Source organism: Erpetoichthys calabaricus, chromosome 1 (assembly GCF_900747795.2).
Source record: "Erpetoichthys calabaricus chromosome 1, fErpCal1.3, whole genome shotgun sequence".
NCBI lineage: Eukaryota > Metazoa > Chordata > Cladistia > Polypteriformes > Polypteridae > Erpetoichthys > Erpetoichthys calabaricus.
The window spans coordinates 253,791,526-253,901,635 of NC_041394.2; the positions used below are offsets into that span (position 1 = coordinate 253,791,526).

Here is a 110,110-nt window from a genome sequence, read left to right on the forward strand (position 1 = left end):
GCAGGGTGCCAACCCACCGCAGGACACACACAAACACACCCACACACCAAGCACACACTAGGGTCAATTTAGAATCGCCAATCCACCTAACCTGCATGTCTTTGGACTGTGGGAGGAAACCGGAGCGCCCGGAGGAAACCCACGCAGACATGGGGAGAACATGCAAACTCCACGCAGGGAGGACCCGGGAATCGAACCCAGGTCCCCAGATCTCCCAACTGCGAGGCAGCAGCGCTACCCACTGCGCCACCGTGCCGCCCCTTGAGAAAACACAGCAAGATCATAATAACAAAATACAACTAATACTGGAGTTAAAAATCAATTTAATGGTCTTATGTCTTAATTTGACACACAGTATTGTCCTCTAGTGCTCATTAAAGTTTAATGTTAGCTGGGGATATATCAATAGAATTGAAATAAATACTCTACCTAAATTCTTATGCTTTTCACACCATTTTCTTTTTCATATATATAAATTCTCCTGTTATAACAGCATTTGTAAATATCTCTCTATTATATAAAAAAATCCTGGGACAAGACGAGACTTTTTAGCCTGGGACGAGATGTGACTTTTTCAGAGAGATAATTTCATGTCCTGCGAGACAAGACGTAAAGAGGGTCAAAAACGTTGGCGTGCTACACATGCAGAGCAGGTTAGAGATCATGAAAGTACTAAAATTCGAAAGTCTTAAAAAAACAGAAATTATTACTCGCTGAAATAATGGAACAGCTAATAGAAATTGAATATATGGACATAGGTGATATGACAAGTATGTAGATATTATTTAGATTTAAACTTTAAGTTGGAGACTTGTAGATCATCTTATTCGTGTTGCCATCAGGGAAAAGTAGTGTTTCTTCCCAATGAAGAGGTGTATCTGCGAAAATTAAAAGATTTGTTGTTTGGTGAAAGTGAAATCCACATACACGAGCGGCAGAGACGCAAAGTGGCTGGCGAGCAAAGCAAGCTGGGGGCAAACCCCCCTAGTGTATAATGAAAAAAAAGAAATACTGTATATATTTTTGATTTCATATATTTTATTAATCCCTGAGGGCAAATGGTCTTTTTGCATGAACTTTGAAGGACAAAGTGCAGGGTCAGCCATTGTGCAGTGTCCCTGGAGCAATTTTAAGGTAAAGGGCCTTGCTCTTGGGCCCAATGGAGTAGAACCCCTTCTGGCAGTAACAATTAATCTCAGGAATGCAATACATAAACTGTACATTTCTGTAAGATGATGTAATATAAATGTTTGTTTCTTGTGAAGTTGGGGCCATCCTAAACTGCATCAGAAAGTTCCCAAAACAAAAAAAAATTTAGAATGTACCAAAAACACAAGGGACAGATGACGAAAGGATAATCACAAAAGTATGAAATGGCCTGGTGAATATACTGTAAATAAACTTCCCTCAATTGTTCTGTGTAACAGATGTGTTGGCTTGTCCACCACCCAAAATCATAGTGTCAGTAGCATCACCTCACTTCCCAGTTCTCCTCTTTATCTCTCCCACTGTGACAATAAGACCTCCCTGCATATTTGATTGTCGTCTCCAGCTCATTTCCCAACTCCAGGCTTGGTGGGAAAATGTAAGATTTTTAATCCCACCATTTGTTTACTTCTGCGAAAATTACTGCAACTACTTTGGGGTCAGGGCTCTGCAAGCAGTTGGGCTTTTATACCAGACATTCTTCTTGCAGCTCAAGATATGTCTGCCTCCTATTAAAAGACCAATAAAAGGCCAGTTACTCTTGACAGCCTGCATGCTGCCAGCCCTCAATAAATGACCCCCATCTGTTCCCTGTGTTGTCAAGTTCCTACCCACTGGTTTAAGGGAAATCACCTAGCTTTCTTCCCATACACCATTGCAAGAGAGGCATTACTTATTTACACACACTGGCACTTGGAGGAGCTCACTAGTGTAGGCTCATCTTTTAAAGTATCGATTCTGCGGGGTCCATCCATTGTTGTTTTTCTGGCTTGGGCCCCTTCTGACCTTGGCAACCCTATTCTGGCCTGACAACTTGTCATATTTTCATGTATGGCATTAGTTAATTCAGTTTCATTTATTTTAACAAAGTGTAAGTTTACTGAAAGGTACAGCATACACTAGTTGAGAAGACAATTGATATCATATAATTTTATTGTTAAAAACTTTGATAGTGAAGTTAAGAAGAAAATGATTTGGTTATAACTTTATCGTTTATTGCTGCATCCTTTATCTTGATCAGAGATACAGTAGCAATGGCCATCAGAAAACTGTCACAGAATAACATGTATGTAATGATCCTCTTATCATAATAAAGGCAGCCTAAAAGTTAATACAAAGGACATCAAGAGCCTGTAGTTAAAGAGTCTATAGTTCAAATTGCAAAATCAAACAATTTTTTAAAACTGTCTATTGCTGTATGGCAAACTGGCCTCTGCCCCATTTTGCTAGGCTTTCATTGGTACACAAGAACATCTCTGTTAAGTGAACACAGTAAGCTTGCTGTCCTCTTCCACATGCATTCTAATGGGATTTTTTTTTACTTATGTAATTTACTTAATGGACAAAGCTATCCAACACCAATTTGCAGTGTATAAAAACATAACAGTCACTCATTCATTTTCTAACCCCCTTAGCCCTGAACAGGGTTGCAGGAGTCTGCTGGAGCCTATCCTCGCTAGCAAGGGAACAAATTCTAGCCAGGGTACAAGTCCATCACAGGGTGAACACACACCTCAATCACACGCTAGGGCTAATTAAGGATCGCCAATTCACCTAACCAGCATGTTTTTGGACTGTGGGAGGAACTGGAGCACCCGGAGGAAACCAATGCAGACACGGGGAGAACATGCAAACTCCACACAGGGAGGACCTGGGACACAAACCCTGGTCTCTTTACTGTGAGGCAGCAGAGATACCACTGCGCCACCCCAAATTTATATTTAATAAATGGTTGCATCACCTTCAGTTGCAGTGACTGTAACCAAACACCCTGTATTATTCATTATCAGTCTTCAATCTCTCTTTAGAGGAATGTAAGCCTATCCTTCTTTACTGAGCTGCTTTAATTTAGAAATATTGGTAGAAACATTCAAGGATGGACTGTTCATTTCAGGCCCAGCCACTGCATACCTTTTGGGTTTAGGTCTAGACTAAGTCTGTCCAAAAATGTTTTTTTTTTCTTCATGACCATTCTAATGTGGATTTGTTTTTTATGTTTTGGATCATTGTCTTTCTGCATAACTTAACTACGCTTCAGCTGCAATTCATTCTCCTTAAGGATTCTGATACAGATAGAAATTCATGCTTCCTCCAAACAAGGCAGATCATCCTACTCCTTAGGCAGAAAAGCATACCTACACCATCACACTACCACCACGTTTTACTGCTGCCATGAATTTCTTTCTGTGGAATGCTGTGCTTGCTTGACACCAGGCACACTGTACTTGGACCCATGCATCATTCTACTTTGTCCACAGAGCATTCTTCTTAAAGGCTAGGGGGATCATTCATGTGTTTCCTGGCAAATGAAAGATAAGCATTAATGTTCTTCTTGGTTAGCAGATGAATTCCTTTTACAATCAAAACAGTGTTGTTTTGATTGTAAAGTCTTAAATACTGGTCTTTCCTGATGCAATAGAACTGTGCACTTTTTTTGGATATTTTCCAGATTCTTTGTGACCTCCTGTATGATTTACGTCATACTCTCAGAGTAACTTTGGTAGGCTCAAAACTCCTGAGAAAATTCACTACTGTTCTAAACTGTTCTTCATTTGGAAAATATTATTCTCACTGTGATTTGCTGGATAGATAAACTTAAAAAAACTTTTTTTCCCGATCTCTTCAGAAATGTATAGATAGATAGATAGATAGATAGATAGATAGATAGATAGATAGATAGATAGATAGATAGATAGATAGATAGATAGATAGATAGATACTTTATTAATCCCAAGGGGAAATTCACATACTCCAGCAGCAGCATACTAATAAAGAAAATATTAAATTAAAGAGTGATAACAATGCAGGTATACAGACAGACAATAACTTTGAATAATGTTAACGTTTACCCCCACCCCCGGGTGGAATTGAAGAGTCGCATAGTGTTGGGGAGGAACGATCTTCTCAGTCTGTCAGTGGAGCAGGACATTGACAGCAGTCTGTCGCTGAAGCTGCTCCTCTATCTTGAGATGATTCTGTTCAGTGGATGCAGTGGATTCTCCATAATTGATAGGAGCCTGCTGAGCGCCCGTCGCTCTACCACAAATGTCAAACTGTCCAGCTCCATGCCAACAATAGAGCCTGCCTTCCTCACCAGTTTGTCCAGGCATGAGGCGTCCCTCTTCTTTATGCTGCCTCCCCAGCACACCACCACGTAGAAGAGGGTGCTCACCACAACCGTCTGATAGAACATCTGTAGCATCTTATTGCAGATGTTGAAGGACGCCAGCCTTCTAAGGAAGTATAGTCGGCTCTGTCCTTTCTTACACAGAGCATCAGTATTGGCAGTCCAGTCCAATTTATCATCCAGCTGCACTCCCAGGTATTTATAGGTCTGCACCATCTGCACAGTCACCTCTGATGATCACGGGGTCCATGAGGGGCCTGGACCTCCTAAAATCCACCACCAGCTCCTTGGTTTTGCTGGTGTTCAGTTGTAGGTGGTTTGAGTCGCACCATTTAACAAAGTCCTTGATTAAGTTCCTATACTCCTCCTGCCCACACCTGATGCAGCCCACGATAGCAGTGTTGTCAGTGAACTTTTGCACGTGGCAGGACTCTGAGTTGTATTGGAAGTCCGATGTATATAGGCTGAACAGGACCGGAGAAAGTACAGTTCCCTATGGCACTCCTGTGTTGCTGACCACAATGTCAGACGTGCAGTTCCTGAGATGCCCATACTGAGGTGTACAATATGCACTCATTCAATGTTTGTGCTGGCAACATTTCTCTGGGTCATAAAAAGCTGACTCTAATGACACTTTTAAATGGACTGACACCTGAAAATGTGCACTGTTAAATATTTGCAGTAATAGGGATAATCAGGAAATACTTCTTTATGGCACTGTATAAACGCATTTTCTTTATTTGGTTCTTTGTAAGGATGACACTGGGGTGTTGTTGTTGCTGCTGCTTTATAGCTGTAAAATATGCAATTTGAATGCTATCTGAGGCACTTCCTAGGTGGCATTTACTTACTCGCCAGGTGTCTACATGGGTTTTCTCTCACACATCTCCCACATCCCAAAACATGTAGATCAGGCTATTTGTAAATTATAAACTGCCACCATATGAGTCAGTGTATGGCTTCACATCTCCTAGTGTTGGTTGCTATCTTACTCCCAGTTCTGTCAAGATGGGCATCAGTTTCCCAAACCTTTAACTAGATAAGCTGGTTAGAAGATGGGTGGATGGTTTATTATATAGTACACTGCAAAAATAAGAGAAGAATCCGAACCTTTGTACAAACTAGTCTGCAGAATGCAAAGTGCAACATTGTCTTATCTTCGTTCATTTTTTCTCAGACATTGAAATTCAAAACTACTCATAGACTTCCACCTGTCATTAACAAATGAGCCACTCAACCTTACAAATTTTCATGTGGGTGACAGTTATGTACAAAAGAACAGGAAAAATAGTCTAACAACAAGATGGTCTGAAGCTTTTCCACTTGAAATGTGTTTATGATGTCTTGAATCCCAGAGGACCTCAGAGGTCTCTCAAGCCCTTTTGCCCAGAAAGTTTAGAGCTGTGGTATTTTTAACAAAGAAATTCTTGGCTTAAACCTCCAGTTATTTACACTCCAAGGAATGTGAAAATCCTCTACATCTGTTATTTCTTTGTACTCCCTCATTTTACTTCAAACTGCATTGTAAATGTCGCTAATTACATTGCAAAATTCCTGTTCATATATTTGTTGTGATAAAACTTTATTGGCCATTTCTCCATGTTTATAATGATGATGAGATGGGACTTAAAGATAAAATGTTCTGGTTTTTTTGTTTTTTTCTTTTTGTAGCTGAAAGATTAAAATTCTGATTATAAAATCAATCTTTTCCAGTAGAATTGTAAGGGAAAATGTGTTTGAAACAGTCTTGATGTTAAGTGCTTTTCTGCTGCAAACACTTTGAAAACTATCATTTTTTGAGAGTCATTTTTGTGGTTGTAATTAAGATATTTGCGTTCACCCGTGACACCATTTTGTTGAGGTTACATATAAGAAGTCTTATTTTTATGAACTAGATATTACATAGAACTTTTATTGTGTTTCGGTAATTTGAGACTTTACGTATTATTTAATGGTATAGAGAAGCTGTGTGCTGATTGGTGCAAATTAAAATATATTTAAATGTGTAAATGAACCTAAATGATAAAGGAAACTGTTCTGTTAGATTTGTTCAGTCTGACATGTTGACTAAACACCGAGGCACCAGCGATTGGTGTAATGAAAGGAGATCCATTTTGAATTTAATTTGTAACAATGACTCAAGATTATTCTTTATTTATAGAGTATTTTCTGCAACTAGTGCTTTTTTTGAAGATCTTGCATATTGCTAATTAGTTCTAGAAATCTTAGCAATTTGCTAGGGTGCTCTTCTAATGTGCATTTTATTGTTATACGAGACACACAATACAAGACAGTTTATCCTCTTTAAACCACTTTCAGTGTTTCCCAGAGTGTTCCTGCAAAAATTTCTGGAAAAACATTGGTCTCTAGGAAAGTATCCATTTGTGAGTGTTATGTTTAAACAAGGATTCCTCCCTTGGTTTATGTTTAAATTTGTTTGTATGTCATTTTTATTATTAATTCACTATGTACCATATTTTATGTTAATTGTTATTTCTATTTATTTTTTGTCTAATGATTTAGTTTCATTTAATTTTATTTTATTTATCTCTTACTTGGTTTCTGTGTTTGCAACCATGTTCTATCATGTTCCTTTTGTTTTGTGGGTGGATCTCCAAGAGGTATAGCCACCCTTGCAGTACTATACATGCAATCTGGGAAAAGGAGTTCTTTGTAGTTCTTTCATATGTGCTTTGGTGGAGCTGGGAGTTATTTTTGTGATTATTGCCCTTCTATTTCTTTTCTTGGTTTTCTTGAATTTTTCCTGTCTTGGAATTTTGATTATTAAATTTTACATTGGAACATTGCCCCCTTTTAGGCAAATCTTTTTGCCTTTTGAAAGATTTTATTATTTTCCCTATTCTTTGTTCATAAACTCCTAATTTATAAAGATTCCTTTAGCAGCCAGTTTTGTACAAGTCAGGTGTTGACTGTTATCCACTCCCTTGTAACTTTTGTTACAATGTCTTACTTGTTTTACTGAGTGGATGAGTAGTAATTTACTCAAACTAAATAAGGAGAAATCGGAAATCTTAGTGACTGGCAAAAATGAATATAATGATGAGGGTATTAGAAATAAACTTGATCCATTAGGCTTAAAAGTGAAGACAGAGGTAAGGAATTTAGGGGTATTGACTCTGACCTAAATTTTAAATCACATATTAATCAGATTTCCTAGGACATAATTTTTTCACTTAAGAAATATAGCAAAAGTTAGATCCCTTATAACTTTGCAAGATGCTGAAAAATTAGTTCACGCTTTTGTTTTTAGTCGACTAGATTACTGTAACGCACTCCTCTCAGGACTACCAAAAAAAAAGACATCAATTGACTGCAACGAGTGCAGAATGCAGCTGCTAGAATCTTAACTCGGAAAAGAAAATCCGAGCACATCACCCCAGTTTTGATGTCACTACATTGGTTACCTGTGCCATTTAGAATTGACTTTAAAATACTGCTTATGGTTTATAAAGCTTTAAATAATCTCGCTCCATCCTATATCTTGGAATGCCTTTCACCTTACACTACAAATCGTAACCTTAGATCTTCAAATGAGTGTCTGCTTATAATACCAAGAGCTAAACTTAAAAGAAGTGGTGAGGTGGCCTTCTGGTGTTATGCACCTAAAACTGGAATAGCCTGCCAATAGGAATTCAACAGGCTAATATGGTGGAGCACTTTAAAGGATGTTATTTTCTTTTGTGAGAACAAATCTATTAATTATATCACTGATCAAATTTTTAGTATTATTTAGGAAATATTTTATTAATGAGTGAAAATGGATCAGATGGATTCCCTTATTTAACCATTTCTTTACTGAATGTTTTGTATATGTGAAGTCTCTTGAATTACAGTAGGAGATGCAAAGCTTTTAGGTTGGCTGAAGCCTTCCAATCTGTTACTGCACAATTTCTATCTTCTTAGGATATAATATCAATGATGTCTTTTTATTTTTTGTTTCCTTTATTTTTTAATCTTTGAATATATTATTTGTATACTTATATATAGTGAAAGATGCCTGGACACAGACAGACACAGAGACAGCCAGATGTCCAAAACACACACGCTTTTTATTTTCTTTCCTCTGTACACGCACAGCGCACCAACTAATGCACAAATCATCATTAAACTCAGTCCTTATCTCTTTCTTCTGCCACCTCCACTCCTCTCTCACAAGCTCCGTCCTCTTCCACCTGACTCCGGCTCCCCGAGCGCAAGTACTGCATGTGAGTTGAGATCCTCTTCTGGCAGCACTTCTGGGTGTGGCAGAAGTGCTGCATACCAAGGCTCCGGAGCTGTCCAGGCGCCCCCTGGTGGTGGCCACAGACTCCTACAGGGCTGAGCCTCCAGGCTACCAATCCGTGGCCCTGATGTAATCCAGGGGGGGCTACCCTCTTGCACCCTGGGAAAGATATTGCCCCTCTCCTGGTCCTTCCCTTCTCCAGGCATCCCGATGGGGCAAGGTCCCCAGTTGTCTGCCACTATATATATATATATATATATATATATATATATATATATATATATATATATATATATCCATCCATTATCCAACCCGCTATATCCTAACTACAGGGTCACAGGGGTCTGCTGGAGCCAATCCCAGCCAACACAGGGCGCAAGGCAGGAAACAAACCCCGGGCAGGGTGCCAGCCCACCACAGTAATATATATATATATTCACGACATTCGTAGTCTGAATCACAATCTGATTGTATGGGTGGTTACCTACCCGGTAACGCTTGTGGTTGGTCAGCAAGGATGTTAGCCGACTTGCTGACCAACCACAAGCGTTACCTGGTAGGTAACCACCCATACAATCAGATTGTGATTCAGACTACGAATGCCGTGAATATAATTACCCCGATCTACATGCTGTCAAATAAACGAACCACACGCCGTGGCGCAACGTTAGGGGCTTCGCCTCCAGTGCTGACGTCCGAGGTTCGATTCCCGAAAGGGAGTGCAGTGAGTGTGTACGCCTGATGAGCCCAGAATTAGGGCGAAACACGTGTTGCGTACTCTTTGCATTATTTGACAGTAAACTATTTCAACCATATATATATATATATATATATATATATATATATATATATATATATATATATATATATATACAGTATATATATTTGTATAATATTGCATATAAAAGAATATAATCTAAATAAAAAATACAGAATTTAAGTTATTTTGAAAGCATCTGGTAAATAAAACTTAAAATGAGTGTAAATAATGACAAAGATTGAAAAAGGAATTTCTGGTTCCCTTGACAACAAATAAATTAGATCTATTTATCTATGTATCTATCTATCTACTTATTGTAGCAGGAGAACAGGCATCCAAGCCGAATCAGAGGATAGTTCATTACCTGGACGGGAGGCCAGTGCAATGACACAAGCAGATTGGCTCATGGGGCAAGGAAATAAATTTGTACCCGGCCAGTATGATTTAATGGACAGATGGAGAAAAGCAGATGATTGGAGTTTTTCCATCCCTCATACATTAAGTGGCACTGGTCCTCGTATGGTAACCCAACTGGGATACCGCAGGGGTGCCTCGGTCTTGCGAGTTCTGTTGGGGTCCTTGGGGATTGACAGAGGGCACCTTTGGGGGAGGACCGTGCTACTTTTTCTGTGGCCCAGAAGTGCTTCCATGAGGACATAGCATGACATCAGAAGCATTCTCAGGTCCAACTTAAAAGGAATCTGCTGCCTCACTTCATTTGAGTCAGACTCAAGAGGCAGCAGGCAATACAGAAGGAGGATGAATTGTATACTTCATTTTGCTTTGTGGCTGATTACTGGAGAAAAGATTGTGAGAAGTGCTTGGTGTGGATAAAATTTCCTTTATTTTATTCCAATAATGTGTGGTGTATGATTGTGTCTTGTGCTTGGCTCAGTGGCACCCCCTTGTGGTAACACTATCTATCTATCTATCTATCTAAATGATAAAACCAGTCTAGTCCTAGGTAGTTATAAATGCAAGGTTGATCAAGATTAATTCCTGATACATTATCTAGTAATTTATCATCAACATTAAGAAGTTATAATGGACAACATGAACCATAGGTTTTTATCTTTTATAAGCAATAGTTAAATAGTGGCCTTAAAGAAGCTAGGGGTCAAAGATGGAGAGGTAAATGATTCAGAGAAGACTGATAACAAAAGGGAAGTGTGATTGGGGGTCAGATTTATAAAATAGCACACAGAAAAAAGGAGTCAGACGCCGGCGCTGTGTGCACGAAGCCCATGGCACACGAAACGGAACACACATAAAGAAGACAATTGAGACCCACGACACACAAAGCCCCCCTGCAGTAACTGAAATAAGAAATGAGGCGACGCGCCCCTAGAACACCAAAAAGAAAGGAGTCAGACGCAAGCGCCACATAGCACACGAAACGCTACGCACACAAAGAAGAGGATTCAGACCCACTACAAACAAACACCCCCTCCACTAACAGAGATTAAAAAGTGAGGCAACGCGCCCCTAGCACACAAAAAAAAAGAAGTCAGACGCGAGCGCCACACAAACCCATTGGACACAAAACGGGACAGACTACGGACATAGCACACGAAACATACACAAAAAGGAGGATTCGGACCCACGACCACACTAACATAAATAAGAAATGAGACACAAAGCCACACTAGGGTTATCACTTTTAATACAAAAAAATAAGGGACGCATACTGCAGCGGGGGCCACATCCCAGTGCCAACACTTTGCAGACTCTACTTAAAAGACCCGCCCTCCTCACTGAACCATTAAAATGACCAATCAAACTAACGAGGACATCAAGTATTACCCAATCAAAAGTAGGAAAGGAGGCATCTTCATAAAATGCGTGTGGGATGATTTGCATGAGACGCTGCTTTAAAAAAAATGATAAAAAAAAATACGGGACAAAACCCGTCCCGTATTGATTCAAAACGGGACGCGCAATTTCATTCTCAAATACGGGACGATTCCGTATTTTACAGGACGGGTGGCAACCCTGCCCATTACTAAACGAACCGTCCGTATTAAACATACGTCATCTGAACACATTCAAATTAGGCAGCATTGGTCGATCTCATTATACTGATCCACTATTAACCGTTTAACCACAGAAAAGGCTCCATATTAACAGTGAGTGCGATCTTCCTTATTACTTATCCATATATCTAACGCTGAAGAACAAACAAGTAATGAATTCACGATCACAGGTACAAAACGATACGGCTCAAGTGACGGGACCAAACACACGAACCCGCATGAAAAAAAAACAATACACGTCAGCGCATACAACGCGCTTCTGAAACCCCGGAAAAAAAATGTCTCGGCTCCAAAAACGCAAAGCTCAACTAACACATTAACAGAAACGAGCGCAGATGGACAGACACAATGAACGTACACGCATACAGCACGCGTCTCAAAGTGCTGCATCGAAACAGGCAAGGGTTCAAAACGAAACACCTTGAGTCTCAGAGATACAAAAACGGCAGCGAAGGGACAAAATAAACGCAATTCATGACAATTCATTGGGATTACTGAATGTCATTTGCAATCATTGTCATTCACTTAACTTCCCTGACGAAACAACTAGCAATACAAGTAATGAATTTACACGTTATTGTCAAAAGGGTCAAATTTGACTGCCTCCTTTACATTCATATCCTGCATATCTACAGAAGCTTCTAACTGACGAAGTACCTGAAAGTAAAAACTTTATGAACTGCATTAGATCCTACAATAGTTCATTTGCTTTTGCATCTAATGCCATCCAGTCACTTACTCAACACCATTGATAAACTTATACAAACGTTGATAAATAATAATACTGTATTCCCTTTGGAGCAAAGGTACTTTTATTAGGAGGAGATTGTACACAGTGCTTAGCTATTGTTCCACATTCCATGCGCTCGGCTATTCTGCAGTCCACCTTAAAATACGCAGACAATTGGCATTGCTTTCAAAAGAGTTACGGAGATATTTGGAACAGCAATCTCATTACACCAAATAACCCTTTTAACACAACAAACTATATTATGTCCAAAAAATATTAATGTTGATCACATTAGTAACCAGGGGCCTCATGTATAATGCCGTGCGTAGAACTCACACTATAACATGGCGTAAGCACAAAAGCGGGATTGTGCGTACGCACACAAAAATCCAGATGCAGGAATCTGTGCGCACGCATACTTTCACGTTCTTCCACTACATAAATCCCGATTTGCGTGAAAAGTAACGCACGTGCACGCGCCTTCTGTCCTGCCCCAACTCCTCCCAGAATTACGCCTCTTTGAATATGCAAATCAATATAAATAGCCTTCTGTGAAAAGACAATGGGAAAAGCACGGGGGAAAATATAAGAATTTCAGCGAATACCAAGTGGAGGCAAAGGAAAAACATACTATTTGTTGGTTTAAACAGTGGTATAATCAACAAAAGAAAGTTGATCGAGTGAAAGAGTGTCGGAAAAACTCGAAAGATTAAATTCACAAAGTCGCACAGTGTCCGAAATAAAAAAGAAATCACATATCAAGGTCGCTGTGAAAAGGCGAGTTGTAGCCCACCGTCTGAGTGTCATATGAAAGCGTATTAGGGTACAAACAAAAAACATAGGCACACAGTGGGAAAAAAGCATGAAATGTCAACTTTAATCTCGAAATTTCCACTTTAATCACGTAGTTTATTTTGCCATTAAAGTAGAACATCATAAACTTCATCTTAAACTCGTTTATTTTACTAGTTTCTCATGTAGCATGTTAAATGCTTTTTTCTGTGTTTGATCTTCTATGTGCTCTATGTGTGTGAATCACTACGTGCTTCCATTCTTTCTCTTTCTCCGACAGGACACAGAATGCATTACATTCGAGATATTACAGCTCTCTGAATAATTAAAATACTGAGATGTATACGTGATATCATTTTCATGATGATAGGAATGAAAGCATGTTATTAAACATGGGAACACGGTGGCGCAGTGATTGTTCATATCTCACGCAAGAGGCTTGCTGCACCATGTGTGACCTTCGATGAAATAATTTATTACAGAAGTACTGTCTCTTTCAAACGTACTAACCTCCAATTCCTGTCCATACTTTTCTTTCACCAATCGCCACACAATCAGCTCTGTAATAGACGTTAAGCCATTTGTAAGCTTAGAACGCCGATTCTCCAAAACTTTTAAGGAACATTGAAATATCTTCGTGGTACATGTTTAATTATTCTATTCGTCTATCCTTCCAGTGTCGCGTCAGCACCAGCAAGAATACAGCGCAAGGCAGGAGCTATCCTTGAACTAGCTATACGCTGCGGCACCGTGTCCTCACATGTTCAATTATTAGCAATACAGATTATTTAAATGAAGTTAAAGTTTTATCTGTATACTATAAGCAACATATTTTGCTGCATTTCATCTTAAAAATGATATTGTCATCATACGCGCTTTATAAAGTAGCGCAGGTTGTGCAATATTATAACTGTAGTGCAAGTTTACAGTGAGGTGATTGAGTGTGTTTATAGTTCTTGGGATGAAACTGTTTCTGAAACGCGAGGTCCGTACAGGAAAGGGTTTGACGCTTTTTGCCGTGGTTGAGGTAGTGTGTACTTGAAACTGTATACCGATAATTCTCTTTCCGATCATCTGCTGCTGTGATTCACACTCAGATACAATGATATAAATACTCCGAGTGGTGCAGTGAGAGTAATATGGAAAAAGATGATCCGCAGTGGCAACCCTTAACGGGAACAGCAAAAAGAAGAACAAGATGCAGTGAGCGTAACAACGCTAAAGCAGTTATGGTATTGGGAATACTAGGGCTATTCCCTGGCCCATTATATTGCAGCAGGTTAATTACAATCAGATGCATTACACTAATAAACAATATGCAGTTAATTTCAGTGTATTTATAAAGCCGCGTCAGGAATGTGGAGCTAAGAAAGAAAGGATGAGCACACAGGAACAGTAGTTTGACCATTCTGTGGACCATTATATTGTTACAGGTTAATTACAATCAGATGCATTAAATTTATGAACGATATGCGGTTAATTTCAGTGTATTTGATAAAGCCGCTGCCGTGAATGTGGATCTAAGAAAGGGTAACCACACAGGAACAGTAGCACTGCTTTGACACTGGGTGCCGCCAGTCTGCAAAACCGGGCGGAGAAATTGCGTACGCCAAGGAATGAGTTACCGTGGAAATGTGCGTGGCTTTACGCCAAGTTTAGGTTTTATACATCGCGATTTGAGCGTGGAAAGGTTCGTACGCAACTTTTCTGTGCGTACGCACCGTTTATACATGAGGCCCCAGGTCATTTCATTACTTCCTGGAGAGGCACAGCTCTTTCTAAGCTCTGACAAAGTTGACTCTGATGACGACAATGACCATCTTAATTTCCCCTTAGAATATTTGAACACTATTAACCCAGCCGGATTAACACAACACAATCTTAGCCTTAAAAACGGAACAATAATCATGCTATTAAGAAACCTTAACACTAAACAGGGTTTATGCAATGGTACACGTTTAGTTGTCAACACCATAACACACAATGTTATTGAAGCAAAACTTCTTACAACATCACATGCTAACAATACTGTTCTAATTCCTAGAATTAACCTTACAAGTTCTGACCTGGAATTACCTTTTACACTTAAACAGCGACAGTTCCCCATTACACCTACCTTGGCCATGACCATCAACAAATCACAAGGACAAACAATACACAAAGTTAGCATCTACCTCTCTGAGCCCGTTTTTGGACATCCACACCTTTATTTGCTTCCTATATGCGTCATCTACACCTTCACACTATGCTATATCTCATTCATACATCACGCTCTTTGTAATTTCACAACACCAGGGGTTGGCGAGCGAAGTGAGCAGGGGGCGGAGCCCCCTAGTAGTTATAGAACAAGTGACTGACATCATCTGTTCAATTCATTACAAAAATGACATAATGCATTTTGCAAAACACCAGGGAATCTCATTTGCTATTACAATGTATACAAAGGGTCTGTGAACAGAAAATATGCAAATAGTCTGAGAATCACAAAAAAAACAATATGAAAATGCCAGAAAGTTTGCCTTCCAGAAATTATTGAGATCATCAGGTATCTCCAGAGGAGTCCGAATTTGCATTTATAGGATCATATTAAGACCTGTGGATCTTTACATAATTTATAGAAGTTTCTCAACTGAAGGCAGCATAAAACACTGTGGAGAAGATTGCATACCTTTCTGCAAAAATGAAAGAGATATTAAAAAAATTGGATCAGTCATCTGGAGCAAATGACTGATGACAAAGTGGTAAAAGAAAATAAAGGGATGGAAGAGGTGGGTCAAGCAGAAGAAAAGATGGTTGAATGATGTGTAAGTTGCCCTGTGAAAACTGAAAGCAACTGGGTGGCAGAATTATTCTGAAGAGGCCTTTGTAGAACTTTAGTGGCAACAGGCAATGTTAGTAATGTTTCTCTAACAAGGTTAACACAGAATTCATAATCTGAATTCACTTTATTGGCCAGGTACACTAATATGTGCTAGGAATATGTCTTGATAGTATCAGTGCAACATACAAGGACAATACAGAATACAAAAGATAAATACAAGAAGATAAAATATAAAATTATAAAACATGAATTCAGAATGGACTCGATGATGGCTGTGTAGAATTGGACCAAAATTGCTTAAAGGAGATTGAATTTCCTCAGCTGATGCCAAAAGAACATTCTCTGATGGGCTTTCTTAATAATGCATGTGATGTTATGGTCCCACTTAAGCTTTTGTGACAGCACAGTGCCCAGAAACTTAAATGAGTATGTCATAAAAACACCTGAGCCATTTATAGCAAGTGATAAGTGAGTAAGATGGCTAAAATCTGTGATAATTTCCTGAGATTTTTGAATGTTTAGGTCCAAATTATTATGGCTGCACCACAATGTCAGATTTTTTACCTACTGCCTGTATATGGATTCATCATTGTTTGAAATGAGGCCTATTAGTGTGATGTCATCTAGAAATTTAAGACGTTTGACAGATGAGGTGCCAAAGGTGCAGTCATTTGTATAAAGACAGAAGAGTAATGGGGAAAGGGCACATCCCTGCAGTGCACCTGTACTAAGGGTTAATATGTCAGACATGTGTATACCCAACCAAGCATACTGTTTTCTGACTTTCTTAAATTCTGTGATCGAATAAGAGATTGAACTAGGTTGGTTGAACTGGGTGAGTTTCTTATATAGGAGCACTGGGATGATTTATTGGTAAATAAAGCTTAAATCTAAATTCACTGCATCATCCACAGATTGAATGGCTCTGTATGCAAACTGAAAAGGGTCCAGGAAGTCTTTTGAAGTGTTTTTGAGGTAATTCAGAATAAGGTGTTCAAAGGTCTTCATTACCACAGAGGTTAAAGCTACTGGGTTGTAGTTATTTAGGCCTGTGACCTTTGATTTTTTTGCTACTGGAATGATTGTGGAGGTCTTGAAGCAGGCAGGAACAGTGCACATATCCAGAGATTGGTTGAAATGTCTGTAAATACTGTAGACCAGTGTTTCCCAAACTCGGTCCCGGGGACCCACTGTGGCTGCAGGTTTTTGTTCCAACCAACTTCTGTGTTTAACTCCTGGGCGAACTGTTATTTCCATGATTCTGTATTTTGGGAGCAATATAAAAATTAGAAAACTATGCTTGGCAAAAAAAAAATTACTGGAATGTAATAAGTAGTTATATATGAATAATGGATTTTTTTTAACAATATCTTCATCTTGATTTTCATTCTACTTTTCCAGGTTCTAATTGTTTGCTTAATCCATTATTTACTAATTAGTGGATCTGACGCTAAAGTAGCTACAGCCTTTCATGATTCAGTGTTGTTTGTCTGGGTGTCTGCTATGTTCATTTTTAATTATCATTAATAAAATACAACAAAGGGGCCAAACTGCACAGAGAATACAAATATAATGAAATCACAAAAGAGAGTTAAGCATTTAAATCTACAGCAAAAATAGAAATATTTCTAAATGTCTAATAAATGTAAAATCATACTGCTATACATTTTTTGAATGTAGAATAAAAATAGAAAAAAAAATTAGCTAATTAAATGAGATCAGTGTTATCGGTTGTTGTCAATAATTATGAATCTAGTTGAAACAAAAACCCGAAACCACAGTGGACTCCCAGGACCGAGTTTGAGAACCCCTGCTGTAGTCAATTGGTCTGCACAATACCCAAGTGTGGAAGGGGTAATAAGGTCTGCGCTTGCAGCTTTTAAAATATTTTCCTGTATTTTGCAGTTATGACAGAAGGGGAAGCTGACAAGAAAAGGAGTGTGGAGTAGTAACAGAGAGACCATCTGGTAGATTTACGTCCCATTGTCTTTCAAAGCGAATGTAAAACTGATTTAACTGATTAGCCATACTGGGATCAGCACAACTGTTTGATGTTTGTTTCTTGTAGTTAGTGACAGATGGGTATCAGCAAGAATGAAAGGGAAGGTCTACAGGACGGTAGCGAGACCAGCTATGTTATATGGGTTGGAGACGGTGGCACTGACCAGAAAGCAGGAGACAGAGCTGGAGGTAGCAGAGTTAAAGATGCTATGATTTCACTGGGTGTGACGAGGATGGACAGGATTAGAAATGAGTACATTAGAGGGTCAGCTCAAGTTGGATGGTTGGGAGACAAAGTCAGAGAGGCGAGATTGCATTGGTTTGGACATGTGCAGAGGAGAGATGCTGGGTACATTGGGAGAAGGATACTAAGGATAGAGCTGCCAGGTAAGAGGAAAAGAGGAAGGCCTAAGCGAAGGTTTATGGATGTGGTGAGAGAGGACATGCAGGTGATGGGTGTAACAGAGCAAGATGCAGAGGACAGAAAGACATGGAGGAAGATGATCCGCTGTGGCGACCCCTAACAGGAGCAGCTGAAAGAAGAAGAAGAACTATTTTTTCCATACTTTGTTAAACATCCTGAATTCACCTGAAAATGTGCATATTACCATTTCTTTCTGTTTTAAGCATTAGTAATTCAATCTTTTTACATACTTAGAACTGTGTTCACCAATTAGGATGGAAAAATACACCATAATGAGAATTTAAAAGAAATAAAAAGTTAGTTTATCCTTATTTTCATATTTGGGTATGCACGATTTAGCCATGAATTTGTTCTAAAAATTATAATTAGACTTGAATAAACTTAATTATCAATGCTTGAGGGCCATAAGCAATGCGTAGAAAGGCTGCATGTGGCTTGTTGGCTGTGTGTTGCGTAACCTAGTTTTAGAATTTATGACTGTTGAACAGCGAAAGGTGTAATTATTGTGTGGGTAGTGTGGAGTATTTTTTGGCAGGTCTAGACTCAGACTTCAATCTCCACCTTCCACAACATGCCAACAGTAATTTTTTTAAACAAGTCCTATCAACAATGAGAGAAAAGTTGCGGGAGTGATGAGCCCCAGTTAAGGATGCAGTTATCCATCCAAATCACAGACTCAGTTCTCCATTGATGACCTAGTGTTCAGTACCAATGCCCCACAGTAGGATGCTTGAACCACCTTCACTGCAACTGCCCGAGAAAAGAAGCTGTGCTGGTATGAGACACCTGGAACAAAATGAAATTGGAAGCTGCACAGTACATTCTCACAAAATACCCTTGGGTTGCTAAAGATTAGATAGATAGATAGATAGATAGATAGATAGATAGATAGATAGATAGATAGATAGATAGATAGATAGATAGATAGATAGATAGATAGATAGATAGATAATGAGCCTTTCTTTACATGATAAAACGATAATCAAATAAGTAGTATATAAAGGGAAACATGCATGTTTTAATTTACCCGACAATAAACAATTTGAAAAAGTACTAAAAAGAAAAATCAGGAAAGAAAGCATCAATGTCTAGCCCTCCATTACAGCATAAAGGACTGTTTAAGTTTTCCCTGGAAAATAGTAGTTTTCAGTAGGAAATACAATAAAGTTTTAGTGTAAGTTGCAAAGGCCAACATACCTGTATGATGACATAGGAAAATAAAAAACATTATTTTTACATGTTAATGTATGTTTATTCATAAATTAGCATGTTTATATGTTAATTTATTTTAATCAGCATAGGTTACATAACTTTTACTAAACAACTAGATAAAGAAATACACAAAAGTTCAATGATGGAATCACAATACCAAACCTTTCAAATTATATAGAGCCAATACACCTTTCATAACTGGATGTTTGTGTGATGGACAATCCATAACTTATAACAAGGAAACAAGGTAGGACCAAAATTGGACATACAAAGTTAAAACCTCCATGTGCACAAAAGAGCATTAGCAAACAATTGTGGGAAGTTTACATAAGTGGACTTTATTGCGTAATGCTTAAAAATCTACTGTACCATGAACTGCATGCCACTGAGCCTGACTGTGTGTTACATACCTGGACATACCTTCACCTGATGGAGCCGCATTATGCTGAAAGCACTTCAGTTGATCCTTCAAACATCATGAAGCTCTTTAGTACTTTTTTTTTTTACTACTTTTTATTCTATTTTAAGACATATCAATGAATTATTATTATTATTATTATTATTATTATTATATCAAAGACTTCTTTAACTTGTTTTCCCCAAGAAGAAACCCTTTGTTTGACTTACACCAGACAATGACATTTTCCAATACATATTCTTTCAAAATACATAATTATTCTTTTGCTTAGCTATATGTTGTTACTGCTTTGATTCCAATACTTCAAATTCCATATATGGTTAAGTCACACAGATAATTTAATGTAAAATGTACATGGTTAATGCTATTGCCATACAAAGTGCTGGATTAAAATTTTAAACTGAACACAGTGTACATGGAGTTTGCATCTTCTACCAGTTTGTTTTGGCTGAGTTACTCTACAGAAACGCAGATCTGACTGACTAGTAAATTTAACTGGTCTGCTATGGGTGAGTATGAGTAACCTAACCTAGAGTCGATTCTTGGCTTATAGCCAGTCTTAAGAAGACATACTCTGACATACTGGGATCCTGTAATGGGAAAGTTGCCTTTCAAAAATTAAAAAAATTTGTTTACACACTTCTATTACTACTAATACATTATATTTCCAGACATTGAACTACACTGTTTTGGCAACAACAAGAACAAACATCTTTTTAAGCTTTTTTTCTTGACATTCAGGAAATCATCTGAGCATTTCTGATCCAAGGTCACAGGAAGTAGAGACTTCCTTCACAGCACATAATCAAGAACTAATCTTGGATGGGGAGAACATGTAAACTCCACCTAGGCAGTGACCAGTGTAAAAACATAAAATGATGTAATTGAACAAAATGTATGTGTGTACAGAAAATAGGACAGAATGATCAAACTTGTTTGTGTTTTGCGTACGTGACAAAAAGCATGTATACTTTCTGGAAGTTTTCTTTTGATGATGTGTGTGACAAAAAAATATACCTTTAGGGTAATGACTTTACAAAATTGGAAAAATACAATGAGTCAGGACGCTATTTTTATTGCTTACGTGGTCAACGATCAGGAGATTAGAAAGGTATAAAAGAGCAAGGATATCTGCGCTCGAGGCAGATGAAGTGCGGTGTCCTAGGACTGTGTTTCTCTGTCATTTTACCCTTGTCTGGTATGTATCAATAAAAGGTTTTGACTAATTTTAATTTTCTTCTCTGTCTTCAGTCACAAAAAGTGTCCACAGTTTTTGGCGCCCAACGTGGGGCAAGAGACGGCCGGTCGACTCCTCCGGCGAGACCATTTCAGTGATCCGTCTTACCAGCGGACTGCCGTCAACTTGAGCTCCGGCAGCAGAGCATGCAGCTCCGGCAAAAGTTAGGACTGCCCTGTCCTGAAACAGTTCTTGCGTGAGGAGCCCCTGGTCTCCTCTTTGCTACATCCACGGTGACTGAACGGATTTCCAGACAGAGCTTGCACACTTCCAGGCTGGGGTAAGCACCGGGGGATTTCCGAACATTTTTTATTTTCTAAATAACGGGAGGGCGAGTTTCCTGTTGACCATCTAGTCATACTCATATCTCAACGGGTTGCTTAAGGTGATGGAGACTTGACCCAAGCAGTTTGACGCATACGAAAGGTCTGACGAAAGGATACTGGCCTCACCCATATCCTAGACTCGGCTGGACGTATTGATGTAGTATTCTGCTGAACCGAATCGGACACGAAGTCACCTGAGCTGGAATCCGGGGATGTGAGCGGACAGGCTAACGGGACGAGTAACGGGGTGGTTTATATATGTATGGAAATATAAACCGAAAAAGAGCACAGATTGCAGGATTGCTGTTAGGACGGAATAAATAAATCTACATACGGAATAAGCAACAATACCGTGTTCTCCTGGGAACTGGGACAGGACCGATAGTTAGGTGTCTCCCCTTGGGAAAAAAGAAGGGAACAGTAAGGGAACAGTGAGTGGCACACTTAATACCTCGCTGATTCATACGGACAAGGGATTAGGCAAATCAGTATATAGTTGGAAAATTAAATACAGGACCCGGGAGGGCAAGGGGACATAATGGGAACTTATAACAGTAAGCCTGTTAATCGCCGCACAGGGGGATCAAAATCATTAATGCTGGAAGAATTATTTTCGGAGGATCAACAGACGCCCCGTAAAAATGGGTCTCCTAGGAAATTTATAGAAAAGAAGACAGGTTTAGATTTCAAGAAGGCATGTAAGAAATGGAATAGACAGAGTGGTGGGCGTTGGCCGATAGAGGGGACAGGAGATGTAAGTGAAATACAGGAAGTCAGGAAGATCCTGTGTAGGAATAAGCAGGGTTGTTATAATAGTGGACCGTATCGAATGGATATGTTCGATAGATGGGAATTAGTAATAAAAGACAGAAATTTAGAAGCAGTACAGAAACAGAATGAATTGTTGCGGGCAAATGAGGGAAAGGCTAAAAAGGAGAAAGAGGAATTACTAATTACATTACAGAAAGTTCAGATAGGCACTGAACCACAGGCAGATGGGAGGAAAAGGAAGAATAATCCAAATAAAGACCCCCCTTTATCCTATTATTTTTTCCCCTCCTCAGTACCAACCTCAGGCACCTCCATTATCCCCTCCTCTATCCCCCATTCCGACTGCCCCCCCTGCACTACAACCAGCAGAAGTTTCCCCTGATGATTCCCCAGGCACAGATCACTATGACCCTTCTACCCATCGTGATGACCCACCCTGTACTAGACAAACCCCCGTCTCCAAATGCACTCGAAGTCAAACCTACAAACCAGCTCCAACTTTTTTCTCTTCTGATCCTTCACCTTCACTTACTTGCCCTTTAATAGAAGTTCCCAATCCCCATTATAACCCTGCCCATCCAGCCGGACCCCAAAATCCCACAACAGTTATGATAAATCGGAACTGGGACATCCAAGAATTAAAAGATGTCGTGAATGCACTTCCAGATCCAAAGGAAGTAGGAGGACTAAAATTTGTTGAACAACTTGATCAGTTAGATAGCATGTATAAGCCTAACGCTGCTGAATGGACCCAGGTACTTCGTCGAAAGCTTGGGACCACATGGGCCACTGTTAGCAGGGGTGTCCGCAATGACGTTCCATGGGTATGGAACCCAGCTTTAACTCGAGGACAGGGGATAGGTGGAGAAGGCGAATTTAACCCACAATGGGAGGCGTTGAGACAAAATATTGCAGAAAAATATAAAAAAGGAACGGACTGGTCCCTTATTTCTGCTGCAAAACAAAAGAGAGACGAGACGGTTGATGAATGGGCACATAGGATTCAAGACCTTATGGCTAATCACTCGGGCTTGGAAAATGTTGATGACCGCACTCGAGCTGCAGTTCCACCTTTTGTTTCCGGTTTGCGTCTTGATATACAAAACAAGGTCCGCACTTCCTGTATTGAGTGGGAAAGTGCCACGTTTGATGAAGTCAAACGACATGCTGAACATGCCGAAAAACAAACTAAGCAGAAGGAATCGGACTCTCATGCCAAATTATTGGCAGCACAGATGAACTATTATACCAGGAATGCTCCTGACCAAGGTCGAGGATATGGCTTTAGAGGAAGGGGACGAGGACGAGGAAGAGGACGAAGTGGTTTTAGAGCTCCTCCTGTTGACCACAATAAGAATCCTTTTATTCCCTCTCCCTTAAATTCCAATGCTAATTCCTTCTCTTGCTACGCCTGTGGTGAAACTGGACATTTTCGTCTGGAGTGCCCTCACAGACAGCAACAGCCCCCACCTCCCCTTATTCCACCTGTTTTTTCTGACACCCCTGACCAACAATACTGGCCATAGGAAAACGCAGGGACCTCCAGCCACTCTTTTCAACTACCTTTGCTCACCCATAATTCAGAGACTGATCCTTTACTGACATTGTTCGTTGATGGCACTGAGACTATTTTCTTAATCGACACTGGTGCCACTCGATCTACCCTCTCGCTGGCAAAGGTCCCTGCCTCGAACGAAACTGTTACTGTACTTACTGCTTCTGGACAACCTCACCTTCTTCAAGTATCAAAACCTCTTCAAGTCCAGTCACGTCCTGGCGGACATACCTTACTGCATCGTTTTCTTTTGAATCAGCTTTGTCCAGTTAACCTTTTAGGAAGAGATCTCATGACAAAACTTTCTCTTTCTATTTCTATGACTGACAAAGGTTTTTTCTGTTCAACCCCCAAGTTGTTGTGTCAAATTACCCCTTACCCCAAACCCTCTTTTGCAGCATGGACTTTAGATATTTCCCCACACACCATTCTCCTCAAAGCCCTACACTCTTTTTCCCCTTGTCTCTTTCCCAATTTACAGGCCCCTGACATTTTACACTGTACTGCCCAATACTTCCCTATAGAAGTAGACACCCCCTGGCTAGAATCTTTCCTTACTTCTGGTACTTGCCCCGAAACCCTTCACATCTCCTGTGTTTTTATTTCATCCACAAAGGCAGCTGCTTCTGTTCATCTTACATGCTCACAGCACATATATTATCTTGGCGGCACAGTGCCTCATATTTCCTTAGCTAAATCACACACTGTTAAATGGGGGGAAATAGGACCATGGGTAGAAAAATGCCTTGAAAGAACAGACTGGTTGCAAGTTACTCCAGGTATTTTTGATACTCCTGACCGTTTAATAACTAAAGTGGTGTTTCAAACTGATTTTTTAGTACATCGCGCTTTGTGCCGTCCTTCCTCTTTTGCTTGTTCATTGCAAACCACTTTCCCTTCTTGGCTCTCTATGCTCCCTGATTCACTATGGTCCCAGGGAAAGAATGATTATGGAAGGATAGCCCATTGTGAGCCTCTGGTGATCCACCCGAAATCCTCCTTCCGCCCGCACCGTGCCCAATATCCTCTGTCTCCCGAAGCAGAGGCTGGCATCTCCGCCGTACATTCTGATCTCGTCAAACGCGGTGCCATTATTCCAATCGAATACTCTCCAGTCAATTCCCCCATTCTACCTGTAAAAAAGGCTGACGGTTCATGGTGTTTCGTACAAGACTTGCGACAAGTAAATTCTGCCATCTTCCCTAGGGCCCCTATCGTCCCTAATCCTTCCACTATCCTCTCTACTATCCCTCCTTCCGCTCGGTACTTCTCCGTTATTGACCTAGCTAATGCTTTCTTTTCTATCCCTGTTCACCCTGATTCTCAATTTTGGTTTGCTTTTACATTCCAAAACCGCCGTTGGACATGGACCGTCATGCCTCAAGGATACACTGAAGCCCCTTGTGTTTATGGACAAGCTCTTGCCCAAAATTTAGAAGGCTTTTGGCCGGAAAGAGGTAGTACATTGATACAGTATGTAGATGACATAATGATATGTAGCGCTACGGAAGAAGATTGTACAAAAGATACCCAGAAATTGTTGCTGTTTCTGGGGGAAAATGGCCATAAAGTTTCTAAAGTTAAGCTGCAGCTAATCAAAACAACTGTAAAATATCTAGGTCATGACATTACGTATGGAACAAGAGCTCTCTCTAGCGATCGCATTACAGCCATCCAAAATCTTCCTAGACCGGTCACAAAACAACAGGTTATGTCTGTTTTAGGTATTCTGGGCTACTGCAGACAGTGGGTTCTAAATTTTACTGAAAGAGCACAGCCGTTGCAACAATTGGCTAATACTCCTGGCATCCCCCTTTCTGGCCAGGTCCAATGGAATGAACAGGCTGAGAAGGCTCTCTGTAACCTCAAAACTGCTCTTCTATCTGCGCCCGCGCTAGGTTTGCCTGATCATTCTCGTCCATTCACTTTGTTCGTGGACGAAAAGCAGGGATTTATGAATGCAGTACTGACGCAACAACATGGAGATAAACAAAGACCGGTGGCTTATTTTTCTAAAAAACTGGATCCAGTGGCCGCAGCACTTCCTCCGTGTCTTCGTGCTGTGGCTGCAACAACAGAAGCTGTATTAGCAAGCACGGATGTAGTTCTCATGAGCCCCCTAACAGTTAAAGTGCCTCATGCTGTACATTCTATCCTAGTACAAGCCAAAACTTCACATCTCACTACTGCTAGGGCAATACACTATCAGAATGTACTCTGTACTTTGTCAAATGTTACAATTGAAAGATGCTCCACTTTAAATCCAGCCACTCTTCTCCCAACTAACAACGAAGGAGAACCACATAATTGCCATGACGAAATAGCAAAGGTTGTAAAACCTAGAGTAGATCTACAGGAAACACCTTTAGAAACTGGAGAAATGATTTTTGTGGATGGATGTTCCTTGCGATTGAAAAATGGAGCACCCTCAACCAGTTACGCAGTGGTCCAAGGGGACCGCCTGCTGGAAGCAAATCGAATTTAATCAAGCTTGAGTGCACAGGCAGCTGAACTCGTAGCACTCACTCGAGCATGTCAGCTGTCCGAAGGGAAGATCGTAACAATTTATACGGATTCCAGGTATGCTTTTGGAGTCTGCCATGATCATGGAGCACTATGGAAACTAAGGGGATTTAAGACCAGTACTGGCAAACCCATCCAACATCAGAAATTGATCGAATCCCTTTTAGAAGCTATAACCAAACCATCGAAGCTAGCGATTGTTAAATGTCAAGCTCACACAGGAAAACAGGATCCTGTTAGCAAAGGAAATGAATTAGCTGACCACTTTGCTAAAGAGGCTGCATATAATAACACACCAATTTCTTTATTCCAACAGAGAAATGACCAGGACCCTGATAATCAAATTATTTCTTTACAGAGTGCAGCCACGGATATCGAAAGGAGAAAATGGTCCAAAGAAGGGTCCCTCTCTGATGGAGTCTGGACTCATAAACACACTAACAAACCTTTTCTCCCAAAAGCCTCTTTCCCAGGAATGGCAAAAATCGCCCATGGCCTCGATCACGCAGGTAGAGATGCCACAGTTCGAGATGTTGAAAAACATTGGGAAGCTGTAGGTTTCTCTACATATGCAGAGCAATTTTGCAGACGCTGTGCAATATGTCAAAAGTTTAATGTGGGAAAAGGTACCCAGGTAAGTCCCGCCGTTACCCCTAATCCAATGGGTCCGTTTGAACACCTCCAAATGGATTTCATTGAACTAACCCCGTCTAAAGGGTACCGATATTGTCTTGTGATTGTCGATGTGTTCTCCCGATGGGTAGAGGCTTTCCCTTCAAAACACAACGATGCCAAAACAGTAGCTAAAGCACTAATTAAAGAGATTATTCCAAGATGGGGTATCCCTCAAAAGTTACAAACAGATAATGGCACTCACTTTGTGAACTCCGTTATAAATGAATTAACCACCTGGCTCCAAATTAATGTGCACCATTATTGTAAATACCATCCCCAAAGCGGAGGCATCGTAGAACGATGCAATGGCACTTTTAAAGCTAAACTCGCAAAAATTTGTGAACAAACTAATTTATCATGGCCGGATGCACTACCCTTAGCTTTAATGGGACTAAGGGGACGGACACACCGACAACTGGGACTATCGCCGTTTGAGATTCTGACCGGACGTCCCATGCCCGTTGGCATGGTTGTAGGAAATGTGAATTTGCATACTGTGGACAATGATCTTCTCTCTAGTCTTGCAGGTTTACGAACCTCGTTGAAGGAAATCCACCAGCAGGTTAATCAAGCCTGGAGGACCAGCCCCCTTTCCAAGGATTTACCAATTCCCTTGGGCACCTGGATCCTGGTTCGAGATACTCGGAGGAAACACTGGCATCAGCCTAGGTGGAGAGGACCATTCCAAATTCTTCTATCCACACCACACGCCGTGAAAGTTGAAGGACTGCCTGCCTGGATCCACGCATCGCATTGCAAGAAATGGCTATCTTAAAAATACTTTTTCTGTTGGCTGTTACCCGCACCCTCTCGGGCTACCCAAGGATGGGTGGTGATAATATCTAAGTACTTTACCGCCTCAATGGAAAGGGCATATATGCTACACGAGGAGCACATGTCTCGTATAGCTTCTTCCATTTTCTCCTCCCCATCCCCTTTTCCCCCCCCTTCCCCTTCATCAACCATTTCAATTTAATTATATTGCCCACATCATTTTGTTCAAAAAGGGAGGAGTGTAAAAACATAAAATGATGTAATTGAACAAAATGTATGTGTGTACAGAAAATAGGACAGAATGATCAAACTTGTTTGTGTTTTGCGTACGTGACAAAAAGCATGTATACTTTCTGGAAGTTTTCTTTTGATGATGTGTGTGACAAGAAAATATACCTTTAGGGTAATGACTTTACAAAATTGGAAAAATACAATGAGTCAGGACGCTATTTTTATTGCTTACGTGGTCAACGATCAGGAGATTAGAAAGGTATAAAAGAGCAAGGATATCTGCGCTCGAGGCAGATGAAGTGCGGTGTCCTAGGACTGTGTTTCTCTGTCATTTTACCCTTGCCTGGTATGTATCAATAAAAGGTTTTGACTAATTTTAATTTTCTTCTCTGTCTTCAGTCACAAAAAGTGTCCACACCAGACAGACCTTTCAGTCTAGGACTGTGAAGCTATAAGGCAGCAATGCTAACCATCAAGTTACCCTGTCAACAAAGTTGCCCCTGCCATGCTCTTCAGAATACTAAGTGTACAGATACTGGAACTAGGTATGTATTTTATCTACTCTCTCAAAAGTAATTCTTCAGCATTTGTTCAATATGTTATTTTCAAGCACATTAAAATCTGTCTTTTGCATGGACTGAATGAAAATATATTACTACAAGCAATGATTTTGCCCACTCAGTACTCAAAGTGCCATGTGATGATCAACACAAAGAAAACTGTCTAAAATTAATTCTCAGAATACAGTTAGGTCCATAAATATTTGGACAGAGACAACTTTTTTCTAATTTTGGTTCTGTACATTACCAGAATGAATTTTAAATGAAACAATTCAGATGCAGTTGAAGTGCAGACTTTCAGCTTTAATTCAGTGGGGTGAACAAAACGATTGCATAAAAATGTGAGGCAACTAAAGCATTTTTTAACAAAATCCCTTCATTTCAGGGGCACAAAAGTAATTGGACAATTGACTCAAAGGCTATTTCATGGGCAGGTGTGGGCAAGTCCGTCGTTATATCATTATCAATTAAGCAGATAAAAGGCCTGGAGTTGATTTGAGGTGTGGCGCTTGCATGTGGAAGATTTTGCTGTGAACAGACAACATGCGGCCAAAGGAGCTCTCCATGCAGGTGAAAGAAGCCATCCTTAAGCTGTGAAAACAGAAAAAACCCATCCGAGAAATTGCTACAATATTACGAGTGGCAAAATCTACAGTTTGGTACATCCTGAGAAAGAATGCAACCGCAGGTGAACTCAGCAACGCAAAAAGACCTGGACGTCCACAGAAGACAACAGTGGGGGATGATAGCAGAATCATTTCCGTGGTGAAGAGAAACCCCTTCACAACAGCCAACCAAGTGAACAACACTCTCCAGGGGGTAGGCGTATCGATATCCAAGTCTACCATAAAGAGAAGACTGCATGAAAGTAAATACAGAGGGTGTACTGCAAGGTGCAAGACACTCATAAGCCTCAAGAATAGAAAGGCTAGATTGGACTTTGCTAAAGAACATCTAAAAAAGCCAGCACAGTTCTGGAAAAACATTCTTTGGACAGATGAAACCGAGATCAACCTCTACCACAATGATGGCAAGAAAAAAGTATGCAGAAGGCGTGGAACAGCTCATTATCCAAAGCATACCACATCATCTGTAAAACACGGTGGAGGCAGTGTGATGGCTTGGGCGTGCATGGCTGCCAGTGACACTGGGACACTAGTGTTTATTGATGATGTGACACAGGACAGAAGCAGCCGAATGTTCAGAGACATACTGTCTGCTCAAATCCAGCTAAATGTAGTCATATTGATTGGGTGGCGTTTCATGATACAGATGGACAATGACCCAAAACATACAGCTAAAGCAACCCAGGAGTTTATTAAAGCAAAGAAGTGGAAAATTCTTGAATGGCCAAGTCAGTCACCTGATCTTAACCCAATTGAGCATGCATTTCACTTGTTGAAGACTAAACTTCAGACAGAAAGGCCCACAAACAAACAGCAACTGAAAGACGCTGCAGTAAAGGCCTGGCAGAGCATTAAAAATTAGGAAACCCAGCATCTGGTGATGTCCATGAGTTCAAGACTTCAGGCTGTCATTGCCAGCAAAGGGTTTTCAACCAAGTATTAGAAAAGAACATTTTATTTCCAGTTATTTAATTTGTCCAATTACTTTTGAGCCCCTGAAATGAAGGGATTGTGTTAAAAAAATGCTTTAGTTGCCTCACATGTTTATGCAATCGTTTTGTTCGCCCCACTGAATTAAAGCTGAAAGTCTGCACTTCAACTGCATCGGAGTTGTTTCATTTATTTAAAATCCATTGTGGTAATGTACAGAACCAAAATTAGAAAAAAGTTTTCTCTGTCCAAATATTTATGGACCTAACTGTATATTGTCACTCACGTGCACATAAGGGGACAGCTGAAGTGCTCTAATGGTCGTAATTCTACCGCCACTCCAGGGGAATGCACTGTCCTAATGCCTTTTTACTTCCTTCCTCTGCAGACCGGATGATTGATGACTAGAACACCTCTGATGTCATTCACTATGTTCACCTGGACCCCCTCTTCCTGCAGGAAGGACCCAAAACTATCTTGTGATAGTTCTGTTCTGAACTCATGTCTGCAAAGACAACTCCATGATAATTAATATTACATTGTGACGGATGGCCAGGACCCATGCCCGGCCGGGACCCCCCTGCAGCATATGTTTGAGGGGAGCAAGCATGGGAAACCCAGTATCTCCCCCTGGACGCTAGATGGCAGCCTCCCTGGGTTGCAGCGGTACCTCAGACTCCCGCAGGGCTTCATGGGGGTTGGAGTTTGGTGCAGCCCTGTTGGGTTCCGCAGGCGCCGCCAGGGGGTGCTGCAGCAGGAGCTGCCAGCCCCTTCTAGGCACTAGTTTCGCCACACCCAGAATTGCAGCCGGATGTTGGCAATCAAGCACCTGGAGCACTTCCGGGTGCCCAATAAAAGGAGTCAGCATCCACCACTCATTGGCCAGAATTGGGAGGCGGTGGACAAAGCTTAGCGGAGGAGTGGTGGTGCCGAAAGAGAGGAGTGTGGTGTGGTGATTTACTTTGTGTCTTTTGGGACTGTGTTGTGCCTGTGGTGATTACGGGGAAGACGTACCCCACAGGTGAAGAACAATAAAAGTATTTATTTTATACGTGCCTCCCGTGTCCATCTGTGTCGTGTCAAGCGTTTATATAGCGCCTTGTTACAACATATATTATATATTTTATATGTACTGTATATTGTTTATTTTTTCAAAACCAGTTTTAAGGGTTGACTAGGCTCTTACCCCAACGCTTTATCACTATCATCTGTTTCTCTTACAATATTCTGCTTTTTGTATAGACTGGTGTGGTCTGCATTACCTACTTTGTACAGCATCTACCTACTTGGTAAACAATAAGCAAGAATCTGTACACTCGATAACAGTCATCATTTTTCCAAGAGATTTAATTGTAAATTGCATGATAGATAGATAGATAGATAGATAGATAGATAGATAGATAGATAGATAGATAGATAGATAGATAGATAGATAGATAGATCTTTATTTGTTCCCTAGGAGAGATTTGGCTTTTTACAGAAGCTCTTTAAATAAATAGATAACTAATTAAATGAATAAACACACAAACTTTTGTCTGAACACACACCGGATGACTACAGTTCCAGTGTGGCATTATGCAGATGTATAAAGGAGCCCCTGAAACAAAAATGTTCTGGACGCCCGTTTCCACATTCACTTCAAGATATAAGAAACCTAAACTTAGCCACGCACATTTTCATGGCAGCTTCACACCTTGTGTACCCAATTTTCTGCTCGTTTTTGCAAACTTGTGGCACCCAGCGTTAAAGCAGTGCTTCTGTTTCTGTGTTGCCTCTCTTTTTCATATTCACATTCATGACGCAGACGTTATCAAATACACTGAAGTTACTTACATAGCATTTACAAATTTAATTCATTTGATTATAATCATTATATGGTGCACAGAATGGACAAACTATTCCAATTGTCATAACTGCTTTAGCATTGTTAGGAGACATTGCAAATGGAAGAATTAGAAGAGAATGCATATTTACAGATGATGATGACTTGCTTCTAAGTCGAATATATACATGTAGCATGCTGCATAATGTGGCACACAATTGTGTCTTGCCTGTACCTGAAGAGATGTGGTATGATGAACCTGACCTTGACCCACCCACCAAATGATCAGCCAATACAACTTCCTTTGAAAGTAATTAGCAGAATGTAAAAACAGGTAATCAGATGCAGCATTTATTCTTTTAACCAATTCATTTAATTTGTGGTCAATATCAAATAGTACACCATTTATATTCCTTAGTTCATTGGCCACATCTCTTATAGCATCCGTCAGCACATAGCCACATGGTCGCCCAGCTGTTTCCAAGGCAGAGGTGTGTGTACAGCTCGCTTCTGAAGATGTACTGAGAACATCAGCACCTGGAGTCGCGTCCTCGGCACGGGGGTCAGCTATTGTAATATTATCTGAAACAGAATAAACAGATGGTGGGCTATGACTCAATTTTCATTTCAACTTTGATATTTGACCACTTCTTTTTTATTTCGGGCACTGTGTGACTTTCTGAACTTGAACTTTCGAGTGTCTCCACCATGCTGTATCACTCCATCAACTTCATTTTGTTGCTTATACCACTGCTTAAGCTAACAAATAGTACATTTTTTCTTGCCTTCACTTTGCATTTGCTGAAGTTCTTTTTTCCACGTTATTTTACCATTGTCTTTTAACAAAACACTGAACGGAAGGGACTACTTATATTGATTTGCATATTCAAATATGCAGAATTCTGAGAGGGGTAGTTCTTAAAGAGTCACCAATGTGCAAAAGCTTCACAAACTGATTAACCTTTTTTTATAACACAGTGTTACAGAGGATAGTTCCTGACATAGTACAGAGTACACACAATGGGTGAATTTAAAGTTGCCTTCACAATCCAAAAGTTTTCAGCCTCACAATATGAAAAATATCAAACTCTTCAGTGGAAAAAGAAGTTCTGCCTATTTGAGGACACTGCTGGTTGGAATGGAAAAGCTCCTCAGCTATTGAGACATAAGGGTCACTCAGTCAGACAATCTAACAGTCTTTACTTTATATAGTCCCCTACACAGCACACAAAATCACAAAGTACTTTACAAAGCAAACACTAAAATGTTTCAAAGTCCAAAATAAAAATAAAATACCATGAAACATTCAGTACGATAAACTAGAGGGGCACAAATTTAGAAGAGTATACACAAGTAAACATAAACTGATATGACAGGGAAACCAATTAACAGCATGAGATGATAATACAGTAGAAGATTCATGATAAAAAAGTGAAATATAGTTAAAAGTTATTGCCTAATGAAAAACGGTCTAAAAGAGACAATGTCAATAAGCCATTGTAATGTCTGAGGCGCCATACTGGGTGATGCCTTGTGGATTCTATCACCATTCTCTTTTATAAATGGCAAAATGGCAATAGCTATGTGTACTTCCTTCTACCACATTGACTTAAAAAGATTTCTTTAAGATCCCAAAGATAGAATAGCTGTTTATTTTTTGCTGTGTATTAATTCTTTGCACCATAAAGAGATATGTGAAAAGCAATGGGCAAAGAGAATGTTATCTTGCAGAATATGGGCCTCCCAATATAATTAATTACTTCAGGCTGTGTTATTGGTCACTTGATGCATTTATCTCAGACTGTCTGCAAGTGGAACAGGGCTATTATTTATAAAATAAAAGTACCAACAGATAGACTATCTGTGATGCTAATATGGCCCTGTTGAATGTGGTGGCTCAACTCAACACACGGTATGTATATTCTGAAATCACGTGGGAAATCACCTTGTGGCTGGCACTTAAGGAAATATCTGACTTGTTGTTGAATGATATGATGGATTCAGGTAGTGAAAGGTTATGATGAAAACATGATCAGATTTTGAACATCTTTCATCTAGGCGATAGAAACTATCAGCTAAAAATGTGGATATTTACACAACTAGTCAATCCTCCAGAGAGCACAGGAGATGGGCTATAACACAGCCTATTGCTAGACAAAACATTTTATAGTGTATACAGTGGAATGTTAAAAGGCCAGATGGTATGTGTAGACACATCAGGCAGGAATTCCTTTATCAGTCTGAAAAAATATGCCAAATGATGCAGGATTGTTGCATGTTTCACAACATGGGGCGTGGTTTTGAAATGACCCCGAACAATTAAGACCCAATGAAATTTCTGAAACTGAACTCCAGTACTGCATCAGCCCAATAGACCTGCTATCCAAAATGCCAATGCCTAAAAGAACTACTGAAATTTCAAAAGTGTATTTGAACTTATCAAATAAGTATGTAATTATTTAGGCAAACTATCACACATACAAAATAACATTTCCTTCATCTGCCAACGATTCTTCACAGTCATTAGAAGTTTCCTTCCAGATATAATTACCGGAACATTCTACCAAAAAATGATCATTTTTGTCTGTTACCCTATTTTGTTTGTTTTGATAGCTGAAAAAAAAATTTTCATGTACAATTGAGATCACCAAGTTTATGATACAATGGATTTCAATGGGGTACAATAGTTGGCAAATACTGAACAAGAGCAAACAATATTAAAATGTCCATACTGATATGTTGCATAATCAACATGTCAGCCATTCAGTCGTTTCAGTAGAAATCAACACCTTAATTAAAGAAAGAAAACTATCCTCTAACAGGACAAATCTGATAAAACCTTTGAGTCAGTAATAAGGCAGGAGAAAAGCTTGTCCATCTGTGTCATTTATTGCACCGGCAGCGCCAAGCTGAGGAGGGAGCATTCTTTACAGCAGTCAATGGTCAAAACACAAAGGGTGGAGATTTATTTTATAAACTACTGAATTTACATACAGTGTCAATCAATGCATACATTTACTCTGATTGGTTCATTGGTTTACAGATCAAAAAATGTAGGAAAGAAAAGTCTATTTTTGTTATACTCATGTTCTTCCTATTATCTTCAGGTTTATCCATTATCCTTGAAATATCTGTATACGCGACAACTGGTGAGTCTTGTTGCTACAGGACATCTTCTGATCTCAGTCGTCTTTCCGTACGCTTTGTTGTTCACTTGATGTTTACCTGGTTTCCTGATATGCCTAAACATGTTAACTCTTTATGCTATTTCTTTAAGATTAAATATCAAAACACTTTATCCTAAATAACTATGTAACACTAAGTCTAACTTTTTTCCACATTCATATGCTCAAAATGTTTAAAATGCGTGCTTTTTTTGCTAAAATATTGTGCACAAACAAGGAAGCCCATTTAGATGGAATCGAGCTTTTGAATTGAGGACCCTCCTTCCCCATCATTTATAGGTCAAAAGTTATCTGTCAGGGCCAAGAACAGGTCAAAACAAGAGTACATGTATTTGAGAGATGAATGTAGATTGAGAGAAAATCAAAATGTGATTGCAGGATCAGAACCAGAATTAAGAAGATGTGTTCAGGTGGCTGCAATTCCCAGTAGCTACAGCCCCAGTGGCGCAGCAGACAGGCAGACAGGGAAAGAACAAAAAAGACATGGTGAACAATCAAAAAAAAAGAAGCAGAGCAGTTACACATAGCTGTGAATCAGGGAAACTACACAAAGAAGACAAGGATTAGGATTGGTGAACTACATCAACAAACATCACAAAGCTTCTGTTTGTTAGCCGAGGGCCTACAGATTGTACAGACCCGTCAAAGGAGAGGGCGAAGGAGCCATGTTGTGTTCATTGTCTTAAACAGATGAACAGAGAGTAGGGAAAAAGAATCTGGAAAAGCATTCAACTGCAGATTCTGTATTCGGTGAGAATTGTCATTTAGCCGAATTGTCTGCATTTCCCTACATGATCAAGGGTTTCCTAGTTTTTCCAAAATGTTGCATACGCATGGGTCAGAGTTGCCATAAACATACGCACCCTTCTGTGTCAAGTTTTCTTTAGTAAATCCTGACATTTGCACACATTTCAAGCTACTTTTTGTGCATATGCAAGCCAGGGGCCTAATCAGCCTCATTCATATGCAGCCATGATGCTGCACACCTTCATTTGCTGGCAGAGCAACGCAGATCCAGTAGCATGAGATAGACTTTCTCGTCTCTAAATTAAAGCCATGCAAAGAACCTTTATTTGGTGGCCTAAGCGTGGGTGTCAGCAACAAGCAGAAATATGTTGAATGGCAATATGTTATTGCTGCTGTAAATGCTGTGAGGTTCAGATGCACCATGTCTGAAATAAAAGAAAAAAAATAAGATTCGATCTCTGGCAATGAAGCGGATCGCTAGTTACCAGCAGAGTGTACATGTAACGAGAGGAGAGAAAAACATATTAACATTCATCTGTAATTGGGAAAGCCATTTTATGCTGCATTATACCAGAGCAGTTGTGATGATAAGCAGTCTCATCTTGGCATCACAGATGACTTGTATGTTAATAGAATGTAACTGCTTACTGTTAACAAAAGCAGCTTTATTCTTGCCAGGTGCCCTTGTTGCTATAAGAGTACATTAAAGTGGTCTGATTACATTAAGAAAACAGGACACTGTTGCAAATTGCCTTTTGATGTTGGTAGTAACATGTTTTTTTATATGTATATGCACCCACATCATACGAAAACTGGATGCTGCACTTTGTTGACCAGTTAAAGGCTTCCAGCACAGTGGGCACGATGGAGTGAAGCTTGGCTGAAATATTCTTGACCTGTTGGCCAGTTCCCTGAGAAGCAACAATATGTAGCCAATATAAACTGACAATTAAAAAAAAAAAAAAACCTTAAGTACAAATATGTATGTAAAACTAAAACACAGTCTGTACATCATATTCATCACTCTTGAGGTGTAATATGTTTGTCACGGCAATGCACATTCTTATAATAGCTTGGTGATATGAATTATTATGTGTGTGAGTCATCATTTAGCAGGGTGTCCTCATTTCCCAGTTTCTCCTAAATATTGTGTACTTATGGGTCAGAGTTGCCTTAAATATATGCATGAAAGTTGCATACACGCACTTCAAGCCTCTTTTTGTGTATACACAAGCTTTAAAAATGAGGCCCCATGTCACAACAAATGCAGAAGAAAGGTGAACATTTGTACACGTATTATTGCATTGTACCACAAATCTCCAGCAAATATTTAGAATTTTATTAATGCTCGACACTTCAAATGTTAACATACAGACGAAAAAAACAAAAGCCCCAATCAAAAGAAAAAACACAATTCATGGAAACTGCACAAAAATGTAAACATCACTTTCAAAATAATAAGAATGTTTCACTGTATCATCAGGTAACTAATAATTCTTTGAATATGCCTACAGAAGCTGTGCCTTCCAAAGTCATCAGTAAAGGGTGGCACAATGACAGGGCTAGGTATCTACTGTTGTGACATGTTGTTTGGTTGTTGTTTAAGCTGTAGCTATAGGAGGAGTACATACACGTACATTTAACTGAAATACAATGGGAAAGGGGTTTCTCATTAGTAATTGCAAACTTCTTATAGCTGGAGTTAGAAAAACAATGCCATTTCATTGTTTATTCTTGACCCTACAGGATACCCGAGGGTTATCAGCCATCCAAGTAGCGAACAGATGCTACCCGAACTCCAAGACATGTCTTACACATCCAGTTATGACACATCTTGCCTCTTTAAAAATCTAAGGATTTTAATAAAAAACATAATGCAGTGTAATTAGTTCCATTCAGTGGTATTGTTATGTGTACAAAGTACAAAGAAGTACAGTACATAGAAATTCCTATGTGCTCTTTTCACTACTCTCTCATTTGGCGTGCATCCTGCTTCATACGTTAAGATTATGACGGGTGTGTGTGTGTCAGTGTCGCGTTGTCATAACGCCATTGCCGCTGAAAACACAAATGAGCATGTAACAAATTCTTATCTCAAGAACTAGACCAAGAATGTGTGATAAAATAATTATTTCTAGTTTCCTTCTGTTTTCACAAGGATACCTCACAAATGTAGAAGGCATATTTTCTTAACTTGAAGCATCTGTCACTTCAAGGTGGATGTATTTGGTACATTTTAAGGCCATATATGATCATATATGATCTCAGAGTTCCATAGAGCTCCATAGTAAGATGCTAGAACAAAAAAGTATTTTTAAACTTTATAAAAAAGCTTCATATTTGAACAGTTTTATGTGACAAATTAATACAGTATACACCATGATTATGAAGAAACATCTTCAACTTGAAAAATACCAAACTTTAACACACATACTGTATGTTTCTCCAATCTGTTATTTTAGTGATTCGTTGGTGAAGGTAAATTGTAAGGTGTCCTTGTTAGTAATCCATTTTTCATTCAGAGCTTCTATAACATAGTACTGAACACCATGCCCATAAAAAGTATTCATGTCCTTGGAAATTTTTCACATTTTATTGTGGTACAACATTATATCAAAATAGATTTCATTTTTTTACACTGATCTACAGAAAAAGATTCTACTGTAAAGTGAAAATTGACATTTACAAAGTGTTCTAAATTAATTACAAATATTAAACTCAAAATTATTGATCAAGCAAGTATTCACACACTTTATTAAGACACACCTAAATCCTCATGGTGCACCTAATTGGTTTTAGAAGTCACACAATTAGTTCAATTGGGATCACTTGTCAGTAGTCAAGGTATTTCAGTTGATTGATTGTAGTATAAATGCATTTTATCTAGAAGGTCCAGTTTCTTATGAGTCAGTACTGTGACCTAAATAAATAACACTGCAAGCAACTCTGTGAGAAGGTGACTGAAAAGTGCAAGTGAGGGGATGGATACAAGCTACAGTGCTTAAGATTAAAAAGACTATGCATACAAGAACATTTGCCTGGTTGCTTCAACAGTTACAGCATTACAGAAGAGAGGCAAAGAAAAAGTCATGGTTTAAAAAAAAAAAACAAAACAACAACATCATCTTCCAGCTGGCACATGGAAGAAGTTTTCATAATCTGAAGAGTCCACAATTGAGCTTTCTGGGTATCAAACTAAATGCCATATCAGGCAAAAGCCAAGCACTGCACATTATCAAGAACACACAATTCACACCATGAAGCATGATGGTGGCAGCTTCAAGCTGTAAGGATGCTTTTCTGCAGTAGGCCCTGGAAGGCTTGTAAGTAGAAGCTAAAACAGTTGCAGAAAAATAAGGATAATCCTGGAAAAAACTGATGCAGTCTGCAAGTAACCTAAAGCTTCAGAGATTTGTTTTCCAGCAGCACAGCAACCCTGGGCCTAAAGCCAAAGCTACACTGGAATGACTTACAAACAACGTTAATTTCCTGCAGTGACAGAGTCAAAGTCCCAATTTCAATCCCAACAAAATGGTTGTTCACTGACAATTCCCATGAAAATTGACAGAGTTGGTGCAGTTTTGCAAAAAAAAAGAATGGAGAAAAATGTATTTGTCCAGGTGTGCAAAGCTGAGAAAGACCTGTACACACAGACTCAAGGCGGTCATGGCTGCCAAAGGTGCATATACTAAATAATGACTTTAAGTGGGTGAATATTTACAAGATCAATTATTTTGTGTTTTATATGTTTAATTAATTTAGATCACTTTGCAGAAATCTGTTTTTCACTTAAGAGTCATTTTCTCTTGATAAGTTGTTAAGCACAAAACAAATCCAATTGATTCAATGTTATATAACAATAAAATGTGAAAACTTTAAAAGCAGAGAATACTTTTTATAGACAGTGAATTTATGCAAAATGCATCTTTCCTTTTTTCTTAAAAAAATGTCACATTAAAAGATAATTCTGAGTTTCAGTTCTTTAAAATAAAAATATAACAAACTTCCTGGACGATGGCACAGTGGTAGCACTGCTGCCTTGCAGTAAGGAGACCTGGGTTCACTTCCCGGGTTCTCCCCATGTCTACATGGGTTTCCTCTGGGTGTTCCGGTTTCCTCCCACAGTCCAAAGACAGGCAGGTTAGGTACATTGGCGATCCTAAATTGTCCTTGGTGTGTGTGTGTGCCCTGCCCTGGGATTTGTTCCTGCCTTGTGCACTATGTTGGCTGGGATTGGCTCCAGCAGACCCCCATGACCCTGTGTTAGGATATAGCAGGTTGGATGACTGACTGACTTTCTGGGTAGGACTTGTTATTGAGTCAACCTGGAAAGCTAAATACTAAATTTATAACACTTAAAGGAATACTCCACCCCATTTTTTTATGTGTTACTTACCCCATGTGTTTTGTAGTGCTGACCAAGAAAAACAATTTGTTATGTTTTCATCCAGAACAAAGATAAAAGTGTACAACATATGCCAATGGTGACCAATGCTGTACAATGGCAAATGATATGAACTGAAGATACACCTTCCCCCTCATTCATTGATCGAGAGTCTGTTCTTCAGTTTATAATCTAAATCCTATACAATTTATGTTTCGTATTTATGATATGCTCTGACTTTTCAGGACACATTTAAGAGTATTTTAGCAAAAATGCATGTGTTACAGTATGTTGAAAGCAAATGACTGGATTACTGACTTGTGAATTAAGGTAAGTAAAACACGAGACATCACATGGATAAGCTTTTCTTTTGTTTGTGAGGTCCAAAATACCCACATTTCTTATTCCTTGTGGCTGCATTATGAACTGTACTTATGAGTATTCATTAGTTGTCAGCTTTCATGCACACAGAGCCTGCCCCTACGACTAAAGTCAAAATCGGAGAAAGTAGCAAACAAGCTGGAGTGAGTTGCTGGGCATGTCACATTACACAACTTTTTCAGCAATTTTCATTTGTAGCCTTTATTTAAATAATCTTAGCGAGTTGGAGACAGGCTGTGCACTTATCTGAAATCAGTCACATAACATGGCATGCTCTGAGACTCAGTTTGATTAGTCTGTGACTCTCTCTGACAAAATCAAACAAGTTATGTGACATTAACTTAACATGGGGCTCCCCAGCCCCCCCCCCCCCAATATTTTTATATTCTTTACAATTGTACTATATTGGTCATCATTGGCTTGTATTATATCATGCACTTTGTTAAAATCTTCATTCTCCATGAAATCATGAGATTAAATATTTTTCTCTTCGTCACTACAAAATACATGGAGTAAGTAACATATAAAAAAATATTTTTGAGTGGAGTATACCTTTAGGTTTAAGTGAACTTCTGAAGGCAACTGTTTAACAGTAAAGGTGAAAATAGGGTACACTTTTCCAAAAGACGCATTGAGCTCTATAATGCCTGAAATTAGAAAGAAACATATCTACTTAGGTATAATTAAATTAGATGAACTTTTTTCATTTATTTATTTGAATAAAATAACACTGCATAAAAATAACTCAAACTTATACAACAAATGACTTCATAGTCAAGAACAAAGAAAAGCAAAAACAAATCAGAAACTTAAAAAAAGAAAGCAGGAACAAAAAAGACAATATCCTAACAAAACAGTCAACCCCCAACTGAGATTAGATAAACTTTATTAATCCCAAGGGTAAATGCAGATGCATACAGCAGCAGGAACAAAAAAAAGTTACAGACTAAAAGGACAAATCAACCAATCAATAGATCAATGAAAAAATTAATAAATAAATGTATATTATGCATGCAATTAGATGTCAAGCAAAATGACACCTTTTATTGGCTAACTAAATTGCAAAAAGAAAATAAGCATTTAGTTTGAGATGATAGGAGGAAGCAATGAATTACTTGATAGCAATGGGCAGAAAAGACTCCCAGACGACATTCTTAGCACACTGTGGAGGAATGAGCCTGAGGCTTAAAGTACTGGTTAAGGCAAAGCAGATGCATCCATCCCATTAAAATTTTAACTTAAATTTAATAACTAAGATGTACGTAATATTTTCTGAATAAATAATTGTTTGTCAAAAAATGTTTTATTCACAGCAGCCTGTATCTATGCAGTGCGGTGCAGTGGGTATGTGGCACCCTTGTGCAAAGTATTTGACGCCCCCAATTTTCTTGACATAATATTGATTTTTTAATTTTTAATAAAAGGATCCGCGAGCCATTGAATAATTTTTAAAGGGACTGCCACGCAAGAAATTCTAAAGAAGTTTGAGAACCGCTGCTCTAGACAAAGTTTAAATTTCCCGTAATATTTTTCTTTGAAAATGCATCTTTAGTTTCATACTGTTACATATAAATGAGGGCCTCTTAGACAATAAATTTTCATTAAAAAATCTTGAAAATCAAATTATGCTGTAACGATCAGTGAAATCTGCTGTTGAATAAGTATTCGACCCCTAATAGCTTGGAGACTGTATGATTGTTAACAATGCAATAAGGGTAATGAAAACAGGTGTAAACAATTAAGAAATTAATCCTCTAGCTCAGGGGTAGGCAACATCGGTCCTGGAGTGCCACAGTATGTGCAGGTTTTTGTTCCAACCCAGTTCCTTAACGAGAACTCAATTATTGCTGATGAAGCACATATTGCTTAAGTGACATTTTAATGCTTCATTTTAGTGGTCTCGCTTGTTAAGGTTCTCCAAACTTAATTGCTTATTTCAATCTTAAACTGCTGCATTCAGTGTTTTAATTGCTCCTTATTAGCAATAAGATGTAAAACAGGGGTAGGCAATGTCGGTCCTGGTGAGCCGCAGTGGCTACAGGTTTTCATTCAACCCAATTGCTTAATTAGAAACCAATCATTGCCAATCTCAGACCTTATTTAATTTTATGGCTTGTTAGTCTGTGCAATGTAAGGCTTTTATATCGTAGATTTTTTTCCTTTCCAAGGATATCATCCAAATGATTTGAAGCCTAAAACAGATCATTTTCAGTCTGTCACATTTTTCTATTAAGTGTTTTATTAAATCAAACCATGCATGATGAACACACACAGATGTAATTGGAAAAAAGCTAGCTGGAGAACTGCTGGCTGCTTTGTCTTTTACATCTTATTGCTAATAAGGAGCAATTAAAACACTGAATGCAGCAGTTTAAGATTGAAATAAGCAATTAAGGTTGGAGAACTTTAACAAGCAAGACCACTAAAATGAATCATTAAAATGTCACTTAAGCAATATGTGCTTCATCAGCAATAATTGAGTTCTCGTTAAGGAACTGGGTTGGAACAAAAACCTGCACATACTGTGGCACTCCAGGACCGACGTTGCCTACCCCTGCTCTAGCTTGTTGACTGGTCTATAAGTGATTATTTAGGTCAGTTCTTAGGAACATACAGCTGAGAAATCAGTACAAGTGGCTTATTTGGTGAAACCTCAAAAACTGACAAAAATGAAGACAAGGGAACTTTCTAATGACTTGAGAACCACTGTGATTAAGAAGTTTAAAGATGACAATGGTGCCAAGAAGATTGCCAAGCTCCTTAGCCTCAGTGTGTCCACTGTGAAGGCCATCATAGCGAAGTGGAAGACAACTGGAAGCACAGTGAACTGGACTAAGTCAGATCGCCCTGTTAAAATAACAAAGAAAATGTCAAGAAAACTAGTCAGAGAAGTAACAGCAAATCCTAAAGTGACTCTCAGTGACCTGCAAAGCTCAGTATCTGCAGCTGGAGTGGATGTGCATTAGACCAGGGGTGTCAAACTCCAGTCCTGGAGGATCGCAGTGGCTGCAGGTTTTCATTTTTACCATCTTCTTAATTAGTGACCAGTTTTTGCTGCTAATTATTTCTTATAATTAGCTTGACTCGGGCCCCTTAGTTGTTTCTTTTTCCTTAATTAGCAGCCAAACAATAAAGAGACACAAAACAAGCCACCACATGACCAGCTCATTTGTACCCATCACACAATATCTGAAAATAAAGAAAGATGAAGGTCTCAGTAAGGTTGATCTCTCATGTCACCAAAACATTTTGACAATGTTCTTAAAAAAAACAGAAAACAGTTTTGAAAATGTGTGCTGTCGCAGAATGAGAGCAGCAACAAGCCATGGAATTAAATAATGGGTTTAATTAACAGCCAGAATTGGCTTCTCATTAAAAATTGGTTGGAGTTTGAAGCCCCAGTTTAGCAGATCATCTATTGGCTCATTTCACATCTCATTTTTGTTTGGCTGTCATTTAATGAAGAAAGGAATCAAATCAGAGGGTTGAATCCTTCTAACAGGGGATATTAAAATGATGGGGGAAAAAAGTTAATTAGCAGTGAAAACTGGTCACTGACTAGGAAAAGGAATAGAATGAAAACCTGTAGCTGCTGTGGCCCTCCAGGACTGGAGTTTGACACCCCTGCATTAGACTACAATATCGAAGGTTTTTCACAGAGAGGGGATGTATGGCAGAATTGCCAAAAAAAGCCACTACTAAAAAAACGTCATCTGAAAGCTCGATTAAAATTTCCTAACAGACATCTTGACAAGAGTCCTGCATTCTGGAGTCATGTACTTTGGTCTGATGAGACCAAAATGTAACTTTTTGGCCTCAACACAATGGCATTTGTCTGGCGGAAGGAAATGACTGCCAATGATCCGGCAAACACCATACCTACCATCAAGAATGGTGGGGGGAGCATCATGCTTTGGGGCTGCTTCTCCAGGGCACGTACAGTAGAACCTCTGGTCATGAACGTTTCTGAAAACATACAAATCAGGTTAAGATCAAAACGTTTGTCAAAATTTTGCATCTGTTCACAACCACACGCTCTGGTGGCGAACAAAAACACTGGCAGCCAGTTTCCCTATGGGCGTTCATATGCACCAATGATTTCCCATTCTGTTTCCCATTTTCTTTTGTTTGCGTATACAGGGCCTAACAAAGCAGCAGATGTTGCAAAAGGAGTTACAATGTTAACCAAGCAGAGGCTTCAGGTGCTGGAAGAGGTGGAAAAACTGTTGCTAGTGTGGTTGAACGAGAAGCAACGTGCAGGTGATAGCGTAAGCAAGGCGATCATATGCGAGAAAGCCAGGAAGATTCATGGCGATTTGCTGAAAAAAAATCCTTCTTCGAGTGGCGAAGGTGAGAAATTTAAAGCCAATAGAGGATGGTTTAAAAAGTTTTGCAAGAGAAGTGGCATTTAATTTTTTTTCCCTGTGCTTACAACTCATAAAAAAAGTGTTTACAGCGAACGGTTCATAAGGGTCTAGCGCAAACTCTTACAAAGTTAGTTTTCTCTGTTGTTCAAGGTTTCCTCAGTGTTATTCAATGTTTTTATATTAGTTTACTATTACACTGTGCATTCTATGGTATAATTAACTATTTTTATGCTTAAAAAAATATATATTTACATACAGTTCGTACGTCTGGAACGGATTAATTGTATTTACATACAATCTAATTTGGAAAATACGTTCGGGTCGCGACCAAATCAGGTTACGTCCAGAGATTTGGAACGAATTATGGTTGTGACCGGAGGTACCACCGTACTGTGTCCCTTGTCTGTACTGGAGGAAGAATGAATAATAAGAAGTATATCCAGGTTTTGGAAGAAAACCTTCAAATGTCAGCCATGAAATTGGGACTCAGTTGACGCTACCATTTTCAGCAGGACAATGACCCGAAACACTGTGCAAAAGTAACCCAGGCATGGTTTGACAAAAATAAGATCCAGGTTTTTGCATTGGCCTAGCTAGATTCCGGATCTGAATCCAACTAAAAATTTGTGGCGTGATCTTAAAATTGCAGTTCAAAGCCTTCAGACTTTGCCCAGTTGGAGCAGTTCTGCAAGGAAGAATGGGAAAAATTGCCTCTATCCAGATGTGCTAAGCCTGTAGATGGCTATCCAAAGCGATTGCAAGCTGTTACTGCCGCAAAGGGTGCTGCTACCAAGTATTGACTGTGTGTCATGTGAAGGTGTCAATTACTTTTTCAACAGCATTTTTTACAACATGACTGTCAATTTGCATTTTAGTTCATCAAGCTCTAAATGTTTCAAAATATGCACACAGAGAAATAAAAGTTCACAGTGATATTCTGCATTTGTGATTTTTATAGGTAGTAATGATGTAAGATGGAAATATGGTGGTTTTCCAGAGGGTGTTGAATACTTTTTCAACCCACTGTATATCGAAAGACTGAGTCTCCTCATGAAGTACGATCTGCTCTGAACCTTCTTGCACAGTACCACTGTGTTCTCAGACCAGTCCAGTTTGCGGTTTATGTGAACCCTTAGGTACTTGCACCAATTCCACGGTCTCCCCCTGAATGGTGAGTGCTTTCAGAGGTTCTTTGGCACGTCTGAAATCCACCACCTGCTCCTTTGTGCTTCTGATTTTAAGTAGAAGGTGGTTCTTATTGCACCACAAGACAAATTCTTTCACAAGCCTCTTGTACTCAAACTTCTAACTTTCTTTTTTTTAAACTTTCTCTGATGGTACTATACTGTTAGTCCGTTGTGCAGAAGGTAAACAGGAACGGAGACAAGACAGTTCCCTGTGGTGCTCCAATACTACACAACATCACTTGTGAGAAGATAATGTGGTTTCAGTGACATCGACTTATTCATTGGTGGCTGCACCGTTATAGTAAATTTAAACGTACTGCTCATCTTGATTTTGTTAACAGCTGTATATTTGTGTCTGGCGTGAAGACCTCTCGCTATTACAATGTAACCGTAAATGGCTAACCTCTTCTAATGCATTTCTCTGCTCACTTATAACCGGGTGTTGCTCCTCGCGTGGCAGAGATGAAAAGCCACTGTTTCATCCAACTGTCAATGAAAGCATGCCACGTTAAAGGGTCTTACCGTAAATAAATCCTAAAAGCGAAAGCGAAACTATTACAGCGTACGCGACACCCCATCTGAAAACCTTTCGCTTTTGCACTCTTTGACTGAGCCTGCTTAAGAATAGTACCGAATGCGGCGGCGTCCCTCTCGCTATACGAGTGTTTGTGTGGCCGCCGTCTCTGCGTAGCCATGAGGTACGGCACAGTGCTACTCACGCTGCTCCTTTCTCTCAACCCAGCTTGGACTGACAGTAAGTAAAGTGCACTCCTTCTACGCGTCTTTTTTTTTAAATCTACTCTTACCAAATGTAAATGAGATGAGAATTTCACTCCTCTGCGCTCCTAGTCCGACTTGCTTTGTCCGAAGGTAAAGAAGCGTTGAACTGCAGTCCTGCAGCAAACAAACCCGCGGCGGCTCCGAGCTCGTTTGTTTCCTCGGTAGTCCGGTATGGAGGGGCTTGAGCAGCGCATGCTACCTCGAAGTGCTAATTTTGGACAACTTTGTTCAAGTGATAACGCGGAAGCTCGCAGTTTCACAAGAAGCTCTAGGAGCCGTTGAAGCAACGTGAAAAAAAAAATAAAATAAATGACAGCCTTTTGGTTCTATGATACTTCTTGCATATTTCTTTTAAAGATGTTAATGCCAAAGGGCAGTTGTAGAAGTGCGAGTCTTTGTCAGTTGGTCTGGACACCCCCATTGTTTTAGCGCAGCCTTCAAATGAGAGGCAGAGGGCCAGTTTTATATACTTCATGAATCAAGAGTGGCGCAGTCATTGACGTTTCTACCTCACACCTTCGGGCACATGTGTTCGATTCATGATTTGGTTACCAGGTGGTGTCAGGAAGGCCTCGGACGCGCACGGAGTCATATTAGATTCATTGGCAACACGAGCCCAGTGCGTGCGTTTATCCGCGCTGATCACTGCCAGTTTTGAACCCTTCATCCCCTTTGAGCTGGAACGGCCTGCTTGTTGTGGTTCTGGAACTGGATGGGCATTGAATTAATAACAGTTATAAAATAATATAGAATATATTGCTCTATAGTGTGCTTGAGGGGAACTGGCCTCAAAGGAGAATTTCATGAGGTGGTGGAAAAATGTTTTCAGTGCACCTTTTCCGCTCTGTTAGCCATTATGTTTTAAGCATATGGTCAAAAAAGTGTAGTGAGTGAGTGACAAGTGGAATGGAGCACTATATTGGTTTTCTGCATTTGAGGTCTTATGGCACTGTACTCAGTCCTCATTTTAATAAAGTGAAAAGAGAGGACAGAGAGAAAGAATAGCCTACATAATGTTTTCAGGGCACCTTTTCTGCTCCATTAGGCATTATGTTTTAAACATAAGGTCAAAAAAGTATCTAGAGTCAGTGACTGGTGGAATGGAGCACTTTATTGGTTTTCTGCATTTGAGGCCTCATGGCACTTTACTTAAGTCCTACATTTTAATACAGTGAAAAGAGAGGATAGAGAGAAAGAATGCATACTTGAATATCTTTATGTGTTACAGTGCAGGTCAGGTGAAAGAAATACATTTGAACATTTTATTTATACTACATATTATTTGCCTAAAAATCAACTTTCCTTGACTTTTTTTTTGAAAAATGTCCTCACCAGGTTTGACTCCATATCCTGCCTGGCCGAATGCACAAGAGATTCCTGAGAAGTTGCAGGCTTTAAAAAATGAATCCGTTTGAGTTTACTAAATAGACTCTGTGCAGAAGCTATAAAAGTATGCGTAAGCTGGCTCAAATATTTGTAAATAGGTCACCAAGTCGATATTCTGTTAGTATGTTCAACAGAGCTGACAATTTTAACTCATTTCCAAAATTTGCCTTATGTACTGAGTGTAAATGTTACATTTCTGTTGCAAAATCCTCATCATTAGAGCCACCAGAATATTGCTTTTCCTATCTAATCACCTTCAGACATGGTGAGATATTTGCACAAGAAATCAAATGTTTTAGCCATCTGCTTCATGACATTGAATTTTACAGTTAATCCTGCTATAAAATTGTCTACCAAAACATAAAAAAACATTTTATTTGTATCTTAAAGGATAGAAAACCTTCAGAACTTACTGTAACAATACACCCTATATAACATCTATCCCCAGTCTACCATACTTTATTTTGTTAATAGTTCATGACAAAATAACTGAAAATAATTACCAAATGAGTGTTAAAAATCTCATTATCATGGAGACTCAGGTGAGCCAACTTTAAATTTAGTTTTTCACTGACAACACTTCTTGAAGTTTGGTATTTTTACTGACACACTCAATTTTTTACTGCAACTCTTAAAGCAACAGTCCCTGTAGTCTGCCAACATACCCAATAGCTCAGTGATTCCCAGTAATTTTCAAAGACCAAACAAAAGTAAAGGCACAATTTAAAACTCAAAACATGATAAATTATAATTTTGAGGGAACTATCGTGTGTGCATATTGCACAAGATATAGTATCCAGTACTCAAATAAAAACTAGTGATGAACATTCAGCCCAATGATTGGCTGTTATTAAACAATGCAAAATTGTATAATGCCACTGACAAATTGCAAGGATAAGTCATCAACAGAATGAGCTGACATTCTATCCTGCAAATGAGTAGCTTTAGCGATAAAAGAAAATGTTGCATAAGAATTCCCTCTACTGCTACAACAATAAGCAGTTCTTCCTTTAAGCCAGTGAGCTACTGGAAATATTGAGAGTTCATTGACACTGGCAAGCACCGCAGCAGCATGGCACTAAAGTATGAAATTAGCCAAATTGTAATAACTGTGCCTGTGTGATGATTCTTTTAAGTAGTATTTTGTATTATGATTTCTGAACAATTTAAACTTACAGGCAAGCTGCATACAATTTAAACTAGTTGATTAACAACATAAAAACAAAATAAAACAGTAAATCTTTCATATATTTGCAGCCTGGTAGAAAATCACTATAAGCAACTGGAAAAGTATTTTTGCACCTCAGATTGTATGCATTTTTGCATTTTTCTTTAATTGTTTGTAACCACTGGATAAACTCTAGCTCTTTAGTCCAAGCCATTGCATTAACTTTGTTTTTGTTCATTGTCCGATTTGTTATCATGTAAGTAGTAAGCACATAAGACTTACATTTTGGTTGGGTGTGGGTTGTTCTGATATTTGTTTACAGGCACATACAAATAAAATGACCAACAGTGTCTGTGTATGACATAGAGACAAAGTTATGTAGAGTACATAGCTTTGTTATTGTTTAATTCTATTGCAGCTGTCTGCAGCGTAAATTTTTTTATGATCCGTCAAATTTTTTACAGAATTACAAACAGTCTGTAAAAAAAGTCAAAATTGAAGCCTATCTGTAAATTTACAAATGGTTGGTAACCCAAGTTAGACCCTCTTTGGCTGTCTGGGTCACAATGTGATGAACTGGCCGACTCCCCCCTCAAAGGGCCTATAGGAGAACAACCAATTCTGTCCTTTAATTTGTTAAAATATGTTAAAGAACCCTTAAAACTTACTCACCGTTTAAATGTTTTTTAGTCAGTCGGTAGAAGCCTCAGGAGGATTTCTGCCTTAATAAAATGTCAAGTTAAAGTCATAGTCATAATGAAAGAGAAACACTTTTCATACTTTCCATTTCAGTCTGGGACTCTGGAATGCCACTTTATCTCCAAAATGTGGAGGAAAAAAGTAAATGGAAATAATTTTCTCAAAAACATTAGAAACAGATTTGTTAAAGTTAAACCTTTAATCCTTTTAAGGAGAAAGTCAGTGAGCAGTGACATGGAGCATAGTATTCTCTACACTTTGTAAATTCTAAGCATGTTATGTGATTAACACAGTGACATATAGTATGATTTGCAAGTTTTAAAAAGTCCTTCATTTTTTTGTATTGTGGACTTTGTATTGTAATGTGCAGTAAAAAGTGTCTAATAAGTAAATATTACATTCTGAAAGAACATGGTGGGAATAATAAGTCAATAGAACATAGCATAAAAGAGGCAAAGTGTGGCAGGGTGGAACAGTGGTTAATACTACTGTTTCATGGATCCAATGTGCTGGGTTTGAATCCCATGTAAAGTTTGTCTACAATGGTTTGCTTCTTAATAGTCTGGTATTCCTCCAATATTCCTAAACAGGTTTGATTTAGCTTAATTCACTATTTCATATTGTGCGTTTGGGTGTCTTGCAAGGGATTGTTGTTTCATCCAGGACTGATTCTTGCTTTGTGCTCAGTGCTGCTGGGGTAGATTCAGGGAACCCACCACCCTGAATTTCATTAAGCACATTTAATAATCAAGTCAAGTCAAGTTGGGGAGCATGCACTGGTACAGTGCGCTGCCGCACCCACTACACAACGAAACAACTCAGGATCCCATTTGGCAACCTCCCAGGCAGACATGCGGTCCAGTCCCATCCTCCGGAAATGACCCTCTATCTGCAGTAGCCAGGTGTTACGTGGGCGACCCCTTGGCCTGGTCCAGCCACTCGGGTCCCTAACAATGAGGATCTTACGAGTTGGATCACCCGCGGGGAAACGCGCCACATGGCCGTAGTGCAGTAACTGATGCTCCCTCACAATGCAGGTAATGTGCCTCATTCGGGACTCCATGAGCAACCGCTCATTCGACACAAAGTCAAACCAACGGTACCCAAGAATTTTCCGGAGAGACGCAGTACCAAAGTAGTACTGCCTTCATCTCAGGTCACTGGATAGCGTCCATGTCTCGCAACCATATAGCAAGACAGAAAGCACCAGGACTCTAAAGACTTGGACCTTCGTCCTTTTGCATAGATATCGGGAGCACCACACACCCCTTTCCAGTGACCTTATGAACCCCCCCATGCTCTCCCAATCCGTCTACTGACTTCATAGGAAGAGTCACCAGAGACATGAATGTCACTGCCAAGGTAAGTAAACCTCTCAACAAGGTCAACACTTCTCCCCAAACAGACACACTGCTGATGGCTGTGCCCAAGAGGTCATTAAAGGCCAGGATCTTGGTTTTTATCCAGGACACTCACAAGCCCAAACTCGAGTGCCCCAATCAGAGCCTCTATTGACTCCGCGAAGATCACAGCATCGTCAGCAAAGTCAAGATCTGTGAATGTTTCTTCACCAACAGATGCCCCACAGCTGCTGGACCCCACGACCTTGCCCAACACCCAGTCCATACAAGCATTGAACAGAGTAGGAGCAAGAACACACCCCTGATGAACCCCAGAATCAATTGGGAAAAACACTGAGGTCCTGCCTCCACTCTGCACAGCACTCACAGTACCAGTGTACAGGCCGGTCATGATATCCAGCAACCTCGAGGGGATTCCACGAACTCTTAGGATGTCCCACAGGGCAGCTCGATCAACTGTGTCGAACACTTTACGAAAATCGACAAAGGCTGCAAAGAAACTCTTGCCAATATTCACGTTTGCACTCCATGAGAACCCTCAGTGCTAGGATGCGGTCGAATGTAGAGTTCTTAGGCGTAAAGCCAGACTGTTCTGGTCGCTGGTAGGTGAGCAAGTGATCACGGATCCTATTGAGGACGACCCTGGTAAGGACCTTACCCGGCACCGAGAGCAGTGTTATCCCCCTGTAGTTGCTGCAATCCAGGCTATCACCCTTCCCTTTCCAGAGAGGGATGACAATTCCTGTTTTCCAGTCAGTTGGGATGATGCCAGTCTGCCAAATGAAAGCAAAGATAGCTTGCAATGCCAGGAGGACAGCCTTACCACCTGCCTGGAGAAGTTCACCCCAGATACCACAGATCCCTGCAGCCTTTCTTCCCCTCAGCTGGTTCACCACCTGTGCAATCTCGGTGAGATTGGGTGGTTCACAGCTAATTGGAGGATCAGCCTCAAGAACTGTGGACCAAGAGATATCCAATGTCCTAGCTGGAGGATCAGCTTTGAACAACTGCTCAAAGTAGCTAGCCCTGCGGGTCACAACTGCAGTGTCATCCGTAAGGACCGTTCCATCAGCCGCCCTGACTGCGACTCTCATTTAATAATATCCTCTTTAATAAAATCCCTGTGTCTGTCCATGTGTCCGTGTGAGTGTCTTCTGGTAAAGTGCGCATGCGCGGTGCACGGTGTGATGCTTCAAAGGCCGCCTGACGCGTCACACAAGACAGAGAGGGCGGGACCTATAAAATATCGCGCGGCCGATCCAATCAGATTTCAGTAAATGAGGTAAGACCTAAAACATAACACACGAAAACTCCAGTCGGGTACTGAGATGCGGATACCAGCTTCCCCAAAGAGGTGGGATTAGTGTTTGTTGTTGTGCAAGTGTTCACTCTGAGGATGTCAGATTTGCAATTAACAAACTTGGCCCGGTAAAGTGTAAAGTGTTTTCGTAAATATACGAATTTTCATGATATTACAATAGGATAACTTTTAAAAGTAGATTTATTTTTGCGCACATAAAATCTGTTCCTGGGGAGACGCCATACATACAATAATCAGCTGCACGCCAGCACAGATTAAAATACTTGCTGGAGAGACGTATTACTGTGAGAGAAAATTAAAGGCACACAATACAGTGACGCATATTACAGCCACATACAAGCCAGTATTACTGTAACAAAAAATAGACGGTCCTTTACCATTTAATATAGACTGTTCCTACTAATGTTTATGCACTACTATTCTAGCGCCCGTTATTGTAACGGGCTTAATGTCTAGTAGTGTTATAAAAGAGGCAAAAGAAACAGAAGCCAGTTAGTTGTTTTTGTTTTTTCATAATTTTGTATTTGGAAAATATCTTTCTTCAAGGAGGGGAAATTTTTCCTTAGTCTGGGTTAGAATTCATGTTTGCAAGAAAATAAGCCACAGTATTTTAATTTTAAAAAAGGAGGTCTTTATTAGAATTAATGTTTATCCAGAACTTTACATTAAAGTTCTGAATCCCAGTTAAATCATTCTTCAGTCTTTATAGCTTGAAAATGCTCCCCTACTCTTACTATAAATGTAAAAATGTATCAGTTTTATTGCTTACATAAATCATTAATTGTTTTATCAGTAACTCTCTGTTCTTGAAACGCCAAAGTACCAAAAAAGATACAGATCTGGTTACAACTTAAAGAAAATAACAATTTAATATACATGAAACCCGTTCATTATGTATTGTTAAACAACAACATATATTTTCAAAACGAGTTAACAGAGCAGAATACAAACCCTAAATTGACATACAAATTGAGCATATATTCTTCCACACATGTTAACAGGATTATATAAGAGGAAAATAAGTTTGTTTCAGGTTATTTCTTAATAAATTGTAATTGTGTGTGTGTATGTTTGTGTGTTTGTAAACAGATGTGAATCTTTTTTTTTTTTTTGCTGACATCATTGCAACTTTAAAAAATATATTGATTTCAAACATCATAAATGTATTAAACATGCTTTGCTGTCCAGTATCATTGTGTATGGAAAAATCATATAAAGGGTTAAAATGCTTATGAATTTATAATTTTTTTGGCCCTAGTGTTTATATGCATTTGCATGAGTGTGTTTGCCATGCAAAGGGCTGGTATTGTGTCCCAAGGATTGTACCTGCCTTGTGCCCTATACTTGCTGGGATAGGTTCCAGCTTCTTATGATATTGTGATGGATTCACAATGGATTCTTATGATATGGTTTGGAAGATGGATGGATGGATGGATGGATGGATGGATGGATGGATGGATGGAGAGGCAGTGGTAGTGCAGCTGCTTTGTTGCTTCATTGTTGTGTTCCTCAACACTGCCTGTGTAGAATTTGCACATTCACATGTAATTTGTGCTAGTTTTGCCCTGGGCTCTCAAACTTTCAGCCCATGTTTCAAAGATATGCATGTTAGGTTAATTGCTAACCATGGACTGGCCTGGTGTACGTGATTTTGCCCTATGATAAACAGATGCCCCATTTAAGGTTCTTTCCCTCCTTATACCCAGCGCTGCCGGGATAGACAGTTATTCTGCACAAACTTGAACTGGATAAGCAACTTTGAAAATGTTCATTATTTAGGGTTGGCCACAGTGACACAATTATTATTAATTATAATGGGGAACAGGATTGGATTGTCAGGGAGGCCATAACAGCAAGGGCTTTGCATATCCTCCCCGTGTTCATATGGATTTTCTTCAGCTACTTCTGGTACGTTTGGCTTCCCAAGGCATTGTGCTTCTTGTTAACTGGTTGCTCTAAACTGGACCAGTTTAAGTGAGTATGCTCTGTACTTAACTGACACCCTGTCCAGGGTTGACTGCTGTGTTACAGTTAATAATGCTAGGATTGACTCTGGCAGCAAGTGATTCTTTAGAAAGCTGGGTCAGTTCATGAATAGATATTAAAAGTGTAGGTTTCCACCTGTGTGATTAGAGTTCCCCTTGATGCTAGGGATGCCAATATTTATTTGATTTAGTATATATGTGGGCCTAGATTCTGCTTATTTTGTTAATTGATGAGTAAAAACATTTTAGTAAAATTATTTTAAGTATTTTAAATTACCTCACACACACATGGATCCTCTTTAATTGTTAATTTTTCAAAGCTTGCACTGTTGAACAGCAGGTGTACGCTTGTGAGATTTTTGCAGTGTACTTGGAGGCTGTTTGCTTTGAATTTACTTCTGAAGAGATATTTATATATCACAAATTACTGATAATATTTTAGGGGTACAGTATTGTGGCATCTCAGGTAGCATCACTAATTAAATTTCCTGTTAGATTTCCAGTAGAGATCTCCTTAGTGTGGAATTTGAGCTTTTCCTACACAGTCATGTGGGTTTGCTATAAGTAATTCCAGCAGCATTATAGTGAGAGTACAACGTGATGAACTGCTATGTTACTCACTGCTGCCTCCTGCCATATGCACTTGGGTGTTTTTTTGTTTTTTTTTTAATAAGATGATGCTCTGAAATATTATGTACGAGTAGGATGCATTCTTACCCAGATGCTCATAAATTAACATAGACTACATCCATCCCAAATGTCTAATGCTGTATTATATAGACAAGCTATAGAAGCATTTAATCTTCCTGTTTAAATTTACAGAATAAAATATGGAACAAAGACAGCATTAACAATGTTTGAAGTGAACTTTCAACATTCTAAACCCAGTTAACAGAAATTGAAGTTTCATGGTACCATTTCCAGGCTAAAGACGTTTTTACTATGTGAACTATCTAAAAAGCTGCAATATTTGATTTTTATTTATATTTGTAGTTATTGGTAATGTTATGATATTTCATAAAAGTTATTGAAATAAGTTGTGACATATTAGATGCTTTTTGTTGTTTATTAACAATCTCCTTGTCCCATTTTAGAAGGCACCTTAACTTCTCCTAATACAACCCTAATTCCAAAAAAGTTGTGACGCTGTGTAAAATGTATATGAAAACAGAATGCAATGATTTGCAAATCTTATAGAACTGTATTTTATTCACAGTATTACATAGAAACACATCAAATGGTTGAAAGTGAGACATTTCATGAAAAATATTAGCTCATTTTGAATTTGATGGCAGCAACACATCTCTAGAAGATGGGGACGGGGGCAACAAAAGGCTGGAAAGTAAATGGTACTAAAAAGAAACAGCTGGAGAAACATTTTGCAACTAATTAAGTTAATTGGCAACAGGTCAGTAACATGATCTGTATAAAAAGAGCATCTTAGAGAGGCAGATTCTCTCAGAAGTAAAGATGGGCAGCGGTTCACCAATCTGCAAAAAACTGTGTCTATAAATTGTGGATACAATTTCAGAATAATGTTTCTCAACATTAAAATTGCGAGGACTTTCAATATCTCATCATCTACAGTATATAATATCATCACAAGATTCAAAGAATCTGGAGAATTCGCTGTGCGCAAGAAAGACAATGCTAAACTGCATATTGCATCTATTACAATAGCATGGCTTCATTGTAGAAGAGTCCGGGTACTGAATTGGCCTGCCTGCAGTCCAGACCTTTCACCAATTAAAAACATTTGGTGCATCATGAAATTAAAAATACAACAAAGAACATCCAGGACTGTTGAGCAGCTAGAATCCTATATCAGACAAGGATGGAACAACATTCCTGTCCCAAAAGTCCAAGAACTTGTCTCCTCAGTTCCCAGACATTTACGAATTGTTGTTAAAAGAAGAGTCGCTGCTACACAGTGATAAACATGGCCCTGTCCCAACTTTTTTGAGACATGTTGGTGCCATCAAATTGAAAATGACCTTATTTTTTTCTTAAAATGGTACATTTTCTCACTTTCAACATTTGATGCGTTTTCTGTGTTCAATTGTGAATAAAATATAGGTTTATGAGATTTGCAAATCATTGCATTCCGTTTTAACATTTTACACAGCATTCCAGCTTTGTTGGATTTGAGGTTGTATTTACTTCCCTATTGGTGAGCACAGAGGATTTGGCATCATTCAAGAGGGTGCTAGAGACTGAATGCATTATTTAGATAAGTGAAACTGAGAGCTGGAAGACAAAGAAATGTGAAAAAGGAAAATAAATGGAAATAGTCAATTGTTAAAATGAAAAAAAAAACCCACAAGGAATAAGTAAAACAATGGCCAAAAATATATCCATCCATGTACTGCAGCCATTTAGGCTAATTTTATAGTTGTAGGGAGTGGAAAACAAGCCAAGAATGTGCCCATATTGAACACACAACACACTTATGAAAAGCATAGTCTAAGAATGTAACAATATAAAAAAAATAAATGCCTGCTGTGATTAGACATACAGATTTTTCTTTTAAGGCATCTCAAGATAAAGTAGTGTTTCTTACCACCGTCAGTGATTTTATTTTTACAGAAGGGAAGAAACAGAAATGTGCAATCTGCAAATATCTGAAAAGCCTAGGTTAGTTAAACTAATTGCATTTACTGGAATACTACAACAAAAAATATTTTTGATCAGTTGTTTGTAGTGATGGTTAAGAAAAAAATGTAATGTCTTGCGTTTGTGGAGAGCAGAAATACCAACCTTTCTCATACAACATTCTTTAGTGGGGACTAGCAGGGACCAAAATTGAACAGCAATAAACAATATTGAAATGTAAATCAAAACTCTAAAATTACTCATGAAGCAAGACATGTCATTTATCCAGCCGTATGCTTGTGATATCCAAAACATGTATTTTTTACTAAAATATTGTTAAATAAGCACAGCTGAAAATAAAATTAGTGCAAAATAGTGAAATACATTAAAGTGCATCTGAGCTTTTGAATATCTGCTTTTCCCTTCATTTACTGATGAAGAGAATGACTTGGATTTGCTTGAATGCACTTTACTTTTAGGAAAGAATATAAAAGGTGTAACTTGGCCATCCACAAAAGGCATATTTATGTTCAAATTGCAATTGGAGCAACATAGTACACTTTTAATATGTTTATTTTTGCTTTATATGTTCATGAAAAAATACAGGTTATCTTTAATACCATTTTTCAGACCAATTAATAAATCAACAGTGACCTTGCATTTTTCCCAAAAATCTGAGCAGAATCTTAAGTGGATGAGTTGAAGTTGGAAGGTAGAACATCACTTGTCTTTAGTTAAACTGATAAAACGCAGTCTCTTTGCCTGTTGATGACAGATATGTTCTGTGATTTTTTTTTAGATAAGGAAGACAGAAGTTTCCAGATAATGTAGCTACAGTATATTCATTAATCATGGTGCCAGAGAGTAGCAACATATTACAATACAATACAATACAATTTATCACACAAGAAGTGCCGCAATGGGCTTTAACAGGCCCTGCCTCTTGACAACCCCCCAGCCTTGACTCTCTAAGAAAATAAGGAAAAACTCCCAAAAAAACCTTGTAGGGAAAAATGGAAGAAACCTTGGGAAAGGCAGTTCAAAGAGAGATCCCTTTCCAGATAGGTTGGGCATGCAGTGGGTGTCAAAAGAAGGGGGTCAATACAATACAATACAATACAATACAATACAATACACAGAATAGAACAAATCCTCAATACAGTATAAAAATAAAAATTTTAGAAGTACAGAGCAGAATTTAACAGTAGATGATATCACATAATAAGATTTGGATATATATAGAGTCTTGGAGACCTCATCCATCAAGCGACCTCCCCCATTTGGCCATTCCGCGGCTGAAACAGTGCTGGGCCAGCCAATCCGATGAAAGGACCCCTCTTTCCCACGATTCCTGCGATCCCCCATCAGGGATGACTTTACCTTATGCAGGCAAAACAACTTGACAGGTGGGCCATGGCACCAAGTGCCACATTTGAGTACCGAGAAGAGAAACAGAATAGGTGAGGGTTAGTATCCAATTATAACTGTCATGTTACTTATGTTTTAGTGCTAATGACTAACAACAGACCCTGCGTGGAGTTTGCATGTTCTCCCCGTGTCTGCGTGGGTTTCCTCCGGGCGCTCCGGTTTCCTCCCACAGTCCAAAGACATGCAGGTTAGGTGGATTGGCATTTCTAAAATTGGCCCTAGTGTGTGCTTGGTGTGTGGGTGTGTTTGTGTGTGTCCTGCGGTGGGTTGGCACCCTGCCCAGGATTGGTTCCTGCCTTGTGCCCTGTGTTGGTTGGGATTGGCTCCAGCAGACCCCCGTGACCCTGTGTTAGGATTCAACGGGTTGGAAAATGGATGGATGGATGGACTAACAGCAGAGATGCAGTCTGTACAATTAATCAGCAGCTCTAGTCAGGATATGCTAAACTGAAGTAGTGAGTCGTCAGCCGGGATTTACAAGCTGAGACCAAAGGGGCATCTCTTATAGTAGCAGGGAGACCATTCCACAGTTTAGGGGCCCTGTAACTAAAAGCTCGACCTCCCATTGTTATTTTATTAATCCTTGGAACCATAAGCAGACCGGCATCTTGAGATCTTAATGTACACTTCTGGTTTGTAAGTCATGATAAGTTCAGACAAGTAAGCCGGACCTTGGCCATTTAATGCTTTATACTGTATGTTAAAAGGAGGATTTTGAAATCTGCCCTAAACTTAACCGGGAGCCAGTGTAAGGATTTAAGAACTGGAGTTATGTGTTCATATTTTCTTTTTCTTGTAATAATTCTTGCAGCCGCATTTTGGATTAACTGGAGGCTATATAGAGAACAGTTTGAACATCCAGTGAACACCGCATTGCAGTAGTCAATCCTACTAGAAATAAATGCACGAATTAATATCTCAGAATCCTGTTCATTTAGAAAGCGCCTTAATTTCCTAACGTTTTTAAGATGGAAGAAACATGATTTGGACAACTTTGTAATAATCAATAAATATTACATATTGATTAGGACATGCAAGTAAGAATTCTGTTGCACTCTATACAAGTTACAGTAATAACCCTATGTAAACTATATGAGTCCTCCAGTAGTAGACTATCTGGACTCACTGCAGTCTGCCTATCGGACAAAGATTAGAGTGGAGGATGTGATAATCTGTTTGCTTTAAAAAGCTGGCAGCACTGTGAGAATTATATTTTTGTATTTCTCCAGTGCCTTCAGTACCATCCAGACATCTCTGTTAAGGGGTAAGTTCAGAGATATGCAGGTTGATGAGCCTATGGTGCCCTGGATCATGGACTCCCTGTTGGGCTAATCATAGTTTGTGAGGCTCGAGAACTGTGTCTATGATATGGATGTGAGCAACACTGGAGTACCACAAGGAACTGTCCTTTCTCATTTTCTGTTTACACCTCAGACTTAAAATGTAACACCATGTCATATCACTTGCAGGAGTTCTCAGATTACTCTGCACGTTTGGGATGTATTGATAAGGGAAGAGAGACAGAGTACAGGAGTCAGGTGGAGAACTTTGTTTCTTGGTGCAAAGAGCGTTGTCTACAACTAATCATCAGCAAAACCAAGGAAATGGTTACTGACTTTTGCTGTACCAAAGAGTCCCTATATCTGGTTACTATTCAGGAAGTGGATGTTGAGGTGGTACACACCTACAAGTACTTGGGTGTCCACATTAATGATAGATTGGACTGGTCTTATAACACAGCTATATAAGAAAGAGCAGAGCAGACTCTATTTTCTTAGGACACTGAGTAATAAAGGAGAGAATGAAAACAAAACTGAGTGCCATTATGAACAATGTTGCACATTCTCTGTTTGTCACACTAACACTTTCAGCCAACATATTATTCAGCAGAAGTGTGTCAAGAAACGATACTGGGTCTCCTTTATGCTAACAAGTTGGAAGTTTTTCTTTTTAGTCATTCTAGCATGGGCAGCACAGTGGTGCAGTGGTAGCGCTGTTGCCTCACAGTAAGGAGACCTGGGTTCGCATGTCTGCGTGGGTTTCCTCTGGGTGCTCCGGTTTCCTCCCATAGTCCAAAGACATGCAGGTTAGGAGCACTGGCAGTCCTGAAATTGTCCCTAGTGTGTGTGCTTGGTGTGTGTATGTGTGTGCCCTGTGGTGGGCTGGCACCCTGCCCGGGATTTGTTCCTGCCTTGTGCCCTGTGTTGGCTGGGATTGGCTCCAGCAGACCCCTGTGACCCTGTGTTAGGATATAGCGGATTAAACGATGACTGACTGACTGACATTCTAGCATGTACTCAGACAGTAGTGTTTGTGTGTATATACAGTGGTGGGAAAAAGTAGGTTTACAGTTGTTCGTATGGAATAGCTTTATTAACTCAATAGCTTTATTAACTTTATTAATTCAAAAGAATGACACAATGGCATAGTACGCTAAGGTATAATCTCATAAGTGCTCAAATTGCCAGCCTCACATACTCACAACCGCAAACCTGCTTTTGCCCACCCCTGTATATTTATTTTTATTATTACATGGTTTTATTCAACTTGCCCTTTTTGTTGGTCTGGATCAAATTTTGCAATCAGTTTTTAACCCACTTTTACCAAACAGATTTCCTTCAAACTTTGCATGCATGCTCATCTCCAGTGACAATGCTATATTTAATCAATTTTGACCCAGGATCTGTATGTCAAATTTAAATTTATCATTTCCTTATGTTATACTTTTAGCAATTACACATATATAGTGTTTTTATCCAAACACTATGAAAAATTAGAGGTGTGGTTAGTGCGTTGGACTTCAGGTCAAACAGTCGAAAGTAAAGAAATTAATTTAAAAAAATAATTTTGATTAATTGATATTGAAGTTTTGTCAAATTACTTACAATACAACAGTTTAGTGTGTTGGACTTTCTGTCAAGTGGTCGAAGGTTTGACATCAATGTACACAAACTATTAGTGCAATATATTTTAACTAAATGAATTAATATGTTTGAAAAACCTAAAGAATATTGTGTCATGTCACAGATAAAACCTTGAACAAATACATTTTACATAGTTTACCAGCAATAAAAAAGCTCCTTTTTTACTACACTATAGTAAGAAAACAGCTTTAGCACGAGGGATACTTTACAAACTTTCTAACACACCAAGTCCATTTTAAGATTCTCTGCAGTGCCATCGCTGTACAGAAATGCACCAGATGCATGGAAAAGCAAATGGCTGCAAACCATTTGCAGAGTGGTCAGGCATTTGGTGCAGGGAGCTGATGTGCCATGTATGGTTTCAACTAACTGCATAGAACGCTGGTTCTTCTTTAGAAAATGTAAAGGGGATTGTGATTTCTTTTTTTACGGCATTTTTTTACATTGGTGTAAATCCCTAGCTTGAAATCCGAGTTACCTCATCCATTGAATTATCAAGAAATGAGCACAGCACACCACACCACAGGGTTGTTGAAAGTTAATGTGACTTTTTATGTGTTAAAAATAAACCACAACATCTGTATACAAATCATCAATACAACTACCAGACCATACATGCCAATTTTTATAATATATCTACTGTATTTATTTTGCTGATCCTCGGTTACAAAAACATTTTATCTTTTTACTATCTCAATAATGAAAAGAGAACAGTATGGACATTTAATAGAATAACAAAGGGGTTGAATGCAATTATTTCTTAAGGTGTGCTATTGAATCTATTTCATATATATATGTTAGTCTTTATTACTATACAGTATATACAGTACATACAAATATGTTCATGTCATATACTATATCAAAACATGGCTATGGGATTTCTTTGCAATTATTATTTGTGCTGGTGGTTTAAATGCTGTACATAGTACTTGAGCTATCACCTCAGTAAGGTTTTCAATGAAAGGAGCACACCATAGTTGAAGGCTTTGGTTTGTATAATTTTTTTGTACAGTACTGTACAGTAATATGATCATCTCTGTGCTACATACATAGAATTGGTGATTTCTGTAATTAGCAACTTTAACTTCATAGAATGCGACTTTATAACCTATTTTTATTATAATATATTTTCTTTTTTCCTTTTGTTTGTGCCAAGGAACAGTGGGAAGTTATTAACCATTATCTAGATATGATATTATCTACTCTCTTAAGCTTCATTTTTAACCTGGAACAGAGCAGGCTAAGAGATGATGTTTAGTTGCCTCAGTTATCAATTAATTTGCCATTATCCTCTTTTGATGGAATCAAACAGGCTGAAATAAGCCTGGCTTGTCAAATCAAGTAAGGCTTACTCACTAAGTGCATTTTATGGAATACCTCCAGCTTTACATCATTGTCCGAAGAAGCCAACAATAACCCAACAGTAACCTTATTTAGGCTATTTTTTTACCTATATAATATTATAAAGTACTTCTCAAGCATTTAATGTAGTCTGCTAACAAGTGTAATTGCATTCTGTCATTGTTATTTTTGAATATGACTCATTGATTTTTAAAATATTTAATGAATAACAATGTGATAAGTCACTCTTTAAAATAAAAAAATGTAAAATGCTCCAACTTTCAAAGCAATAAATGAAGTCCCCAAATTCACCTGAATGTTATGCCTTGCATATATTTTCTAACTTGTTTTTATTCTGCAGATACCTGTAAACAACCTGCTAGTCTAGATAACACAAAGGAACCAGAAAAACGGAGTTTTAGTGCTGGAGAAAAGTTTCGTTACAGCTGCAGTACTGGTCATGTACGAAAAGCTGGCACATCTAATCTCATCAAATGTGGGAAAAATGGATCTTGGACACAATCCAACTTAATATGTATTGGTAAGTGGATGTGTTTTATATCGTATGTTAAACAGAGTCCCTGACTGTCTATCTCTCTGCCCACTCCAACAGTATAGATTTATGTAAACTAGTTTTCAAGTATTTTTTTTGTTGTTTTGTACAAACATTTTTACATATAGTGCAAAACATTCTTTTTTTTTCTTAAATATAGAATCATGAGGTAATGTGAACCATCAAAGTATTCAGACTTACAAAATAATAAATTTTCAACCAGTATAACTGTATGTATCATTAAGAACAGTGATGACCAGTTCTTCGGAATGTATCATCTGGTACTGGATTGTTCCTCTCACTGCCTACTTGTCTGTGCTGAATCAGCAGTATAGGTGTGACCTTGTACAAGATTGTCACATTTTGCAACAAAGCAACATTACAGAAGCTGAAGTATATCAATAAAAATCTCTTTTTTCAACTTTGGGGGAATGTGCATCTACATGCTAGAGCAGGGGTCGGCAACCCGCGGCTCTGGAGCCGCATGCGGCTCTTCAGCCTCCTTGTAATGGCTCCTTTTGGCCTTGACAAAAAAAAAAAAAAAAAAACATGAAAATGAATAACGGCAATTTCTTAATTTAATTTGTATATAATATATGTAATATATATAATGTTTATTTACTACTACTACTGTTATACACTTTAACATCTAATTTTTATTTTTTATTTATAATTTGTCAACTAAAATATGCGTCACATCTACGTCTATAGCCCTCGCCTTTACCTGCAGGTGGCTTCTGGAGTGTGCGACCCCTGCACTAACCATGAATAAATCCCAAAAATGAAAAATCCCAGAAGAGAACAGAGAGTTTAATTCTGCGTGGACAGAAGCATTTGCCTTCACCGCCAACGACGCTGGCTTACCGGTTTGCTTAATATGTGGCGATAAATTATCGAACAACAAAAAATGTAACGTTGAAAGACATTTTCGAAACAAGCACTCAGCATTCACTGAAAAATACCCAAGTGAAGATGAGCGAAAGAGAGCAATTTCGGAACTGCAACGGAAAACTGAACAGAGCAAACATACTTTCAAAAAGTGGATCACTTCTCCACAATCAACTACAGCTGCTAGTTTTGTGGCAGCTCAAGAGATCGTAAGGAGGGGTAAGCCGTTCACAGACGGAGAATACATGAAAGAATCGTTCATAAAAATATAAGAGCATCTATTCTCTGACTTTAAATGTTTTGGTGTTTGAGCGCATGATGACAGTGTTTGCCAGAGATGTACAGAAAGGTACACTCTCTCACTTCCCCTCCCTGAGAGAGTTCAAAGCAGTGAACATTCACATAAATTGTGATTATTTCCACCGTACAATTATTGCAATGCAAGCTGCATTTAGAGAAAGATTCAGTGAGTTCAGAAAGAAAAAAAACACTCTCTCCTTCCCTGGACATCGACCCATCCCTGCTGAACACATCCGCATTCACAGGAGTAAGTAAGCCCGATCTAGAAATTGAACTGGCCGCATAGCGGATAAAGATTTATGGGTGTCCAAGTTCAAATGCCTGACAGCGGATCTTGAAGAAGTCGCCCGTCAGAAGGCTACTCTCGCTAAAGAGCACAAATGGACTGATATTGAAAACCTCCCCAAACCCGACAAACTTGTTTTCAATACATGGAGCGCCACTCCCGAAACATATATGAACATGAAAAAATATGCATTTGGAGTCCTGTCCATCTTTGGCTCAACATACTTATGTGAGCAAGTTTTCTCAAGCATGAACTTCATAAAGTCCAAATATCGCTCCCGCCTCACACATGAGAGCCTGCAGTCCTGTGTGAAGGTCAAAGTCACATCGTATAGCCCCGACATAGAACAACAACAACATTTATTTATATAGCACATGTTCATACAAAAAGTAGCTCAAAGTGCTAGAGATGATCTGCAGCGAACTTCAGAAACAGAAGTCACATTAAACAGGTGAGAACAATAGCATTTAATAGGCTAATATTTAAAAAAAAAACACATTTATTTCAGACCCGGAGCTGATGTAGGTTTTTTTGTATGTTCAGGTGCTTCAGTTGATTGTTGGCTGAGAGGGAAACCTGAAGAGGATGAGAGCACACTGAAATGGAATTTTATGTTTACTTTTTTAAAGCTGCTAAGCTACAGCTAAATGTTTTATTTATATTAAAGTGGGCTAGTTTTTATTTTAATTTTATACAGGTATAGGAAGGACTCAAATAGGCCTGCAGAGTTCAGTTAAATTTATTTCAAAGTAGGCCTACACATGCACACTGCACTTCTGTTTGTTGTATTCCGTGGTTGAAACATGTAAAATCTAAAAAAAGATTAAAACTTTTAAAAGTTTATAAGCTGTGTTATGTTTTGCGGCTCCAGACTATTTTTCTTTGGAGGAAGAGGGGGCAAAATGGCTCTTTTGATAGTGAAGGTTGCAGACCCCTGTGCTAGAGAATGATGTCTTCACAACCCTTTTATAATAGGCATTGCTTTGAAAACGTATCCTGTGTAAACCTAGTTAAAAGGAAGAACAGCTATGCACTTTCCTTGGGCTTTAAATCAAGAGGGAATAATTCCCTGCTATCAAAGTACATAATGAAACTGGTAATAAAGATCTCCTTCAAGCTCAAACACTGTCTAAATAAACTGTATATGTTTATGTACCTATTTGTTTGTTCCCAGTACTCATAACGTACAATCAGGTCTTGCTAAAATATAATGCACAAGTGCAGCAACAGAAACTCATAGTGATAAAATCTTGCAGTGAAAAATGCGTACAGCTAGTGAGCCACTCTTCCTGTCTTGTACAATAGCTATGGAAAATTCTGTGTGGAAGAATTTAACGTATTGGACACTTAAATCACAATGAAAAGGTTATCTTGCACATTAATGTGTTGTCTGCTTTAGGTTTTGTGACATGTGATGACATGCTTGCTGCTTTAGAAGATCTTGTGGATACTTGACCTAAAGAGGTAGAGGCATCTAAATCAAGACATGTCTAGCCTAATCGCTGCCCACAACACTTAATACTGATAGATGGATATTTAGATTTTATTTGGGAGACTGCACATAGTGTGCCTTTATACAGTGTGGGATTTATTTATTTATTTTTTTGTTTATTTCGCCTTATACAATTTCTTGTATTAGGAATTTGTTAGTTTTCGCATACCCCTTGGGAACAGAGCGCAGGGTCAGCCATCGTACAGCGCCCCTGGAGCAATTACAGGTTAAGGGCCTTGCTCAAGGGCCCAGCAGAGTAGGATCTCTTTTGGCAGTGATGGGGATTCGAACTGGCAACCTTCGGGATACCGGTGCAAATCCTTAGCCTCAGAGCCACCACTCTGCCCCATAATCCTCCACTTAACATAATTCGCTGGCCATTCATCCCAGCCAATACCCCCAGGCCGCCAGGTGGACCCCTCCTTGTAGCGTGGAAGTGCCCCGAATGTCAGCAGGGAATTATGAACAATGGAGTGTTTATTCACAGCCCTGCTGGATACCATGGGGGCCGCCAGAGGGCGCTTCAGGGAGGAGTATGGACTATTTTCCCTACACCCCGGAAGTACGTCCCAGTCACATGGACAGAAGAAATGTCATGCTTCCGGGATGAAAAAGAAGAGTTTTTACCTGACTCGGAAGTGATAGAAAGTCACATGGACTAATGGACAGGAACACTTCCGGGTCATGGACTATAAAGGACTGTGAGAAATCCCAGACAGACGAGCTGAGTTGGGAGGCAGGGTGACTAAGCGTCTGGGAGTGGAGGATTGATTATTGTATTGTGTATTATTATTGTTCATGAGTATTGTGGAGTGGAGGGTGCTTGGTGCACATTATTATTATAAAATAAAGTCACATTGGACTTTCATCTGGTGTCTGGCGTCTGATCCGAGGGTTCAAGGGAGCGAGAGCGCCCCTATTTTTCACAACAGTTACCCTACTATTTACATATTGTTGTTTTTTGTCTCCATTTTTGAACAGTGTTGCTCTTCGCATTGAAAGCGTTTTTCCCAGTTTTGTTTTGACACATCTCCTTTATTTGATATAAAGTTAGAGCTTACTTATCCATCATGGGTCAGGACTGAGGCTGTGAAGAATAAGAGGAAAGATTGATAACAGAACATCAGCTTTAAAAATGACATACAGTAGATAAGTTTAGCAAATAGTCGTATTTATTTACAAAACAAAACTATATGAACAAAATATACTACTAATACAATTAATTTATATTCTGCACTTAACAGGCATGGCACTTAGATTAATGTTTTTAAATTACTTAGGCTTTTCTGTTTTTTCAATGATAAGCAATGGAAATTTATGGTTAATACTTGCCTTAGCATATACCATTACAGTGATGCGATCATTCTGCTGCTTAAATCCACGTGCTGATTTTTCAGACATTGAGGATGAAGTCTTTTGAGGAAGTGCCTTCCAATTAAGGCCAGTCTCATCACAGTTATACACTTGCTCTCTAACAAGACCTTGGTATCAATTTCCTTGTGTAGTTTCTCGCAGTAATCAGCATCCACTGTACTATCTGCACTCGGCTTTTCTCCTGCAATGTCCAGTTGTCAAATACCATGACAAAATTTAAAGATTTTCCAACTAGCCAGGTGCTTGCTTTGAATGAATGATCTCCATCATGTTTGTTATTCATCTCCATAGCATTTTCCAATTATTATAGGTCCCAATAGTATAATTCCTTGGCATTGTTTTTGAACAAACCATTGATACATGTCAATATCCAGTTGTTGATTTTTAGCACTTTTCAATATTTTGTGATTTTTAACATTATCATCAGTGATTTGCATTTTCAACACATTTTTCAATTTTGTCAGTATCGGGCATTATTTGGTTCACTGTTGTTCTTCCTAATTCAAAAATTGAAGCAATAGTTGAAGCACTTTCGCTGTTTCGTAAAAGTTTAATAATTTCTATTTTTTGTGACAATTCCAACACCACCTGCTTACGTTTATCAGCCATAACAATGTATAGTAGATTGATTATAACAAAAGAGAAAACCTACAAAATGCTATTAAAACTGTAAGTATGTAACTGACATTATTATTTCAAAATGTAGCATGACTCGTGGTGCTGGGGAAGAACACTACACAGTAGCAGAGCCGAGAGTTGTTCCAATGTGCATAGCCCATAGTATACTGCACGCCAGTAGTAGTACAGTAATATGTAGGCACTGGCATATGCATTTTGTTTTCCTTGCCCCTGACAGTTAACAGAGACTGATGGTGAATCGAGCAACGGATAATCAAGGTTTTACTTTATATTACTTTTATATAAAAAAAACAGAAACCTTTAGAATTATGATTAGATGGTAATTAGGGGTACAAAAAGAAAATGGTTAAAATAGTGTATACAATGAAGATCTGTGTGACATTTTTCACACTGTTGTGCAGTACATTTGTCATGTTCTGTTGCCAAAAATGCAATTAATAGTGGACATTTTCACATCTTTTAAGTTTATCCTCCTTGGAAACTACTTACACTAATAAACCTGCAGTTTGTATAATATAATTTCCTTCCCGCTTAGCATGGCAAGGCTGGGTGGTCTTTGACCTTTGTTTTTAAACTGCTGACACACTTTCAGTTTGACTAGAAATAACCCATTGATTGCAGTTTTCAAGCCTACTCAGTTTTTTTTTGTTCAATTGAAAGGTTTCTGCTTTGGCTGGGCCCATGCAAGTATGCTCCATTTCCCTTTGCTGAGCAACTTCTTTTTTACTTTTGGTTTTCCTCCAGAAATTGCCTATGATTGTTACCATCTATTATAATCATTTGATCTTCTCAAACATAAATGTCCTCTTGTCTCATCAATCTTTACTTTGCTTTACTGTAGACTGCAGCAGGATAAGATGCCATTTTTAGTTTATGCTATACAGCCCAGTTTGCTTTGTGAGCAATACATTTTTCCAGGATGTCATCAGATCATAGGTCCTTGTCTCCAATAAATGCAGTATTCAAAGTTGGTAAGCTCATACGGGAAAAAGAATCAACTGTTTAAATGTATGTTTATTTTTTTCTTAATTTTGGAAAGTAGGGATGTCACAATACCAGAATCTTAGTATTCAATACCAGTACCAGTGAAATTTCACGATACTCGATACCTTTCAATAACATGGCAAAAACACAAATCCCATTCACCTGCTTTTTAATAATAGTACCCGCATTATTAAGGAGAACAATATTAATATAATATATATATCATATAATATATACAATATTGATAATAGAATATATAAATACATTTATTTATTTGGCTGACACCTTCATTCAAGGTGACTTACAACATTTGAGATACAACTGGTTCCATTTCTTTTGCTTTTGAAATAGGAGCACAGACAGGTGAAGTGACCTGATTGCAGTTACAAAGTGTCAGTAGTGTGATTTGAACCCACAACCTCAAGATTTGAAGTCCAAAGTCTTATCCACTACACCACACTGCCTGCTAAAATCTATGCCACACATCCACAGTAGTAACAGCAGCTTTAAAATACTGGTATCAAGAAGTTACCCAACCATAAATTAAGTAAACTAGTATTAGCTATCATAAACATCAAAATACAATGCAGGGCTTGAATTTTAATGTGTGATGGACATGGGGATCCCCACAGTGTAACAACAAATAGGTGAAAATTTATAATCTTGAGGGAATTTCAGGATATAAAGGATGATTATCAACATGGCCTACCTAATTTATCTTACCATGTATACATTACAAATGTATTCTCTTTGAAATACTGCTTACTTTACATAAAAAATCAAACATTATATCTCTACCAATGAATGAATGAATTCCAAGATAATTCAGAATATTTCAATTTAATCAAATTCGTTAAATCTGTTTTTGTAACAACGCACTTTTAAAGTCTGGCTTGTCATAGAATTACTCTGTTAGGTTAGCTAATTTGCCTCATTATCTGGTTAAAAACAAACTAAAGAGTAATGGTTGAGTCATATTGATTCAATTTTCAAAAGTCACACAATCCCGAAACTTAATTTTCCGAATCTGTCTCTCCTTTTAATATTTTTTTTTTACATTTGTCTAAACTTGAATTTCCTGGATGAAATCAAAATTGTCAGCTTTACAATAATCAATTGTTACAGAACTCCTGCAAAACACTCTTTGTTTTGCTGTTTTCAAAGTATACGACTTTGTTATCAGTTAGCCTGTAGTTTGTAGGACAAAGTGGACTTGCCCATTCTACTAGACTTCAGTGGCCTGCACCTTCCCCCACTTGTATTCCAAAATAAGTGACTGGACTTCTGCTTGTACCAGGATCTGCCTGCACTTCATCCAATAACAAAGGTGTAACTCAGAGTTGCATTGACATCTCTCCATATGCCCCACTGCAGACTTCTTGAGCCAGAAGGAATTAAATGGACTTAAGCAAGGACAAAGACCTAATTCAAGAGATGAAAGCTAGGATGGACAGAATAACTCACCTATTAGAAGAGACTGATTTTGTAACTGTAAGTGACTTTAATCCAGTCAGGAGAAGGTTGAACTTTCCTTTATAAACTAGCTATATCCTGCAGGATTACCAGAGAATGACAAGTTAAGAGAAATTCACGGATTCTCTGAAGATTGGGGACGTCTCCAAAATGACTGAAAACCTCTGAAACCTGTTTTCTGAACCAAAAAGCTATGAGCCACTCTTCCTAGGACAGCCTAAGCTGACAAACTCTTCTCTTTGTGAGCCTGAGAGCTGAGATCCAGTCTGCCAAGCTAAGCACTTAGCCCTGTCTGCTGAGGAGTTGCCATTATTAAAAGAAGCTAACTTCAGCATCCAAAGTCTTGTACAAGAAAATGTGATACTTTTCTCGATGAAGTTGCAGATGACACAGCAAAGGGCTTAATTGAGGAAACCATGAAGCAAAGTTTAAGAGTACACTCCAACGCATAAACAAAGGAACAATTCTACACAACAATGGTCATCATACATAAAGAATTGGTATCATAAAACTAATTATCTGTGCCTAAGTAACCATTTAACAGCCAGCATATATGTTAACTGTCTGTCTAGTCTGTCTGTGTCCAGTCTTATAAGTCAATATATACATTAATTTATCATTCCTTTATAATCCTTGTGTTTATTAATATTTTGTAATATTCTGTTCTTTAAAATGAGTGCGTCTCAGTTACCTGGAGAACCACTTCCTACAACAAAGAAAGGTAAGGTAAATAAAGTAGGTGCCTTGCCGGAGTACTGTATATGGTTAATTATCAGTATTGCTGAAGGTAAAACGGATGATTAATTGACCAACTTAAATTTCACTCAGTTCCTACAGGTTTAACTGGTAGACTGCATTACACTCATCATACCCTTTAAATACAAGACATATGTGCTTTCACTACAATGGTCACATTTTGGGAATTATATGAATGGACATTAGCTTGGCTTCAAAAAACAAATGAATGGTACAGATTTAGTGTTTGCATTTGTGTATTTAGCAATGAAGTGTGTTGTTTTGCCCATTGTGCTAAGTGGCATAATCACAGTGCTTTGAAGCACGAAGTAGATTTTATTTTGGTATTAACAACTGGAGCAGCTTATTTCGTCGCCAGTGTAGGCACATCAAATAGCCACTTCACTTAGAAACTTACCTCGACTTCTACTTGCTACAGTTGTTTGCACTGCCAACATGCACTGTCCTATATGCCTGGTCCAGGCAACGTTTCTGTCATGACCATGAACTGTATAAACCAGTTAGAAAACAGATGGTTGCTTAAAAGAACATCCATGGACAAGTTTGACGTAATCAGAGAATCAATACAAAGCCTCCATTCCTTTTTAGGATTTGAATAGGACATGGCATTAAAAAGTGATTCATTGTGCTGTCATTTTTTCTCCTCTTAAAACATTGTTACACTACAAGACGAATGATTAAACCTCACATCTAATTAGTCACATCATTGTGCTCACAAAGTATGTATGAAGCTATTAATGAATTAACTCTGTATGCGATAAAAGTGATAATAACGAAAGCCTGCGTGTGTTTGTGTGTTTTTTTAGTAATTTTAAGCATGATTTCCGCACTGGCTGAAATTCTCCGGTCTTGGAAAAAAAAGTACTTCTAGCCATGATTTCTATTGCATCGTTTAGTGATCATCACCTTGAGTCACTTTTATTTGTATTTCCTAATTGTGTTTTTCCTCACATATTACTTTAACTTCTAGATTTATTTGTCTACTTGCTGTCACACACATGAGTCCAGTACCAACTGTTATCCAGTACTACTTATACTGAAAAAAGACAATAAAATGGAAAATCAAAATGAATCACCAGAATAGAAAGTTGTGGACAACTACTAAAAAGAGATAAAAACTAATGTGGTGCTTCTTATGCATTACTTTTTACTAAGGACTTTTCTTGCATTTTTTTCTTATGCTTGTTGTGCTTCATTGCAGCTTAGGCTGAATTTATCCATGTTGAGATACTAACACCAGCAAATTGCTTGCTTATGTTTCAATTTTCCTTAAAGAGCATTTTGTTCTGAGGATTATATCTATACTAAACCTACTGTATCAACCATCCGCCAGCTATCATTTTGTTAGACTGCCAGTTTTCACCAAGGCTTGTAGTATTAAGGCCCATACTCTATTTTGTTCATGGACCTTGTCTTCTAATGAGTTCAAAGGACTGCTAAATAATAGTTTAGTACATTTCTGTGTTTGCTGGCCATAATAAAAGCAAGTATAAATAAGAATTCTATTGACCTTATGACATATGCCAATATAGCAACTAAACTAAAACTTTTTTATTTCCAGTCATTTAACTTTGTATATTCTTGCTAATCAAACAGATGTATATTAGGTATTTTGATGTTTTGTGTGTCAATTTGAATAATGGACATCTATTTAATAATGATTATTAAGCAGAATAATTTAATATTCAGTATATTCAACCATTAAATTTATGAAATACATAAAAACATAAAGTGCCTCAGTTCATGTAAAATTTAGACTGACAGCGACATTACATATTTTATTCTCTTGCACATAGAGGTAAGGGCACACTTCACTGCTCTCTCAAATTGTGCTTTTGAAATATTTAAAATATGTGTATATGTGAACCGTATGTCAGTTTTCAGATGCCATTACATTTTTTAGATATTGGAGAGTTACCTGCATACTGACCCCTGCATTTAAAATGGTGGCTTAGTGGAACAGCATTTCAAAAAGAAAAGGCTGACCACTTCAGTAATGACAAAAAAGCCATCCAGTTGAAATTATGAAAAAGCATGTTCCTGGAACAGACGTGAACACAAGGAGCAAGGTAACACTGACTAGAGATACAGTACTATTTGAAATTTTCATTTTAGTTTTCAAATTGTAATACATCTTCAAAATTGGATATGAATATAGCAGTAGACATTGACAAAAATATTGAAATACTAAGCAACTGAGGTAATAAAATTTTTACCTTTTTGCAAGTCACTGTATAGATGGAATAGGCAACGTAGTAGCCAACATCTGCAGGTTTATAGGGTTATTGTAATATGTACAGAGTACAATGAACTTCTCTCTGGCTCCATGACTAGTGAGTATAACAACCTACATTTGTGGAGAAAGTACACATTACTTTTATTAAAAAATTAAAATAAATTAGAAATAATAGAGTTGACACTTAACATAGGAAGAAATTCAGAAACATAGGATAGATATATAAATAAGACTGCTTTTGTCCAGTTGATTACTAAACAGAATATTTTATTATTAAGTATATTCAGCTGTTAAATTTGTGAAATACATAAAAACATACAGTGCCCCATTTCATGTAAAGGTGCGACTGTCAGTATTTTTCAGAGTCATAGATTTTTTTCATAATGGCAAAATGTTGTACTCCGACTTTGCTTTTAGCAATTTGAGTACAGCAAGAACATTTCTGTTGATGACAATTAAAATTATTTTTTATTGTCAGTTATAGCCATAGAAAACATACCAGATGTATACAGTATAGTATAAAAGCTTTTGCAGAAATGTACATAGCTAACATCCAACAAAAATGACTTAGTTTTAAAAAAAGCTGTTATTTAACATAAGCTAGTTTTAACATATGCTACTGAACCTGACAAAAACAAATATATTCTATCAGAAGTGTTGATTCCTTTGATTACAGTACATTCTAATTTGTGAATGAAACATATATTCTGACATAGTTGCTTGATCCAGTAGTTATAGCACCATAATTGCCGGCAGTGAAATTTAAATCAGGCAGGTCTACCAACAGATAGTGTGTATGCAATTCAGAATTTGAATGAGGGAGTGGCTTTGAATTTCAGCATAGCACTAGGTTCCAAACAGGCTGGTGTTTTATGAGTATTGATGTCAAGGTTGCAATAAAAATGGTCTGCCACCCCAAAACATTACTTCATTGGTAGCCCTGTAGTTGAAAACAAACCATTGATTAAAGGAGCTAACTGAAACTAACACAACTTATTTAGAGCAACACATGGCTACAGTCAATGTGGAATAAGAAATATCAAAGCATCAGAAATTGTACATTGTCACAGATGAGCAATGGTAGCTAACAACCCAAGAATGTTAACTTTTGTCAATTGAAAAAACAAAATAAAATATGGTTATGAAGTCTAAGAAACATGAATCACATCTCTCCAAAAATAAAAAATGGCTGGCCTAATCAAGCTTGCTTTATTTTTGTTGCACACACTGGTTACCTTTGTAAATGTAGAGTAGTATTTGAATGGCTGGGGATATCTGAACATCATTGCCAGTCAGATAAATTCTAGCACCAGTTTATGTATTTGCAAAAGGTATTTTCAACAGGATAATATTCTATGCTGCAAGAGTAGGAAAATCTGGGAATGGTTCCAGGAACAACAGAGGGAATACATGTTAATAGAATTGCTTACACAATAACCATATCATGATTCAGTTGAGCAGTTATGGGATGGAAAGGAACAAGATATTCAGAGTAGAAATCCACCTACATGTATTTTGCAACAATGATAAAATTAGTCAAACCAGAAGCTTTTTACCAAACTGTACAACCCATGTCCTAAGAAATTCAGCCCAAATAGTTGACCATCTTGCTACTGGGCCAGCATGCCTTATAGAAGTCAATGAATGTATACAATGTAAAATGTAAAAGGTGTTTATAAATGTGGAAATAAAAGCTAATTTAAATGTGAAACTATCTAAAAATGACCATTTTTAAGCAAGGTATACTGTAAAGCAGATTACCAAAATGAATTATTTTATTTTTATTTTTAGTCGACATAAGACTGCAGACAGCGACCAGCACACCTCCTACTACCAGGGCTGAAAAAGGTGAGTTAAAAAGTTTATTTTAATAAATTGAGATTAAACTCAGATGTACATCATGATTTAAGTGAAGGCAAAAGTCTGTATATCAAAGTACAGTGAAAAAATAATCCAAGAATTAAAAATTTTATCACAATAACCCAGCTAGAACTTGTCAGCAACTTTCTGATCACATCAGATATGGAAATCAACCTCACTATTTTATATCTATTCATCTATTTCAGTTTAGGATCAGAGGATGACAAGACCTATTCAGGGAGCAAAGGAGACACAGCTAAGAATGTGCAGCATACAGTAAGAACAGTTAGCAGGCAGATAATCTTAAACTGCAAGACAGTAGAACATTCTAGATCAGAACAGGCTTTTCAGCACAACAAAGCTCAGCAGTCCTATTTACTTAATTCTTCCAAAACAAGTCTAGTTTAAAGGTTTCTAAAGTCATTCTGTTTACTAAACTACTTATTATCTGAACTCCATATATCTGTGGTTCTTTGGGTGAAGAAGAATTTCCTAATGTTTAGCCTTAACAAGTTTCCAACCATGCCCCCATGTTCTTGATGAATTCATTTTAATGTAACAGTCTTTATCCACTGTACTAATTCCCTTTAAAATTTTAAACACTTTAATCTTTAATCCTCTTAATCTTCTTTTTTTTTAAACTGAAAATGCTCAGTTTTTTTAATCTTTCCTCATAACTCATCCTCTGCTGCCCTGGAATCAGCCTAGTCGCTCTTCTCTGGACTTTTTCCAGCACTTCTATGTATTTTTGTAGCCTAGAGACAACAGCTGAATACAGTACTCCAGATGGAGTCTAACCTGTGTGTTGCAAAGACTGAGCATAACCTTCTTTGACTTGTACTCTATACCTCATGCTATGTAACCTAACATTCTGTTAGCCTTGTTAATGGCATCTGAACACTGTCTGGCAGTTGATAGTGTCGAGTCCACTACGACTCCGAAATCCTTCTCATTAGGTGTACTTTCAGTTTTCTCACATTGTGTCTTCAAACCTAACATTTTTACTTCCTAGTGTAATACTTTACATTTACTTACATTAAATTTCATCTGCCACAAATCAGTCCAAATCTGTTTGCTGCCCAAGTCCCTTCTGTAGTGATTCAACTGATCCTAAAAAGCGCTATATAAATGCAAAGAATTATTATTATTATTATTATCTTCAGTTCACCATGCTTGGTATCATCTGCAAACTTAACCACCTTGTTGTTTATATTGCTACCCATTTATATATATGAAAAATACAGTGGCATGCAAAAGCCGATATAGTGATGTGAAAAAGTACTCAATCCCCTTGAAAGTTATCATAATTTTCTGCAAGACAAAAGATTAGTACACATATTTATCCATTCAGTGTTTTAATGTGAACTCTTAAGCTGTAACAATACATTTCCAAAGTCAAAGTAAATCTTTTTTTTAGATATTTAACTTGAAGAGAACAACTCAGAAGTTAGTGTTTGTGTAAGTATTTAAACCAGGTTTACACATGACAAATTAATCACAAATGACACAAAGGTGACAGTCATTTGACCATAATTAAACATAATTATGTATTACTTGTGAGTCCTTTACATTTCTCTGGTGATTTAAAAAAACCTTCTAAATTTTGTAAGGGCCATAGTCTTTGTTTGACAATCACTGCAAAAATGAAGAAAGGGAGCATTCTACTGATGTGAGAAACAAGTCATTGAAACGCACAAGGCAGGAAATGGCTACTAAAAGCATGGAGCAGTTTGAATGTCCCATTAAGCACTCTCGGACCCATTATCAGAAAGTGGTAGGTTCATCACAGCAACCAAACTCTTACTAGACCAGGCCGTCCCTCAAAACTAAATATCAGAGCAAGATGTCAAATGGTGAGAGAGGCTACTAAATATCCAACCATCACTCTTAGAAGTCTGCAATAGTCTTTGGATGAAACTGGTACAAAAATGCAAGGGTCCACAATTTCAAGAACGCTCCAAAAAACAGGCCTTTGCTGGAGGGTAGCAAGGAAGAAGCCATTCCTTAAGAAGGCCCACATAAAAGCACATATGTCATTTTGCTACAAAGCATGAGAAAGGCCCTGTTAAGATGTGGGAGAAGGTTTTATGATCAGATGAGACCAAAATAGAACTTTTTGGCCAGACTTCAAAGAGGTATATATGGCATAAAACTAACACCGCCCATGCCTCAAGAAGCACCATTCCTACATTGAAATATGGTGATGGCAGTATCATACTATAGGGTGGTCCAGATCTAACTATGCAACTTTTAATGCAATGCAATAATGGCATAATTAGATCTGGACCACCCTGTATGGGGTTGCTTTTCATGTGCTGGGACTGAGAACCTTTTTAGAGTTGAAGGAACAATGGATAAACACAAAAACTACATAATATTTCAGGAGAACTTGTTCCAGTCTGAAATGAACCTACAGCTCACGAGAACATTTTATCTTTCAACATGACATTAAGACTAAGCACAAGGCCAAATCCACACTGTAATGGCTCAACAGCAGTAAGCTGAATGTTTTGGAATGGCCAAGTCAGAGCCCTGACCTTAATCCTATTGAGAATATGTGGCACTATTTGAAAACTGCTATTCAGACGTGTCTTCCTACCAAGCTGGAGGATCTCTGTAAATTCTGCCTAGAAGAATGGGGAATAATTACTCCCGAACAATGTGCAAAACTGCTACATACTTACCCCAAAGGTTTAAGGTTGTTATTGCAGCAAAATGCTCTTGACAAAGTATTAATGTGCAGGGCTTGAATACTTATGCAAACACATTAAATTTACTAGCATATAGTTGCTTGGAACTGCTCGATCACCCATTTTATGTAATGGAATAATATTTGCAATTTTCTAGTCCTTCATAAATTCCATAGTGCGCAGTGACTTCCTAAAAATAAGTCTCCAGGGTTTATATATTGTGACAGATAAGGTTGCTCTCGCTCCCTTGAACCCACGGACACCACGCCAGACACCAGGTAAAAGTCCAAATAATGGTTTATTATAATAACACAGTGCACAAAGCACCTCCACTATACTTCAATAAACAATCAATAACAATAACCAGTACAATAATCCTCCACTCTTCCAGACGCTTAGCTACCCTGCCTCCCAACTCAGCTCGTCCGTCGGGGATTTCCCAGAGTCCTTTATAGTCTGTAACCCGGAAGTGATTCTGAACCCCCAGTCCATGTGAGTTCTTAGCACTTCCGGGTCAGATCAAAAGTCTTCTTTTTCATTCCTTTTGTCCATGTCATTGGGACGTACTTCCGGGGTGTAGGGAAAATAGTCACTGCTCCTCCCTGCAGTGCCTTCTAGCGGCCGCCGTGGTATCCAGCAGGGTTGTAAAGGAAAACTCCAATGTCCATAATTCCCTGCTGGCATTCGGGGCACCTCCATGCTGCAGGAAGGGCTCCGCCTGGCAGCCTGGGGATATTGGCCGGGATGAACGGCCGGCCATATCTCACAATATGTACTCACTAACTTCCTTAAGAACTTGAGAATAAATATTATTTGGTCCCGGTGATTTGTTTGATTTCAGCTTATTTAATCTAAGCAGTACTTCTCCCTCTACAATTGCCAAATCACTCAGTACCTCTTTCATAGTTCCTATTACTAATGGTTAAGATGCAAGATACCTTTATTGTCACTCTACAGTACAATGAATTATCATTTGGAGCAAGTTTATAGATGCCTTAGATCAGGGGTCCTCAATCACAGTCCTGGAGGGCCACAGTGGCTGCAGGTTTTTGTTCTAACCTGGTTGCTTAATTAGAAAGCAATTCTTGCCAATAATTTAATTTAATGGCTTGTTAGTGCCTTAACTCTGCTATGTCAGGTAATTCTTATATCCTGGATTTTCTTTCCCTTTCTAAGGATATCATCCAAATGATTTGAAGGCTAAAATGGACGAGTAATTCTCAGTCCTTCACTTTTTCCTCTTCAATTTCCTTCCAAGTATTTAATTTAACCCAATAGTGCATGATTGCACACAGGTGTAAATGGTAACAAGCTAAATGGAGAAATGCTGGTCTCTTTTGTCATTTGCATGTTATTGCTAATTAGGAGCAATTAAAAGACAAGAATATGGCTGTTTAAGACTAAAATAAGCAATAAGGGTTCAAAATCTTAACGAGCGAGACAACTAAAGTGAAACAGAAGTGTTACTTGAGCAATAAGTGCTTCTTATTAAGCAATTTGGATTGGAGCAAAAACCTGCAGCTACCGCGGCCCTCCAGGACTGTGATTGAGGACCCCTGCCTTAGATAAAAGTATATAAGAGTTGATAATAAACTAAGTTATCATTTAACTATGAGAAGCACAGTTACTATTAACAGTTCCAAATATACACAGAATAAAAGTAAAGGTAAACATGTAAGCATAAATAATAAATTAAGGCAATGGAAAGGCAAAATAAGGAAAAAAGGGTTTGCCTGAAAAGGCAATCCAAAGCTTAACAAGTTGATATTGTAATCCACTTAACAGACTCCCCAAAATAGAGGCAAAAAAATTCATAAATCAGAAAAAATCCAAACAATATTCATAATCAACTGCATTCTACAACTTCAGTGAACCTCTACTAGGGTCATCTCTTCCAGTGGAATATAAAGGCAAAGGACAGTTGCAGCAGCAGTAGTGATGTCTGGGTGATCCCATTACTTGGGGTTCCACCCACAGAACCCAAGGAACAAAAGAAAATTTGGATACTCGGTACATAAAAAATAAATATACCGTAATTTAAATTTCACAATATTAATAAAAAAAAATATAAAAACAAAAAACATGCAAAATAACAATTCAAAAATAACAAAAAATGAAAAATTTATTTAAGCTAGGGAACAAACCCTGGACGAAATATAATATACAAGACTAAAATGTGCTTTCATGAGTGATTGCTTAGATCAGCTGTAGGATTTTGGTTTCATAATCCTGTAAAAGCAAGTAAATAATACGTTGTGAACTTCACTTATTTAAGGGTATAAATATTACTTTCTATTGCAGCTATTTTCATTAATTAATTCTCTGTCGGTAATATCTGTTGTATTTAGGTTGTACTCTCATTTATTTTCATAGATGTGAAGAATAAAAGGAAGCACATTGTTTGAAAATGCAGTTTATTTGAAAATGGTGCAATTTTCTTTCATTTCAGTCATTGCACCAGTTAAGCATTCATTTCTCCTAGCAAAATGAAGCATTCGATATTTGGAGATTGGATGTGTTCATTGAAACGTTTTTAATTTTTTACATTATTTATGTAATATGGAAGTCTTTGCACAAATTCATGCTGTTTTAAAAAACTTCTTGCTTTGAACTCCTATAGCTGAGATGTGTTGATTCCATTTCAGGTTGTGAGTAGTGGTCACTGCAGTAAAGATGCTAACCCCTCTGCACAGCATCCCCTTCAGTGTAGATGGGAGTGTTGAATGTGTCAGAAGTCAGTCTGTAAGCCATCTTTGTTAGTGATCAAACTTCCAAAGGCATTATCATCAGCAAATGCATTGATGGAGTTGGAGTTGTTTTTGGCCACACAGTCATAGGTGTACAAGGTGTATAGCAGGAGTTGTGTTGAGAATCAGTGTGGTAGAAAGGATGCTGTCAATCTGTACATTTAAGGATCTGCCAGTAATAAAAATCCAAAGTCCAGTTGTAGAAGCTGGCGCTGAGTCCCAAGTCCAGCAGTATTTTTGATCGGTTTTCACAGATTAACACTGTTAAATGCTTAGTTGTAATCTATACACCACATGCTCTGTACATCCATGTGTGTAATGTGGCATAACAATTTTTATTATCCTGGTGTGCCAGGGTGGTATGAAGTGCAAAGAATATGCCATCTTCTGCGAACCTATTGGACAGTAAGCAAGCATGATGGCAGTCCTAACTATCAGGAATATTTTGCTTAATATGTCATAGCATCTGTATATCATAATCATTAAAGCAGCCCAATTCTTTTTTCTTTTTAATGTGAATAATTGTTGACTTCTGTAGAAAATAGGGAACACAGATTCTGAGATATTCAACATGTATATATACGGGTCGGCACAAAAAAGAAAAAAAAAAGAATGGGGAATCAAAGAAAAGGAGAAAAGAAAAGAGTCTGTAGGGGATCGGCATCGTCACACATTTGGCTCTCAAGGTTCTTGCAGTGAAGCTGTGACCGTTTAGCAGTGAACAGGAGCCCCACATGACTAAAAGTCTCTCACAGGCTGCAGACGCAGGAAGTTTGTGTGTGGTCATGTGACTACATGGCTACATCTGATTGGTGAAATGGAGTCATGTGGTTATTGTTGCTACGTCTGATTGGTGAAACGTAGTCATGTAATTATTGTTGCTACGTCTGATTGGTGTAACAGTCATGCAGTAGATACACTGGTGACTTCTCTCTGGCAAAAATGCAGCGTATCTAATGTTTAAATGGAAAAAGTAACAAGTCGAGTGTTGCCCAATGTAGCGGAGTAAGAGTAGCGTTTCTTCTTCGCAAATGTACTCAAGTAAAAGTAAAAAGTATGGTGCAGTAAAACTACTCTTAGAAGTACAATTTTTTTTAAAAGTTACTCAAGTAAATGTAACAGAGTAAATGTAACTCGTTACTACCCACTTCTGTGTATAATGATGGAGTACTGACAGCACATTTCTGTACATAATGGAATCAATTTGATAAATAAGAACTAAAACAGGCAAGGACTTTGCCTTTAAGCCCAATGTCAATTTCCAGACTGTGTAGTAAAATAAATTGGTCAACAGTATCAAACGCTGCACTTAAATCTAACAATATAATCATAGTGGAATTTCCTTCATCAGAAGATTTCAGAATTTCGTTTACAAAATGTGTTAGTGCCGTTTCTGTACTATGACCATTGAGGAAGCCAGACTGGAATTTCTCAAATAAATTGTGTTATATAAGGTTAGACTGAAGCTGATTGGCAACCACTTTTTCAAGTATTTTAGAGAGGAAGGGTAAATTTGAAATGGGTCTATAATTGTTAAGTATATGTGAGTTTACATCTGACTTTTTAAGTAATGGTTTAATGACTGACACTTTTAGTGAGTCAGGTACTGCTCCATGCAATAATGAGCTATTGATATTGCTAAGAATAGGTGCTGCAAGAAAATCCATTGTAATTTTTATTAGTTTTGTTGGCACTAGATCTAAGGTTTCATTTTAGAAATTAAAGCTAAAACTTCCTGTTCTGTTACAGGATTAAAGTTTCTAAATTGCTGAATGCAAGGAGAGACAGGGTTTGCCAAGCTAGTATTAGGTTTGCACTGTGATGCAGAGATCTGGGATCTTATATTTTCAATTTTCTCATTAAAAAAGTTCTTAAAGTCTGTACTGCTAATGTCTGTTAGTATTTTGTACTGTAGTTCTGAATTCCTATTTGTTAAATTAGCTACTGTTCTAAATACATGAGGATTATTATTATTGTTATCTATTATTTTAGAACTAGACATTAAGCCAGTTACAATAACGGGTGCTAGAAAGTAGTGCATAAACATTAGTAGGAACAGTCTATATTAAATGGAAAGGGACCGTCTATTTTCTGTTACAGTAATACTGGCTTGTATGTGGCTGTAATATGCATCATTGTCTTGTGTGCTGTGGCTGTAATATGCGTCACTGTCTTGTGTGCCTTTAATTTTCTCTCACAGTAGTACTGGTTTGTAATTCCATAAAATGCCTGTAATTTTCTCTGACAGTAATACTGGCTTTGATGTCCGTAATATGCGTTTAATTTTCTGTCACAACAGTGGGCAATCAGCAGAGTCTCCCCAGCAACGTCTCTCCAGCAAGTACTGTGCAGTTCCCCAGCAAGTATTTTAATCTGTGCTGGCGTGCAGCTGATTATTGTATGTATGGCGTCTCCCCACCAACGGATTTTATGTGCGCGAAAATAAATCTACTTTTAAAAGTCATCGTATTGTAATATCATGAAAATTCGTATATTTCGGAAAACCCCTTCAACGACTGACACTTTAAACTTTACCGGGCCAAGCTTCTTAATCGCAAATTTGACATCCTCAGAGTGAACACTTGCACAACAACAAACACTAATCCCACCTCTTTGGGGAAGCTGGTCTCCACATCTCAGTTCCCAATTGGATTTTTCGTGCCTTATATTTTAAGTCTTACCTCATTTACTGAAATCCGAATCGGCCACGCGATATTTTATAGGTCCCAACCTCTCTGTCTTATGTGGCGCCTCAGGCGGCCTCTGATGCATCTGCTTTGAAGCATCGCACCATGCCCCGCGCATACGCACTTCACCAGAAGAGACACACACACGGACACATAGACGCACACAGGGGTCTTATTAAAGAGGATAGCAGGTTGAGCGAGCTGTAAAGAGAGCTTATTTATATTTTTTATCATTCTCTGTCCTTGCAATTCGAAAGACATGCAGCTTTGTTGTTCTTCGTCTACGCTCCAGTTTTGGACACTCTAGTTTAAGGGCTCGAGTGATCTCATTAAATCAACGTGAGTTTTTATTTGCTTTGATTACTTTTGTTTTAACGAGGACCACTGTGTCCAAAGCTTCTCTCAAAGTCATATTACAATTTAATGTTAGCTGATCTAAATTGTTTTGCACAATTACATTTGACTTGCTTAAAATATCTATAAATTTTGAAGCAGGATTACAATTTAGACGTTGCACTATCTTTGTTTTAATCTGTGAATGTATTGGTAAGGGCAGAACCAAATCAAATGTGATTAAGTAGTGACCAGAAATAACTTCATTTAATAGAGTAATATTTAATTTTGAATTTCAACTCTGTGAGTTGTAATTAAATCTAATGTGTGATTATGAGTTGGACCATTGACAATTTGACAAAATCCTTCTGAATTTAACAAATAAGTAAAATATTTGCTGAAAGTATCAGTTTCCACAACAATGTGTACTAAAATCCCACATCAACACTACACAATTATAATTTATGGCCAAATCAGATAAAAGGTTGCCAAATTCAGTCATGAACAACAAATATTGCCCTGGTGGTCTGTAGACTAGCACTACAATTGAATCTGTTTTAATATTTAAAATGAGTGCCCCAAAGGCTGTTGCCTACATTTTTAGATGTAAACTGCATTTTGCCTCAATGAATTATTCCAAGTCCACCTCCTCAAGGATCTCTAGATTTCTAAAGTAATATGTATGCATCTGGTGACGGCTCAGGTAGGGGAACAACATCAGATTTATTAAGCCAGGTTTCAGTGAAAAGACACAAATCAGATTTTGTACTTAATATAATATCATTTACCAAAGCAGCTTTACTTCCAATAGAGGGAATGTTTTAACAAGCAGCATTTAAAACTCCGTAGGTGTTTCTGAACTGGTGATGCAGTTTTTTATTTTAACTTTTTTATTTTAACTTTTTTATTTTAACTTTTAACAAAATAAAGTTTTGCTGCCATATTTTGGAATAAAACAAAATATCCCCTCTAGTTAGGATGAAGACCATTTCTCTTGAAAAAATCCAGGCTTTTCCCAAAGGTTATGCTAGTTGTTCACAAAGGTTATGCTTTTATTTGCACACCAGGTTTCTAGCCAGAAGTGAAGTGAACACAATCTGCTATAAATCAGATCTCCTCTATATAATCTCTTTAAGGGGCCAGACACAGGAGCCAATAAGAAAAGTGTTTTGTTTTGCAAAAACTACAGAATTGTTTTGATTCTGTAAATATGGACATCAGATCTAAATGTGTATGCAACAATCATAAACAGATTCATAAATACAAATGTGTGGATACTGCATGCCTACAAAATGAATCTACTGTACATATTCCCCAATAAGAAAACATTGGTCACCAAAAACTTTTGTAATTTACATAAGGCAGGAGCACATTTATATTGAAACCATACAAGAAATACAGGTCTGAGCTCAGCAAAGGAAATACTGTTCTTGAAAATTAACATGAGAACAAGTACAGCACTAGTTGTGATGTATGTAAACTGAGGCAAGGATTACGTGTATTTGTATGCACTAAAGCACAACAATTATCTTCTCTGTAGAGTTCTCAATGGGTTATTTTTAATGAAATCACCAGCTTCCAAATTAAATTGAAATTTTGATGGATATCTTAGACAAGGTGTTAATGTTTTGATTGCTCCTAGATGATCATATAATTTTCCTTAACTGTAATGCTAGCATCACCTAAGAGACTGAAAAAGAAACATCAGCAAGCCTTAAGGCTTCATCACTGAAGCTCCTGAAATGAGCTCTAACAATCAGCTCTCAAGATTGCTCCATTCTACTCACGGTTGCCAGCATTCTGAGTAGCCTGTTCTGCCCAGCATTTTTATTTTGCTTGATGAATTTTAATTGCTTAACTGTCTCAATGATAACACCTACATAGAAGCACCTGCTTTCATTAGAATCTGTAACCCTCTTTTATTTGTTTTCATTATTTTCTTTATGTAATCTGTATATCTTATCAAGTGAGATAATAATCAGAAACTTTTTAAAATATTGTATGTAATGAAGAAATAATACACATGTAGTTTTTTTTGTGAGCTGTAAAGAAAATAACATTGGTCATTGTTAACACTTTGTACAATTTTGCTTTTATATTCAGCATTTATGCTTTCTTTATAAACATTGTTTTGTTTTTATTTGTGACTGGATAAATAGGGTCTGTGGCTAACACAACATCAAAGGCGAAAGAAAGAGAAACAAGCACTGAAATAACTGTGTTCACTGAACATAGTATGTGGAGGGCAAGTACCTTCCCTACTACACCATCATTGGAGGCAACTAAGCACAAAACACCTAATCCTACTATTGACACAGTTACAACAACAGATTGGACAAAGAATGAAAGGACAGCAACAGCAAATACTCCCAAACTTACTTCACCTATGGAGCCACAGGCTGAAACACCATTGAGTACGTCTTGGTATTCTGGTAACTGTTGTAGTGAAATGTTACTAATACTAGTATTTAAAGATACATATTCCAGGCTGATTGCTCTAGAATATAGCGACAACTTTGTAATGACACTTTTTTCCCAGGTTATGTCTTTCAAGTTAAAGTCAATAGAACAGGGACAATTTTTAGGTACTGTACAGAAACATTCGCTTCATTAAAAATATATAAACTTTTCCTATTTATTTAAACTTAAAAAAATTCATTGTAAAAGGACATATTCTAATTTTGTAATTCTGACAATAAGATAAATGTTTGGCAAAAGTGTCAAGCCCCTTGTTTGTAAAATGGTTATAGCAGTTAAACAAAGGTTATCTGAAAATGTATCTCCATTTGATTGTGCATCCAATCTTGAGATAATACATTATACTTAAAATGAATGTGAAACTTTGCTTTTGGTGCGATCTTAAATATTCCAGTAAATAGTTCAACATAAACAAAGGAAAAATTAAAATCCTCTCAAAATATTGTGGAATGAGCCCCGGACACAGACAGGCAGACATGTTCTTTTGCACCACCACACATCTATTTACACTATTACTATTATTTACAATGTCCAAAAGTGCTCCACAAACCCCAATCTTCCCCAAAGTCCAGGGCAACCACACTGCCTATATCTTCGGACCGCCTCCTTCTCTCTCTCTCTCTCTCTCTCTGACCTCGTCCTGCTTCCACCCGACTCCAGCCTCGAATGAAGGGAGACGTCCCCTTTTATGCATACCCGGATGTGCTCCAGGTGTGTGCACCGGTAATCTTCCACCGACACGCCCCAGTGTGGCAGAAATGCCAGCTGTCTCCCCGGAAGCACTCCGGGTGTTCCCTCTCTTCTTCCCCCCCAGCACTTCCTGGTGTGGTGGAAGTGCTGGGGTCCAGGGTCCTCTAGACATGGGGACTCCCCCTGGCGGTGACCACGGGCCCCTACAGGGTTGAGCTTCCAAGCCCTGTACCCGTGGCCCCCAATACAACCAGGGCAGTCGCCCCCTCGTGGTCTGGAGGAGGCATGAGCCCTCCTCCTGTCTCCCCGGGTATCCCGGCCGGGTAAGAACCCCAGCCGGGTGCCACAATATAAATAAAAAAACAGACAAAAATAAGGTCCAAGCAGAAAAAAATCAGGCTGCAAAAAATAATAGTGTAGATAATCACTGAATAATATACTTTAATGAGAAAGCACTAGGCTGCTCTTTAGTGGCAATGTGCCTTAAGAAATATACATGCAACACTCAAAGTATATTGTTGGCTATCAAAGAAGACAGTAAGTGTTCATATTGTCTCTATTTTAAGACACCAAGATTACAGATATCTTAGAGTGCTTACAGTGAAAAGTGAACCAATAATGGAAAAGGAAAATATCATTTTAGCTAGCATTATGAAAAACATGTTTGAATTTGCTGTGCCATTAGGTGACTGTAAGATAAATCAATAAGCCATTGTTGTTCTGCCATGGTGTAATTGTCAGGCCACAAGGACAAAAGAGAATAAAGGGCTAGGAGATGTAATCTTTAACAGGAGGCTAGTAGGAGTCCAAACCAGGAATCTACTGATTGTGTGGAAAAGCCAAGTACACAAACCAGCATCAAGGCCTTTGAAAACCTAGCCAAAAATTTATTTTTACCAGAAAGGTTTACAGAGAAGCACTTGTGAAAGCTTGAATCCATAAACTTGGACAGAGAGGGATATGTGGAGCTCGAAATGCATCCTTTAACAGCAACTCGTAGCAATGTGGCAATGAACACCTGAAGTAGTGTCATCCACTAAACAAGATGGCATCTCAGTATTTTCAAAACACAAAGTTAAAATAAAATAACAAGTCCCCAATCAAAATACAATTGGACAAGAAAAGTGACACTGAATTGTACATGTTTCAAAACTCCAACATAAAATTGTCATCTCCCAAAGAAAAATGTATTAATTTATAAAATTACAAGCATAACAACAATGTCACTTTGGTGCACAGTACAATATTACACTATTGTTTATTGCAGATATGTGTGAAGCTGCAGCCATGTTTTTTCTTTAATAAACACTCATGACATGTACAGTATAGCTTTAAGCTTCATAAACAAGTTAAATATGTTTTCTCAATAACTTGTGCTCTCTGGTAGTGTTAATAACTGTTTACTTTGTTAAATACTTTATTTTCTACTCTTTGTACTTTTAAAATTTTCAGCAATTCTGAACATTGTGAAGGTGCTTGTTTTCAGAGACCAAAGACTTATGGTTGCTGTCAGATTAATAAGTGTATCACTGCTAGAAATTTGAAGATGGCAACTTAGGATCCATCGTGTAATTAAATTAAGCACATTCATAAAAACAGACTAGGTTTGATTTATATCTTAATTAGAGCAATTAATTTTTATAGGGTGATTGTATTTACCGCCTGGAATAATTTCAGTGTTTCTTTTAAAATAAATACTGAATTGAAAACCTAACCATAAAAGTGGGTAAAACTCTAGTAAAGGTTTATTATAAAGAATAATTGGTATCAAAAATTAACTATTTGAGAGAGCTGTTTGTTGATGACCATTTATTTGTTTTTCATCATTATTGCTAGAGAAAGAAATTTGAGCACTGAGCTGTGGCATAATGAATACAATGATTAAAGTCATTCATTTAAATATAAAATGTCCCAGAAACAACTATTAATTATGGTAATACAGCTACTGCACTAAGAGCAAATTTCAATGGTCAATTTCCAGATATAAACTATGATTCTTTTTTTGTTCTGAAGATAAGGAGTACTCACAAACATTTAGAGCTACGGTAACAGATCCTGTCCAAGAAGCAACCACATTTGACGCTTCAACAGCAGAAGCTATAACTGAGGAGAAAGAAAAGTCAAATTCAACTCAAGCTCACATCGAGACATCAACTTTCAGAAATACAGATCAGTCCATAACAGAGAAAGAAACACACTTATCAAAAATTACATCTTCCTATATGTCATCATCAGAATCAACAAATACAAGTCAAGGTCAGTTTTTTAATTATCTTCATGCTAAACAATTATAAGGGAATTTTGTATGGATTATTCAAACTAATGATTATGCTGTAAATAAGGACTGAAATGACAAGACATAGACATTACAGACTTTTGATAAGTTATAAATCATCTTTTTTTTTTTTTTTTTTTTGAAAAGGCACACTTCATGTTTTACAAAACAGCACTGTGCTCCTATAATAAAAACATTGCTGTTTGAATTAATAGAATACTAAAATTAAGTTTCCATATTCTCACAAATAAAAAAGAAACTCATGTTCATAATAAAAGTTTGTAAAATGCATGTATGTTTTAAATGCACTAATTAATATTTTTACAAGTTCAATTCCGCCACCTGCTTTCTGTTTGGCCCTCAGCATGATATGTAACTCACCTATGCTATAAACATAGAAATATTTAAATTAGAATGAAACCCTCAATTCATCAAACATGCTTAACCCAAGCATACATCTAGAGAAGGCCGGGGACTCTCCCTGCAGTATTAGGTGCTATGCAGGAACTAATTTTGTTCAGTGTGCTAATCCATCAAAGGGCATTTTAAAACATAAAACATCCCTAATCATTCATACTAACCTACTAACTAACCTAACTTACATGTTTTTATGAAGTGGGGGGAAAATCAGAGTACTAAGAGATCTGTCAGTGACCATGTTATGAAGTAAATGCCAACTTCTCACAGACATTGTGGGCCAAGTTTCAAACTCTGTCCTGAGGTAGCAGTGTTAACCCAAGCTCCCCTGTGCCAAGTTAAATTAAAATTATTATCACTAAAATACTGGGGTGGTGTTTAATTGGAAAGGTGCTTAATGAAATGAACTATGTTAATTGTATTCTTTATGTCACTGGTTCTTCAGCAGTTGTGAGGGTAAGGTTGCTGGAAAGCACTTTGAGAATAGGTGCAGCCAAACTTTAAAAAGAGGTCATATTTAACATTGAGATCTCAAAAAAAAAACAGTTATAAGAGTTAAAAATCAAAGAAAGAGTCAATTCAGAAATTATTTAAATTCAGTGTGTTCATTTTAAAAAAGGGCCAATCAGACATGTATGGATGATCCATTACTGGCTCAGAATGATAATGGTGCAGAGGAGGAAGAAGGTGAGAGTGGTGGATACCGGCTTTGCTAAGGGTGCAGGTCCTTAAAAAGTAATACAGAGTATATAGGCTAGCCCAGTATTATTTTCCGGCCATGTTTGTAATTTTGGAGGTGTTCCCCTGTGGCTCTCATCAACAGGAAGAGACCTTCAGGGGTACTTGACTCTGCCCTGTTTGATTGCTGAAATAAATTCAGCCAGTTTTGGGGCTTAATCTCATTGGCTGTGTGGGCCACATTTTAGTCATCTTGGTGGTCATTACAGTTTTTTGCAGTTTTAAGTATATGTGTTTTTTTAACAAATGAGAAATGTATTAATGATTGATTCCACAAATAATACATGAAGTGCATATTTACAAACCCTTGTTCCAGCATTAATCTTCTGCACATACAGTACATGATGATACACACACCCCTTAACAATGCAATAGTTGGAGTCCAGGATGAATGTTAGCACAGGTGGAACATATTAGCTTGACAACCCAGTGCATCCGATCATGTGCACACAAACTCAAGTTACTGTGTATTTTCCAGAATTGTGTGTGTGTGAGTGCACACAGCAGTCTCAGCTTAACATAGCACTATTTTGAAACGAGTAAACTGACAACCAGAAAGTAAAAAAAAAAAAAATCAGGCTACTGTTACTGGATAGATCTGTATGGATGTCCCATAAAGTTCTATAAGTTTTCGTATAAAAAAGAATCACAGAGAGGATATTTTATGTCATATGTATCATAACATTTAAAAAGAGAATGATAGTATTTACAGTATCATCTCTCAATAACATGGTTGGCAACAGAGCTTGTAAAGAGTTCTTTGTTACATTATAAACAGAGCAAAGGTACTCATATAACTAACAGGCACACATCATAATACAGTAGCATGACGGAACACATTATGTGTCACACACAGTGCATTTTAGAATAAAACCTGTTTTGTGCAGTGCACTACATGAGAAATGATATACCTTCCACATAAATTACAGAGTCAAAAAAAAAAAACTAAGGACAAAGACAGGATTTTCAGAATCACTTTATTGCTAGCATGTGAAACATACTATAATTGACTTTGGTTAGGTGCAAACATGAAATACAGGGTGAGCCAAAATGAAGTACCACATTTCTCAAGGTCATTGCGCGAGGTAGAGGCAGCCGAGTGGGTTGTGGTGGGGGTTCTTTGATGGGCGATACCTTGTAGTTTTCAGTTGGCAACATGCCTTGGTCTGGTGCGCACCGTGCTTTTGCTGTCGAAGTGTTCTTCAAAAACAATGAATCCATCATAACTACGTAATGTGCCTAATGGTGACATCCCAAATCGGTAAACAATTCTTCAGTGGATGGCTAAATTTAAAAATTAAACATTGAACAGAAAATCTCTAGGCTGTCCTCGGACTTCAATTTTGCAGAGTCCTAGATGTTCAGCACACAAACATGCTTCTGCCTTAGGCATTTCCAACACGTCTTTGAGGAGGATTTTTGAATGCGGAACTTAATTTCCATCCATATAAAATGATGGTAGCGCAGGAACTCACTGAGAGAGACTGGGAGAACTGTGGAGAGTTGTGCACGAACATTCTGCAAACCGTTCATCAAGATGCTATTATCATGTGCAGCAATGAGCATTTAAATGGTTGTGGAAATAAGCAAAACTTACACTATTGGGCTAAGACCAACCCTTGTGAACATCAGAGACCCTAGCACAGTGAGCATGTTACAGTGTGGTGCGTGTGGAGTAGCAGGTCCACAGCTCAAGTCAAAAAGGCCACTTTTTAAATAAATAGTCGGCGCACTCGTGGCTTAGAGAGGGGGCGTGGAAGTGTGGCGGGAGCGGTTCCTGGGTGAATTTGTGATGCTGGCGGTCATTGCTTAACTGCACTTGAGGAGTCGTCCGCATCCGTAATTGATGCCGGGAGCTGCTAATTGCCACACCTGATCCACGTCCCCTTGATAAATAATAGAAGCGCGAGGCAGCTAGAGGAGAGAGAAAGAAAAGATGGATGGAGGTTAAGAAGGAGAGAAGGCAGGAAGGAGAAAGCCGGTGCGTGAACGAGCGAAGGTGCTCGTTGTAGAGAACAAATGCAGCTGAGCAGTGAGCCTGGGTGTTTGGCCGGCACCCTGGGAGCAGTCGGTGGTGGTCGCTCCCGCTGAGCATTAGTGAGGAGCGGGAGTGACCGGAAGGAGGATGGCTCGCCACATAAGGCAGAGAAGGCAGCGGGAGTCAGGACTTGGGAAATTAACCCCCCAGCGTGAGCATCCTGGTCGCTGGGGAGCCCATGTCACGGTCTGGTGAAGCCCACTGGAGCCACGGATCGGCGAGGTGAACAGACCAGAAAAGGCAGCAGAGAGAAAGTCATCTGCAGGTAGGGTGACTCCCCTGGTGTATAGCCTGGATGGGAGAAGCAGGGGAGTCACCAGTAGAAAGAAGGCACCGGGCTTTGTTTTTAAAAGGATGGCTTCCAGCCATTATTTTCAAACCTCGTTGTTTTTAAATGATTTTTCTAGTGTGTTTTTAACCTCCACAATTCACCATTTTTTATGGATTATTTATTTATTAACTTTGATGCACTGCACTATAATTTGGATACTTTGTTTTGGTTTATTGATTTTAAATAAAAGCACTTTTTGCACCATCCCCTTGCTTCACTGTTTTGCCTCACTGTCCAGCTCATCTGTGACATTACCGACTGTGTCGGGTTCAGAGCTCCCAGAAGCAAGATGGGAGCATGGAGTGGAACCCGCATCATCACGGTGCGCTATTGTAGAATTTGGCATTGTAGGTCCTTTCTTTTTTGAGGAGGGGGGAGCAATGGTCACCGTCAATTCAGAACGATACATTGAAATGCTAGAGAACTTTTTGCAGCCACAACTGGAAGAAATGGTTGTCATGGATGCCTGGTTTCAACAGAATGGATCAACAGCTCATACAGCGCAGAGATCCATGCAAGTTTTGTGGCAGATGTTTCCTGGGAAGCCGATCTCCCTGCATGGCAATGTTGGGTGGCCTTCACGTTTGACTGATCTCGCTTCTTGCGATTTCTTTTTGTGGGGCTATCTCAAGTTGAAGGTATACATACAGTACACTAACCTTGAAGACCTCAAGGACGATATTTGCCACAAAATTGCCGCTATTCCGCTTTAAATGGCCGAACGAGTCATGCGAGTGTTCAGAAATCGTCTCAAGAGTGTATCACTAATAATGGCCAACACCTTGAAGGCATCATTTTTTTAAACACAGTGAAAAACATCTATTTTGTATATCTATTTTCTTGTGTCATAATGAAATTTATTTTATCTTGTAGCATTTTTGTAGAATAAATGTTTGAAATGTGGTACTTCTTTTTGGCTCGCCCCGTATAAAACATTACCAACTCAACACAATTTCAACCCACCATTAACCTGACACTGTGGAAACCACTACACAAATACAACAATTTCTTGAACAAAACATTTACAAACTTTAATAGTTAACTCAAATAGATATAAAAACAATACAAAATAATATAGATATAAAATAATACAAGTTGAGCAAGTGTGAAGTATTTACGAATAAACAAACAGAACCAGTTATATGTTGCAAAACAGTTAGGAGTAACCCTATATTACATCTTCTTCATTTTCGTTGTAAGTTTTCTTTAAACCACAATACACACTATCAGTTGAGTTACATTTTAAACATACTGTACATTTTGTTTATAACTTTGCTGTACAGTGATCCCTCGCTATATCGCGCTTCGCCTTTCGCGGCTTCACTCCATCGCGGATTTTATATGTAAGCATATTTAAATATATATCGCGGATTTTTCGCTGCTTCGCGGGTTTCTGCGGACAATGGGTCTTTTAATTTCTGGTACATGCTTCCTCCATTGGTTTGCCCAGTTGATTTCATACAAGGGACGCTATTGGCAGATGGCTGAGAAGCTACCCAACTTACTTTCTCTCTCTCTCTCTCTCTTGCGCTGACGTAGGGGGGTGTGAGCAGGGGGGCTGTTCGCACACCTAGACGATAGGGACGTTGCTACCTTCTGTGTGCAGCTGCTTCCTGAAGGACATGCTGCACGGTGCTTCGCATACTTAAAAGCTCAAAGGGCACGTATTGATTTTTGACTTTGTTTTCCTCTGTGTCTCTCTCTCTCTCTCTCTCTCTCCCTGCTCCTGACAGAGGGGGTGTGAGCTGCCGCCTTCAACAGCTTTGTACTGGCGGTGCTTCGCATACTTAAAAGCCAAACAGCCCTATTGATTTTTTTTTTTGACTGCTTGCTTTGTTCTCTCTCTCTCTCCTGACGCGCACTCCTTTGAAAAGGAAGATATGTTTGCACTCTTTTAATTGTGAGACAGAACTGTCATCTCTGTCTTGTCATGGAGCACAGTTTAAACTTTTGAAAAAGAGACAAATGTTTGTTTGCAGTGTTTGAATAACGTTCCTGTCTCTCTACAACCTCCTGTGTTTCTGCGCAAATCTGTGACCCAAGCATGACAATATAAAAATAACCATATAAACATATGGTTTCTACTTCGCGGATTTTCTTATTTCGCGGGTGGCTCTGGAATGCAACCCCCGCGATGGAGGAGGGATTACTGTATTCATACTAAACAAAGAAAAAAACAAAATAGAATCAACAGTTTCCTCAGCACCCAACTCCTCCCAGTTATCCAGGCAATAACATGTTGTCCACATTTAATCAACATACATTTAGATTGTCAGATTAAAAATGTTAGTTTGCAGTTTACTTTTTTATACCTGCAGTTTATTGTTCTGCCCCAATAATCTCTCCCTTTTCCTCCCTCCTTCACTATCTTTGGAGTACTAATAAAAGGAGTGTGTATTTGCACACTGTCTTGACTTGTTTTTGTGGCAGTGCCATTGGTGCTGTGGGCTACACTATCATATTTATAATAAGCGTGATCAGTAGGGGCCGTTGCAGCACCCTGAACACAACCAAAATGACACAAGTCCTGGTACAATAAAACAAAGTTTATTTTCCAAAATACCTTACAAAAAGCTTCTTATATGTTGTGTAACCACAAATGTTCTCTTCTCTTTTCTCTCTTACACAATCTGTCTTATTCCTCCTCTTCTCCCAGGCGATTGTTGTCCAGCTCCTCTCCTGACTCCGACTCACCTGGATGAGATCAAGCAGCTTCCTTTATCTTAGACACAGGAGTACTTCTGGTGCTAGGGCATAGTCAGATGGAAGCACTTATTTCATTGCTTTAATAATAATGGTTTATAATTTTATCACAGACTGCAAAACAGCAAAGAACAGAATATGACATAAATAAACACAGCAGGTTTTTTCCCCATGGGCAAGCGGCACTCTTATGAAAACAATTCATAACAATTGTTAAGAGTTTGTAGAAACCTACTTTTAGAATTATTTTCTGGATCCTAGTGGTCTCTGTTTAATAATGTTATATACATTATAGTAGCATTTTGAGTATGACACTTTACATCCATCCACTGGTGTATTTTTGAAGTCATTTTGTACACTTCAGGGTAACAGAGCTAGAGTCAGTTCTGCAAACATCAGGAACCAACCCTGTAAAGCAGTGGTTCTCCTGAGGGCCCCCTTGTGGCTGCAGGTTTTTGATCCAAACAGTTCTGCTTTTAATTGAACTTCAGCCTTAAATAAGCAAGCTGATATCTCCCAGTTACTTTGTTATAATGTGTAACTACAAGGGGGAGCCACCGAGCCCCAAACCATAGAAATAATGTCATCCAAAAATCAACACAAGAATATGACCACCAATCAGTTTCTTCTCTCATTCCTTTCTCCAATTGAATGTCACCTGCTGCCTCCTGACTCTTGACTCCTCAAGGTGAGGCTGTGGGCTTCTTCTTTTAAAATGGACCCAGTAGCCATAGGTCGTCTGAAGCACTTCCAGATCAATCAGGGCAGTCCTCCCCTGGCAGCGCCCTTTGGTGGCACCCAGGGACTCCAACAGGGCCTCATTTCTTGAGTTCTACTCCCATGCCACCCTTTGGGTGTCTTAACTGCATTCAGCCCAGATGAATGCTGTCACCTGCCATGTGGGGTAATGAGCTACTCCAGGCATCCACATTCACCTAGTCCATCCATTATGTCCATCTTATGTTGCAGTTGGGATAAAGATTGTCAGGCATTCTGGCCAGGTTACGTGTCCATTCCCGCCTCCTTCCATTATGGCCTCCTGGCCAGGATGGAGGATGATTTAATGCCTGTCCTTCTTCCATTGCACTTACAAATGTCAGTCCAAAAATAATAAAACTGGGTTTATAAACTTTTAATTGATACAGTATTTAACATGCATTAATGTATGTTACACTGGGATACTTCAGCATTTTATTTTGGCTTTAAATCATCATTATGATTGCATTCAGCTTTTCCTGGTGCTCAGGTTGTTTAAGCCATTATGTACTAATGGCCTCACAAGTGGGTCTAACACTGAAGTAACTGCAGCCTTTCAGCACTAGCATCTAACGTCACTTAGGTGATGTTCAAGCTTGTATATTCTGTTCTTTGTTAATTTTCATTATATTAGGATACAATTAAGGCAGCAAGGTCAAGAGCAAGAGGTAGTAAACTAATAGGAAAACAACAAAAGAAAATTAAGCATTGTGGAAGCTGGCCCAGACACAGACAGGCGGACAAGTTGACATCACCCAACACACGTTTATTGTACATATTTACAGTGCACAAACCCCAAATACCCCAAAAGTCCAGGCCAACCTTGAATGCCTTACCTTCTTCAGGTCACCTCTTCTCCTCTCCACCCGAGCTCTGTCCTTCTCCTCACCCAACTCCTGCCCCCGAATGGAGGGAGGCGGCCCCTTTTATAATCACCTGGATGTGCTCCTGGTGCTTCCCAGCAATCTTCCACCGGAACTCCCCAGTGTGGTGGAAGTGCCGGCTGCGCACCCAGAAGCACTCTGGGTGTCCTCGCTTCTCTTCCCCCCAGCACTTCCAGGTGTGGCGGAAGTGCTGAGGTCCCGGGCTCCAAAGGCATTGAGGCGCCCCCTGGCGGTGACCACGGGTGCAGAACTTTGAAGCTCAACCCTGTAGGGGCCTGTGGTCACCGCCAGGGGGTGCCCCAATGCCTTTGGAGCCCTGGACCTCAGTGCCCATAGGTACCAGGGGGGTCTGGGGAAGGCGCAAGACCTCTTCCGGTCCTCCGGGGCAAAAATACGAACCTTTCTAAATTCATCATAAAGTTAAATATGACAGTTCTGTGTTTTTAATGCAAAATAAGAGAAGGAAGAAAACAGCTAATTAAACAATAAGGTCAATTACAGGTAACAATAGGTGTTTTCCCACTGGAAGAACTTTGTTTTCAGGAACCATACAATGCAGGTCCTGGGCCACTTTCATGTGTTGAGTTCAATTCCCACTGCCCAACAAGAACTGTTACCTTTATGCAAAATATGTGATATGTAAAGAAAAGTAATGTGGTTCAGAGTTAGGTTCACTTGGAAGTTCACAGAGACCCCCCATCCCCCCCAAAGCACCCACTTATTGCTTTAATGCAGTGCACCAGGAAGGCATTTATAAAGAGTGCTGAGGTGCACTGGTAACTCTTTAAAGTCCAAACTACTAACAGATTTGTAAGATGGCGCCAGTGCTTGTGGTCAACTAATCAGTGCAATTCATCCCCAAGCTCCATCCATGATTGTCCTTGGTTGAAGGAAAAGTACATACCCTGGAGAAGAAGCTAAAAAAAGTGTCAAGAACTGCGGTATGAATGCTGCAAAGTTCCTGATTTTCAAAAAAGTACCTGGTTCTTGAAAAAAGTTATGTGGTGGAAAAGTGCCTAATGACTCACAGATTGTGAAACTGACAGGAGCAAAAACCTGCAGGCACACAGGTGTATGTTTGTCGCAATGTGATGTGGCTCCTGTAGGAAAAATGGTTTATGAAAGGCATCTGCGTTCATTTTCTTCTAGGTTTACTAAATCACAGCACTGCTGAATGTTCACTCCAGGGAGTAGCTCAACTCGACAAAAGATTAGCAATAATACAGTTCATGAAAGCACATGCATTTATGCGAGCAGTACAAAAATAAATTAAAGAGACTTGGGCTTCTGATCCAAGAACTTGAATCATTCTGTCTTATTTTCTTCCTATTTGGTTCCTACAAAATGAGTTAACAATTTTATCAGTCTTCAAGAAAGTGCTGGAAAGTACTGTGATAGAATAATTTGGAGGTAACAATAGTTAAGTATTTTCGAGTTGAGGTGCATATTGAAATGTATAAACATTTCTTTTAGAAATGTCATGAATAGAACTAATTAAATGGTTAAGCAACTAAAAATCACAGTGTACTGGAAGAATGGTTAATGTAATACACAAAATGTGCTAAAAATTATTAGGAGATCAGCAGATGTCCTGTAAACAGTAAGACTGGACATTTGTCACATACACAGAGATTTCAAGGGTAATAGCTGACCCTACAGTAAGAGATATGAGAAGAACTAGAGTGCAGTAGAATAGACTTTTATTTAGGTACTGTAAGTTATCTGGGTGTACGCCAATGGACCTATCAGAGTAAATGTATGCATTAATCAGCACTGTTGTGTAAATTCAGTTGTTTATAAAATAGGCCTCTGCCCTTATTTCTTTGATCATTCTGTAACAGACTGCTGTGATGAATGTTCCTTTTTTAGCATTTGCTGAAGAGTAAATTAAAGACTCAATGGACAAGCTCCATCCTGCCTGATTACTGAATCAAAGAGGTTTTTATCAAACTTGTCCTTATAGAGGAAAAGTTTATTTTGTTAATTAATATGTTGATTTCTTCCACAGTTTGTAAGATATATCTAGGAAGACTTGCTTTGTCTGCACGTTTCTGTTTTCTTGATAGCAGATTAGGTCTGTCCTTGCAACTCAGCCAACTGAACAACTTTTAACTATATCAAAGTTTATAAAAGATTTTTTTATTCAGATTTGCTAAAATATATCTGTTACTGTATCTGTTGCTAACATTAATACTTAAGAATATGCATTGCCTTAATGTGATTGCAACATCAGAGTCTTTCATTATCTATTTATATCAAATATTTTTACTTTCAATGTATAAGACTCTGCGGTGGGTTGGCACCCTGCCCAGGATTGGTTCCTGCCTTGTGCCCTGTGTTGGCTGGGATTGGCTCCAGCAGACCCCCGTGACCCTGTGTTCGGATTCAGCGGGTTGGAAAATGGATGGATGGATGTATAAGACTGGCCTTATCTGAATGCAACTCCATTTCCACCTATGTTGATTTTACGGAGTCTATGACATCTACTAATCTAAAATCTAAATATTTAACTGTGTCAATTGCAGAGTTGATAGTGAGGATACTTTCAGGACATCATCCTTGAAAGGTGTATCAGGCATAGTTCACACAACGCTCTGAAAAAATTATATCTGTCAGTTGGTCTAAAAGTTCTCCAGAGAGAGCAGGAAAATGTTGCTGGGAATGTAAAGCTTAGGCCAACTTGGTTGACATTGCAAAATTCATAAGAAAAAGATGTTCAAAAATGAGATTAAATACTAGCATGCAGCATTTTTACCTTATTAACGTATTTAAAAATATGTTTTCCATTTTTCAAGGTGGAGCGTTTTGAGATATTTTAATATCTACGTAGGTTTTAGCTTACTCCTGTTAAAATATAAACATAATGTATTTATTAATTTTCTTGGCCCGTTTATTCCAGTGATGAGGTTAGGGTCTTTATTGCTAGCATTTACATTCCCATGTTCAGTAGTTAATACAGGGTCACTTTTAAAGATGCCAGTCAGGATAACATTCACATCTTTGGAGTGTGGAAGGAAAGTGGACTTCTGTTGGATAGGCTTCATAGTCAATGGGGTACTGTGAACAAAGACAACAACACTAATTTTGGCGCATTCCACAGCACATAAAAGGGATAAAACATTAAAATATTAAACTAAACTTCATTGTTAATCCCAATATAGTGTATAATGATTTTTTTATTGTCTACCTACTAATCCCTCCATCCTACCCCTGAACCCCATAACCCCCCAATCCCCCTGCCTCCCAGTTGTTCACCATATAATGGAGCTTGGGCTTATTGCTTATAAGGATTTTCATCCTAATGAATGATTATGTACACTAAGATGGTCTTGAAAAAAATGTGTTAATAAAATGATTTAAAATAATGTGCAAAAGTGTTAGATCTTAAAAAATAATTTTAGTTTCCCTTTTTAGATACAAGTTCAGGCATTCGTAACAGAGAAGTAAACATAGCAGTTGGAAGTAAGCATTTTATACTTAATTTATTATTGTATGTCTCAACTATTGGTCATATTAATATATATTTTTCTCTTTTGCAGTCATTTTCTTCACAACTATCCTAGCTGTTGTAGTCTTCTGTTATTTCTGGAGAAGACGGTAAGTGAAGGGTTCAGGTATGACCCTGAAGATACTGTACAAATCATTAACCTTACACTTCCTTTAGTGAGTGAGGATCAAGATGGCAGTATGCTAATATGGACAAACTAGATCAACCTATTTTGCAAACAATAGTCACCATGGCCTCAGGGAAATTTCCAGGTCAGTTGGGAGCTGTGGCCCTGTATTCAGCATGGGGCGTTAGCTCCCTTGTTGGAATAAGTTCTTTTGTAATTGCGGCATGTTACATAACCCAAAACTATATAGATATAATATAAAAAGGCGATACCCCTACCTTAGTGAAACGGCGGTAAGAAATCACATAGGAGAAGCAACTTTGCTTTCTTTAATGACAAGAACCCAGTTCGGGAGTGGGGGCCCCATGTATAGAGTCTGCCATTTTTGTCGCTGCATTGGAAGGATTTTCTGGAACGGATGACATTATCTCCCATCCGTCTGTCGGCTTCAAAGGTGTGTCGGGCAATGTTCCAAGTGTTTATACTCTTCATGTGCAGGCCCCCACTTAGGTGATTCATGCCATTCCAAACAAGGCAAAGAGGATTCAGTTTCATGCTGACTTTGACACACAAAAATAGTATACAATGGTCATTTCGCAGTTGTCCCTGTCTTGTCTTCTAATGCTTCCCTATTAGTTCTAAATGATGAGCCCCTTGTGCTAAATCTGGCTTTGTATCTAGCTGTGCATGTGAGTAGAAAGAAAAGTAGATTTATAAAATATTTGTGGAGCACAGTGACATATTAAACATATACACTTATTTCAGGCCCTCCTTGGGTACTTATCCTTGCACAATACTTCATACTGTACTTGTGGGAAGCACCAAGTGACTTTCTAACTACATTTTTGCCTTTACCAACTAAGTGATCTCCTTTAAAATCCATAGAAGCATTGGTTCCTTTTCAAGGTCTTCCTGTATTTTTGAACCCTGTATCCTTTCAAAGGCAGTGAGCTAAACAATAATGTGTCATATTGGCCACTTATACTTGCTATGTCATTCTTTCAATCGGTGTACCATGGTATCAGAATAGATCTCAGATTGTGGAAACTCATTCAGGAGAGCAAGCACGGAATCTGAGCCTACTGTGGCCCAGCTCTTTGTTGTTGCACACATACTTGATCCGCCATTGGAGTTGGTAAATCATGCCTGTATGTGTTCTGAAACAGACCTTATACTGTAATGATTATGTGGTGGAAGCTATTACAGGGGTATGGGGTTCTAGGACCATTGCGGCATGCCATTCCATCTTTGTATTTGCTGAGTGAGAGTTGTGATTGGATACTTGATGTTTTTTTTTTTTTGTCTTTTTATTATGTTCATGGGACTGTGCTGAGGATGTGTCAAATATCCTCCTTGATGAATATGAAGGAGCAGATTAGGACTGGGGAGTATCCAGGTTTGGATCTGTGATGTTAATGGCTGATGTTTTTCACTTTGCTGTTACTCTTACTGTGATTTCAAGTGCACACTGGAGTGGTTCTCAGCTAGTTGTCATGTGGTCCAGATGAGAAATACTGTAGCATTTCTTAATCAGAGATTGTTGTTCTGTAAAGGGAACTAGTTATTAACTAGTAAGAAAGGGAGTGTCTGTCCTACGAGGATGATTTCAGATATTGTAGTGTTTTATTCATAAGTGCCTGTGGAAGCGATTTTGAGTTTGACCATTGAATTGGTGCAGTAAACGTTGTATTGGAATGTGGTGGTAAAACAGAAGCAAAGTCATCCCTGATGGTCACTAGCTTTGCGAACATTCATGTATAAGTATTGATCTGAAGCTTGTATTATAGTACATCAGAGAGTTTTTTTTTACCAGAGCAAAATAATTATTAATCCAAGGGTTTATAGAGGAATAATGTTACATTGAAATATTTTGCCTTATGATATGGAAACCGCAAATGTCAGTAAGTATTCAGGGATATACATATAAAGTTTATATATTCAAAGTCGCCAAGCAATTTATTGATAAATAAAATAGATCTAACGACTAATGGTTGAAACATTTAATAAAATTGGAGTTGCACAAAATGTGAAAGTATCTGGTATTACCATGATGAATTTATGCTGCATGTCTGTAATAAAAGAATTGTGAAGTCATAATAATTGAAAGTTGGAGAATAGAGTGTTTCTGATTGAGACAGGAGATAGGTACCTGCAGACACTGCGACCAGTGAGGAAGACAATGAAGAAGTGCATATAGCATAGAGACACCTACAAAGGACACAGGTGACTTTCAAGACTGGAGACCAATATTGAGCCCAGGCTAAAACAAACTGCAAGCAACAACTCGTAGTCATGACAAAAGGCAAGCAAATGGCATAGGAGTCAAGAAAGTGCAATTAAGAATTACGTAAAGTTGAAGGCCAAACGTTAAACAGGAAATCTGTGTTACACAATACAATACAACTTCACTGAGTGCAGGTGCAGAGTGTTGTAAATAATTCTCAGTTAAAATACAAGTGTAGATTATCCTAATTACTAAACACACAACTGTAATGCATATACAGTAAATACAGATTTGTTAAAACACACAGAGAACAAGATACAAACTGATTTAACATAAATGGAAACCAACAGAATCTGTCCATTAATTAATTGATAAACTATGGCCATCTGAGAACGAAGGAGATTAAAATTATAAACAAGACAGTTAAAAATAATGTCCCATTCTGGAGACCTCAGCCAATTGGCTGCCTACCCTGGGTTTTCCATAGTGGAGTTTGTACACTACAGAGAAAAAAATCAAATTAGGTAGTGAACAACAAAGAAGCACAATTTCACCAATAACTACAGTATGTCATATATAACTTTACAGATTGTAACAAATGGAGGGCAATCCTAAAAAGTAATTTAAGGTGAAAACCAAATGAAAAATTAGATCACCCATGGAGTCCAGAAAAAAAAAAAACTCCACTTGGTCATTTCTGAGAGCCACTATGGAGCATTTTAGGACATCCTCAGGAATCTGAAGTTAGTCCTTTAGTAACACAGGGTCCTTCATAGTCTCAGGTCACACAACAGACCTCATCCCACTTGGGTGATATTTCAAGTATCCAAATAAAATCAATAATTTAACAGTTCATTCTTAAAAATGTACCATTGGTATGGTCTGCTGCAAGTTGTGTGGTGAAGAATAATGCTGCACATATACAAAAGGAAAAAGATGAGCAAAAAGCAGGGTAGAGTGAAAATAGAGACAAGCTCAATTTTATATACAAATAAATACCACTACACAATAGAGATCGTTCTCTAATTCAACACAATTACTATGTGATATAACAATTCAAAATGCTACCTTAAGTGATCAGCTTTGATGGTTGAGCAACAAGACAACATACAAAAATGCAACAGGCATTCTTGATATATTTCATACCATTTCTACAATAGACTGCTGTTTTTTAAACCAAATGTTCCATATCAGAAGTAATTTAGGCTAATAATAGCAAAACAAGGCAGTAGGTCAGCAAACAGTGATCATTAGCTAAATATAAAGGGGACACAAAGGGGGCTATATGCTAGGATAATGAGAATCACAGCGGGTTAATCTTAAAGGCGGCTAAGGCACATAGGAAAGATTAAGACTGCAAACTATGGATTTATTATAGGTATACATATGAAAATGATCCCATTTCATTAAAATTTGTGTTTACATAACACATATACAGAGTAACGTACATTCAATAGAATTTCTAGTCCGTAGTTTTCAGTTTTGAATGCTGTACATATATATATATATATAAGATTGGATAAACCTTATATATATGTAATGCATATGAATATGCATACTGCAGGTCTTCAGTCATTCATTATACAGTAGTTGGCCACTGGAGTTTAATATTGTACACGAAAACTGGCAGATGTGATTCTTGACTCTCTGCTTGCTTAGCATTTTGCATGATATGGTAATAGACTTCAGCTGTTGTGAATTGCATTTTTTGACTTGTATAAAAATGTTTATGATCAATTAAAGATACTTTAGATGAAGATAGTTCTTTCCTTTTTAGCAGTACATAAGTATATTTAAGAGTTCATTAACTTTAGAATTGTTTTTCAAAGTATCTGGAGAATTTACAATTCCAGTGTGTTTAAATGTATTGATTCTATTTATTAATTTATTGTCTAATCCAGGAAAAATCGGCGCAATCCTGTCAGCTATCCAAATGAACTAGAAGTTCTGAATAAGGACGAATGCCCACCTACTGCACCTTTATCATTTATTGAAGCAAATGAGGGTAACTGATGAGCCGAACAGAAAAAAAACAGTTGCTGATTTCCAAAATCTGTGTAAACCCAATAACAATCATGAAATTACAGCCAAATGAATAAGAAAGCTTGAAGGTGGGACAAATGGAAGGGATCTTCAAAATTATCCACTGAGGCAGAAGTTTAATGTGTGTTACTTAATGTACACCAATGTATTTTAGTGCACAGTCTAGTTGGGAAAATTTTTTTTACCCGGACTGAATTTCATGTTATTTACTGCCATTTTTGGGATAAACTTATGTCACACAATCTAAATATTCTCTGTATTAGAATAGTATTGGGTGACACGGTGATGCAGTGCTTGGCAGTTCTGCCTCACGTATTCAGTGGCTTGAATCCTTTGCCCAATCCCTTTCTATGTTAGGTTTGCATGTTCTGCCTGTATTCAAGTAGGTTTTTCCTTCTACTTCCCAACAATGTCTGTATTAGGTTGATTAAGGATTTCTAATTTGGTGACTTTGTAGGCCCAGTACTAGAGTGGTGCACTGTCCAGGATTAGCTCCTTCCTTGCATCTAGTGCTACTGAGAAAGACTTTGACACCCACAACCTTGAGTGGTATAAGTGGGTTTGAGAATCGTAATGCAAGGTTACTTTATTATTTTGTTATGTTTAAGCTATTGTTAGTAGCTTAAATAAACTGAAGAATGAAACTATACAAAAATAGTGTTTAAATACATAGATATGTATATACTGTATGTAAAGTATACTTGTGTTTGTATATTGATCATTGGCTTCTGCCACACCAAGAGCCTCTATGCCATATGACAGTTACTTTGGAGACACCACATTAATGACAGGTTGGACTGCTCGTGTAACACAGAGGAGACTGTGTTCCTTTAATGTGGGAAATGACATCCTTCACATCTTCTGTCACTCTGTGATGGTGAGCTCAGTTTTCTACACTATGGTGTGCTGGGCTAGTAATATCACTTCAATAGAGGCCCACCAAATTAACAAGCTAATTAAAATGGCAGGCTCTATTACAGGATGCACTCTGGACCCCCTGGAGGTAGTAGCAAAGGAGAGAATGAAAACAAAACTGAGTGTCATTATGAACAATGTTGCATATCCTCTCTCTGACACTCTAACACTGAGGACTTTCAGCCAACGAATCATTCGTCAGAAATGTGTCAAGAAACACTACTGGAGCTCCTTTATACCAACAGCAATACGTCTGCATAATGTCTCACTGGGACTGCTCTCTTATCATTAGCCAAGTCAGAGTTTTTTTCTGCTTTTTTTGTAATTTTTGTGTGTGTTTGAGGGCGTATGTTGCTGTTTGTTACAATATTTATTTTATTTATTGAACTTTTGTAAAAAGCTAATTTTGCCCCTTATGACAAAATAAAGTACTAATTATCTAACATATTGTTTTGTATTTTATTTTGAATGTATCACATTTGTAAAAGTGTACAAAGCTCGGGGCCTGTCTAATGACAAGTGTCTGCTTTATACAGTACATGCAGTAATATACTGAATAATCTTATGCAGTAATGTGACAATAATGTTATTTCTTTCATAAGCAGATGAGCACATTTGAACTTACTTTTGAATTTGTTTCTGAGTTACAGCATTAAAAACGAGACGACTTTGCTGAAAATCATTTGACATCGGTTTGCCTTCTGACCAGACAGCAGAGAGAGGCATTTGGCCTTCAATCTGTTTTGAGCATCAAAACAAGTTGAAGTTTTAGTACCTGATTATGGATGGACACACAAAAGAAAAAAGGTAAACACACTGAAAAGTTATCTAAATGAAAAGGGTATTCACTTTAACTTACTTTGGGTTTTGGTAATTTACCTAACAAAAGGACAACAAGTGGCAGGGCTAAATGTCTTAAAAACAGACAGCTTTCTGTATCCTATCAGAAAAGACAAACCTTTAACAATAAATCATTATAAAAAAATGTAAAAATATTTCTGCATATGCAACCTACTGTAGAGTACTCAGGAGAATGTGGGCGGCCATTTGGCATTAGCCACTACAACTGTGATTTTGTCTGTTTTAACTCACCGTGGTTTTTGTTTTCCTCTCATCTGTTGACATCTGACCTGACCTCAGTTATAAGGAACACGCTGTGTTTGACTGTGTGTTTAACCTTTTACATGCATAAACACACAAACTGCATTGATGTGTGGTTTAACAATTTGCCCCTAATGCATTGTATGAGCTCAGTGACAAGTTCTAAACCAAAGTAAATTGAAGATTGAATTGAAACGTCACCATACAATAATTTTAAACTGTCTCCATTCTGGCTTTACAAAAGTTTGGCTGCCGAACATAAGGAATGTAAAGAATGGTCTCTTTTATTCTCACTCTATCTCGCCCGCTGTGGTGCCAGACTGTGAGGTGCAGGCCTCCCTCATTGCTACTCACTCACTATCTACATCTTTCTGTTCGTTCATCTTGTTTGGTTAGTTGTGGTTTTTTAAACAATACTCTGGTCCATCTATTGGACTTATACAACATGCTGTGTCTTCCTCTTCTGTAGCCTTGTGTGTAGCACCACACATGGATTGTGTTTAAAGCTGTACTGTACTGTATGTGTATAAAGCATGTTTGTTGTCTCTCTATTATAAAAAAAAATCTTGGAAGGAGATGAGACGTGCCGGAGAGACACTTTTATGTCCCGCGAGACAAGTCCACGCCTGGGGCTGGAAATAAAGGACAAAGAGTAGATGACAAAGTTGAACGTCATAAAGAATTCAAAAATGTTGATGTCGTACACATGCAGCACAGGTTAGAGATAATGGAAGTATGAAAATTCGAAAGTCACAAAAAAAGAATAGGAAATATCGCATTAGCGCAAACGTAAATTATTACTTGGTGAAATAACAGAACAGTGAATAGAGATTGAATATATTCTTTGCATTTAAACTTTAAGTTGGAGACTTGTAGATCGTCTAATTCGTGTTGCCAGCGAGAATTAAAAGATTCCAAAAATGTTGGCGCGGTATGAAGTCCCGTGAGACGGAGACTTTTGCCATTAGATTCTTTCAAGTCACACCCTACTTACAACTATTTTCAAACAAGACCACGGTCATCTAACCTCAGTCGTGTGAATGCTTTTGTCGGACACACTACCTGCGCTCTCAACTCTTATAAATTTTATCAGGACAATAATTTTATACGTTCTAGATGACACATCAATGACTAAGTGAAGAAGAGAAAGCATGGACAAACATTCGAAAAAGTCATTTTATTTATTAGAGAGAAGGAAACAATATTCACTCACAGGCAAGTTGCGTTGTCACGATGTAAGTCCAAACACAGAATCAAAATCCAATGCGATCTTGAAGAAAAGTTAATTCCAAATATTGTTTTTACTAAAGTTTTAAAGTAAAAGTGAAAATAATGCTTATGTAACAATTCCCATGAAAATAACAATCTCTTAAAATTGGATATCTGGTTAACCAAACCCAGGGGTGGGCGAGCAAAGCAAGCAGGGGGCAGAGCCCCCTAGTACTTTTAAGAGGAAATGTAAGGGATGGCCTAGGCACATTTCACTATAAATGGGTTTCAAATATCCGGTATGTAGCCCATGCATAAGATGAGGTTCTGCTGTACGCTGCATGTCTATGTGTATAAAGTGTGCAGTAGTCAGAAGTGGTAAAACGTCAGGAGGTCATCCGAACAAGACATATATTCAAGGAATAAGACAATGAACTGTCTCTTATCACAGAAATATTCAAGCAAGTCAGACACCGTATGCTGGTCCTGCACACCAACACAAACTTGAGGATAAGAATAGACACCTTGAGTGCATTATGGCAATTGTGGCAAAAATTGAAGGGTAACAGCAGGAACTTCCTTCTAGAAGCAGTAGCTAATCCTGAAAAACTGTCCATTAAGTTTGAATGGTGTGTCAGAGAGGCAGCAAAATAGTGGATATACCATCCAAAGTGTTTTGGGACATAGAGTCTCCTCATCACAACAACAGAAGAAATAGCACAGTGGAAGAAGTTTAAAACATCTTGATGCAAAGAAACTGACCAGGTGTGAAAAGGTCATGTAAGGGCCCCCCAGCATGAATACCATCCTACAAATAGCTGTGTCATGTGCTGTGTGGTTTGTAGAGTGATGAGGAGTAGTGATGTGCCATGTGAAAAATTGGTTGCCCAACAGATGTCAGTTATAGACAAAAAGGGACTGTGCCAAAGGGTGTAAAGTACAGGAAGCTGCTGACTTTGCAGGTTCATCAAAGCATAAAGTCCAATAGGTCTTCCAGCAGTGGTGTACATCACAGTAAGCTGCAAATCATCACCAGAGCTGCGATTGAAAGACGGTGCTCACAGAAAGGGACCATCACCATATGACACACATGGTGACAGAAAACAATTGCTGTAAGTGTCCCAGTTTTTCTTGATTCCTTGCAAACCCTCTGCTTGTATAAAAGCAGTTTTAGAACAAAGTGTTACCTGTTGTGTTTCTTCTCAGAGTGAACACAAAATGGCCAATCCAGTCTTTGAAGACCAACATTATCGCATGAACAGGGCTGCAATATCTATCTACGATGTGATTGGCTCGAAGTATATTCTGAAGCATTCTTGCATGTCAACTCACCTGCAAAATCTCTAGATTTAAATCCCATTGA

General features: G+C 38.4%; 1 protein-coding gene and 1 long non-coding RNA gene across 4 annotated transcripts in view; both read left to right on the plus strand.

Annotated features, from left to right (window-relative positions):
- Positions 1–46,217: 46,217 nt before the first annotated feature.
- On the plus strand, positions 46,218–106,880 carry il15ra (interleukin 15 receptor subunit alpha). Of its 2 annotated transcripts, XM_051930980.1 has the most exons (9): positions 46,218–46,802; positions 63,395–63,574; positions 75,806–75,862; positions 86,491–86,745; positions 89,513–89,755; positions 101,056–101,103; positions 101,181–101,238; positions 105,381–105,937; positions 106,009–106,880. In XM_051930980.1, the coding sequence occupies exons 1-8, from the start codon at positions 46,742–46,744 to the stop codon at positions 105,490–105,492; spliced, it is 1,014 nt and encodes a 337-aa protein (XP_051786940.1). In that variant the 5' UTR covers positions 46,218–46,741; the 3' UTR covers positions 105,493–105,937; positions 106,009–106,880. The 2 variants fall into 2 exon arrangements, with proteins under 2 accessions (XP_051786940.1, XP_051786943.1); XM_051930983.1 differs by lacking the exon at positions 101,181–101,238.
- Positions 106,881–109,451: 2,571 nt separating this feature from the next.
- The window catches only part of LOC114661114 (uncharacterized), a 2,603-nt gene continuing 1,944 nt past the window's right edge, over positions 109,452–110,110 (plus strand). For both annotated transcript variants that reach the window (XR_007935666.1, XR_003717796.2), the window contains exons 1-2: positions 109,452–109,859; positions 109,954–110,110. The exon at positions 109,954–110,110 is cut by the window's right edge. This is a non-coding gene — a long non-coding RNA (uncharacterized LOC114661114). The remainder of the gene's footprint in view (positions 109,860–109,953) is intronic.

What these genes read in the sequence shown, in the direction of transcription:
- il15ra (XM_051930980.1), top strand. Translation starts at nt 46,742, where the DNA reads ATGAGGTACGGCACAGTGCTACTCACGCTGCTCCTTTCTCTCAACCCA. An exon ending in AGTAAACATAGCAGTTGGAA is followed by an intron (nt 101,104 to 101,180) that starts GTAAGCATTTTA and finishes TCTCTTTTGCAG; the next exon opens with TCATTTTCTTCACAACTATC. An exon ending in TGTTATTTCTGGAGAAGACG is followed by an intron (nt 101,239 to 105,380) that starts GTAAGTGAAGGG and finishes TGTCTAATCCAG; the next exon opens with GAAAAATCGGCGCAATCCTG.